At 31.2% G+C, this 144,179-nt stretch overlaps 2 protein-coding genes and 1 pseudogene across 8 annotated transcripts; all 3 read left to right on the top strand.

The window, feature by feature from the left end:
- The first annotated feature begins 1,014 nt into the window (after nt 1-1,014).
- On the top strand, nt 1,015-51,855 carry LOC134701771 (vinculin-like). Of its 7 annotated transcripts, XM_063562894.1 has the most exons (26): nt 1,015-1,328; nt 6,851-6,958; nt 7,349-7,520; nt 9,739-9,884; nt 10,774-10,942; nt 13,020-13,171; nt 14,371-14,443; nt 14,847-14,995; nt 20,185-20,377; nt 21,729-21,874; nt 22,461-22,553; nt 25,005-25,074; nt 26,857-27,008; nt 27,650-27,827; nt 28,493-28,690; nt 29,109-29,200; nt 30,376-30,481; nt 31,792-31,917; nt 34,975-35,022; nt 35,662-35,769; nt 39,345-39,463; nt 39,956-40,071; nt 42,343-42,466; nt 42,971-43,061; nt 43,685-43,723; nt 48,844-51,855. In XM_063562894.1, exons 1-26 carry the CDS (start codon nt 1,272-1,274, stop codon nt 49,017-49,019), a joined length of 3,201 nt encoding a protein of 1,066 aa, XP_063418964.1. In that variant the 5' UTR covers nt 1,015-1,271; the 3' UTR covers nt 49,020-51,855. The 7 variants fall into 7 exon arrangements, with proteins under 7 accessions (XP_063418964.1, XP_063418970.1, XP_063418966.1 ...); XM_063562896.1 differs by lacking the exon at nt 35,662-35,769 and having other exon boundaries at nt 1,017-1,328; XM_063562897.1 differs by lacking the exon at nt 31,792-31,917 and having other exon boundaries at nt 1,017-1,328.
- Nucleotides 51,856-83,980: 32,125 nt separating this feature from the next.
- On the top strand, nt 83,981-86,422 carry LOC134701785 (uncharacterized). The gene is made up of 4 exons (XM_063562910.1): nt 83,981-84,067; nt 84,631-84,826; nt 85,620-85,745; nt 85,950-86,422. Exons 1-4 carry the CDS (start codon nt 83,981-83,983, stop codon nt 86,420-86,422), a joined length of 882 nt encoding a protein of 293 aa, XP_063418980.1.
- A 2,292-nt stretch (nt 86,423-88,714) lies between these two features.
- On the top strand, nt 88,715-130,597 carry LOC134701787 (vinculin-like; annotated as a pseudogene).
- The last annotated feature ends 13,582 nt before the right edge of the window (nt 130,598-144,179 follow it).

Genomic DNA, 144,179 nt, shown 5'->3' on the forward strand with positions numbered 1-144,179 from the left:
CCCCTCTTTCGTTGGAAAATTTGGTTGGTTATATAGGGAATCATTGAAGCATGACTGGAGCCCCCTCCCCCCTAGAAAAAGTTCTGGATCCGCCGCTGATGTTTTAGTTCCAGGTCCAAGCTTTTTATGATTTTTAAAAAACGGGTTTTTATTAAAAAAAATTGTCTATGACACAGCTATCGAGTATAACGCGAACAGAAAGTACAGTTAAACACTAAACCGTGAGCTAAAGGAGGCCCTTAAAACATATCTATATATATATGCAGTCACATAATTTTTCTGCCTATGTGGTCCAGTTGCCTAGCTCTGAGACTACTATAACACAGTATAGTATAGTAGTCTCAGTCTAGCTCAACTTGATATATTCAGAGACATATAATTGATATATTTTAATATAAGATATTTTCGAGATGTGGCTGCCTATCCATCATGACTATTCTAATTTGGGTAAATCGAAGGGAACAAGGATATTTTAAAATGGTAATGCGATAATAGACCGGGAATTTATCAAATGCGCACAATTAACATCTCGTTATCATTTTTTTTTGCACGGCGAGTATAAGTTCAAGAGTTGATATTTCTCTCAGATATTTCTATATATCGTCTTTAATTAATATGACACAAAGCAAGTCAATTTATAACATTATTGAAGAAAAATGAACGACCTGTGCAAAGATGCCTAACTCAAATATACATACGTCCTTGACCAGTATGTGAAAAAATCCTTATAAAGTACATTCCCCCCCTCTAAAATATTTTAGCACGTTCTCTTTTTATTCAAGGTGTCTGTTCTCCTTCATTTTGATAAACGTTTGTTGTTAAATAATAAATTTTTAATAAGTCGATATTTTCCCGACGCTTAATGACATAATTCGTGACTCATTAATAAAGATTTTTTATTTAAGACAATAAACAGTAGGCAACTGGCTATTATTCACTATCAAGGTCACTCCTTTCCTTTTATGGAATGCCTCTTGTTTCAAGGGCTCAAATTACGGAAATGAATTTAAATCATTGAATACTCGTCATAGTGTTGAGAGAATAAAGAAAAGACATCATAAAAGCTTAGATTTAAAGCTAAAGTGAAAAAGCACACTTAAAAAAAAAGTAAATGGGTTTTTTCCACGTAAAGGAATACGAAACTACCGTAAAAATTTACTGCTGACTTCCGGAAACAACTTCGGAGCAGAACAGATTTGTCATCAATATCGGACCAAGAATATTGTTGATTATTTACAGGAGAAACGGCGTAAATAAGTGAAACAGGCAAAATGCCGGTGTTTCACACAAAGACAATTGAAAGCATTCTTGAACCAGTTGCACAACAGGTAATTACAAAAAAATAACCGGCTGAAATTTGAGGCGTCCGTATCTGGTTGCAGACGCAAAAATATTATTTGAGAAATCAGCTACCAGGATCTCAAGAAGTTTTAATTGGGGACTTATGTTTCATCTCAAGTATATACTTGTATACAAATACTTACATTATTAATTTTCTCTTTTTTAATGTTCTTCTATAATAATGTTTTTTTCTTCTAAAAACTACATGTAGATCAGATTTTCCAACTTGTGAAATAAAGTAACGTAGTAATCCTAAACATAATTCAACTGTCTGCTGCCAGTTGGATATTGGACTGCTGTTTCCAGTGTTGGATGGGGGTCTGATCTGGAATTTAATTTGTTGTTTTTATCAGATTACCCTATCCCCTTGTTATGTTAACGCTTGCAATTTCATGTTGCCCGCCCAACTTCATTACCCATTTTCATCCACAATAATTGTGATTTTCACAAGTCATGCAAACTAAAAAAAGACTAATCCCACATCACCCTTATAGACCCAAATGAGACCCACTTGGACAAATCCTCTTGGAATATTTTCAATCCCCCCTTCATTACAAGATACATGCATTTATTGAGATAAAAAAATATCATATTTTGAAAGTAAACTAAATTGACTGGTTTGTTCAGAAGTCTTCATTTACTTTGGGAGCCCAAAACTGTATAGACCAATCTTGTGGGTTTTTCTTTTTGTTATGATTGAGTTGCACCAGTTGACGATAATTAAATGAGTCATAGTTCCTTCTGTGACATTATATAATATAACAGAAAATTTATGGTAAAATGCATACAACTTTGAAAGCTATTTATGTAAATTTTTAAAGTGATGGAAAGAAATTTAGCAATCAATCATCATTTGTACATTTATCAAATAATAAATGATTAATAATTTGCACAATGTGCATGATGTGGGAAAACTCATCCTCATTTTTTGAAGGTTGATGTACATGTACAATTTAATTTAGAAGTTCATACAAAAATGTACAATGTACAGGGTCCTGTTAAGTGGAAGAAGACCAGTACTGTACAATGTACAAAGATCATATGATTAATGTTTTTTATGCCCCATTTATAGACATTATGTTTTCTGTTCTGAATGTCCATTGGTCTGTCTGCTTGTCATGCTATTTTTCTGTCTACATGTCCATCAGTCTGTCCCACTTCAGGTTAAAGTTTTGATCAAGGTAGTTTTTAATGAAGTTGATGTCCAATCAACTTGAAACATGTTCCTTATGATATGATCTTTTTTATTTTCATTCTAAATTATAGTTTTGACCCCAATTCCACTGTCAAGAGCAAATAGAAAATGAAATGTGCAAGTAGGGCATCCGTGAACTAAGGACACATTCTAGTTCATATTATGTTTGAAAGCCTGTCTTTTAGTCATGTTATTCGGTTTTGTCTGAAGACTCAAAAGGCAAATGATACTTGTCAAGCATTGTATAACAGGCTAATTCCGAGCAACAAGTAAAATAATTTATGATTAGTTTTGAGCAGTTTTGATGATATAAGGGATTAACCTACATCCCTACTTTTGCTTGGATTTTTTGAAGAATTCCAAATCTGCCAAAGTACTTCTGTGCTCCTAAAAGTGCAAGAAACAGCTTGAAGTACAATGTGTAAAGTGTTTTCTTTCGGTTAATTTACATTGTACCCTATTTGAAGTTAGAACTCCATGATATTTTACTTATTTTCTTTAGTGTTTAAAGTAGGGTGTATGTTTTTCATGAATAAGTGCATTTGATTTGGCGAATGGATGCTACACTATGTATCTCATGTTGATTTATATGCCCATATATTGACCTTTGTTGAAGAATTACGAAGATGAATTTTCATCCAAAAAATAAAATAAGAATTAAGTGCAACAGATAATATGCTAAGTTAATTTGCCCCTCTACCTTCTCACAACCTTCACATTATCACAGTCACTTGCCTCTTGAGATTACTTTTATAATGCGTGTAACCAACCCCAATCCCATGAAACTGGTCTATCAATCCTCGTTTGCAATTTAATTTGGCTAGGTTTTCCCATAGATAAAACGAAATGTTTATAAGAAAAACTTTGTGTTGTTTATTCTTTAGTTTTCTATGTTGTGTCATGTGTACATGTACTATTGTTTGTCTGTTTGTCCTTTTCATTTTAAGGCATGGTGTTTATGTTCGATATATATATTTGAGTTTGACTATCCCTCTGGTATCTTTTGTCCCTCTTTTATAAATGTAGAGTAATTTGAAAATGTCACAACAACTGTTGTAATGATGAACAAATGGATGTACTCAAGGTAGAACTATGATAAATAATGAATGGACATTGTAATTTTGCTGTTAAAATTAAGATAAAGTTTTGGATAAATATTTAAGACATCAAATAGTTTATTTATACTGTGGCAATCTTTTATGGAGTTAAATGAAACTTGGACAGATAGTTCTTCAACAATGATCATCAAAAAATAACATTGAATAACATAGTTTGAATTTCATTTATTTATTAATATAACAGCATTTTACTGATAAATGACCTTAGTTTTTGGTGGCAAACGATACCCTTTTAGTCAGCTGACAGCAGCAATAGCAGGTGAGATGCAAAGTTCCATTCAACTCTTCACAAAGCTTAAATTTTTAGAAATTATAAATATATAAAGTTAACGTTGTTCTGAAATATTTTCAAAGGTAGTTGACCAAGAATTTTGTTGAAAATCATGTTATTGCCCTAAAATTTTAAATACACAAAAGTTAATTGATAAATCATTAATTGTAGCCCTTCATGGAGTGTTACTGACTGAATTAGGTCAGGATGATGTTTATACTGTTAAATAACCACTGACATTTGATCCTAGTATTATTTATTTGTTATTTACAAAAATAACAGATTAGAATTGTGTATGATCAAACAAACCAGTCATTAAAAAGATTTCTTATTGTCAATTTCAAATGAAGTTTAAAAGATTAGGAACTTTCTACTCTTAAAGAATTTAAATTTATTGTTATGTTTAATATTAATTCAGGATGCCTAATGATCAAATAATTGTTGGTTTTAAACATGTATTTTTCACACCTTATATGAAAGTTGTATTTTCTATAAGTGAAAGTAACGAATTAATCTTTGTAATGTGGTAGTACACATTCGTAACATACTAGGTCACTCAGAAATAATGATATGGGAATTACTCCTGAGGCTATTATCCAGACTTGTTTATTATTTTGAATAAGTTTATTGTACAGTTAAACTTGTGATATACCCCAACAGAGATTTTTTCACTAAATCTGTGGGATACTTTCTTTATGAATAGGAAATATTATTCAAATTTAGTTTTTTTTTATAATTTATAAATAGAACATTGATCCAAAATAAATGTTCTTTGTAGGTTGAAATTAGAAGGAGAAGTTAAATAGCTCTTGATTTAGTCATGTTAGTAGTTATAAAGATTTTTTTGTATAACTTCTTACTCAAGCTTGACCAACCTTTTTTTAGCCAAATAAAGCTTTACTGAGTTCTTAAATGTGATACATATTTTTTGTATGTGTTTGTGTATATCTTAGATCTATACCTAAAGACAATGAATTGAAAAGACTAGGACCAATACATGCAATATAGATACATATACTTGTGACCTGTGTACATTTATATATATTAGTCCCTGGACTAAGGTAGAAAATGTATTTAAAAAAAACTCTTTGGTGAAGAGATAAACATGTTTTTTTCTATTTAAACTATGACTAAAACAAGAATTAGATGAAAATAACAGTAAGATTTGTTTAAAAATGAATATAAATTTTCAACTCCAAATCTGACAAATAAATGTACATGTATATTTATCCACTTGATTCTTGATTGAATGAAAATAAAAAAAAACATTTGTTCTTTTGCTGTTTGTTTAATAACACAACAAAATATTTCTTTTTAGCAAATAAGAATTTTCTTTATTGTTGTTCTTGGTTATAAAATGGTAAGAATTTTGGTGTTTTACAGATAAATATTTCAGAAGGAAACACTCAGGAAGTTTACTTTAAACATTTTAAAAACCACTAAATAATTTGTATTTTTGTGGTGTCGCTGTACTAAGTGCATCCTATTCATAATTAGTCCACAAGCAAAATGGAAAAGATAAATACATAAATAATATCCTTGTAGCTTACATATGTAAATATAAATAAGAGGGTGGGACCAATGAGACAACTCTCCATCCAAGTCACAATTCACAATAAAACTTATTTATCTATTTTTTTTGTACATTTAAACCTGCAATGAATTTCTATTGAAATTGTAGTAAATGTTTGTTTTTTAAATTTGAAAAAATTAACTGTCTCTATAAAAATAAGTATATCATCAGATCATGTAGTATGTAAAATATGCTGGAAACTAGTAAATTACAACATTTAAATAAGTTTGTTTTATGCTTCCTTATAATATGTCATGATGTACATGTACATGTACAGGATGGATAATCCCATTTAAGTATTAATGAATATTTTTAAATGTTTAATTTTAATGTCATTGCATAATGTAAATTTATAGAATTGATTATCAATTTTATAACATTCAAAATAATTTTACTGTAGTGAAGTAATTGAAAATAATAAGTATTGCTATTTCAGATAGTTTCTTATACAAACTCCTTCCTCTTTTATAGATGTAACCTGCCTCATATTCATTAAGTAGTACAAATTTAGCAAAATTTACAAAAAAATGAAAAGGAGGTAGTATGATTTTAGTAATTTATTTGACTCCTTGATATTGTAAAGAATTGAACTTGTGTAGAATCTTGGATTGATTTTATAGATAATAAAATTCCACATTGTTTGCTAACCTTAAGCATGTAGAATGTACAGAAATGTCATTAGAACTGTCACTGTGAAATCCTTAGAATGTCGTTATTCAAATATTTAACTGAAATTGTTGCCCCTTGTGAAGCAAGATCTGCTACCCTTCTGTTGTACGTGATATCACTCCCTGTTTTTTGTGGTGGGTTCAGTGTTTCTCAATCTTAGTATATTTTCTACTTTTGTAACTGTCATGACTGAATATGTGGTATTTTTTTGCCATGATGTATTTATGCATTTGAATATCTCTTGTGTGGTGTCTTCTGTCTCTCTCCTTCCAACTGTTCAAAAGGTCAGACAGTGTCTAAGTGAAAACACTTGAAAAAACTCTGACATCTTTTTACTCAAAATAACTGTGGCTTCAATTTTCAAGTTTTTAGAAACATGAATAAACATGTACATGCATGGTAAGTTTGTAACTACTGTGAATGGTCAATTCATTGTTATTTGTTCGATACCAAATTTCATGGATTTTGTTGGTAAGCAGAACCATGACAAACATGTACTAATACAAATTTTCTATTAGCTTGTATTCAGACTTCTGCAAAACCACTAAATCAAAGATCAATCACATGCAAGTTTCCTCAATCTATGAACATTAATAAATGAATCTGCAGTATACATGATATAATATATTTGTATACAACTTATTAGTCAGTCAGCTTCATCAGTTCCATATCTTTATTCATAGGTTTCAAGACTGGTTATTCTTCATGAGGAAGCAGAAGATGGGAATGCCATGCCAGACCTCGGTCAGCCTGTCATGACAGTCAAGACTGCAGTAGAAAATCTAGTTCGAGTAAGTACGATAATTTATAGTGAAGAATATGGGACCTTAAGCTGCTAAAGGGAAACATGAAAATTTGTCAATTTATTGGTTTAATGAAAAATTAAGAAATACTAAATGTTCATATTATTCTGAAGTCATTTCAGTTGATCGTTTAAAAGTTTACTGATCTACAATTGGTAATGCATGGTCAATTAATGCTTGTAGGCATTTTGTGGTTGAATTTTTATTAGTCTACAGCATTCAAAATACAAGTCAAACTAACATTATTGAAATACAATTTTGTAGCTCTTCTTTACTTTTTTGTAGTTAAATGTAGAACTATAATATCGGTGTTATGTTTTACATCTACAAGAAATAAAATTGTTTAAAATAGCATAATTACACATATTCTATTGACAGGTTGGTTATGATACATGTAATAGCAGTGATGACCAGATTCTCAAACAAGACATGCCACCGTGCCTCAACCGTGTGGATGAAGCCTCACTGTTCCTACTTCAAGCTTCAGATATGCTTAGGTCAGACCCTTTCTCTGCTGCAGCCAGGAAAAAGCTGATTGAAGGATCAAGAGGTCTGTAGAGTAGTAGAGGGATGTTTATTTTCTAGTTTTATAAAAATTGCTGGAAAGTATGATAAAGTCTTCAGCTGTTTTCTGATCTTTGATAGAAATTGTTGTCTCTTTGACACATTTCCCATTTCTATTCTCAATTTGAAATTTAACTGTCAAGAAAAAAGGAGGCTTCTAAGAAATCACAAATGTTGTATCTGTGGTTTAGCAAATAGTGTTAAATAATAGAAAAAACTTGTGATTTCGTTCAAAATCCTGGTACAGATAACTGCTGCTGAAGTCAGATAATAAGAACATCGGTAAATTATGACACTCATACTCACTAAGAATGAGTGACAGTTTGTAATAATGAGATAAAAAAGAGTGTTACTACAAGACTGTTAATTATTTGAGAGGAACAATGATCAAATGAAGGGAAAGTGATATGGGATGAGATGATTGAAAATACCTTGAAACCAGAATACAATGTAGTTGTTTCCTGTGCATATTTTAATAATAATTACGATCAGTAGCTATATGTCTGCTGGTTTATGTAATCTTCAATGTTTTAGGCCACTGAAATTCCTGAGTTCCTGTATAAGACACAGCCGGGCCGTAACTAAAGCTAGGGTTTGAATGTTTTCTCTCAGTAAAATGGCTTAAAATGACCCTTTTTCTTTTGATTCTTACTTTAGGAAACATCAGTATTGCTTGAATCTGAAAGCATTTTTTTATGCAAAAACGAGCTGAGATTGCTGTTCAGGGTATGCCAATGCTCCAGCTTGCTCCCTATTGAAGGCCGTACTTTGACCTATAATTATTAACATTAAATACATTGTGGCCGCAGATTTTTTTTCTCAATAAAACCAGTGGCTAAAAATGACCTATTTTCATTCGATTTCCTTACTTTAAGAAACATCAGTATTGCTGGATCCTGGAAGCAATTTTTATGCAACTATCAGTCAGAGCTCAGACATAAATAAGTCTGAATCTGCTTTGGACTCATAGAGGTCTAAATTTGTAAGTTTTAGGATTTGTCTCCCTTTAATGTAAGACAAAATACGACTTGAATAAGTCCAATATTGTTAAATAAGAAATAATTGACCAGAATCAAAAAGTTGCAAATATTAACTCGGAGTCGATGAGTGATAAAATTTGGTTAACTTCAAGACCCATGCATATTAATAAGGAGGTCATGCATCTAAATCAAATAATGACAACATTGAAAGCCAATGCTTTGTCTTATAAAGAAAAATATGAATGAGAGTCTAAAATATCGGAGAAAATGTTAATTAACCTTACAATGCAACCACCTGAAATCACCTTTAATGAGGTAAAACATCTGTGTTTAGTAAGGATGTTCAATTAGATAATTAAATATAGATAGCTCAAGTCCTTGTAAACTCTCATACAGGTTTTTGCTGTCATAGGTGGTGTAGTTTGGCCACAAAGTAACATTAAGTTTTTTCACCAACATACATATACCTAAACAAGTCTGTCATTTTCTGACTTAGATAAGTCTAAAATTGAAACTACATTTTTATAATAAATACATGTTTCGACTTATTTAAGTCAAAAACAAAAATCGACTTGTTTATGTCTGAGCTTTGACTGACTATCGATAACGAATATCCGATATCATAAAAGATTCACAATACAAAGGGAACTTTCTCTGCTTAATTGAGCCCCTAAATAAATGTGAACAGTTAAGTTTTATTCAAAATTGTCAAAAAAACATGCTTAATATGTGTTCTGGTACGAATACTGGATAACAGACGGACAGCCACATGAAAAAAAAAATTAATACTGAAACGTTTCACTATCGATCAAAAATCCAGAAAATGACATATATCACGTATCATGATAACACTGTTAAAACTCTAAACTTGTGTTGATTAAATATAAATTCAAGTTCTTAATGTACATAGTCAATATTTCATTTTATTACTTCAAAAAACAATTTTGGTGTAGAAAGTTCAGGGGAGGCAGTTGCCTTTCCTGCCTCACAAGTGATTATGGCCCTGCACAGAACGGAAGCCCACCCCTTGAGAAAAAACAGGTTTATCCAATTTCAATTTTCCAATTTTGATTTTGATCTTAAAATGCACCTTAAGCAATGAAGATAGTATGGAGAGCCATTACAGCCAAATAATGATGGTTTGGGTAACCCCAGCATATGACTGTCACCACATGTTAAGGGTAAATAACATTTATTAATATTTTTCTGTTGATTGAATTACAGGTATATTACAAGGTACCTCTCAGCTGCTATTTTGTTTTGATGAATCTGAAGTAAGAAAGATAATTCGTACCTGTAAAGGAGTACTGGAGTACCTGGCTATTACAGAAGTTGTGGATAGTATGGAGGACTTAGTAACATTCGTTAAGGTAAGCTGCAGTTATGTACAGTTTGAAATGGTGACGAAATAAGTTAAAGATAATTGAATGATCTAAACAAATTTGAATATAATGGTGGTAATGTCAGTTTGTTACTGCATTCACATAGTGTTGTGCTGTTTATTTTAATAATACACATCAGGCAAGTGGGTAAAATATGGCACAAACAAGGGGGTTGAATTAGAAATTTCTTTTGCTGTTGTTTATTGAACCAATGTGAAAATGGAGGTTTTATGGTGATGGGGTGTAAAAACAATCTTATTTACATCTTTAGTTTCAAATGTCTATTATGAAAACAGAGATACAAAATTTTCTTCCATGTGATTCTTTAACATTAACCAGCACTTCTGTGAAAAATCTCCCCAACATTAATTTTAACTGAGTAACCATGTTTGCACTATATTTTATTAATTGTTTCTAGATAATACATAAGACTCAGAATGCCTTTATTGGAAAGGTAAAAATTGAAAGTATATTTTTAAATAGAAAAGAATGGATATATATATATATATGAGGTATTCATTCATGACACAAAATCAGTACACTCAAAGAAAAACACGTAATGCAAAGGGGACAGTGCTTTTATTGCTGTTCTTCATCTGAAAATACACAGGAAAACCATTTAATGTAATAAAACCTTAATTCAGCCCCTTCCCTATTTCTTTTTACAATTTTCTTATATATGGAGATGACTTTGTTTCCCAAATTCATATAGGCTTGAGGTATTAATAAAAAAATCCTGAACCAATTTCCATGTACCTTAATTTTATCCATCACTAAACAAATGCATAGTTTTTAGGCCTAAACTTTTATCATTGGGTTGTTTTATTTCTGCATTTCCCCCCACTGTTGTTGAAAATATTTTTTCTTTGTTTTTTAGAACTTAAGTCCAGTTTTAACTAACATGACAAAACTTGTGGATGGTAGAGAGAAAGAACTAACACACCAAGTTCATCGTATGATGCTGATCCGTTCTTTGGATGAAGTCAAGAATTTAACACCAGTCCTAATTAGTGCTGTCAAGATGTTCATTACTGCCAAACATACAAGTTAGTTTATATATTATACAGATCATCAACTGGTGTTGTTATAATCTAGTGCAGACCTTTCTAAACTCAACATGAAAAGATATTTTATACTTTTAGTTTTCTTAAATAAACTCCATTCAGGATGCCAATCCCAAATTTGCTCATTACAGAAGTTTATTTCACAGTTCAATTTTATAAATCTTAAGAAAATCTCTATACTAATACACATGTGCAAGCATTTCAACTTGAAGATCATATGGTTAATTATTTTATGTTTTAACATTATAACAATATTGATAGTGCCAGTCATTGATGAATTTTCTCTTGGTAAGTAGCATGGAGTTAATAAGCATAAATCATCTGGTCCATCTTTTAGAATAGCCCATACAAGTGGTCAAACTGCCCCCAACTTAAGCTCATTTATGATAAGGCAACTAGTACAATGCATATAAATAATATAAAATTAGTATCAAAGAATGTTAGTTTGAATAATATTTTCCGACTCCGGAGTAGTTCCCTGTATTAAGAAAATGGACATGCCTTGATAGATGTGAATAAATATAATAATATTTGTTCATCTGGTATAAAAAGTTTATTATTAAAAAAATGTACTAAATAATACATTTAATTTTATAAGCTGCTAAACATTCAGGAATACTTTTAAGTTCAAAATTGGGATTTGTGTAAGTGTTTGAAATTTAATATCTTGCAAGTTTTACTCAGATAAGTTGTCCCTCTTTGTTTAGAGATTAATGAATTTGATTTTATATTACTTAAGATAGGATACATATTTCTCTTCATTATGATTTGATATGTGTTTACTGAATTAACGTTAAGCTTGCCTTATAGAAGAAGAAAAATATAAGTCTTCAAATCGTTAAATCATCAGCTAAACTACAGACCACTTCCATATTCATGCATTTTCCTGTTCATTTCCTTTGTCACAATGCTTATGTTATTACATCAAATTAAAAATTAAATGTTCACAGCTGCCATCATTTATGCTGATTGTCCTTGTGAACCTTAAGTTAATCATAAAAAGAACTTGAAATTTATAAAATTTTGTGAATTATGATGTGTTCTACACGATCCACATTATGATCTTATGTTGATATGAACAATGTGTCATACTGCCATAGCTAACATGCCAAGATAGACTAGAAACTTGGGGTATAGAACCTATAATTCAACAAATGATCAAAATCCTTTAATACCTTTAAGTTAGAATTTATCCCTTCTAATGGAGATTGATGAAGTATATTCATTCATTGAAGTCATACAAAAACTAGTCATTCTCATGTAAAAATGGAGAATTGCAATTAGAATGTTTACAGAATCATATAAAGCATGAATGAATTTTTAGTAGACAGATTTAGTTGTTTTCTTTATAGATGAACCTTGTTTTGTTAATCTAAAAAGGATATTTTAAAGTTTTAAATAGTTTTTGACCCTTCTTAATAAACAAGAGTATGTTTAGTTAATCTTCTTTCTATTATATTGTTAATAAAAATTGGAATTGATGAACCTAGTCTGTTTGTATTTTGTAAACCACACATCAAAATGTTTCAATACACAACGTGAGCTTAAGTTTTTGAATGGCTGTTTTAATGTTAAACTAACAATAATTACAAGAAAACATGAACTGAGTTTATGAAATATCTTCCAGAAAATATCTGTTCTAATTTTGTACATAATTTTCATACTAAACACTGCTAGTTGGTTATTTCTAAATCAATAATTAGCAGCACAAGTCTGATATAAATCTGTGTCATTTAAAATGAACAAAATAAGGAACATAAATATTTTAGATGCATATGAGTGTTTATCTGTTTGATTTGTTTTATTTAGTTAATTTTGTTACACATCCTATTTATAGTTTTTTACGATTTTTTTGTTTTATTGTTTCATTTAGCTATTTCTTCTATTCTTATTTTATTCATATATTATTTATACACTTATTTACCAGTTTCAGTCAGTAGTGATTACTGTATCTTCTTTTGTTCAAATTAAAATGCATTTTTTTGTTACTTTAGGAAGCATTGTTGATCAGTCTTATGTTATAAGAAGCATAATTTTTATTTTGAATGTTTTATAATAGATGCTGGTGCCCCAGAAGCTCAGTCCAACAGAGATTACATTGTACGTAAGATGTCTGACGAGGTACAGGAGATTATCCGTGTCCTACAGCTGACAACATATGATGAAGATGAATGGGATGCTGATGATGTCACTGTCATGAAGAAATCAGTGGTTAGTATAATGTTTATTTCCTTTCCCAGTCCATGATTTTTTTTAAACATACAAGTAATTCGATTTTTTGTGAAATCTGAATTGTGAAGACATGCCTAAATACAGAAATAACACATATCTCGTTCAAAAAGTGAAACATGTTAAGCATTTAGAAAGGATGCATCATTTTGAACAAGCAATGCCATATCATCAACCATTAATATGTGACAAATACTGGTCTAATATTTGTATTTCAGTGATTTGCAAGCGCTCATAATTTTCGCAATTTACAAAACAGTTTCAAAAAGACGAAAGTATTTCAAATCAATTTCGTCACTAAAATTTTCAAAATACAGTATTTCATTGTAAAAAGTTATTTTCAGTACCATACTTTGATAAAAGCTTGTCAAGGTTTTTTAGATATTTTGCGTAACACTCTTGGATTTTGCAAATATGTCTTACTATGACATTTTTCTAATATTGGAAATTCTGCTTAAAGAAGTAACCATTCATGAATATGACCTTATAGATTGTGGAATATATGCTTCATTGATAAAATTTGTAAGGATTCCCTGGAATCCAGTGTCTCACCTGCTTTATGAATCTTATAAATGTTTAAAGAAATTTAAATGCAGACTGTATGTAATTTTTACTGGAAGTCCATATATAAGTAACATACTGAAAAACAGGAAATATATTTTTACAAAATTTTCTTCTAGAGACTAGCTTTTGATCATAAACAAGTTTGGTAGAAATCCAGAATAGTTTAAGAAAGTTATTCTAATTTTAAAACTTTAACCACAAAGTGAATGTAATGTTAACTGGCAGAAAGTCCATTTATAAGTAAAATACAATTAGACTGGTGTTTTTTTTACAAAATTTATTTCTGGATACTATCTTATGATCATACACAAGCTCCTGTCCAAGTTTGGTAGAAGTCCAGGACAGTTTAAGAAAGTTATTTAAATTCAAAAACTTTAAACACAGAGTGAATATTTTTGGACGCCGTTAACAACTACGACGATGCTGACGACAGAATGAAGCATTGCTTAGTCTTGCTTTTTTGACAAAAGTGGAAGGCTCTACAACAGTCACATAAGTTTTTAGGTCTTATCTAGGATTATTTCTTATGAATGCTTGAGTATATTTGATATTTCATCTTTTTAAAAGATTCAGATATAAATCAAAGATTGTTATAATTAATGAATATTTATATTTAGAATGCAATAGAACAAAAGATGAAGCCAGCATTTGATTGGTTAGCTGATCCAGCAGCTTTGGTTGGTAGCTCAGGTATGGAAAACATATATGCTTAGGTTTCTTCTTAGGGTTATTCCAGTGGGTGGTGTTTATAAAAAGTGTAGTTCCCTACCATACATTTTCCCCTGGAATAGCGCCATCAGAAATGGTTCTACTTTTGGTGCATAGTGCAAGCTCAATATGACCATTGTTTATTAAGCACTGTATAAGTTGAGATTGATAAAATGTAGGGACTTTCATAAAAATAAGAAACAAACTTAAAAACTAACTTACCTATCTGCCTGTCATCTCAATCATTTCAAACATGGCAGTGGAAACACATTTTTTTTAGCTGATTAATAAACATAGAAATTGTTTTGTTATCTTGCCCAAGAAATTTTTTAACATCTATTCAGACCTTTTGTGAAAACCTGAACATTTTAATCTTTTTAAATAGGTGACAAAGCTCTGAGTCAGATTTTAGAAGATGCTCGTAAAGTTGCAGAGAGATGTACAGACCCAGCTGATAGGGACAGAATTCTTAAAACTGTAGGAGACATTGATTCTATGAAAAATGCCTTGTCAGAACTGAGAGTTCAAGGAAAGGTAAAAGAATATATTAATGCAATTTTCAAGTTTACACATTCTATGAACAGTGTACAGTGTTATGAAACTAAAGTTATATGTATTCTTCTTATTATACGACCGCAAATTTTGAAAAAAATTTCGTCATATTTTGCTATCACGTTGGCGTCGTCGTCGTCGTCGTCGTCGTCGTCCGAATACTTTTAGTTTTCGCGCTCTAACTTTAGTAAAAGTGATTATAAATCTATAAAATTTTATCACAAGGTTTATGACCACAAAAGGAAGGTTGGTATTGATTTTGGGAGTTTTGGTCCCAACATTTTAGGAATTAGGGGCCAAAAAGGGCCCAAATAAGCATTTTCTTGGTTTTCGCACTATAACTTTAGTTTAAGTTAATAGAAATCTATGAAATTTTGACACAAGGTTTATGACCACAAAAGAAAGGTTGGGATTGATTTTGGGAGTTTTGGTTTCAACAGTGTAGGAATTAGGGGCCAAAAAAGGGCCCAAATAAGCATTATTCTTGGTTTTCGCACAATAACTTTAGTTTAAGTAAATAGAAAATAATGAAATTTAAACACAATGTTTATGACCACAAAAGGAAGGTTGGTATTGATTTTGGGAGTTTAGGTCCCAACAGTTTAGGAATTAGGGGCCAAAAAGGGACCCAAATAAACATTTTCTTGGTTTTCGCACCATAACTTTAGTATAAGTAAATAGAAATCTCTGAAATTTAAACACAAGGTTTATGACCATAAAAGGAAGGTTGGTAATGATTTTGGGAGTTTTGGTCCCAACAGTTTAGGAATAAAGGGCCCAAAAGGTCCAAAATTAAACTTTGTTTGATTTCATCAAAATTGAATAATTGGGGTTCTTTGATATGCCGAATCTAACTGTGTATGTAGATTTTTAACTTTTGGTCCCGTTTTCAAATTGGTCTACATTAAGGTCCAAAGGGTCCAAAATTAAACTTCGTTTGATTTTGACAAAAAATTAATCGGTTGGGTTCTTTGATATGCTGAATCTTAGAATGTACTTAGATTCTTGATTATCGGCCCAGTTTTCAAGGGCTTATTCTCATTTCGCCTTAGCTGTCAAAATTTATTTATAAAATTAATCCCAGTTTGCCTTAGTACAAATTTTCAGGTACACACAAATTAACTAAGGCGAAATGGGAGCTTCTGTAAACAATAAAATTAAGTTATGTTTTGTTTGTATTGCAATTAGTTGATATTTGTTATTTTGATGTCAAATTCTTCCATTAAATACTTTTTAAAGGAATGATATATTTTTTTTTCATTTTTGGTGTCCCACTTTTTATAATTGCTCCTTTTCCCCCTGAAAGTGTTTTTTTTTTACTTATGTGTTATATTTTGGAAATAAAGTCTTATTAGAATGACAAATTGGATATGAACATTTCATATTTTAATGAATAAATAAAGACAATTATCATGCAAGTAAAAGAGACTGATATACACATTTGAAAATTATCGCAAACTCTTCGGAGAAACAATACAAGAAACTTAAGATAAAGCAATTATTGCTCAAAGAAAGAAAATGGCAAAAAAAATTAAACACATTGAGATCCAATAACTCAAAAGATTATTGGAAATTACTTAACAGTAGAAAAAAGAGAGCCCAACCTGACATCCCTATCAACAAATTATTCGATTTTTCAAAAATCTGAACGCCGCCCCAGAAATTGAGGAAAATACAAATATTCCAACTGTAAACCGGAATGATGTCGATAGGCCTAATGAAGATCTATACAGAAGAATTTCTAAAGACGAAATTCTTAAGAGCATCAACAACCTAAAAAATGATAAAGCATTTGGGGATGATCCTATAATAAATGAATATATCAAGTCTACAGCTAGTTTATTCATTGAATTTTACGAAAAATTATTTAACGTTATATTTCGCACTGGTATTATACCTGACAGTTGGCTAGTTGGTTACATTAAGCCTGTTTATAAAAATAAAGGTAACAAGTTGGACCCCAAACATTTTAGACCAATTACCATTTTGAGTTGTATGGGGAAACTTTTCACCGCAATTTTAAGCCAGAGACTAAATCTTTTATCTGAAGAATTCATGATTTTAAACGAAAACCAATGTGGTTTTAGAAAGGGTTATTCAACAACCGATAATTTATTTGTGATATATAATTAGCACAGTTTTGGAGATTTTTTAATATTTTTTTTATTAAAGTTTATGTTATGTAATTAAACAAGTCTGTGAGAAAATATATTTTTTGCTTTCTATTAAACTTTTTGTGTTGCATAATGTGAAGGATAATTAAATTATTTTGATTTTTCTAACTGCATGAATTAAAAAAAAATGCAAACAATATTTCAAGAGAAGCAACTTTCCAACTACATTTATTTTCTTGTAGATTTTTCCTGATTTCACAACTTTTGAAATCACTTAATTTATTTAAAAAAATAATTAAAGAGAAACAAATCCCTAACTACATGTTGTTCAAATTGCTATAAAAACACAAAGGTTTAATTTGTTTATTTAATATTTTTATCTAAATTCACATTTCGCCTTAGTTCAATTCCCATCTGGCCTTAGTATATTTTATACCTTTTTTACCTGGAATTCACAGCTAAGGCGAAATGGGAACACACCTTTTCAAGTTGGTCCAAATCAGGTCCAAAATTAAACTTTGTTTGATTTCATCAAAAATTGAATAAATGGGGTTCTTTGATATGCCAAATCTAACTGTGTATGTAGATTCCTCATTTTTGGTCTTGTTTTCAAATTGGTCCACATTAAAGTCCAAAGGGTCCAAAATTAAACTTAGTTTGATTTTAACAAAAATTGAAATCTTGGGGTTCTTTGATATGCTGAATCCAAACATGTACTTAGATTTTTGATTATGGGCCCAGTTTTCAAGTTGGTCCAAATCAGGATCTAAAATTATTATATTAAGTTTTGTGCAATAGCAAGTCTTTTCAATTGCACAGTTTTGGGCAATGGCAAGAAATATCTTATTGCAAAATATTGTGAAATAGCAATTTTGTTTTTAATTAGAGTTATCTTTCTTTGTCCAGAATAGTAAGCAAGAAATATCTAATTGTAAGAATTTTTTTTATTTGGAGTTATCTTTCTTTGTCCAGAATCAACTTAAATCTTTGTTATATATACAATATACAATGTACGTCTGAGTCAGTGACAACCCTACAACAGATGTATCCATCGGATCGCCATCAATGATGGTGATACATGGCTGTGTACATAATGTATATACAACTCGTCTAAACATCAACCCAACAATGTTAGATCTGTAAATTTGCTTTCGCAAATTTTTGGTTCTTCCCTCGCCGGGATTCGAACCCATGCTACTGTGATATCGTGACACCAAATCGCCTGCACTGCAGCCGTCCCGCTAGACCACACGGGCTCTCTAAAAAAAAGAGCTTTCGGTGGCCATATGTTACCTTTCCACGTCAGTTTTAATCTAGCGGCGTACTACAGTACATGATATATAAGGCATGAAGATGTTATTGTTACAGATCAGCTAAATTATCTATAGTAAAGGATCCTACAATTAATGTAAGATACAGTCACAGAAAATAATTATATTCATAAGTACGTCTGAGTCAGTGACAACCCTACAACAGATGTATCCATCGGATCGCCATCAATGATGGTGATACATGGCTGTGTACATAATGTATATACAACTCGTCTAAACATCAACCCAACAATGTTAGATCTGTAAATTTGCTTTCGCAAATTTTTGGTTCTTCCCTCGCCGGGATTCGAACCCATGCTACTGTGATATCGTGACACCAAATCGCCTGCACTGCAGCCGTCCCGCTAGACCACACGACCACCTGGGCTCTCTAAAAAAAAGAGCTTTCGGTGGCCATATGTTACCTTTCCACGTCAGTTTTAAGGTAACATATGGCCACCGAAAGCTCTTTTTTTTAGAGAGCCCAGGTGGTCGTGTGGTCTAGAGGGACGGCTGCAGTGCAGGCGATTTGGTGTCACGATATCACAGTAGCATGGGTTCGAATCCCGGCGAGGGAAGAACCAAAAATTTGCGAAAGCAAATTTACAGATCTAACATTGTTGGGTTGATGTTTAGACGAGTTGTATATACATTATGTACACAGCCATGTATCACCATCATTGATGGCGATCCGATGGATACATCTGTTGTAGGGTTGTCACTGACTCAGACGTACTTATGAATATAATTATTTTCTGTGACTGTATCTTACATTAATTGTAGGATCCTTTACTATAGATAATTTAGCTGATCTGTAACAATAACATCTTCATGCCTTATATATCATGTACTGTAGTACGCCGCTAGATTAAAACTGACGTGGAAAGGTAACATATGGCCACCGAAAGCTCTTTTTTTTAGAGAGCCCAGGTGGTCGTGTGGTCTAGCGGGACGGCTGCAGTGCAGGCGATTTGGTGTCACGATATCACAGTAGCATGGGTTCGAATCCCGGCGAGGGAAGAACCAAAAATTTGCGAAAGCAAATTTACAGATCTAACATTGTTGGGTTGATGTTTAGACGAGTTCAATATACAATGTATATTCACTTTTTACTACCAACTGATAAATTAAAATAATCTTTACCATTCAGTGATAACAAGCAGTTTTTTTACATCTTAATATTTTATGATGTATTTAAATGAGTAGTTATTGTTGCAAACTCCATTAGAAATTTTAATTCAGATTAGTTTTGGAATAAGGGAAAGGGGGATGTGATTAAAAAAAATGGGTTCAATTTTCTCATTTGAAATTTCATAAATAAAAAGAAAATTTCTTCAAACATTTTTTTGAGAGGAATAATATTCAACAGCATAGTGAATTGCTCTAAGAGAAAACTAAAATTTTAATTTCATTAGAACACATTCATTCTGTGTCAGAAACCTATGCTGTGTCAACTATTTAATCACAATCCAAATTTAGAGCTGAATCCAGCTTGAATGTTATGTCCATACTTGCCCCAACCGTTCAGGGTTCAACCTCTGCGGTCGTATAAAGCTACGCCCTGCGGAGCATCTGGTATATATTTCAAAAGTAGGAAGACATTTTAAACAGCCCAGTACATTGACAGTTAACATTACTTATATTTTCTTTCTCTTTTGCATATAACTTTAAACTTGCTATGTGACTTCTATCAATAAATTTGCATAGTATGAAGTTAATCAATTTTATAAATTTATTTTGCTTATAGGGAAGTAGTCCTCAAGCCATGTCCCTTGCCAGAGAAATACAGAACAAATTGAAGGATCTTCAGAATCTAACACAGGCAGGAACCATGAAAACAGAAAGATCTGGCATTCGTAAACCTGCACCAACAGTAGAAGGCAAGGTAGAACAGGCAAGGCAATGGTTGGCAAATCCTGCCTTGGATGATAGAGGTCTAGGTTAGTTTCCTTTAGTGTTGGATAATCGGTTGAAACTACCAACCAATTATCTATTACAATCGGATGACAGCAACCAACCGACTATCGGTTATAATCGGATCGTTATACCTTGCCCTTTTTTTAAAAGGAAATCATGCATTTAGTCTCATTGTACATGTCTTATGTGTACATTCCATATCATTGCAGAGTTTATATATTCATATTGATCTTTTGTTTCCGTTTCATATTCTGGTGTACTAAATTATTTTCAATGGTGTAACTCACAAAACAATTTCAATAACATAGCTGTATGAACATTTGAATGCTTCTAATTAGGAAAAGATATATAAAGTTTTAACTTTTAGAAATTTAAAATTAACACAAAAAAAATAAAACAATGCATTTGCATTATAATATATACAGTAAACAAAGGATATTAAGCCAATGTCTGTTGATTCGTGTAGAACGCTTTTTTTCTCACTTCTGTGATCATTAAATTCTGTCAATTGTGTCATTCCTGCGTCTGAACTTATAATTGCAAGAATGCGGAATTATTACATAGTTGAACTGTATCCGATTCGTGATTCTTATATTTTTATAATTTAAATGGCGGACAAATTTCGGAAAATTTTCAAAAATAAACGATGTTTGGCAAGCAATTTCAAAAGGAATATGACGTTTTTGATGCTACAAATGGATAAAACATTACTAAAAGGCAATTTGCAACACTTTCTAATGAAGCAAAGAAATTATTTTGTCTAAAATCAGAATGATTTGTACCGCTCTCAAGTAACAAGTACCGGTAAATGAAAGAAAGTATTTCATACAAAGTTATTAATGTTAAATAACATTCCATCAATCTGCAAATGCTTTAGTCACGTTTCTAAAGAAGGAAATTGGTTAATTCTTTAATTATGGGATGTTTGACATTGTTACTGTCATCAACGGATATTTTTTGTTTGACTGCGCATATAATATGCAAAACGTAAACAGACCAGAAGTTGATCAGCTAAAAGTCCGGAAACTTTAATGACAATCGATTGAACAAAATCCCAATCGATTATCGACATCGCCAGGCCCAACCAACTGATTTCAGACTTATTCCGATCATCTGAACAACACTAGTTTCCTTCTTTAATATTGGCCAATTACTGGTCAGTTATCATATGGCTCACCAAGATAAGACTAGGAGCTTTATTAAAAAACCTCTATTAAAACAAAATCATTATTAAATGCCAATAAGGAATTTGGTTCAGGTCTTAAATCAATTTTAGAATAAAATGTTGAAAATGATTACTTTTATAAAACGGTTTCATGGGTTGTAAAGCAATAAATGACAATAAAGACATTGAAATATTATTTTTTTCCACAGGTGAACAAGCAACTAAACTAGTTGTAGCTGAAGGTCGCAAGGTTGCTGACTCCTGTACTGGGCCCCAGAGATCTGAGTTATTGAGACTTTGTGATGAGACAGAGATACTGACCAATCAGCTATCAGATCTTATCAGAAGAGGACAGGTATTTTACTGATGAGCTTTGCCTTACAACTATTAGAGATATAGCTCTTGTCTAGATAAAACCTTTCTGCACTAAGCAATCATCAGTAAAGTCAGTGTTGATTGACCCAAACCTTCCATTGATTGATTTTAAAGTTTGTCATTTTTTGTTTATCAAAAAATTGCCAGAAAATTTCAGCCCAAAGAGTATTTCCCCAAAACATGGAATTCAAACTATTCATCTCGAGTGGTATTCTTTATGACCATAATTCATTGGTAAGATGTAGAGAAGGTTAATTGAGTTTAGAGTGTCAACTTTTAAGGCACTTGCTGTCATAAGTTTTCTTAAACTAATTACATACATACTATTTTCCTGCATGCATATTAGCAAGGATAATATACCTTGCTTATAGTTTCTTCTTCAGTATTGTGAAACACCTTTAAATCGAAAGTTTTCTTTGAAATAGGTAACACACCTTATTATTATTTTAGTATCATTTATAATTATATGTATATAAGTAATAGTATGCTTACGTTGTAAAGTGTTGAACGATAATATCTTTAAATAGAAATGTTAGATGTAATAAGTAATGTATAATTGTTTTCAGGGTGACTCTCCTCAAGCTAAAGCCATAGCTAGACAACTTACTGAGAAACTTCACAACCTACAGGCTAAAATACAGGAGGCACTTGTTAATCAGGTATGGGGAATTTTTCTCTAATGTAAATTGGAATTGACAGAAACATTGTGAAAAAAAGCAAAAGCAGAACAATTTTGTGATATTAAAGGTCAAGACTGTTGCAGGATTTTACTATTGCTATTTTTATGCCCCATCTTTGATAGTAGAGAGGCATTATGGTCAGTGGGTCTGTTCGTCCATTTGTCTGTCTGTCCCTCTCCAGGTTAAAGAGTTTGGTCAAGGTAGTTTTTTAGGCAGTGCCTTATGCGAGCACCCTGGATTTGTGTGCTACCTAATAAATGCTGAAATATGCACCATTGTTATCATCTAGCTAGCTACTATATTATTTATAACTTATTGGACAGTTTTTTCATACTTTTCATTCTGGATTACAAAAAATATGACCAGAAAAACCTTAAATGATCGTCGATTTTCCCAAAGGTTTTGAAGTTGCACATTGGAAGTAGAGCACATTAGAAATCCTTATGTAATTTATTCTCCCCTGAGCTTTTGGCTAAGATGTCAAAGAACAAATGTATGAAATGATTAATCGCCGAAAATCTCTAAAGACAAGTAGTTAAGATTTCCCAAATTGCAAAAGTCGTAGAGATATTGTTTGTCGTCAATACGTAGTCAACTACGTATGTATACGTCAGTAGTCTATTACATAAGTTCAACTGATCACGCTGTTGGCGGCAATTTTGAATCAGAAAAAGAACATTTCGTATCTTTTCAATTTGGACGCAAGGTTTCAAATTAGCGGTGGTTCGAGGTCTGTGACCTTCCAATTTTGCAGTCGGACTTTCTACTTGGTTACTAGCTACGCCCTACATGCCCGAGGGACCTTGAAAGAAAATGAAAAAATAACTTTGCAAACATTTTTACCAAAGTTTCCTAATAAAGATCAATGACATTCTCAAACTTATTTTTATCATTACCATTCATGAGAGCGATGTTCAATTTGTTCAACCACTAGCTTTATACAGAAAATCGCCGATTAATAACGTGTAAATCTGAGTAAAATCGTATCTCACTCTCTGTCAAAAACAACATTGAAAATAAAATGGATGCCGCGAGATTACAATATCTGATCCGATTCCGGAAGCGGATAAGGGTAATCCCGGGTTTTGGCTATTTTAAACTAGAAAATCCAGACAGGTGACAAAATACATCTATGCATGGTGAATAAATATAAACACTAGAATTGAAAACCAAAAGATATATGCTGAGACTACTATAACAAAGTAGTCTCAGATATATATATAAAAGATGAAAATGCAGAAAATATTTTGTACATCAATTATAGTGTCAAAATCCAATACATATATACTGTACATCCAATATATATCATTAAAACAGAAATTTATGTGTCAACAATATATAGTTTTTTAAGAAAAATCTATGGAGTAGAATTAGAGATTTGGCGATTTAAAGACGAATTTTAGAATGTTTTTAGCCGATTTTATGTGCTTTCTATACAAATATTCACCCATATTAAAAGAAATCAATCTGCAATTTTTAAGATAATAAAAGAGATAAATGTATTATTTTTTCGATTTTCAGTTGTAGTTCAACAAGCCAAGGTTGTTTGCAATTTTTTAGCAAAATCTGCGACATAGCCCATTTACTGTTCCTTGACCTTAAAAAAAGATTGAATGACATACAAGTCAATCTCATAGGCGACACATATGCATATCACTTTGCTAGACCCTAACACCTGTCATTTTATTACAAACTTAGACATCATGGACTTGGGGTGAAGGTGGGAGTCATTTACATTTATCAGTCAGACCTCAGCATTGATCCCTGTAGTAGTAAACATTTGTCTGATTTGTGTCTCATAACTTTTGTACTGTACAACACAAACTCAGTTTTTGTTTCCAGGGAAGCAAGTCCATTCATACTTTTACAAGCTTGTACTAAAGTCAACTTGAACTACTAACAGTCAACTAATACGAACAATTACGATCAAGTAGAAGAACTGCAATCATTGCAAATGTGTACCACTCCTGACTCATTAAAGACTCATGAACATTCGTGGTCATGTGCGTTGCTATTGAGAACCTTGATAAAATATGAATTATTTGCCTTAATGTTTAATTCATTATATGAACATAAATGTACAATTATATATGAATGTTTAATGTTTGTTCTTTTAAATCTTTAAAAAAAAAAGTTGAAGCAACATTACCACAGTTTTCATTATTATATTTGCCTTGTTTTTGGTTAACTGCCTACAGTGCTTACAGCGCTTTGATTTATGAAATTGAAGTCCAAGCAACTTGAAACTTAGTACAAATGCTCCCTATGATAAGATCTTTCTAATTTTGATGCCAAATTGGAGTTTTGAACCTAATTTCACTTCCATTGAACATAGAAAATATTTGACTTAAAGTTCTTTAAAATAATCTATAAATATAAGACTTTTTACACAGAAACATATAATGATACAGCCTGTATTTATCCTGACAGGTTGCAGAAGACTTTATAGATATAACAGGACCACTCAAACAACTTCATGATGCTTCTCTGACACCACTAGGTAAGATTTGGTGATAATAATCAAAGTAGGCTTGGACAAAGACATTAGACTTGTTTAGGGCTGTTCAAGTAGTAAATATGTATTAGGGTTGAATATAAAATGATTTTTTTTTGTTGAGGGAAAAAAGGATGGAAGCAAATGAAATTCTGTTACAAATGAATATAAGAATTAAAAACCAATTGTTCAGAGAACAATTGAAAGTCTTTCCACACCAAAGAAATTTTGATAAGAAGATAGTTTCTTCATACTGATGCGATAAATGATGGTTTAATTATCTTTTTGAGTGATATAAGGGAGATAATATGCTACTTCCGGTAAAATGAATGGCACATCCGGTCTCATATGATAGCTTCTTTCAAACTTATTCCAAAAATATATAGTTTCTATATACTTTTGTATGTAGAATGGGAGATAATTGGCCACTTCCGGTTTGTTTGAAGTCATTTTAAGTCTTCAGTAATCTGTTTATGTATCTATATGACAAAATATATGGATTCTGGGTACTTTTAGGTGAAAAAATTGCAAAAATATTTACTTCTGGTTTTCTAAAGGTCACTTCGGGTAGCCATTTTTCAAGGTCATTTGTCACTTAACCTTTTGTATGAGGTCAAATGTCTTTATAATGAACTTAATTGAAGTTATAATCAAATAACCTGATATCAAGACATTTCAGGGGCAACAACTCCTATAAGATGCCATTAAATTGTATAAGACTAAATGTAGCATATCTTCATTACAATAAAGCTGACATTTTGCACTTGTTCTTTAATATGTATCTTTCAAAGTGTCAGAAAAAATGCAAAAACAAGCAAAAGTCACAATTGAGAACTTGACCTTTGACCTTGACCTCATTTTCTAAGTTAGGACCTAGGGGACTCAAATAAAAACATTCCAGAGTTATACGGTTAACTGTTTATGAGTTAAATAAACATACCGACAAATTTATTTTGTAAAGGTAGATAACTCCTATAAAATTTCATCGAATTGCTTCGATCCAAATACGCCAAAAATTACTGAGGATGTAACGAACAATTTGTAAAAAGAATTTTGTCGCTATCTTGTTTTGTTACGAAGGAGATGCACACAGAGGATAAACAGTAAAAAGGGAGATAACTCTTACATAGAAAATGGTTCGCCTTAGCAGGGTGACATTTAAAAGCGCATAAACTATACGATACCATATGAGAAATATCTAAGCGACATATTGCGAAACAAACATTTATCGCAAGAACAAAATTTGGCGGAAGAAAAAAATAAAAAAAATAATAATAATCAGAACAAATACAATAAGTCTTTCCACAGAAAAGTGGAAAGACTTAATTATGGACAATAGTTTATACAAAAAAATGTTTCCTTGTACTTTTTTCCAGGAAAAGGCCTTGTTTAGTATATATATTTAAAGGATAAAAGAAAGCTTTGATTTCTTAACCAAATAATAGTTCTTTGTTGCATTTCTTCATATTCATTTGCTTAATGTATGTGGAGACTTTATAAACAAATATCAGGTATAACGAAAAAGTAGACATTTTACAAATCACAACATCTGCCAACACTTGAGTACAGCAAGAATATATAGAGACATACAAACATAAACAACAAGAAACATCTCATTGTCCTGATAGTCTGACTTTGTACAGGCACAAAATGAGGAAGGGTTTAATGCCAAATAAATATTATGTTGCTTTAATTCGATACTTTCAAATTGAACCAACCAGTGTAAGGACTATGGTTGACTGTTGTTTGATTTTTGGATGTAATCAGAACCTTTACTTGTGTTTTCAGGTGTTCCAGGAAGGGAGGAGAAATTTGATGATAGAGCCAGGAACTTTGAATCTCATGCTTCTAAACTGGCTGACACTGCCAACATGGTTGCCACAGCTGGTGGCTGTAATAACAAGCATACAGTCCAGGAAATCTTCAAAACTTCTAATCAGGTACGGTAAACTGGTTTTAAGTTAACACTACAAATAGTCATTGCTGTAATTCATTATTTTTTACATGGCCATTAGATGTAAAATAAACTTTTGAAATAATTCAGGTAACCATTTTTTGAAATTTATGAAATGACACATAATATTCACTATTTACCTAACCAGATAGTAAAATAAACTTGAAATTCACATTTTTATGTCCCATTTATGGGCATTATGTTTTCTGGTCTGTGCGTCCATTTAAATTTGTCTGTGCGTCCATTCGTTCAGCTTCAGGTTAAAGTTTTTGGTCAAGGTAGTATTTGATAAAGTTGAAGTCCAATCCACTTGAAACCTAGTACACATGTTCCTTATGGTATGATCTTTCTAATATTAATGCCAAATTAGAGATTCTACCCCATTTTCACGGTCCACTGAACATAGAAATGATTATGCGGATTGGGCATGTTGTACTTAGGACACATTGTTGTTATTAGTATCTTTACCAACATATCATTCAATATAAGTACTGGAATTTAACAAGATTTCAGAGCCATATAGAATTATAAAGGAAAACTGATGGTTTTGTTTCAACAAACCTAAAAGCATTTTTCATTACAATAATTCCATAATTTTGAACTGAATATTTCTTACTATTGTTATAGGTTAATGATCTGACACCACAAGTAATTACTGCAGCCAGAGTACTATTTGCTAATCCTAACAATCAGGCTGCTATAGAACATTTTGATCAGATGAAGAATCGCTGGGCTGGTAACGTTGAGAGACTCAGAGCACTTGTTGATGAAGCTGTGGATACTCCTGCACTCATTAAGGCTGAAGGTATCTTATATATATCTAATCAGGGGCGGATCCAGCCATTTTAAAAGGGGGTTCCAACTACTGTGGATTCATTTATTTTCGTGGGTACCAATTTTCGTGGATTATGGAAAACTTGCAAGTTCGTGGATATTTAATTTCGTGGTTTTGTCGAAGTCTACATACAAGCCTATAGAAAATCTGTTATTCGTTGAATACTTAATTTCGTGGTTCGCCAGACCCCATGAAAGCCACGAAAATTGGTATTCCTCGAATAATAATGAATCCACAGTACATGTCCCCATTCAAATGCATTAATCTTCCAAAAAAAAAGGAAGGGTTCCAACCGTGTCTTGTAGAAATAATTGATGGTGAATTTGGGTCATATCTTTGTTTATTTTTTATCTTTGAAAGTAGTCAAAGTGTTATTGTAATTTAGAACTTTTCAATAATGTGGTTTCATCTAAATTAGTTGATATCCATTTTTGTGGATTGATGATAAATTCTATATTTGTGGATTTTAATTTCATTGATTTACAATATGTACTTCATTATGCATATAAATTTTCTTAACTAATAATGAATCCAGCAATATGTTTTTAATATCATCTTAATTTTAAAACATAAATTTCATCCAAAATGAAAACAATGTATCTGTTATTAGGACATTGTATAATTTTGTTTTACAGAGGAAGGTATTTTAAGAGACACTGATCGGGTTGAAGAAGGTATTCGAGGAAAAGATCCACCAAAGATTGTGGCAAATGCTTCAAACATTGCCCGACGAGCCTACAGAGTATTACAAGTAGGAGAAAAGGAAGTAGAAAATAGTGAAGATCCTGCCTACATTGACAGGGTCAGAGACTCTGCAAATACACTCAGAGATAGTAAGTTTTATTTGCCTACATTGACAGGGTTAGAGACTCTGCAAATACACTGAAAGATAGTAAGTTTTATCACATTATATTCAAACATTAAGTTTGAGTGGATATGACTAAGTTAACTTGGCACAGTTATATCTGAATGCTTGTAAAAGATAGCTTTTTATGAACAGGTTTTGTTACCTGAACAGTTGGATTTCATGCTAAAGACAGGTCTGTTACTATAACAGTTGTATTTCATGCTAAAGACAGGTCCAGTTACCTGATCAGTTGGATTTTATGTTATAGACAGATTAACTTACCTGATTCCATTTTTAAGACTGGTAAAATAAGTAATTGTCATTGCAGTATGCTTACAACACTCCTACAAATATTTAAATCACTGTTGAATAGTATAAAATTGAGCTTTTTAAAATGTTTTCAGCCATAACACCAATGGTACAACATGCCAAGAACTTGTCCATGAACCCCGGGGATAGTAATGCTGCCACAAACTGGAGGAAAGCTAACCAAGCTGTGAGTTGTAGTTATTTTGTATATCATATGATATGGAGATCAGACAGAGGAAGTGGGGAAATATAAAAAACGTTATATTTATAAATTCAGCATGATTTGAAAATATATTTGGATAAGTTTTTCAAATAGGAAATTGTACATGTGAAGTACTCTTAGTATGTTCAATTCTCTTTGTAGTTAAATGAAATTAAACTTTTAAGAAATTAAATAAAAAAGTAAAATGAAATTAAACGTATTAAGTAAAAAAAGGTCACACAAGCAATATCTACAAATATTTTAAAATTGGCAGAAATTGATTTGTTATTATTTTAGAGTCATATCCCAACAAATCTGATGCCAAATTCCATTATATAGACAAGAAACATTGGCTAATGTGTAGCTATCTTGTAAATGAGAAATATCAGAAAGACAACTTTCCAGAAATCATGTGACACACAGTTAAATAATGTAAAATGATTGAAAGGCTAGCAAGTTTGAAAATTTTCATAAGGTCAGCAAAATTTCTTGTTTGACACCCAGTGAAACTTTGAAGTGATAATATCATGAAAATGTTAATTCAATTCGTGATATCTTGACACCAGAATCTTGTAAACTGTCAAAATCAAATTTTCAGTTGGGGTAAGGAGATATTTGATTTACATAAAAAAGTAGTCAACACTTTAAAAGTAATAAGAACAGAAAATAAACATCTGGCAGATTGTTTGGAATAAGGTGTTAAGGATTTGAACTAAATTATTCTGAAATTTTTGAAAATACTCCCACTTCTCATTAATGCCTAAATTTAATTTACTTGTATAAGAAGAAATGATTTTCTCTTATCCTTGTGCAACATAACAATATTACAGTATTGATGATGATTTAGTATGCAGTATATATAATGACTTTTGTATATACCATTTTACTGTCTGTTGGTCTGTTCACAAGTTGTAAACATGGTAAAGAATATTGGTTGAAGAAAGATTCCATTTGATATTGAACTTTTATTTAAGGTGGTCATTCAAGAGTTATGTGATTTTAACTGTTAGAAAATGTGCTTTATTTTTTGCAGTCAAATTTATTTGTAAATGTTATAAGTGTAGCATGTATGGATCATTAAGGATCTTGCTTGTCAATACAGGAAGATGCAAGAATTAAAAAAAGAGATTAAGAATTGTATAACTCACTTTTCCTTTCAGTTGATAAATGGTGTTGCTGGTGTTAGGGATGCAGTGACTGTGAGTAGGGGAGAAGATATGTTCCCTCCCCCACCCCCTCCAGATATGTCTCAACTCAATATCAATGGTAAGTCTAAATTAAGTATTACAAGTCCCTTTTCATCATCAAATCTTCTCTCAACTCAATAACTCAATATCAATGGTGAGTTTAAATTAAGTATAACAAATCCCTCCTAACATAAAGTCTTCTCTCACTAATTATCAATGGTAAGTCTAAATTAGGTATAAGACCCTTCCTTTTCATCCATGATTTTTCTCAACACATTCAGCGAGGTATGTCTGTATCTTCTATAATTTCCAACTCAATATATTTCAATGGTAAGTCTAAATTCAGTATTTGAAATCCCTTTTTTCTTCCATCCTTTTATCAACCTGTTTAATGTTTTGTGGCTGAATCCTCTATAATCTATCAACTCAATAGCAGTGTTGAGTCAAGAAAGTATCAACTTTCAATAACTTCAGATACAAAGAAATGGTTAGTCTATAATATTGGTCACACATTGAAATTAGCTACATCGCTTTATGAGTTTAAATGGAGTTTGCCCAATTATTAGCACAATTAGATGTTGTAAAAAATTGAAACATTTCAATTCTGTATGAAAAGTAAAATACACTCAATGTGTTCAATAAGTTTTATGTTCACCTCAAATCCAACACCTTTTAACTTGAATGGATGATTTTCACAATTAGAGTTTTATGAATATGGTCCAATTAACAATGAATTACTTCTAAAATCGTTAATTGATGTATTCCGAATCAACAAAAAATGTATCTGATGTAAACAAGAAAAACTTTTGTTATCTAAAATTTGTCTTCTAAATATTTATTGAAATGGGGAAATCATCCTTATCACTGAAAATCTAGATAATAACTAAAAATGGCTATACTGTGAAATGGACACATGAATTTTAGATATTAACTTGGGAACTTTCAATCCATCTAACTGCTACAAACATTTATATTTCCCTGTAACAATATTTGAATGTTGTCATCCTGTTTAAGTAATGGATTTAAAATTGTTGTGAAACATGATCAGAAAGCTTGACAAAATGTACCGTCTTTTGTTGTAAATCTGTATGTATTCATATTAATATTATTGCTCATAGATGGCTTTACAGGAACAGGGAGGAGGACAATTTCTCCAATTTCTATTTCCGGTAATAATACTATAACTTTTTTTATTGCACAAATTACTTATTGGGCAGCTGTATAAATCCTGCTGAAATATTCAATATTTTGCCTTCCCAGAATTCTTTGCAGTTTTCAGCCATTGATGTATATTTTTATGTATTTAAAGATTTTAGTTTTATGTATAGTTTATTATATATTTTATGTATAAATGTAGATAGTTATTTTGTTTTGATGTTGTAAACGTAGACTTGCAAGAATTTGGTGACATATGGAACGGCCAGAAACCAGTACAAGCTTCAGCAGTGCCTAGCACAGCATATAGTCCAAAACCCCCACCAGTAGCCCCCAAATCACCGAGGGTGATAGCTAGAGGTAGAATCCAAGCATGTGTACACTGAGTGCCACACCCCTTTTTTGTCTTAACAAACCACATTGTGTTCTTTAATTTATATGTTGTTCACAGTATAAGACATATTGTCCACATTGTAATTTTCTGTACATACATGTATACATATATGTTAGAGTCAAATCTATGTCTGGTCTTAAAATGGTTTCCTATCCTCAGATCTGTGTCATGTGACTTTACGACAATCAAATCTATAGCCTTTTGTTTTTTCCAATCCTTTTCCTTTATAAAGAAGATTTTTTTGTAATATGACTTGACCTTGGACAGGCTAAAATAGAATGTGTTGAGTTAAAAAGCTCAATCCTACTATACTCTGGCACTGTTGTTTAACAACACATTATTACAAACTGTTAAAAACCAATATTGGAAAGAGCTAAATTCATCAAATGGACATAAAAGCACACAATTAAATTAAAAAACAAAAACAAAAAATGAATGACAACTATTTTTACTGTTCGGCCTGGAAAATGTTATTGACAAAACTCATTTCCTGGAAGATGTTTTGACGTCTTCTGACGTCAACACATGTACACAAGACAGTGCATAGATTTGTTATATCTATGACACAATGTAGACTAGAAAAAAAAGAAGACAAATGTTACTTTTACTGTTTGGCCTTCAAGATTTTATTGACAAATCATATTTCCTGAAAGATGGTTTGAAAATTATGACCTCAGCAAAAAATTTAGTGCATGACTTGTTGAAGAGGATATATATAGTTTGGTGACGTCTTTAAAACAAAAAAAAGAAAGAGACAAATTTATTTCATTGTTTGACCTTGAAGATGTTATTGACAAATATTATTTTTGGGAGATGTTTTGAACATTGTGACTTCAACACATTATACAGTACATGACTTGTTGAAAAGAATATAAATTTGAGAAAAAAAAAGGACATAGATTTGTGACGTCTATGACGTAATGAAATAAGACACAGATTTAAGACTTACATAGATCTGAGGCTAACATATACATGTGAAGTGTATTACTTTGTAATTTAATTTCATATTGATATTCATGAATGACAAACTGATTTGCTAAGAAAATTTAAAAAAAAGTTATTTGTTTATCATACATTAAGATACATATGAATTTTGATATGCATTTTTTTTTTACATGTTATTTGAATATCATTTCAACAATGAGTTAATATTGAAACAATATAAATTCTGTTTTCTATCAAAATAAAGATCAGTATTACATATCCTATTTCATCCAGGAGATGATATTCTACATTAAAGCATTGTGTGATGGCATGCCTTTATTTTTCATTAGGTGTTATTGCATGTTTATGTTTTCTATTTAAAAAGACAGATTGTTAGATTTAAATGTATCACTGTTTCTGACTACAGGTGTAAACAGTATCAATATTACAATTATATTCTTAGCTATACTTATAGATTGTTGTTGATCATCTAAAAGAGATTGCTTTTCTCCCTTGAGCCAGTGCGGCGAAAGTGAGAAAAGCTATAGAGTAGAGATGACCAATGATAATCTGTTTATCGCTATTTTACGTATGACGACGTTGATAATTTCATTGACAACTGGCATGTGCTTCCTTAGTTACTAGCGATAATTTTTCATATCACTTAACTGTGCTGAGAAAGGAAATTATCAGTCAGTAAGATTAAAGGAAATTTTGTAAAATAGCGATAATAAGCTATACATTCTGTTATATGTTGTAAATTTATATCCTAGTACATCAGATTTCATTACATTTTATTTTGTTGAATTTCCCTCACAAAGATTGAGTGATTTTTTCAAACCTTTCTTTTCAAATTTGATTATTAAGTACTTTGTAATTGTCATATATCTTTAAATGTATTGATTTATTTCAGCATAATATTTTTTTTGCATGTGTATTTTTTTGGAATTTTTTTTCACATATCTGGGAAATAAAGCTTTAATCCTAAGCTTTATGATTGCCAAAATGTGTGATTATTATCTTCTCAGACAGGAGTAGATCCAGTTTGCCATAAACATTGTTAAACTATTTCAGACTTAATCACAAATAACCTTACATAAGTTACAACACAAGGTCTCACAATTAAAACAGATTGAATCTGAATTTAAGCTGACCAATTTAGTTACAACTTCTGATATTTTTGTAGACAGTTCTTGATCAAGATTAAAATGAATTGGACTGGTCTTGAAAATTTGATTATCAGATGATTGCTTTATGATGAAACAAGCTTTGAACTGAAATAACATTATACGCAACCTGACCCATTCCATATTTCCATAACCATAACAGATTTTGATATGCAAAAGTGTTGCAGAACTTTTTATTTTACATTTTAAACCTTAAATTCCATGCAGAATTAGACTCATTAAGATTTGATAATTATACACAATCTTTCTTGGCAATGCAAAAGGATAGATGCAAGATTTGATAAAAGTACCGGATATAGTGTGAATCAAGATAGCCTTAAGGATGTACCTAATTGTAATTAAATAAATCAAGAATCTAAAATTTAGACAAAATAGTTTACCCTGTATTGTATGGAAAAACACAAAGGAGTCAGAATATCAGACATAAATTCCAAAACCTCACCATAGTACATACAGAGTAATAGGTAGTTTCATTTTTGATACTGACTATTTATCATGTGGAATATCTAGACGAGCCCATTAGGGCGAGTTAAGATATCCCACATGATATAGTCAGTATCAAAAACGAAACTACCTATTATTCTGTTTATCGGTAATTATGACATCACACAGTGTATTGCCTAATATTTTCAGTGATACAGCCAGTACATAGATACTCGAAAATATTACGCAGTAAAATCAAAGGGAAAATATACGAATTACCGATAAATCCTTCAACTAGAAAAAATATGCATGTATCAGTTCCTTCTTGGTTCAATGCAGTGTTAATTTTTTTTTGTTTTTATGACTGTCATATAACCAATCACAGTAAACAAAGCCAATTGTAATTTGTTTTGTAAATGCACATTGAGAACTCAGTATTGTTAATTGTTGTGTTTCATTGTATAATCATTTCATGTTTACATCACACAGTTCCAGATCAGTTTGCCGATAGCCATTACACCATGGTTCCTCCAGAAGGTATTACATCCATTTATAGACACCCATTTATTTAGGTTCAGCTTCTTGATACAATTTATATCAAGTTACACATATATTTTCCATATTTTAGTTTCACATTATTTTAGTTTATAACATTTAGGTTTATTTATATGTAACATCAGCATGAAACTTATTTTAATTTCATTTTTATTTATTTTAAGAAAAATAAGATTTTTGTTTAGTTCGCCAAGTCCAGTTTTAATTTTTTTATTTGAATATTTTTGCATGTCAGATTATTAACAAGTCAGTAACAGCAACAACGTTATTAATTTAGCCATTTTAGAAATGAAATACTTCAGTAAATTAATTGAATTTTAATGACTAAATGACACTTAATAATAGCTAAGCACATACATATTGTATTGTAAAACTTGTACAAAAAGTGAATTGTCTTAGTACATTAAATAGATTATTATAGTTCAGCTTTATATATGGAATCATTTATTTATATTGTAACTTGTCCAAATTTTTTGTAGAGCATTGTATTTGTTTTAAAATGCACAACTCCATGTAATTATATGTTAAATAATATTGAATTGTTTCTAGGCAACTTATACTGCTTTCAATGTAAAGATTAGCACAATGTAATTGTATGTGTGTATTGTCAATTTTTTGCAGCTACAATGAGGCAAGAGAAGGGATATCAGGGGCAACATGCTGCCCCTCCTGTCCCCCCACCACCAGTTCCCCCACCCCCAAGGGATCCATATTATGGCTATTATGATGGTAGATATGGTTTTAGAGTAGGTCATCTTGTGCATCTTGACCTTTTAACATTCCCATGTTCAAGAATTGTTTGTTATTCCACTAATAATGAAATTCCCTTTGAATTGTATAAATTATGTTGCAAGGAGTCAGTTGTAAAAATGGTTGTTACCAATTGAACACAATTTTAAAAATGATATGTTTTTGTTATTTTTGACATTGATATTTGTTTAAAAGTGCAATTACAAAAGTAAACTTGTTATTTATCTAAAGGTTATAAAGAGTTTTACGGTGAGAGTATGTGGGAAGATTTACGGTGAAAGTATGTGGGATGTTTTACGGTGAGAGTCACTGAGTATGTAGGATGTTTTATATAATACTATAGGTGACAAAAAAATAGGTTAGCTTGTTAAATCTTTCTATAAACAATGTCATTTAAAGAAAAAACAAGAGCTAGAAAATCCTTTTTTGGTAGACAGAACGCTCTGATTTGATTTTTTTACCTGATTTAATCATTATCCAGGGACCTCAATGGTTCAATAAAGTTGAATCAATATTTATTTAGATGAAAAGATACTAATTTTATAACTATAAATATTATATAACAGTAGTTTGTCAATAGACTTTATAGGTTATAAATGGCTGAAACACGAACTACAATAATAAAAAAAGGGATTCTATAAGTTAAGGAACAAAAAATGTAAACATATGTTTAAATTTGATCTACTATTGTAAATGGTTAAGGGTTAGGACCTGATACTGTACTGTCTTAAAAGCAAATTCTAGGCTTCCTATACAATAGTTAAGCACTTAAATTCTAGCTACAATTAGTCAATTATTATTTTTACATGAGCAGGTACTGACCAATTGTTGACCCCACGAATAAAACTTGTTTATACTTAAACCTCATGTGCTGTTACTCAGTTAGTAAAAAAATGTATGTTTTTCTGAGTTCCATTCATAAATATATTTATAAATTGTGCATTATATAATTATCTGGTGGGTGAACATTTTTGTTTTTCTACCCGTGTTAATTTGTGTTAATTTATAGGCGTTGAAAATCTTTGAAATTTTATGAATTGGCTAATTATGTGAGAAATTGTAGGTGATGTGTCAATTGATTTATTTTGAAAGTGTTCAATAATACTGTTGCTGAGATTGCAGAAAATGTCTGTTATACAACGATATCATTGAAGCCCAATAACTGCTACTTTTGAATGACTTAATAAGGATGATTTAGCATGCCATTGATTTGTGACTTTATTGTTGTTGTTTTTTGAGAGAAACTTCTTTAAACTATTTTGTTATATATTGGGTTTGAAGATTTTAATTCAATTCAAAGAATAAACTTTAATACAAATGTAGAAGAAAAAATCTGAGCTATCAAATCACAATGAAATTTTTTTGAAGAATGATGCAGTTGTTTCTTCTGAAAATTCATCATATTTTGTAATTTAATCTACTGTCTGGTCCAGTATATAGACAATAACGGTTTAAATCTAGTGTGTTTAGGTATCAGCTGTTTTTGTATGAGGCTACAAAAAGGTGTTATGACTAATGTTAGCTTCAGTGAGCTATTATGTCTGTTTTAAGCCTAGTACAAATACAGCTAATATTTAGAGACACTAAAAAGTAATTGACTCTATCCTGCAATCAAATTTGTACATTTTTTTCCATCCATCCCAATCTTTGAATTGGTTTTTGAAAAAAATTTACATGACTTTATCATGGGCCGTAATGAGGACCCCAAATTGAAATGTGAAATATACAGTAATTTGACATTATGGTTCGCTTGCAACAGAAGCAGCATACCACAAATCTTTGTTAGTAAGGATGAAAGGTTGATTGCAGTATAAATGTGTAAATAACTATAAGTTTCTCTCAAAAGCATGGCATGTTATTTGGGCTTTTTAATGTAAACATAACTGGGACCAAAGGCAGAAATTATCCAGATTGTTCAATTAAAATAGCATTTCCTTATCCATAATGAAGTGAAGCTAGAAATACACATGATTTTGTGGTTTTGCCAAAGTCTGTGTTCAAGCCTGTACAAAATTTGCCATTTGTTAAACATTTAAATTTGTGGTAAACCTGTGTTCATGTAACTCACAAAAATTGGTATCTAACAAATAATAATATATTATGTTTTACATACACCAATATCAACAAACTATGTAGTCTCATAATTGGGTGCGCTTGAGTGGAGGATGTCCTGGGTTTAAACTTGCTGCTTCTTGATGTATGTTGTTCATAGCAACTTTGCATGATGTTTAAAGAAAGGTGTTTGGTTGAAATTAATTTTTGTTTAAATTTTGTGAATGTTTCGTTTTATACTTGAAGGCAAATATTGACACTTACTTAGTATTTTTAACAGTAGAACATGTTGTAGTGCATATAATGAATTCTTCCTTTCTCCCTCCCAAATCATAAATCTTCCATACTGCTAACTTTTCAGTTACTAGACAATATATTAGTAAATTAGTTTATACAGAGGAGTCAAAAACGTAACATAATATTATAAGGAAAATGATTGGTGGAGCATTACATTTTATAGTATGAGATACAACATTACCTTTATAACAGTTGAAGGTTCAGCACATGTGTTTCTGCTATCCTTTTCATGAAGGGGAAATCAGATGAATAATTCTAACATGCTACATATTGTAGGGACAGTAAAGAAAACTAAGTCCATATGCCTTCAGCACCTTCAATGGGCATTGGCTGTTAAATTCATGCCCATCTAAGAGATTCAAAATCAAATTTGATTTGCTGTAAATTAAGAAGTATCGAATGATAAGTACCCTCATTCTGATTATTGAAATATAGACCTGTTTGCACTTTGTTTAGAAATCACAATAATAAAACTGGCATTTTTTTCTATTCTTGAAAACTCCTAATAATAAATGCAAGCAATAATTTCTGAATTTACAGTATTCAGTACTTCAAAAGTTACATAAAAACAATACCACAATATATGGAATCTTATGCAACTTTTGTATGTATATCTGTCTTCTAATTAACAAATGACATTGCCCATGAAAACTTGATGGACATTTGCCCTGTTATAATGATATACAGACAGGTAGGCAAATACAACAAGTCAATTAGACCATAAGAAGTTCTGTTTGATCTCATTTCATAGAGGACTTGCAACCTGTCAAATTAATGGTTGCATGCATATCACCCAAATGAATTATTATTGGGTAAGACAGTAATATATGAGGGAAGAGTACATATAGTTTTAAAATTTAAACAAATTGGCTGCTAATAGCGATTTATTATTTTCAACTATATTTATTTTCATGTCAAGTTTTATTTGATGTTAATTTCTGTGAATTTTAGAATTATATTGGAGTATATTATATTTTAAACATGTACGGTATGTGATAGTAGTGAAATTGATAGTTTTGACAAAAAAAATGCTCCGTAATTATTTTTGTTTTGTATTTATTTCTATTATGATTGGTGATAAGTCCTGGCTTATTATACCTTATCAGCCAGGGAATATTTTTTTAAATGTTATTATTTAACTAAAATGGACTGAAGTTGAACAGCATTTAATTGACAAATGATTGTTCATTTAATGTTAATTTCAGATGGGGATATACCACCTCGTCCACCACTGCCTCATGAGACTGCCCCTGCCAGACCCCCACCTCCTGATACAGATGATGAAGAAGATTTCCCTGTCCCACAGGCTAATCAACCCATCATGGTGAGTATTGCATATTACCTTACCTCCTATACATTTATAGGAATATCATTGGTTGAGAGTGACCATGTGGAGACTATATTTTATACGAGGTTAGTAGGCAGGGTTTATTTCAAAACAAGGTTAGTAACAGTGTTATGTCCCTTTATAAAAACAAAAGGATGTTGAGGAAATATCTGAAAGGACGTTTCACCCTAACCACAGTCAAAGAAATTGAACGATTGAAATACATGCAGAAAACACATGATTTAAAAGCTAACAAGTTGTTATTATTGGCATTTGTTTTGTATAGGCCAATGGCTGAAAATATGTTGTCACTGACGGCCTTCTCAATATATATTGTTTCTTTTACAAAAATCACATTTACAAATTTTCAATTTTGAAAAAAACACAGCTATTTCACAAGACCTAAAATTTCAGATTAAAAAAACCCCAGAAAGATCATGAAACTTCTTTAATCATTATGTAATGATCATATATTGTTTTATGTTGTAGATGGCAGCACATGCCCTCCATATGGAGACAAAGCAGTGGTCAAGTAAAGATAATGAGATAATAGCTGCAGCCAAAAGAATGGCTCTCCTTATGGCCAAACTTAGTCAGTTGGTCAGGTAATACTTTATAGATCATGATTCAGGGATGAAGGGTTAAGGGTGTACCTTGGGGCATTGCATAATTATACTGTATGTATATATTGGTCTTATCAAAACAGAAAAAGTTTAAGTTAAAAGTAAAAGTTAAGGTTAGAAGTAGAGTTGATTTCAAAATGTGTTTCATTAAGTAAAGAAGATTTATTTTGAGGTGTTTAAGACCTACACAACATTTTTAAATGCTCTGAGTTGAAAAGTAGGAACAAAGTTTTAATATCAGAAACTATGAATGAATATGCTCAGATGACATTGAAAATTCAGTACAAATTCAGGTGTAAGAGGAGATACTGGATATTGGGGCTCACACATTCAAAAACAATTGCTAGACTGATATTTTAATAATTATCTATAATTTATATCACACCATTTTAGTATGTACATGTACTTATACTCAAATATATATATAATTTTCAGTTGGGAAAGGTAAAGGTTAAATTGATAGTCTTTAGCCTTCTTCAGTTCAGACATTTATCTACTATTAACATTTGAAATGTCTCAAATAACATATATGCATTGAAACATCATAATTTCTTTGTTTCTTAGCTGTGGCACACATATCTTCTTCACTCAGATGAAAAATCATGATGCTTATCAAAGCCTGTTGTACTTCTATCGGTAAAACAAGAGTTAAAACCCAGACTGTTTGATCCTTCCAAACAAAGATCCTACAGATTTGCTACAAATTTAGCATTCACTTTGTGCCATTTCTACTGATAAAATCAGTATGCAGTGATTTGTTTACTTTTATATTCAAGAATCAATAATTTCGATGGGTCATCTCAGAATATTGAAAGATATATAAAGATTGTTTAAATTCCATATAAATACCGGGTAATTCAGGTTGTAAGAAAATTTAAAATTCAAAATTACTATTAGTAGATATTAAATCCAGAAAAGAGATTTGGACTCACAAAATTTATCAAAGTGTTAATATAATTTTTTTAATAAGAAATCAGCAAATGCATATATTGATGATAACAATACATTGATTCAGTATTGGTTAAATAGTTTTTGGGATACCCTGCTAAGGTAATCTATAAATACATTTTGTAATATTCTGTGTTGCATTTAAGGAATTAAAAATCCACCCTTTCAACTTTCAGGTAGACAGAAGTTTTGATTATTAAAAAAGGTGTTTTTCTCTTAGTCTTTCCCTTTGATTATGATTTCCTTCCAGTCACAAACATTTTACCAGGAAACAGCACAAGTTGATACTCCTTATGAGCATGAAAACAAATACCCTGTAATTTATATTTTCTGAAGGCAATATTTTAAACAGTATATATCTTGATTAGTGTAAACGATGTATATAAGGCACACACCAATAGCATTGTGTAAAATCAGGTGCACAATCAGTATTTATATCTTACATGATAATATCTTTGTATGATAACTCAAACAAATATGGTGTACACCTGTCAACAGTTCTGGACCACAAATCTGAAAAGTAATTTCATCAACTATTAAATAATGCAGCAAAAATAACAAGTCATTTGTACACTTCAATGCAAAGACTCAACCTTCTATCATCTTACTAATGCATGAAACACAATACTTGTTAAAACCTTAAATCAATTGATCTGAGGTTCTGTGGTTCTGTAAATAACTAAATACATGAAAAATGTAAACAAAATCTAAGCATGCTTGAGATGCAGAAAAAGTCTGTCAAATCTTAAAAATATTCAAATATATTCTTGTTAATTATGTAAAGACATTTTACATGCTTTAAAATGAATGGCAGAATGAAAATCTTTCATCTTAATACGTTGTATCGATTATTATATGATTGGCCATTTTCTTGAAATGTATATTAAACTTTCTTTCTGTCTTAGTCTGTTCTCAACTCTGGCTTTGCATAAAATGAAATTACAGTTAAAACATGCTAAAACATTAAGGCTATGAGAAGAAATTACTGTCATTTGAAATATAGAAATCTTAGAATGCATTTACTTCTAAATAAATAATGTCACAGAAAAAATATTTGAAGAAGAAAAAAATTTATAAAGCTTTTCATGTTGGCAATGTCCACTTTTATATTTATACATTATATTTTATTTGAATTATATATCATAGGGTACCACTATATATTTTTTAATCATGTATCATAGTGTAGCACATATCATTATTCCAATGTGAAATGTATCCTTTTATTACTTGTAATGATTATTATTAAAATAGTAAACTATTTAATGGAAGTATTGCATTATACAATATTTTACTGTATTTCTTTAGAGGTGAAGGTGGTTCTAAGAAGGATCTGATAGCCACAGCTAAGAATATAGCTGAGTCATCAACAGAGGTGGCCAAACTGGCACAGAAGTTAGCCGCTGAGTGTACAGATAAAAGGATGAGACTGGTAATATTATATATGCTACTGATGGTGCAAGGGCTTTATAACCAGTCAAGGTTGTTAAAAACTTCCATCATCATTTTCTATGTAAAAGCACAATCATATATCATGGTTGTTAATCTAACAAATTGTGTGAAATGACATTACTTCTTTTACTTATGAATCATAAAAGAGCAATATGTCAAGATGTTTATGAAATTTTGCATGCAACTAGCGATTGTTGAATTTCACCTTAATATTGACGAGGGAGGAGCTAGATAAGGCCATCTTTTCTGTACCTTATTGTCAATTTGAATTTCAAAATGAAAGTATTTTAGATAATTTAAATAACATCCTTTGTTTAAGTTTATAATACCATTATATTATTTAAAACCTAAATCCCAGAAGAATCTCTTAGTTTAGTAAATTTTGCCGGTGATTAGTTAATCAATGTTTTTGATATCAGTAATGGCATCTAGACCTGTTTTAAACTTTGATAAATATTTAGATAGATGTATTTCCTTTAAACAGAACTTATTGCAAGTTTGTGAGAGAATTCCTACAATTGGTACCCAGCTAAAGATTTTATCAACAGTGAAGGCAACCATGTTGGGAGCACAAGGTATACACTTATTTATCATCAGCCTACCTTCATTTTTAATATTTTTACATTAATTTTAAATCTTTGCAAAGTTTTTATATACATACTGTAGTGCAAATTGATAATTGTTTTATCAATATTGGTTAAACATTAGAAGTTTAACATTTGTTTTGCTGCTAACTTTCTTTTGACCAGGGCAGTGTAGGTATTGTTAAGTTAAGCTGTGAATTGACCATGTTCTATATATTGTAAGTATAGATGATGCTCCCATAAAATTCTGTGTCAGGTAACATAGTATATCTAGAAAATAAAAAAGACAGGAATAAGATATTTTAAAAATTGTATGGATTCAGCTATTAATTTATCCATATAAACTTATAACCAAGATAGAAATAAAAAATCATCAGAATTTTGTTTTTGTAAATAACACATTTTAGAGTAATGAATCAGTCTCCTTTAGTATACTTTTAATGAAAAAAAATAAGTAAACCCAGTGATATTTAAGGAAGATATGTGATATTTAAGCATTGCAAGTATGGAGCAGGCATATCCAAATACAACATTAGGTCCTTTACTGTATTTCAAGGAAATATTTAAAGCTGTTGATCCCATGAAAATGTCATAATGATTTATTTCTACCATAGAACCTGTACCAGCCCCAGACGGTGGTGAAATATCTTGCGGTAAAGTTAATTTAGCATGGGATGACCCTGACTTGTAGTTGATGACTAATAATTGAGATTTTTCCTAAAGTTTGTCAGTAGTGATGATTTAGATTTGACCAATGAATGCAGTTTTTACCAGTGAATTTCCTCCCAGCACGCTATAATGACCACCACTAATCCTTGTGATGTGATGTTTTCAAATATGTTCCTACTGTTCAAATTTTGTATTTAGGGGTACCTCAAGATGATATGTTGACCTAATTATTGCTATAATCTGATCAAACTATAGACCACAGTAAACATGGTACCCTTTGTTGTTATTCTTTCTGGAATACCTTCAGTATCATTCCTATCAGTAAAGTATTGGATCACTTGGCATTTTCTTTTCAAAGCTATGAAATTTATTTGATTTTTAAAACTACAAAAAAAAATCAGGCAGGACTATGTTAAATGTGAGGTAAATTTAACCGCAGCATTCTGTTTTGTCCCAGTAATAGTGATTATAATACCTTACAAATGTTTGAATAGCTTAAGTTCAGTTGATAAACAAAATAGTGAATAAAAAATGAGGTTTAGGTTAGTACAAGTAGTCCTATGTTTAAAGTTGTTCTGAAGTTTTGATGCTGGCTTTTGATATGACCTTTAATTATTTGTTTTCCTATGAAAAAGTATTACAACAAATAAATCTTGTGGGTGTTGTATCCTTTTACATCATCTACCCTCTTCCAAGTTTTACAAAGACAGTAGGGGATAAGGAAAACAACTATGTTGTGTGATTTCTCCTTCATATTTAGCTAATTTGATATTCACATGATTTGACTACAGATTGATGTGATAGCACTGATTAAATTATTATAATCAATATGAGTTAGGAATTGACATACAAAAGAACCAACTATTCCATACAAATATAAAATCCCAACTTCCTGAGTTTCATATATATTTTTTTCCCTGTAAAATTTAAAAAATATGATCCTTTTGAGTAGATAAAAAATCATCCTTATCAGGAATGTTCAGATCAAAAGATGTATAATACGAAAATGCATGGGTTAAAATGTTTTGGATTAAAAAGCTTTGATAAGCTTTCTTGGTTCCACTTTCTATATATATTATATTGAACAAACCGTGGATGGTAGTAAAAATCATAAAGAGGTAAGAATGTTGAGTACCATAAAAGTTTTCATAAAGTAAATCTTAATGGTATAATTTTTGCTGGATATTGAAAATATTTGTAAATAGTTATCAAAATAAACATTTTGTGTGAATCAAAAAAATTATGACCATTTTATGTGTTGGTTCTTAGTGTTAGGTCTTTGTGGAGTAATTGTCTATTTGGCCATTATTCCATATCATATTCTTATTTGTATATAATAAGTAATATTTTATGTCTTTTATTTATGAACAGAACAGGAGTGTATGAATTTTATATTTTAATGCTTTTTAATTCTTTACTGAAATCCTCTGACCCGAATGTTGACCCAGGACAATACAAATGTTACTAACCAACATTGCATATTAAGCATCATGATGACTACTTTCTTTCAATAAGCTCTACAATTTTAATGACACAATGCCTTTGCTTTCTTAAATGCATGATGAATATTTTGCCAATTCTTTTAATGATAAACCTACTGTCAAGACTTAATGCAAATTGTTTTTTCATTGTTGAATTATATATTTTTGAACTAAAAAAATTATCAGTCCATTCACATGAATTTAAAAAAAAAATTAAGCAAATTTTTATTTATTAATGAGATCAAAATTTTACATACAAGTTTTAATAAATGCAATACTTATTCCATTGCATTTATTAGATTAATTTAAATTTTGTCTATTTTGAAATAGTAAAATTATTGAAATTTTATTCAAGTATTTCAGAATTTAAAAACAGAAACTAAATACAGCTGGGTTTATCATTAAAGTACATAGCTTTGTATTGATTGACAACTAATATATGCTTTTTTGTTTTGTTTTTATTTCTGCCTGCTTCTGTAACCTGTTGCCATGGAAACAGAATCCAGTAAGTTTAAGCCACAAGTGATGTATTTAATATTAGACAAAGGAGAATATCGGAAACTCAGGCTTCTACAATAACTTGACTAATTTTACTTATTGCTGCTTGTTGGGATAAGAGAATAACATATTTCATTAATCAAATGCATTCTTATCATTTAAAAAAAACTTACTTCATATTTCATGCAAATACTTTTATGACAGTGTAGGACTTTTATACAATTAAATTTTGCAAAGTTATGCAGGAAAATGGGAGTTAAATTTCTTGATGTTACGGTTTGTAGTAAATGTTTCACACTCTAAATAATTCAATTTTCTGCCAAAAGAAATAAAAACAATGACTAGATAATGATATGTATATTGTAGAACCCTGAATAATTATCATTACTTATTGTGGTTATGGTTTATATGTGTCTCTATTGTCTGCAGAGCATGTTGATTATTTTTAAAATTATGCTGTGGATTGATTTATTTTACGTAGGTACCAATTTTAGTGGATTTAGGAAAATTTACAATTTCTAAAATATTTGATTTCATGGTTTTACAAAAATTTGCATACAAGCCTATAGAAGTTTGTAATTTGTTATTATTTAGATTCCTGGTTCACCTGTACCCACAAAATCCACAAAATTTGTATCCAGCAAATAATGATGAATCAACAATATTTCAAATAAATTAAGTGCTGATAAAACCAATTGAAGATCTCTAGCAGGGACATATAATATGTTTAAAACTGCAGCTGCTAGGCACAGCATGATTTGTCTTTTGTCTTGTTGTTGAGCATGATGCAGTGTGTTTTGACTTGGACGTGGTACTTTAATATTTCTATACTTTGACTAACAAAAATAAGTCTTCATCAAGATTATACATGCATTGTTTGATTAGAATGATTACAAAAATGCCCATTTCTGCATCTGCATCTTCATATGAGTATGTTTTAAACAATTTCATATAAGAATGAGTATTATATAGATTGGGCTTGGTGAATAATGGTATAATGATTGCAAATATGGTACAATTTTGCAAGTGTTTTATTATTTTAGTCAGTGTATGTATGTGAAAAGCTTTAAATTTTCAATTGTAAAAAATGCTTATTTGGATCAAAAGGATATAGATCTTTATCTTTGAATTATTGTTTTTACTTTGATGCACATATTATTCAGCTTTGTATAATATAAAGTAAAAAAAAATCACATTTTGTATTGTGAAACCAAGTCCTTATAAAAGAAATTTCTTAACAGTAGGTTTCGGCTTTTCTGTGGTGAAAAAAAGTGAAGAGTTTCAAAGTTAATGTTTTACTTTCAGTACACAATCCTTACACCTAAACAGAACCAAGCTTTTATATGAAATTAATCTTAGATTTGTAGTTTATTACAACCTATAAGAAACTCAAATGGAAAATTCTGAAGCAGTTTTAAATTTATCAATTTATATTAAAGGTTTCTTAGATTCAAATGCTTTGATATTTTCTTGATTCAATAAATATAAAAAACAAAAAATTCAGGAATATCAAAATTCAAAAATTCCATTATGAAAACCATCCTTTTGCAAGTGAAATAAAAGAACCATGTACCCCTATGTTGCTCTAATTTCATTTGTCCAAGGGGAATAGTTTAGAAAAAAACAGATTTTCAAACTTGTTTAATCAATTGCTGATATAAACCTTTGATATAAGTTTGATTTAAATTTAACAATAATTATACACACGTGAGTGCTAACAACACAAAATTCCATATTTCATATTTCCAAGGGATATAACTCTTTTCAAAATAGTTGATCAGCACTGGTTTTCCAGCATATCAAAGACTTGTAATTCAGTGGTTGTCGTTTGTTTATGCGTTACATATTTGTTTTTTGATAATTTTGTCATATAAATAAGGCTGTTAGTCTTCTCGTTTGAATTGTTTTACATTGTTATCGGGGCCTTTCATAGCTGACTATGTGATATTGGCTTTGCTCATTATTGAAGGCCATGCGGTGACCTATAGTTGTTAATTTCTGTGTCATTTTGGTCTCTTGTGGACCTTTGTCTCATTGGCAATCATAGCACATCTTCTTTTTTTTATATTTACTGATATAAACCTCTGATATAAGTTTGATAAAAAATCTTGCAAGAATTTAACATGTGATAGTGCTTACAAGACTAAACAGACAGACAGATGAAAGCCTGGTATTTCTAAGTCTTTTGCTTTGCATTGCTTTGGGGACAATAAATACTTCTATAGAAGTTGATAAATTTTCATGAAGACAATTTTAGATCAATTGTTTTAACAAAATATAAATAATAGCATATACATATTGATTTCTTTTCGTTTTTCAAAATACTGTTGTGCAAAAATTCACTTCAAGTATAGGAATGTCAAGTTTAAATACGTCAGAATTAATCTTATAAGTTATTTCACCTGGATTAATTTATTTTTTCAGTCGTGAATTTATCAGTAATTTTAGTTAAATTTCTTATATATATCATTTAGAAGTTTTAGTTAGTGCATTTCCAAGAAAATTATAAATAATTCTCAGTTATATTTAATCATACCTGCCAACTTTTCAAAATGCCCATGGGGGTTTTGCATGCAAGATTGCTGTCATAGTCCTAAAAAACCTTCAAGGGGGCCTTCAAATACATTTTAAAGTTGTTTTTGGCTTCTTCATACTTTTATAAGCCTGGAAACATTGTAAAATTAAGTGTTTTGTTTAAAATTGTGGACAAAATTGCTCTTTCAAAATTTCAATTTGGTAGCCTCCATGGGGGATATCCCCCACACATAGTGACAGTTGGCAGGTATGTTTAATGTTGGCCACCTTGAAGAACATGTGATAAATTCTTATAGACAAGCAACACCTCTTTGATGTCAGTCAGTGAGTGGTCTTAGATTATCGCTTGGAGATTGTTTATCAGCTATAGAACAGGTGTATTTAACTTGTTTTCTCACATTTTGCATGAAGTGTTAGACTTAAGCACTTTTTAAACTTGAAACACTAAAGCAATACAATTCAACCTTAAAAAATCTATAAATTATAATTGACCAATTTTTGTAAATAGGAATTTGCCTCTATGTAGAAAACTTTGGGAAAAAAACCCACTCTTGTTTCTAAACTTTAAAACAAGTTTTCTTTGATCGTAGGTTCTGAAGAGGATCAAGAAGCCACTGAAATGTTGGTTGGTAATGCCCAAAATCTGATGCAAGCTGTGAAGGAAACAGTTCGTGCTGCTGAAGCTGCCTCCATCAAGATCCGTGTAGACTCGGGGTACCAGATTCGTTGGCATCGTAGAAGACCATGGTACACCACCACTTCTTAAGAAAACCAATGCTAGGATTTTTAAATTGATAGACAATACAAATGAAGATCAGATATATTTACAATCATTTTTAACGTATTCTTAGAAGAACTATTAAAAATACTGTTTTAGATATGTTAACAGAAAAAAGTGGAATATACAATGAAAAATGTTTTTTTTTTGTAAAGCATTTTAATTATATTTGTAGTAATGAAAAAAATTGATAAATGTAATCATGGAATAATACATCTAATTTGATGTAAAATTAGTGCTTTTTTTAGATATAGCAAAATATGCACACCTAGTGACTGCTGATATTTTTCCACATTTTTTAGATGTGTAAATGTTTTGCATGGTAAATATACTGTATATTTATTCACACTTTTCATTCATTATTTTAATATAACACATGTATGTGGGTTTATTGTCAGCATTAATTTACAGCTATCTGTTGAGATTTCTTTATGAAATATTAACTTTAACACCAAATGTTCATTTAGATATTGCTTATTGTATAACTACGATATGTTGGATAACGTGACTATGAGCCTGGTACCATGTTTAAATATTGCTTATTGTATAACTGCAATATTTTGGATAACGTGAGTATGAGCCTGGTACCATGTTTAAATATTGCTTATTGTATAACTGCAATATTTTGGATAACGTGACTACTAGTCTAGTACCATGAGGCTAAACTTTGCTTTCAATCGTGTGAACAAATAGGTTTTTACCAAACTGATCTACACCCTAAAGTTGTTTTCAGTTGTTGAACTAGATTTCTGAAGAAAAAATTTGATATAATTATCATTCCTTTTTATAAGACAAAGTACTTAAACTATTTTTCAAATAGTGCCTGTGAAGTAAAAACAAGATAAGTGAATTAATTCTCTTGATAGAGCAATTTACCATCGTTCATATTAATTACCAATTTGTTTTAAATGTCAGTCCACCTGTGAAATAGCTTCATTTTGATATTTGAACACGCTTTATTTTGGAAAGTTTGGTATGTTTATTTAATAGTATATAGAGTTTTTAGTTCATTTAAACATGTGAAAATAAATGGTGCTATGTATATAGAATATGCAAATAAATATGTAGTTTTACATAGATTTCTATCCATATCAAATTTGATGCATATTATACATTAACGAGAATGAATGATGATACATGTCTGTAAAATGATTATGATAAAATCAGCCATTTTGTGTAAATTCTTACAGAAATCTTTGTATGTCATGAATTACTTTAAATTTAAGTTACAAGTATGGTATTTGTTTTAAGGGGATACCAATCCTAACAGCTTTTGAAAATTAATGTCTATTCTATCTGAAATGGCTTATGTTTTTAATTAAATGAACATAGTCCTACGTAAATCTGTATTGCCATAATGGGAAGTAAAGCAAAGATAACCAAAAGAGTTTTATTTTTATTATGATCATATGATTTTATAAACTAGGCATTCTGGTGTTAGTAACAATTAAAAAAAAAATCTGACTTTTTTAAAAAGTTTTGTAGGACCTCTATCACCGAAAGAGACATACCAGTAATACATTATTTCTTTACCAGAAATACATAGCAACTTTTCCTCACCTTGAGGTTTGGATAATTATAAAAAAAGTCTTAATCTGCATTGATAATGTAAGGTTGGTTGGTATGAGTTGTATTACTGAGATAAATTGTACATTTTTAGACAAAGCATGTTGAGATGTTATTATTTTTAGTTTTATTTAATATATTGCTTGTTTGGTTTTATTATTAATTAGGATTTGTTTTTGATTTTGATTGAATATATCTTGATAGGATTTTTTTTACTATATAAAAGATATTATGAACTTTCTTTTTTTGCTAAATAATTGAAATAATGAACTGTCATGGTATCAAGAATATGACTGCAGAATAGAACATTGGTTTTTTTTGGTGTTCAGAAAATTCTTTTCTAAGCAATATCAATTAAAAAACTTGATTCCTGCATAACTTTGTACTTTATAATTTGAAAATATCTAAAGTTCTCTTGTAGGTTTTATTCATATAATGTGTTGACCATTAAACGACGATTTAAAGAAAAGATTTAAAAACTTAATGGAAATAATAGTAGATTGAATAAAAGATTGCATTTTCAAATAAAATAGCGTGTGTGGCAGTAATAATAAAAATATGTTTCAATTATAATGGGGATACCCCCTGGATGTGCCTTTTTTAATTGTGTTTACCTCTTCTGATCCATTTGATATTATTGCAGACTTGAGGAAAGAAAGAGTTTACATTTAAGAAGTTTTTTTATGTGTTGATAAAGCTAGAATATATACATCATAATGAAGAAAAATATTCTCATATAGTCACTTGTTTGTTTGGGTATTAAAAATCTTTGATAAAGAACGTAATTCTCAGTTTAAAAAAAAGTGTTCATTTGTAAATTTATGAGTTGTTTTAGATATAGTTTGACCTACTGTTTCACAAAAGCAAATTTAGTGGCACAATTTAATTTTGAAATACATATAGAGTGTTTTGGAATATATTTAAATATCATATATTAAGCATATGTAGATGCTATTACCACCTGATGTTGTTTACCTTACCAAACCAAAAAGAAATTCTCCTTTCATGTTACATTTGATATGTGTTATCCTCCTTTCAATATTTTTTTTAATTTGTTGGTTTTTTAAAGTTGAAAAAAAACCCACACAACTTAATTTTGTCTAAATTGTCAATCATAAATTTTACACTAGCAACGACTTGCAATACCATAGATAGTCTTTCATATTTACCCAGTTGTTAGTTTATATATAGCTATTGGCTTATTTGTACAAGATATACAACTTTACAACCAATAAACATTTTATAGAAATAGAATGCCTACATTTTTATGTTTTAATAGTACCCACCGCCCTTACGACTAGATGATATAATACTGATGACTAGTATGCCCCATGTGCATATAGAATCTACCACTGTATTGAGTGTAAATAAAGGCAACAGTAGTATATTGCTGTTCAAAAGTCAAAAGTTGATTAAGAGAAAACAAATTGGTTTAATAAACCAAAACCGAGGGAAACTCATCAACTGTAAGAGGAAAACTATAAAACAAAACACTTAAGTGCAACAAAAAACAAACGAGAATGCAACATACATAGAAATTAACTATCAGATAAAAACTGCCATTATATGATATTTATCCATTTGAGACATTTAAATTCTCGAAAATTAACCAACAGGTCAGTAAAGGATAAAAAAGAATTAGTGAAAATGTAACAATAGCTTTTACTTCAAAGTCCAATGATACTTCACTTTTTGCTGTCAATAAGACAATTGGTACATCAATCCACCATTTTCTGCATTAGAAAATGCCTGTATCAAGTCAGGAATATGACAGATGTTATCCATTTGTTTGATGTGTTTGGACTTTTGATTTTGCCTTTTAATTTTGGACTTTCCTTGATGAATTTTCCTCGGAGTTCAGTATTTTTGTGTTTTTACTTTTTAGACTACATGTTCAGTTAATCTCCTCAAATAAAGCTATCGAGAATTTTAAATGTGAAAAATTCAGTCAACAATATGTCTTCTTGCTTCTTGATAGTGTGAAGAATATTGGTAATATAACAATCACACATTTAAGGAATGTGAAGGATTGGTACTAGCAAACAGTTTTGGTCTCTACTATAAAATTAATGACCAAGTTATGGTTCCAATATTGAAAGTCTAATCAAATGAATTAGCATCAGTCTTCATTATACACAATATCCGAATAACATACTTGGTATTTACAAACCAAATTTTGTTTGAATTTTTCATTGTCTGATAAAGATTACTCCAATTTTGCTTCACAATTACCAGCATTCATTTAGCAATTAAAAACAATACTTCAGTTAATGAGAAACTGCCCAGGGAAGTGTGAATGAGATGCATACATCCTTAAAAATACATAAATGACATCAAAGTTTTTTTTATACCAGTTTGTTAAATCCTTTTACCGACTGACATTTTGAATGAGTGAGAATTTGCTTGACGATTGATGATTAAATGACAGGAAATGCTGGTCTTATCAACAATACCGGGCCTGATATTTTTTGAGTATATGTGAGTCCCTCAGTGTTTTTTTGTTATCTAGATTTGTAACTTTCCAATAGATTTAGTAGATTTGGACATAGATAAACACCTGTCAATTTCATTTAATGAAAAGATACTCCTAAACGACTGTCATACAAGTGAGAGGTTAAGCTAGCTATAAAACCAAGGTTAATTCACTATTTTCTTCATAAAAACATGTCTATGCCAAGTCTGGAATATGACAGTTGTCCATTCGTTTGATGTGTGTGAGGTTTTGTTTTTGTCATTTCATTTGGGACTTTCCTTTTTAGCTCACCTGGCCCGAAGGGCCAAGTGAGCTTTTCTCATCACTTGGCGTCCGGCGTCCGTCGTCGTCCGTCGTCGTCGTCCGTCGTCGTCCGTCGTCGTCGTCCGTCGTCGTCCGTCGTCGTCGTCCGTCGTCGTCCTGCGTTAACTTTTACAAAAATCTTCTCCTCTGAAACTACTAGGCCAAATTTAACCAAACTTGGCCACAATCATCATTGGGGTATCTAGTTTAAAAATTGTGTCCGGTGACCCCGCCAACTAACCAAGATGGCCGCCATGGCTATAAGTAGAACATAGGGGTAAAATGCAGTTTTTGGCTTATAACTAAAAAACCAAAGCATTTAGGGCAAATCTGACATGGGGTCATATTGTTAATCAGGTTAAGATCTATCTGCCCTGAAATTTTCAGATGAATCTGACATTCCGTTGTTAGGTTGCTGCCCCTGAATTGGTAATTTTAAGGAAATTTTGTTGTTTTTGGTTATTATCTTGAATATTATTTTAGATAGAGATAAACTGTAAACAGCAATAATGTTCAACAAAGTAAGATCTACAAAAAAGTCAACATGACCAAAATGATCAGTTGACCACTTTAGGAGTTATTGCCCTTTATAGTCAATTTTTAACCATTTTTCGTAAATCTTAGTAATCTTTTAGAAAAATCTTCTCCCCTGAAACTGCTGGGCCAAATTATTTGAAACTTGGCCACAATCATCATTGGGGTATCTAGTTTAAAAATTGTGTCCGGTGACCTGGCCATCAAACCAAGATGGCCGCCACGGCTAAAAATAGAACATAGGGGTAAAATGCAGTTTTTGGCTTATAACTCAAAAACCAAATAATTTAGAGAAAATCTGACATGAAGTAAAATTGTTAATCAGGTCAAGATCTATCTGCCCTGAAATTTTCAGATGAATTGGACAACCTGTTTTTGGGTTGCGGCCCCTGAATTGGTAATTTTAAGGAAATTTTGCTGTTTTTGGTTATTATATTGAATATTATTATAGATATAGGTAAACTGTAAACAGCAATAATGTTCAGCAAAGTAAGATCAAATAAGTCAACATGAACGAAATGGTCAATTGACCCCTGTAGGAGTTATTGACCTTTGTAGTCAATTTTCAATCTGCTTCCTTTGTTTAATATTCACATAGACAAGGTGAGCGACACAGGCTCTTTAGAGCCTCTAGTTGAATTTCCTCGGAGTTCAGTATTTTTGTGATTTTACTTTTTATTCGACCGCAAATTTTGAAAAATTTTTCGTCGTATATTGCTATCACGTTGGCGTCGTCGTCTGCGTCGTCGTCGTCGTCGTCGTCCGAATACTTTTAGTTTTCGCACTCTAACTTTAGTAAAAGTGAATAGAAATCTATGAAATTTTAACACAAGGTTTATGACTATAAAAGGAAGGTTGGTATTGATTTTGGGAGTTTTGGTCCCAACATTTTAGGAATTAGGGGCCAAAAAGGGCCCAAATAAGCATTTTCTTAGTTTTCGCACTATAACTTTAGTTTAAGTTAATAGAAATCTATGAAATTTTGACACAAGGTTGATGACCACAAAAGAAAGGTTGGGATTGATTTTGGGAGTTTTGGTTTCAACAGTTTAGGAATTAGGGGCCAAAAAAGGGCCCAAATAAGCATTATTCTTGTTTTTCGCACAATAACTTAAGTTTAAGTAAATAGAAATCAATGAAATTTATACATAATGTTTATGACCACAAAAGGAAGATTGGTATTGATTTTGGGAGTTCAGGTCCCAACAGTTTAGGAATTAGGGGCCAAAAAGGGACCCAAATAAGCATTTTTCTTGGTTTTCGCACCATAACGTTAGTATAAGTAAATAGAAATCTATGAAATTTAAACACAAGGTTAATGACCATAAAAGGAAGGTTGGTATTGATTTTGGGAGTTTTGGTCCCATAAGTTTAGGAAAAAGGGACCAAAAGGGTCTAAAATTAAACTTTGTTTGATTTCATCAAAATTGAATAATTCAGGTTCTTTGATATGCCGAATCTAACTGTCTATGTAGATTCTTAACTTTTGGTCATGTTTTCAAATTGGTCTACATTAAGGTCCAAAGGGTCCAAAATTAAACTTAGTTTGATTTTGACAAAAAATAAATCGGTTGGGTTCTTTGATATGTTGAATCTAAAAATGTACTTAGATTCTTGATTATTGGCCCAGTTTTTAAGTTGGTCCAAATCTGGGTCCAAAATTAAACTTTTTTGATTTCATCAAAAATTGAATAAATGGGGTTCTTTGATATGCCAAATCTTACTGTGTATGTAGATTCTTCATTTTTTGTCCCGTTTTCAAATTGGCCTACATTAAGGTCCAAAGGGTTCAAAATTAAACTAAGTTTGATTTTAACAAAAATTAAATTCTTGGGCCTCTTTGATATGCTGAATCTAAACATGTACTTAGATTTTTGATTATGGGCCCAGTTTTCAAGTTGGTCCAAATCAGGATCTAAAATTATTATATTAAGTATTGTGCAATAGCAAGTCTTTTCAATTGCACAGTATTGTGCAATGGCAAGAAATATATAATTTCACAATATTGTGAAATAGCAAATTTTTTTTTTAATTAGAGTTATCTTTCTTTGTCCAAAATAGTAAGCAAGAAATATCTTATTGCAAATTTTTTTTTTAATTGGAGTTATCTTTCTTTGTCCAGAATCAACTTAAATCTTTGTTATATACAATATACAATGTATATTCACTTTTTACTACCAACTGATAAATTTAAATAATCTTTACCATTCAGTGATAACAAGCATTTTTTTTACATCTTAATATTTTATGATGTATTTAAATGAGTAGTTATTGTTGCAAACTCCATTAGAATATTTTAATTGAGATTACTTTTGGAATAAGGGAAAGGGGGATGTGATTAAAAAATTGGGTTCAATTTTTCTCATATGAAATTTCATAAATAAAAAGAAAATTTCTTCAAACATTTTTTTGAGAGGATTAATATTGAACAGCATAGTGAATTGCTCTAAGAGAAAACAAAAATTTTAAGTTCATTAGAACACATTCATTCTGTGTCAGAAACCTATGCTGTGTCAACTATTTAATCACAATCCAAATTTAGAGCTGAATCCAGCTTGAATGTTGTGTCCATACTTGCCCCAACCGTTCAGGGTTCAACCTCTGCGGTCGTATAAAGCTACGCCCTGCGAAGCATCTGGTTGCCTTTGTTTTTGATAAGTTCAACTTGTTTTATTATAGCAGTTACTCTTATTCTCTTTATAATTAAACGGAGGGAACAAGTGATCTTTTAAACCCACAATTTGTTGCATCAAAATTCTGGTACCATTGGTCATGGTTACTGTTTTCGCTTTTTGCCTGTCTTTCCTTTGAGCTGAGACTACTATAACACATAGTTATAGTAGTCTCAGCTTTGAGTGCCCAAAATAATAGGTATACTTATATTTTGACACTAAAATGAAAATGGTAATTTAGAATTTTGAATGTGTTTTATAGTTGTTGGCACGCCTGCGCCCGACGGAAATCGCAGTATGCGAGACACATATATTACTATATGTTGGCGTAGCGTAAACCATTTGTGTAAAGCTTTATATCTCAGAAGGAAAAACATGGATGCTTCATACCTTGTATGCATATACCTTATTCGACGAAGTTTCCGGCTGCTCATTATACTTGACCTCATATCACGGTTCAGCCTTTTTTTGTTATGTGAATTTCTCACTTCTTTGAGTTGTTGTATTACTATGTTTTATATATAAGTTCCTTGCAACTTCAACATGTCTGTCTTGTCGGTATCATCGGACCTTGACCTCACTGTAATGATTCATTAGACAATTTTAGGTTTTTATTGTTTTGATTTGTTTACCAAATACTTATACCAATAGTTCAGCTTTGTTTGGTGTAAGGGATTATGCGTGCAATTTAGATGCTCCTCATAACAGAATCTTTGTTCCCTTATAGGTTGGTCCAAACCCGTTTTTCCATGCATGATTCAATATCGATTTAAAACTAAATTTGTAGAACTGTATAGTACAGAAGGATGCATCTATAAAAAAAATTAATTAGAAATTTGTCTTTTTATCGAATAATTATAAGTGGAAATATCACAACAAGTTTAATTTTGTACCCTGAAGGTCCAACGTTGAATGTGAAGATAGGTGTTGACAAAAAAAAAAGTTAAATCTAAGTTTTATTGAATAGATAATTGTTATAACAGTTAATAGACAATAATAGACAATACTTTATTAATAAACCTCAGACACATAGGTGTACAAGAGGACATCATATATACACGTATACACATGTTTGTACTCAATACATTCACACTAAACATAATAATGCTACATACATGAGAAAATATAGCAAATGTCAATTTACAAACTACCATAACTTTCAACTAAAAACCAACATAAATCACAAGTATCGTGTAAGAATTTTTAAAAATATTGCTAAGTTTTTGTAAAGTTCTACATGACAAAATGTTAAAAGCTGTTTTATTTTGTACTCCGTTGGATTTGCAGTATAATATTGTGGAATATATTTATTTCTAAGCAGTTTTATTTCCTGTTTTTGACATTTAAAAAGTTAATGAAATTCATCCCCTATTCCATTTCCACAAAGATGACAAATTCGTGCATTTTTTGGAATTCCGGACCATCTTCCCGTTTCTACAGGAATTTTTAAATTTGAACATCTGAGTTTTGCCATATAAATCCTGTCACACAGCTTCAACTTTATCAAATAGGTTTCCAAACGAAATTCCTCTTTATAAAATGAATAAAATGCACCTCTTGAAGAGTTATTCATTTGTGAAAACCAATGTTGGATGAATTGATCATTCAGTTTTTGTGAAATAATGTTCTTTAATCCCAGTTTATCCAATGGAAGTTGATTTTGCCAAATAAAACTAATTCCATTTTCGTCAAATATGGATTTAACGTACGTAATCCATTTAAATTTTGTGGGGTTTTGAAAATGTAATTTGAGCATTAATTTATACATAATGGAAGATAACTTGTTATTTTCCGATAACAAGTTATTCCAAAACAACACCATTTTACGTTTAATAATGGTTTCCAAAGGGAATCTTCCGAGTTCCCCATACACCATATAATTTGGTGTACTGCTTCTTAATTTCAAAATGTTTTTGCAAAATTGAAGGTGTATTTTCTCAATGCTTTCTTTATTTTCAAATCCCCATACCTCTGAAGCATATAATAAAACAGGACTAACCAATGAGTCAAAAAGTTTAAGCTGCAAATCGACGGGAATACACATATTTTTTATTTTTCGGTATAGAGCATACAAAGACTTCTGTGCTTGAACAAGAAGTTTTTTTCGTGCTGTACAAAAGCTACCGTTGTAATTGAAAAGTACACCAAGGTAGCAGTAGGAATCAACTATTTCAATTTTTTCACCATATATCATAAAATTCTGATTTCGTTTTACTTTCCTTTTACTAAAAATCACTGCTTTGGTTTTGCTTGTGTTAATCTTAAGCTTCCATTTTTTACAATATTCTTCAAAACATACATGGCTTTTTGTAATCCTTCTGCACTTTCAGACAATAGCGCAGTATCATCTGCGTACAGTATAATAAACAATTTAACATACATTTCCAATGATTCCAAGCACAGCTTTGAAATATTATTTAGACTTTCTATATTATTTTCCACAAAATAACTTTCTAAATCATTTAGAAACAAAGAAAATAAAAAAGGTGATAGATTTTCACCTTGTTTTACTCCTGTATGAGATATAAAAAATTCGGAAAATTCATTTCCTTTCTTGACACATGTTTTTATATTTTGATACATATTATAGATCACATTAAATAGTTTACCTTTAATGTTTGATTTTTGCATTTTTTGCCACAATCCTGACCTCAATACAGTGTCAAAAGCGCTTTTAAAGTCTATAAAAGTGCAAAATAGCTTCTTACCAAATGAAAAATATATAGTAATTAAAGAATACAATACAAATATATTGTCAACAGTAGAGAATCCTCTACGAAAACATGCTTGTGACTTTGAAATCAGGTCTACGTGATCTGCATAATTATTTAACCTGTAATTCAACATAGCAGAAAAAGTTTTACTAAAGCATGAATTCAAAGTGATTCCTCTGTACATTTCGGGATCAGATCTTGATCCTTTATTTTTAAATATAGTAATCATGATTCCATTAGACCAACTGTCTGGAACAATTCCAGTATCTAAAATCAAATTGAATAGCTTAACATAAATTGGCATTAAATCGTCAATTGTATTCTTTATATACTCATTTAAAATTTCATCACTACCTGAAGCTTTGCCATTTTTTAAGTTTGAAACAACTTTTATAATTTCATCTTCTGTTACTGGACTGTTTAAAAATAACTCAACATCGTCTGATAGAGTATCAAATTCCAAATCTTGTTCGAAATCATTTTCTGTCTCAACAGTTTCATTTAGTATTTTAAAATAATCATACAATGCTTTTAGAGATATATCGTCATTGTTATCTTTTTTTTTACTATCATTTAGATTATTAAGGATTTTCCATAGAGCTTTTGTGTCCTTTTTAGAAATGTTACGCAACTCATCAGCAGCTCTCTGTTGATAGTTTGCAAAAGATTTATTTAATGTTATTTTATGTTCTTAACTAGCTTGTCTCATTTTACTTCTGTTTTCAGCATTTTTCAAAAAACTATATCTCTTTCGAGCTTTATGAAATTTTTTTCTACTCATCGAGCATTTTCTATTAAACCAAGGTTATGAATTTTCATGTTTGTAAAAATGTTTATGTTTATGTACCTTCCCAAACGTTTCTGCTGCCGCATCTTTAAAATTTTTGCTGATATCTAAAACTATATTGTTTATATCATTTTGAGTTGCATCATTATTTACGGACAATTCGTCCAGTTTATTCATAACAGTGGTCAAAATACCTTCAGGATCATTGTGAATTCGATCAACGTATTCAGATTTCTGTTCACTTTTCCACCTGACAAAAGTTTTATCATTTCTATTGTTGATAACAATTGAATCTGATTTACTAAATGTGGCCTGAAGTCTAAAATTTATAAAAGAATGACAATCAGAATATAACGGTATAAAGTCAGCAATTTCAAAATAAACAATCAAAGGGAAGAGCATTGATGAAATAATTAAATAATCAACAACACTTGAATCGTTACATGTTTTCTCCCCAAAATCTTTATCTGATCCAACTCTTGAACTTGCAATACATAAACTATTTTTTCTACACAACTCTAACAGTCTATGACCATACTAATTAGGTCTACATGTACACTGAGACACTCTTTGTAAGGTGATTTTGTTTCGAGTCAGATTCTCATAATCATACAAATAATCTAATATATCAGCATCACAATCTAAATCAAACATACTAACAACTGACTCATCAGGTATAATATAATCGGGTAAAGACCCAGTTTTTGAGTTAAAATCGCCGACTAGGGCAATATAACTATTTTCAGTGTTTGTAAGGATATTCAATTCATTTTCCAATTCTTCAAAAGCTTCTATAGTAGAATACTTAGAATTTTCAGGTGGTACATAAACACAACCAAAAATTACATCTGAATTAAGTGACAAAATTGATTTCGAAAGTTTAAACCATAAAACAAATTGACTCTCAGTATTATAGAAATTCAACTCTTTTTCTAAACTCTTTCTATAAATAACAACTATTCCACCTGATGCTTTTTTAATTTTTTTCCCATTTTTTGTGACATAAATAAAATCGTCTGGTAAGTTTAAATTATCTAAATCAGTTAACATCGTTTCAACGAAAATACAGATATCATGTTCAAGCAAAATGTCAATGAAATCAGGAGACAATAGTCTTTTCTTAAGTCCACAAACATTTAAAAAACAAATATTTAAACTATCATTGTTAATTGTATATTTCTTAATAAATAAGTATAAAAACAAATGTAGAATGTCTTATAGATATAGGAGGATATGGTGTGAGTGCCAATGAGACAACTCTCCATCCAAATAACAATTTATTAAAGTAAACCATTATAAATTCTAATGCAATTATTTTGTAACAATTGTTCTGATTGGATGACAGCAAGCGTAAAATTCTCTATCTCCTTGTCTGTAACTAAGGAAGCCGACATTTTGAATTTCGGAATATATTGACATGTTATTTCTACAATAATAAACAAAAAACTCAATTGTTGCGTCTAAAAATCTTCTTTTTATCAAATTTTATTGCATTCTGAAGCGGCACAGAAGCCAGAAAACGCCCGGTGTTTATGTTTGACGACGGAAGCATACCTATGACGTGTAGGGACCAAAGAAGATAACATCTTTTCGCGGAATTTTCTTTTATGAAGATTTTACACCGAAATAATGATAGAAATTTAATTATAAACTTGTTTTGCATTAGAATAGAGATAACTGTATTGTATTTGAAGCTTTTCGGACGTCCATTGGTAGTTTTACTGTCGCAAATACCCGTTTACCTGTCTCCGCTCCGCGTCGCCAGGTAAACTAAATTTGCGACAGTAAAACTACCGATGGACGTCCTTAAAGCTTCAAATGCAATACAGTTGTCTCTTAATTTGCACAACAGTTCTAAGGAATTTCACAGCAATCAACGCCAATCAATCTTTTTAAATTATAGAAAGTACGTCGGCCACGGACGAAGGTCGTTGCATTAGTGATGGAAATGCCGGTGGACGTTGAATAACTGTGGAGATGGATCGTCCTCTTCGCTGATTGGTATCTACAAAAGATACTTGCATCCCCGGTATCGGAATAGTTCCCTGTATTCTAGAAATATCTGAGAATGACCCAAAAAAACTTGTTTCAGATTGGTCACCGATAATGCTCATATCGGTTGATTGCTTCTTTTTAATGTATCTTTTTAAAGAATATGCCATTGGAGTACCATTCTTCATGTTAATATCTGTAAAATATTGTCTACCTTGATACTGTCGTTTAATATCTCTCCCCTGTATTTTAGTATCTGTCACCATGGTGGTAACATCCAATGGTAGTTCAGTTGATTTTGCCAAGTTACTTGCTATCTCAGGGAGTTGAATCGTTCTGCAATTCCACTGTCCTGGTGTTTCTCCTACATTTTGTGTATTTCTTCTCTCAGTAGACACATAAGTAACGCCTTCAGAAGATTTTCTCACACAAAACAGTTCTAAAAGGTTGCCTCTCCTTGGTTCTGCGAGAATTCCAAATGCGCAAGGCGTAAACAACACAAGCAATATCTCGGAAAATGAATATAACGCATTGGAGTCTGTCTTCAAAGCCCAATTAAGATTTATAAATTCAGATGTGATGCGTAAGATACCAGGAACAATGTAAAAAATGGCTTGAAAAATCAACGATAACATGAATTGTCGTAGTAAAATAGAACTCTTTGGGTCATTTGGAAATGTTGATGTCCTGGCTAAAGGGCTGATTGAATTATATCTCCTACTTCGGACTTTGTATAAACCAGCAATTGTAACGATGTTTAAAATGATAGATATCATAAAAGCGGCGTCTTTGCCTAGTAAGTTTAAGACCCGAATTATAGTATTTGTCGAATCAGAAAATTTGTTTACCCATAGATTCACAGCATATGCAATGGAGAAAACACTCATGATTACTATTGAAAAAAGGAGGCTAATTTTGGAAGAGTTCTTGTCATTCGTTTGATCATTAGATGAAGTGAGTTTTTCCAATAGCTTGTAACGATATACATTTAGTATCAAAATACTCCACGTGTGTATGCCATCGAAAAAGAAATTCGCTGTCTCTGAAATAGAAAAAACTGGTTTTACTTATTGTATGACCATGCAAATATCTAGGATTTTGCTATACACATATTAATATAGCTAGTGAAGAAATTAATATACTATTTGATATCTTGATTATTATTATGATACTTATATTCATTAATTAAGTATACAATAGATTGTCTTTTATTCTTCCTTTTATAATTTTCATTTCCATATTCTGTCCGCATGACCTTTTTTTCACCCCTATAAATTTCCTGATAGCTTTCCTTTTCCCTAAATCACATTCTATGATGCAAACATGTTCTGAATAATTAGTTATACAAATTGTAAAAACAATTACATACAAAACAAGTTTCTGCTTAAAATTTCTCCTTTACATGTTTGTTTTACGTTATTTGTTCGCGAGTCAGTAAATTTATTTCCATGCTTACCTGTGCCGTTGAGGAAATCTATATTGTTCGATATATGTTGTCCAATAACAGAAGAAACAAGGATGCAGATGCCCTTCAATGTGTTTGCTAAACAAGCAACAACAATGGTTAAATCAGTCAACTTGCGACGTGCTGAATTTTTTGTTGAGATCCTCAGAAAAATGCTGTTAAATAGTGTTCCTACGAAAAGTAAGGTAAATTTAACCCAGAAGTATACCGGATTATCAAAAGGGATATACATTATTGAAAAGTTAGGTAAAATCTAATAGAGATTTATTTCCTCGCGACTTTATATCAGCAAGGCGATAATTTATGCTGTGAATTTTGTTTTCAGTTGTAGTTGGTGTAGCAAAAGGTCAATAAGAAATTGTGTAAGCAACAACTTTATGAATGATTTTACCAAACTTGTCTGTAACAGTACATCCTTCATATTGACATTTGAATACATTCCCACGCAAGTTTGAAGTAAGAATAACAATATAAATTTGTTGCATTTGTAGCAATTTTCTGTTGTTAAGCAGGATATGTACAAAAACCTAAATACACTAGGGTCAAGAATGAAAAGCCAAATCCACATAAGGTCGAATTAACCTACTAGAGATTTGACCTTAGTTTCTGTTTGTTTTTAGAACTTGTTTATAAACTGAGATAATAAGAATGGTATGTTGCAAATCATGAAAGTACCAAAGCACTGCCCACTGAACTTATGATACTCTTTCAGATAAGCTGTCTATCAGCAGCAATATCGACCGAGTACTGTTATATAGAAATAATAGGAAGTATACTCTTCTGAGAGTTATTCATGTTTAACTCCGCCAAATTATGTATATATGGGCCTGTCCCAAGTCAGTAGCCTGTAATTCAGTGGTTGTCGTTTGTTTATGTGTTACATATCTGTTTTTCGTTCATTTTTTGTACATAAGTTAGGTCGTTTCCTCGATTGACTTGTTTTACATTTTCATTTCGGAACATTTTATTACTGACTATGTGGTATGAGCTTAGATCATTGTTGAAGGCCGTACAGTAACCTATATTTGTTAATTTCTGTATTATTTAGTCTCTTGTGGAGAGTTTTCTCATGGTCAATCCTGCCACATCTTCCTTTTTTTAAATAAATATCTCCAAATGTTGTATTCCAATAGTGCCATACTTGAACTATCTCAAAAACCATGACTTGCTTTTTGACCTAATATTGCCTAATTATAAAAAAAAGATGTGGTGCAAATGAGACAACTCTCCACAATAATGCATAAGATAATGATTGGATCTGTATATCTTTATAACGACCACTAGCAAATACTAAAAAAAAAAAACGATTTCACTTATGCTCAAGATTGTAGGCACATTTTTTTTTTAACAGCGGTATGCTACTTTTGCCTTTATTATTTGAAGTACTGCATTATTGTATGCACTATCACCTACACTCAGATTGCTATTCAGATTCAAAATTAACCAACATGTTGATGGCGTCTGTATCAAATTTATTTGTGTTTGTATGAAATTTTAATCAGTGGTGGTGTATAAAATTGAGAATGGAAATGGGGAATGTGTCAAAGAGACAACAACCCGACCACAAAACAGACAACGACAGAGGTAACCAACAGGTCTTCAATGCAGCGAGAAATTCAGGCACCCGGAGGCGTCCTTCAGCTGGCCCCATAACAAATATATACTAATGATAATGGACGCCATACTAAACTCCAAATTGTACACAGGAAACTAAAATTAAAAATAATACAAGACTAACAAAGCCTAGAGGCTCCTGACTTGGGACAGGCACAAAAATGCGGCGGGGTTAAACAGGTTAATGAAAAAAGTGAACGCATAACAATATGCACATTACAATTCAGTTCAAGAGAAATCCGAGTCTGATGTCAGAAGATGTAACCAAAGAAAATAAACAAATGACAATAATACATTAATAACAACAGACTACTAGCATTTAACTGATATGCCAGCTATCAGACTTCAATTAAAATGATTGAAAGATTATGTCTCCATCATATGAATACCAGGCCCAATTCTTCCCGTTAGGGGTTTAGTATCATACCATCATTACATATATGAGAAGAACGTAACCCGTGACATGCCAACAACTGGTTTTTAAATTAATGTGTTTAGTATGTTTGTTATGTATGTTTACACAGTTTTAGCTGCTGGGTCCTAAGTATAAGTTACATTATCCAATTATGTCTGCATGAGTTGCTCGCCCAATTTTTGTCAATATACGAACAACTTGCATGCAAGTCGGAGGTTGAAGTAATGATAAAACCTGGTTAACCCATCATTTTCTCCAGAAAAAGGCTGAACCATGTCAGCATTATGATAGTTGTCTTCCATGCATCCGTTGGTTTATATTAAGTAACGTTTGAATCTGTCAGGGTTTATAGACGCCTGCCTTTTTGAATTTCCCTAGGATTTCGATTTTGTTTGTACAATCAATTTCATGGATTTAAAGAATCACAGGAATGCAACTTTGAATAATATTACAGAGAACCATATTATGAGTAACATCAGCTCTTACACAATCAGGTTGACAACAGCACATACAGACAACCATGATGACAACCGCACATGCAGACAACCATGATGACAACAGCACATACAGACAACCATGATGACAACCGCACATGCAGACAACCATGATGACAACAGCACATACAGACAACCATGATGACAACAGCACATACAGACAACCATGATGACAACAGCACATACAGACAACCATGATGTCAACAGCACATACAGACAACCATGATGACAACAGCACATACAGACAACCATTATGACAACAGCACATACAGACAACCATGATGACAACAGCACATACAGACAACCATGATGTCAACAGCACATACAGACAACCATGATGACAACAGCACATACAGACAACCATGATGACAACAGCACATACAGAAAACCATGATGACAACCGCACATACAGACAACCATGATGACAACAGCACATACGGGCAACCATGATGTCAACAGCACATACAGACAACCATGATGACAACAGCACATACAGACAACCATGATGACAACAGCACATACAGACAACCATGATGACAACAGCACATATAGACAACCATGATGACAACAGCACATACGGGCAACCAGGATAACAACAGCACATACACACAAAAAGGATGACAACAGCACATACAGACAACCAGGAGTAGATTTAGGTTCACACTCAAAACAACAAATCAAGAGCTACTAGTGTTACAGGCAAACTCCAGAAAAACGTTAAATATTGTTTCATCCTTTCTAGTAAGTGATATTTTTTTCCTTTTAAGTTTCTTAAACACTTCTAGAACTAATCATAAAACTTTGTAGTAAAACATATAAAAATCATGGAATCATTTTCATTGTTTGGAGATTATAAAAAGCGCCTTTGATATTTTCGATAGATTATGTGTTTTTAATGATTTTGTTCAATTCGGTTGAATGTGATGGATTTTTAAGGCAACTTTGAAAGGGACACACATATGAATACACAAAACTTGTTGATGTAAAATAAATTTAATCAACAAGCTGCAGGTTTTAAAATGCAAATCAGTCGAATAATAAAACAAACGAAAGCCCACTATTACATACAGTTTAGTTTAAAACTGAAATTTCTGTATTAACAATTCCTCTTTTCCTTATGTTAAGTTTCCTTGTTTGAAATGGTCAGTGTTATATAATAGTTAAGTTTTCTCTTATATTTGAGTTCGAATTCACATACTATAAGACGTGTCACCGTACTTTTCTATCCCAAATTCATGCATTTGGTTTTGATGTTATATTTGTTATTCTCATCGGATTTTGTCTAATGCTTATTTCGTTTCTGTGTGTGTTGCATTTTAATGTTGTTTCGTTAATCTCCTCTTATATTTAATGCGTTTCCATCAGTTTTAGTTTGTTACCTCGATTTTGTTTTTTGTCCATAGATTTACGAGTTTTGAACAGCGGTATACTACTGTTGCCTTTATTTGTCTTTTATTAATTCCAAGAGGATCAATAAACAAGGGTTTCACCTAAGATGGAGTAAGTTATTACTTTAAGGTCTTCAACTGTTTTGGTTTCGAGTACTTTAGATGGAGGAATCCAGTAAATCGCTTTTAATAAGTTAGATACACGAAATTTATAAATGTTTAAATATTTTCCAACACTATTAACTTTACAACCTTTTAAGAAGACAAACAGTTTCCCAGTAAGTTTAAAAACTTTGACACAACTATATTTACAAACCAAATAATAAATAAAGACCGTTATAATTAAATTTTTAATCCTCTCCCATTGAACGTAACATTTACCTTTTTGACATTTGTCAATGGATCCACAAAATAAAATATTCATATTGTGACTGCTGTTATTTAGAAATGTTATCTACATATAATTTAGAAATGGTTTATTCGTGTAAAGAAGCTCATGTCTGCATGTGCTTCTCTAATTGGTTGTTCCTTATCAAGAAGAGATACACGTGGCAGAACTCATCTTCTTTATTCTGTTTGGATAGAAGGGCGGTATTTTATATTGTGAAGCAAATATTAACTTTAATTGTGCTATACCATAATAGTACTATTCTTTTATTCTACTATTTAGACTTTTATATAAGACTTTTAAATTAGTTGTCATCTAGATTGGAACTTTAAGCTTCGATTTAGTTTCCTTCCAAGGATTTAAGAAACTTGGATTTAAGTAAAGTTAACTTGGATATTTGTATTCCCTTTTCACACGTGATAACTTTTTATTGTAACATTATAATCAAGTTCCATTATCAACATTATGGCTACCAGAAAGTCGAAGAGACAACCGAAAAGAAAAATGCATTACGAACGTACGCCTGTAGACTCTAGCGAGGACCCATCCACGTGGAGTAAGACAAAACTCATCCAAGAATTAAAGGGGATGGATATAGAAATTATTTAATAGTAATATCAAATCCAAACGAAAGGAGGCAACCGTAATTGAAAATGTATCAGAAGTAAATGTTATTAGTTTTTCGAGATATCGGAACTCAACAATTCCCCCGGAGCAACACCCAATCATCAATCCAGATCCGGAGGCTATTCCGATGAGCAACATATGTAATGCTTTCGTCTCTATGTCCCAATGCTTTACGGGTTACCGTTACCCAACTTATTTGTTTACCCAACGGCAAAGAGATTTGTAATAACTTTAATAGATTCAGAGGGTGTCAAAAACGCACCTGTTCTTTCTTACATGTTTGCACCAAATGCCGTTCGCCAGGACATTTACAGGCTCTATGTGGAAAACGTCCATCAACAACTTTTTCATCCAATCAGACACCTCCGATTGACAAAGAAACTCCTTAGACATCTCGTAAAATGCGACTAACTAAATTTGATATGCACGGTACAACCTCGGTCAATGTCAAACAGTTTGAAAATCAACTAATGAATTATCTCGACAAACATTTCGTTGATTATTTATGTAATGGGTTACAATATGGCTTTGATACTATGAATAAATATGATAACATTAAAACAAAAGGATGTAGAAATGATTTAAGCGCTAGGTCACAGAAAGATACAGTTTCAGATCTTATTAACAAAGAACTATGTAACGGTTTCGTTTATGGTCCGTTTGAAAAACTACCTTTTGATGATTATCGAGCAAGTCCGTTATAAGTTGCAGAGGGTAAATATTCTTTCAAAAAGCGACTGATTTTAGACTTGTCCGCACCGCACAACGATACACACGTTAGCATCAACAATCTTATAGACAAAGATTTGTGCTCTTTGTCGTATGTTAAGATAGATGACGCAATTCGTCTCATTACTAAATACAGGGAAAGGGACAAAACTCTGTAAGTTCGACATTAAAAATGCATTTAAAATATATCCAGTGCTCCCGAATCAATGACCATTATTTTGTTTTAAATGGGAATCTCTATTATTTTTATGTTCGATTGTCATTCTGATGCTGAAGTAGCCCAAAATGTTTTGATAATATCTCTACAGCGATTTGTTTTAAAGCAGAACATAATAACAAAGTTAAACATATTCTACATTTACTGGATGACTTCCTTACTGTTGACCCTTCAGAGTTCGACCATGCTATTTATCCGATTAAATGTTCTACCTGCAAACAAAGTTGAAAGAATTTGCAATTATAATTTCCATAATTCAAAAGACTACATGTACGAAAAGAGAATTACTTCAACATTTAGGCCATTTAAACTTTGCATCATGTGCCTGATGTTCATATGATGAAATCATAATCTTTCAGTCAGTTTAATTGAAGTCTGGAGATGGCATGTCAGTTAACTGCTAGTAGTCTGTTGTTATTTATGTATTATTGTCATTTTGTTTATTTTCTTTGGTTACATCTTCTGACATCAGACTCGGACTTCTCTTGAACTGAATTTTAATGTGCGTATTGTTATGCTTTTACTTTTCTACACTGGTTAGAGGTATAGGGGGAGGGTTGAGATCTCACAAACATGTTTAACCCCGCCGCATTTTTGCGCCTGTCCCAAGTCAGGAGCCTCTGGCCTTTGTTAGTCTTGTATTATTTAAATTTTAGTTTCTTGTGTACAATTTGGAAATTAGTATGGCGTTCATTATCACTGAACTAGTATATATTTGTTTAGGGGCCAGCTGAAGGACGCCTTCGGGTGCGGGAATTTCTCGCTATATTGAAGACCTGTTGGTGACCTTCTGCTGTAGTGTTTTTTTTATTATGGTCGGGTTGTTGTCTCTTTGACACATTCCCCATTTCCATTCTCAATTTTATCACGTGTTGACAGGTAAATCTTTTGTTTCCAGTCTTATAAAATTATCAACGAAGGAAAAAGAATTTCATTTCTATGTCAATTTGCGCAAGGAATTTCGAGTTGACCTAGAACTTTGGCACCGATTTCTACACAATTGGAACGGAATAAACATGTTAGAATTATACACTTCTAATTTCGATTTGGAACTATAAACTGCATGATGCCTCTTCTACAATTGTGTACGGAGGTTATTATCAAGAAAAATGGTTTTGCTCGACATGGCCAAAAGAATTACCTTCTTTAATAAACGATAATGTGACAATGAGGCGACTGTAGCAATTGTTAAAAAAGGGAAGATCAAAATGTATCAAAATTATGAAGCTTATGCGACAGTTAACGTGGTGAGCATGTGTAAACAACTTCCAGGTAACTGCAAAACATATTGAGGGTCGTAAAAATAACATTAGTGACGCTTTATCTCGTTTGCTTCGCTCCACATGCAGAAAAGCTGCCACACAACTGCCCGAGTGTTTACGAAGTGGTGTTGAATGAAACAGTCAAACAATTATGGACACATGCTGTTGCTAACTCAACAAGACCTTTGTATAATATAGGGTTTTCTCACTTTGTCAGATTTTTGTTGCTAAATGGTATTACATGTAATTCACACGATCTACCTCTTATATCAGAGGACGTTCTCCTCTTTTTTTTTATAGAAGATTGCTTGAAAGTTTTGAAACTCAAACACACTACTATAAAAATTTACTCATGTGGTATAAGACATGCTTATTCGAAGTCAGGATATCATGATCCTTTAGAAACGCCTCATGGCGAATTTTTACCAAGACTCACTCTGATTTTAAAATCTGTTAAACGCATACAAGGCTCACAAACTAGAATAAGGTTGCCTAATACTTTTCCAATTTTACAGGCAATCTGCTTCAGAATGAGAAGAGGCGTGTTTGATAAATATATTGATTGTTTGATAGAAACAACATGGAAAGTTGCGTTTTTTGCCTTTTTGAGATGTGGAGAATTTACCGTCATGAATGTTGATAAGTTTGACCCTCTAACTAGCTTGTGCATATCTGATATTATTTTAAAGATTGATTATGCTATTCTGAGACTTAAAGAATCTAAAACTGATCCATTCCGAAAGGGAATAGATATGAAGCTTTTTAAAATAAATAACTCTATCTGCCCTATTTGGCTATAAAGAGATATATATTTAGGCATTCTGAATTTGGAATTCCATCTGATCCGCTTTTTATAACAGGTAAAAGGGAAGCATTAACAAGACAATTTTTTTCTAGTGAAATTGAAGAATATTTTAGACCTTTGCAGTTATGAACCAAACTTGTATAATGGTCATTCGTTCAGATCTAATTCCGCAACTATTGCATGGAAAGCACGCGAAGAAGATCATATGATCAAAGTACTTGGTCGATGAAAATCAGATATTTATCGTAGATATATCAAAATTCCCCCAAATTCTATCAAATATGCTCAACAAAGTTAAACTGAGTCGTAAATTTATTTTTATATTTGTATATACTCATTGTGTTATATAGGATTGTTTCCTTATGTATATTAATACACTTTATTTTTAGCTTACGCGGTTAATTTTTACTTGTCTTTGAAACATGTTAATTATCGTTGATATATTGAAGGCTTAACCACATCACATCATCCTTTCGGGCACTCAGTTGATTCTCATCTGAGTTTTTGGACATTAATGAAAATTTATTGTCTGGATCTATAAACCAAATTTCATTTATTCGCCCAAGAATTCAGTTGTCTCATCACCACCGTCAGTTTAACTCGTTCGGCAGCCATGCTGCGCTGTCTAAAGCAGTAGGGAGCCACGCTGTGCTCCCTCGGAACAATGATGTGTTCATTCGAACTAACGGGTGTGTCACTGCCTTTAAAAACTGCTTCTCATGAATGCAAATAAACTTTTAAGACAGGGACGGGTCACAATCTATACATAGCTGAGATGATTCCCAAGGGCCAAACATAATTGTATAATCATAAACTTATGTAAATATATTGAATAAAATTTGGTAGTCTGTATTCTCAAATTTTATGTTTAGAAGTACTTGATTTTCCAATGGGTGATGTTGACCGCAAATCGCCAATGAGACATATTTATTACTCTCACGGTCTTTATAAATGATCTAAATATTTATTTGTTTTACAGTTTGACTCACACACATATTATGTTCTCTACAGATGTCTTTACTTTTGCGGTCAGTCAAAACTTTGATGTATCACTATTTAATTAGTATTTGATAGGCACGTGCATAGTATGAAAGAGATATTCCGGACATTAAGCTGTTCTTCATCTAATTATAGAGTTTCGAATGTACATGGAATCTTGGGTCATTTAAATCTTACTATCAATTTATATAAAGACTTAAAAAATCTGAGGGAATCTCGTTTAGTCTTTGTTTTCTCCTTGGTTTTCATTGTTAATGTCTAGTGAGACACAGAATAATTGTCCGTTTGTTAGTCACCAATTTTTTTATGTCTATCGTAGAATTAGTGCGTCGATTTCAGAAGAACTCTTTCATATTTCTGTCAGGAGCATACACGTGTTAATAAAGTCAATAAAAAGAGACACGAGATGTACAAATAAGCATGGAATGATTAAAAGATAGAACATTCTAAAATGCACGAGGTCAACAAAGTGTTTTTTGTTTCACTTGAAAAAATAATTTTACATCTTGAAGTTACACATGTAGATAGTCATAAAACTGATTTTCATGTGATACATTCTTGTTTTTCAGTTCAAACGAGTAAATATGTTGACATGGTTAATGTATACCACATTCAAACAACGTGTGATTCTAATTGTCTGGCATGCTACACAAATCTTACTAACTGTAAAAATCAAAATGAAGTGTCAGTTTAGTTATTAAGAAATTTATAACATGGAATCACAAGGTAATAGGATTAAAATTGATTTGAACAAGGTGTCATGATCATACTCGTTAAAGTCTTAAGAAACCTCAAATTAAAAAAAAAATATGCATATGTTTTTTTTATAACTAAATGGATAGTTTTCATTATACAACTTATGTACATATACTTTTTTCTGAGGAAAATTCTTTAATTTGTCCACATTTAGAAGAAGTTTACTTATTTTTAATTGCTTGCTTCCAGCAAGCAATTCGCCGACATATTTTCCGTATGCATAGTGACCCGAGCGTAACCCTCCTCGTAAAAATCCGGTGATCACAATATGCATGGATCTTTCATTGAAATAAACAAATATCTGATTATACATGTTAAACACGTGCTCAATACCCATGCTTTTTGTGATTTGTTTACTATAAGGTTACAATCGGTAAAATTCGGCTTCAAAACACGGCTTTTAATGAGCAGCCATATTAGTTAAATCATAACAAACAGAGAGAAAAAAAATTGACTATTATATGATATATTTGCGAAAATAATGATAAAATCGTGCACAGAGGACTAAGTTTCTGATGTACACATGCATTGGTTCAGGAATTGGACAAACATTACTTTTCACCACTCACTCGTTTCATATGACTTTATTAAAGTCCGTATTGGACACGAGACACACAATAATGTGTGAAAATATCTAAATTATATTCGGTCAACAATGTGACTTATATTAACAGTAAGATAATTGAATTTACCCTTTGAAGAAAAACGTACTTATAAAACTACTTTCATGTAATAAAGTATGCACTTAAAGTCACAAACGAGCAAATATGCTCAGTTATATTACATCACAAAAAAGTGATTCTTATTCTCTCTCTCTTGTAATTAAAATTTTGCTAACTGTTAGTTTTATAATAAAAAAAACTAAATATGCAAAATATCGAGAACTTCTTGGAAATAAGAAAAATAATTTAAATCTGTCAAACTGTTTTGAACAACATGACAAAGTTTGAATTAAGTGGTGCAAATAAATTGAAAAATTTGCATTTCTTATTAATACCTTTATCAAATAACTTGTGTGAGTAAAACGGTGTTACTGATGTTGATTTAATAATTCCTTTTGTAAGAAAAGATTTTTGGGTTTAGTAATTGTTGTAAATATTTCTTCTTTCAAGTTTCAAAATCATTATGAGATATTCATTTTGGGATTTATTCACCTTTGTAATGTAAATAGAATTCCAGTATATTGGCCACCGTGTAGCAATCTTATTAATGCAAAAGCAGACATTTTTTTCAGGAATCATGGAACGGTTTTCTCACTTTGTCAGATTTTTGTTGCTAAATGGTATTACATGTAATTCACACGATCTACCTCTTATATCAGAGGACGTTCTTCTCTTTTTTTTTTTTATAGAACATTGCTTTAAAGTTTGGAAACTCAAACACACTACTATAAAAATTTACTCATGTGGTATAAAACATGCTTATTCGAAGTCAGGATATCATGATCCTTTAGAAACGCCTCATGGCGAATTTTTACCAAGACTCACTCTGATTTTAAAATCTGTTAAACGCATACAAGGCTCACAAACTAGAATAAGGTTGCCGAATACTTTTCCAATTTTACAGGCAATCTGCTTCAGAATGAGAAGAGGCGTGTTTGATAAATATATTGATTGTTTGATAGAAACAACATGGAAAGTTGCGTTTTTTGCCTTTTTGAGATGTGGAGAATTTACCGTCATGAATGTTGATAAGTTTGACCCTCTAACTAGCTTGTGCATATCTGATATTATTTTAAAGATTGATTATGCTATTCTGAGACTTAAAGAATCTAAAACTGATCCATTCCGAAAGGGAATAGATATGAAGCTTTTTAAAATAAATAACTCTATCTGCCCTTTTTGGCTATAAAGAGATATATATTTAGGCATTCTGAATTTGGAATTCCATCTGATCCGCTTTTTATAACAGGTAAAAGGGAAGCTTTAACAAGCAATTTTTTTTCTAGTGAAATTGAAGAATATTTTAGACCTTTGCAGTTATGAACCAAACTTGTATAATGGTCATTCGTTCAGATCTAGTTCCGCAACTATTGCATGGAAAGCACGCGAAGAAGATCATATGATCAAAGTACTTGGTCGATGAAAATCAGATATTTATCGTAGATGTATCAAAATTCCCCCAACTTCTATCAAATATGCTCAACAAAGTTAAACTGAGTCGTAAATTTATTTTTATATTTGTATATACTCATTGTGTTATATAGGATTGTTTCCTTATGTATATTAATACACTTTATTTTTAGCTTACGCGGTTAATTTTTACTTGTCTTTGAAACATGTTAATTATCGTTGATATATTGAAGGCTTAACCACATCACATCATCCTTTCGGGCACTCAGTTGATTCTCATCTGAGTTTTTGGACATTAATGAAAATTTATTGTCTGGATCTATAAACCAAATTTCATTTATTCGCCCAAGAATTCAGTTGTCTCATCACCACCGTCAGTTTAACTCGTTCGGCAGCCATGCTGCGCTGTCTAAAGCAGTAGGGAGCCACGCTGTGCTCCCTCGGAACAATGATGTGTTCATTCGAACTAACGGGTGTGTCACTGCCTTTAAAAATTGCTTCTCATGAATGCAAATAAACTTTTAAGACAGGGACGGGTCACAATCTATACATAGCTGAGATGATTCCCAAGGGCCAAAAATAATTGTATAATCATAAACGTATGTAAATATATTGAATAAAATTTGGTAGTCTGTATTCTCAATTTTATGTTTAGAAGTACTTGATTTTCCAATGGGTGATGTTGACCGCAAATCGCCAATGAGACATATTTATTACTCTCACGGTCTTTATAAATGATCTAAATATTTATTTGTTTTACAGTTTGACTCACACACATATTATGTTCTCTACAGATGTCTTTACTTTTGCGGTCAGTCAAAACTTTGATGTATCACTATTTAATTAGTATTTGATAGGCACGTGCATAGTATGAAAGAGATATTCCGGACATTAAGCTGTTCTTCATCTAATTATAGAGTTTCGAATGTACATGGAATCTTGGGTCATTTAAATCTTACTATCAATTTATATAAAGACTTAAAAAATCTGAGGGAATCTCGTTTAGTCTTTGTTTTCTCCTTGGTTTTCATTGTTAATGTCTAGTGAGACACAGAATAATTGTCCGTTTGTTAGTCACCAATTTTGTTATGTCTATCGTAGAATTAGTGCGTCGATTTCAGAAGAACTCTTTCATATTTCTGTCAGGAGCATACACGTGTTAATAAAGTCAATAAAAAGAGACACGAGATGTACAAATAAGCATGGAATGATTAAAAGATAGAACATTCTAAAATGCACGAGGTCAACAATGTGTTTTTTGTTTCAGTTGAAAAAATAATTTTACACTTTGAAGTTACACAAGTAGATAGTCATAAAACTGATTTTCATGTGATACATTCTTGTTTTTCAGTTCAAACGAGTAAATATGTTGACATGGTTAATGTATACCACATTCAAACAACGTGTGATTCTAATTGTCTGGCATGCTACACAAATCTTACTAACTGTAAAAATCAAAATGAATTGTCAGTTTAGTTATAAAGAAATTTATAACATGGAATCACAAGGTAATAGGATTAAAATTGATTTGAACAAGGTGTCATGATCATACTCGTTAAAGTCTTAAGAAACCTCAAATTAAAAAAAAATATGCATATGTTTTTTTTTATAACTAAATGGATAGTTTTCATTATACAACTTATGTAAATATACTTTTTTCTGAGGAAAATTCTTTAATTTGTCCACATTTAGAAGAAGTTTACTTATTTTTAATTGCTTGCTTCCAGCAAGCAATTCGCCGACATATTTTCCGTATGCATAGTGACCCGAGCGTAACCCTCCTCGTAAAAATCCGGTGACCACAATACGCATGGATCTTTCATTGAAATAAACAAATATCTGATTATACATGTTAAACACGTGCTCAATACCCATGCTTTTTGTGATTTGTTTACTATAAGGTTACAATCGGTAAAATTCGGCTTCAAAACACGGCTTTTAATGAGCAGCCATATTAGTTAAATCATAACAAACAGAGAGAAATTTTTTTTACTATTATATGATATATTTGCGAAAATAATGATAAAATCGTGCACAGAGGACTAAGTTTCTGATGCACACATGCATTGGTTCAGGAAATGGACAAACATTATTTTTCACCACTCACTCATGACTTTATTAAAGTCCGTATTGGACACGAGACACACAATAATGTGTGAAAATATCTAAATTATATTCGGTCAACAATGTGACTTATATTAACAGTAAGATAATTGAATTTACCCTTTGAAGAAAAACGTACTTATAAAACTACTTTCATGTAATAAAGTATGCACTTAAAGTCACAAACGAGCAAATATGCTCAGTTATATTACATCACAAAAGAGTGATTCTTATTCTCTCTCTCTTGTAATTAAAATTTTGCTAACTGTTAGTTTTATAATAAAAAAAACTAAATATGCAAAATATCGAGAACTTCTTGGAAATAAGAAAAATAATTTAAATCTGTCAAACTGTTTTGAACAACATGACAAAGTTTGAATTAAGTGGTGCAAATAAATTGAAAAATTTGCATTTCTTATTAATACCTTTATCAAATAACTTGTGTGAGAAAAACGATGTTACTGATGTTGATTTAATAATTCCTTTTGTAAGAAAAGATTTTTGGGTTTAGTAATTGTTGTAAATATTTCTTCTTTCAAGTTTCAAAATCATTATGAGATATTCATTTTGGGATTTATTCACCTTTGTAATGTAAATAGAATTCCAGTATATTGGCCACCGTGTAGCAATCTTATTAATGCAAAAGCAGACATTTTTTTCAGGAATCATGGAACGGTTTTCTCACTTTGTCAGATTTTTGTTGCTAAATGGTATTACATGTAATTCACACGATCTACCTCTTATATCAGAGGACGTTCTCCTCTTTTTTTTATAGAACATTGCTTTAAAGTTTTGAAACTCAAACACACTACTATAAAAATTTACTCATGTGGTATAAAACATGCTTATTCGAAGTCAGGATATCATGATCCTTTAGAAACGCCTCATGGCGAATTTTTACCAAGACTCACTCTGATTTTAAAATCTGTTAAACGCATACAAGGCTCACAAACTAGAATAAGGTTGCCGAATACTTTTCCAATTTTACAGGCAATCTGCTTCAGAATGAGAAGAGGCGTGTTTGATAAATATATTGATTGTTTGATAGAAACAACATGGAAAGTTGCGTTTTTTGCCTTTTTGAGATGTGGAGAATTTACCGTCATGAATGTTGATAAGTTTGACCCTCTAACTAGCTTGTGCATATCTGATATTATTTTAAAGATTGATTATGCTATTCTGAGACTTAAAGAATCTAAAACTGATCCATTCCGAAAGGGAATAGATATGAAGCTTTTTAAAATAAATAACTCTATCTGCCCTTTTTGGCTATAAAGAGATATATATTTAGGCATTCTGAATTTGGAATTCCATCTGATCCGCTTTTTATAACAGGTAAAAGGGAAGCTTTAACAAGACAATTTTTTTCTAGTGAAATTGAAGAATATTTTAGACCTTTGCAGTTATGAACCAAACTTGTATAATGTTCATTCGTTCAGATCTATATGATCAAAGTACTTGGTTTATGAAAATCAGATATTTATCGAAGATATATCAAAATTCCCCCAACTTCTATCAAATATGCTCAACAAAGTTAAACTGAGTCGTACATTTATTTTTATATTTGTATATACTCATTGTGTTATATAGGATTGTTGCCTTATGTATATTAATACACTTTATTTTTAGCTTACGCGGTTAATTTTTACTTGTCTTTGAAACATGTTAATTATCGTTGATATATTGAAGCCTTAACCACATCACATCATCCTTTCGGGCACTCAGTTGATTCTCATCTGAGTTTTTGGACATTAATGAACATTTATTGTCTGGATCTATAAACCAAATTTCATTTATTCGCCCAAGAATTCAGTTGTCTCATCACCACCGTCAGTTTAACTCGTTCGGCAGCCATGCTGCGCTGTCTAAAGCAGTAGGGAGCCACGCTGTGCACCCTCGGAACAATGATGTGTTCATTCGAACTAACGGGTGTGTCACTGCCTTTAAAAATTGCTTCTCATGAATGCAAATAAACTTTTAAGACAGGGACGGGTCACAATCTATACATAGCTGAGATGATTCCCAAGGGCCAAAAATAATTGTATAATCATAAACGTATGTAAATATATTGAATAAAATTTGGTAGTCTGTATTCTCAATTTTATGTTTAGAAGTACTTGATTTTCCATTGGGTGATGTTGACCGCAAATCGCCAATGAGACATATTTATTACTCTCACGGTCTTTATAAATGATCTAAATATTTATTTGTTTTACAGTTTGACTCACACACATATTATGTTCTCTACAGATGTCTTTACTTTTGCGGTCAGTCAAAACTTTGATGTATCACTATTTAATTAGTATTTGATAGGCACGTGCATAGTATGAAAGAGATATTCCGGACATTAAGCTGTTCTTCATCTAATTATAGAGTTTCGAATGTACATAGAATCCTGGGTCATTTAAATCTGACTATCAATTTATGTAAAGACTTAAAAAATCTGAGGGAATCTCGTTTAGTCTTTGTTTTCTCCTTGGTTTTCATTGATAATGTCTAGTGAGACACAGAATAATTGTCCGTTTGTTAGTCACCAATTTTGTTATGTCTATCGTAGAATTAGTGCGTCGATTTCAGAAGAACTCTTTCATATTTCTGTCAGGAGCATACACGTGTTAATAAAGTCAATAAAAAGAGACACGAGATGTACAAATAAGCATGGAATGATTAAAAAATAGAACATTTTAAAATGCACGAGGTCAACAATGTGTTTTTTGTTTCAGTTGAAAAAATAATTTTACACTTTGAAGTTACACATGTAGATAGTCATAAAACTGATTTTCATGTGATACATTCTTGTTTTTCAGTTCAAACGAGTAAATATGTTGACATGGTTAATGTATACCACATTCAAACAACGTGTGATTCTAATTGTCTGGCATGCTACACAAATCTTACTAACTGTAAAAATCAAAATGAAGTGTCAGTTTAGTTATTAAGAAATTTATAACATGGAATCACAAGGTAATAGGATTAAAATTGATTTGAACAAGGTGTCATGATCATACTCGTTAAAGTCTTAAGAAACCTCAAATTAAAAAAAAATATGCATATGTTTTTTTTTATAACTAAATGGATAGTTTTCATTATACAACTTATGTACATATACCTTTTTCTGAGGAAAATTCTTTAATTTGTCCACATTTAGAAGAAGTTTCCTTATTTTTAATTGCTTGCTTCCAGCAAGCAATTCGCCGACATATTTTCCGTATGCATAGTGACCCGAGCGTAACCCTCCTCGTAAAAATCCGGTGACCACAATACGCATGGATCTTTCATTGAAATAAACAAATATCTGATTATACATGTTAAACACGTGCTCAATACCCATGCTTTTTGTGATTTGTTTACTATAAGGTTACAATCGGTAAAATTCGGCTTCAAAACACGGCTTTTAATGAGCAGCCATATTAGTTAAATCATAACAAACAGAGAGAAATTTTTTTTACCATTATATGATATATTTGCGAAAATAATGATAAAATCGTGCACAGAGGACTAAGTTTCTGATGCACACATGCATTGGTTCAGGAATTGGACAACATTATTTTTCACCACTCACTCGTGACTTTATTAAAGTCCGTATTGGACACGAGACACACAATAATGTGTGAAAATATCTAAATTATATTCGGTCAACAATGTGACTTATATTAACAGTAAGATAATTGAATTTACCCTTTGAAGAAAAACGTACTTATAAAACTACTTTCATGTAATAAAGTATGCACTTAAAGTCACAAACGAGCAAATATGCTCAGTTATATTACATCACAAAAGAGTGATTCTTATTCTCTCTCTTGTAATTAAAATTTTGCTAACTGTTAGTTTTATAATAAAAAAAAAACTAAATATGCAAAATATCGAGAACTTCTTGGAAATAAGAAAAATAATTTAAATCTGTCAAATTGTTTTGAACAACATGACAAAGTTTGAATTAAGTGGTGCAAATAAATTGCAAAATTTGCATTTCTTATTAATACCTTTATCAAATAACTTGTGTGAGAAAAACGATGTTTCTGATGTTGATTTAATAATTCCTTTTGTAAGAAAAGATTTTTGGGTTTAGTAATTGTTGTAAATATTTCTTCTTTCAAGTTTCAAAATCATTATGAGATATTCATTTTGGGATTTATTCACCTTTTTAATGTAAATAGAATTCCAGCATATTGGCCACTGTGTAGAAATCTTATTAATGCAAAAGCAGACATTTTTTTCAGGAATCATGGGACAAAGAGTATAAAAATGTTGAATGATTGAAAGAATTTAAAGAAAATTATGACAATTATCCTGAGGCCAACAAAGATTTTGTTTGTTTGATACCTGGCACAAATGTTTAGTCTTATATATATCCGATGACATCTTTTTAAGTGAAAAAAAGCTCATTCAAAGTGTTATATTTTACACTGAAATCTTTATTTTCGACTTTTTGTCCTTTTGATATATTTCGCCTCTCTGTATGAATACTCTAGAATTGTCAAAATCAAATTTACTGTTTAGTGTTCTATATATTGATATACAATAGCAAAGTACTAAAACCGTTGAAGCAACACTAAAATTTATATTTGTCAATATTTTTTGACTAAGGTATCGCTTTTTTTCCACTTAGCTGTTTTCGGAATACTTGTCGTTATTATTTCAATGATCTCTTACTATGCAAAAAAAAAGAAAAGAAACTAGAATTACCATTGCAAACAATAGCGGATGTCACCCTTCCCCAATCGCCACTAAGTGGCAGGCATTTCAGGAGAAATTGACAGTGAATGCACACATATGCATGATTATACATCTTTCTGTAAATTTTTTAGTTCATTTAGAGCATTTAAAAACAAATTACATTTCTGCCGTTTCCATTTTTAAAGTCATAAGTCTCATTTATACTTGCCAGTTAACAATAATATTAAGTTTCATAAAGTTCAAAGCATTTGGATTTTTTTTTTACATTTTTGCAGTTTCCATGGCAACAATGGTCTTTTAAAAAAAAAATCCAACATCAAAAGCCTCATTCATACTTACCATTCTACAATCATATAAAGTTTCATCAATTTTGGAGCATTTTGAAATTTTTGAAAATTTTTACATTTGTGATGGTGTCTATGACAACAGAGACCTGTCCCAAAATTAAATGGTATATACCACATTAGTACATGGGAGGCACCATACCATCGAAGTTTCGATCAATTTGACGTACCATTTTTAAGAAAGTAAATGCCACTTTAAGGTTGTTGAATCATTTTGACCTGTTTTGCATTGTTTCCATTGTAACGGCAGACATTTTCGAAATTTCGACGCCAAATTCCACATCTACCAATGTTGCTCATCGTTACTATAAAGTTTCAACAAATTTGGGCATTTTAATATTTTTGAAATTTTTGGTGTAGTTTCCATGGCAACACAGTAATTCCAATGACTGCCAATATCATCCAAAACCAGTATATGCCGGGCACCTGTATTAAACTACAATAATTCTAAGTTTAATTATGTTGAAATAATTCACCAAAAGCAAAAATCTGGATTTTTTTCACATTTGTTCCGTTTCCATGGTAACGGCAGCCATTTTTTTTATGTTCTTAAGACCTTCTACAACCCCAAATTTTATGATTCTCATTATAGTTAACTTTCATTAAGATTGGTACCATTGGCTCCGAGGAAAACTGCCGGACAAAATAGGTGGAAGAAAAATAATAATACAGAAAGAGAAACAGAGAAAAAGCAATATGTCACCCGACATTGTCGATCGGGTGACATAAAAAAGACAATAAGAAAATAGATACTCTCATGCGTTTTCCATTATTAAATCTTGATCTTTACAAAATGAACTTTAATCAAATATAAATGTCATTTTATCCTGATATTTTGTTACAGTGGTTTTTTATTTCATATTTTGCTTATTGGCTTTCATGAAATTTATATATTGTCAAATGTTAAATAAGATCCAAAATCAGCTATGAATTATATAGTTTAATCTTAGAATTCAATAAAATGCAATTTTCCATTGTAGTCATTCATGCATAGTAACTTAGTACGCGAAAAAGTAAGTTCTATGAAAATAAGAAGTTTATGAAACTAGATTGTATAAGTGAGTTAATATACTTATCAAAGATACCTGACTTAAGATTTAGTACACCAGACGAGCGCACCAATACCTGCTAAGGGGTCAATAACACACCCACCAGTGTTGAATACGAGTCACACAATAAAGTGTGAAAAATTCTAAATTGTACTACGTTAACAATGTCTGTTTTTGTAATAGTATGCAAATTAAATTTACACTTAGAAGTTAGACAAACTTATTAAACTATTTTCCCGTGATAAAATCTGCTCTCCAAGTTCTAATAAACCAAAACGCACAGTTATTAAACATTTAGAAGTGTGATTTCATCGCTTAAAATTCTTGCTAACGCACAGTTTGGTTTAATGTTGAAGACGCTTATAAAATATGCATCAGCAAAATCAAACGTGGAGGTACTTTTGAATTTAAATCAATTTTCGAGTATGAAATCATAGTTATTGATTCTTCACCTTGTTTATAGAAATATTTATGTTCATGTAATGATAAACTGATTAATTTAGAATGAAACTTATTATACATGAATATCAGAAACAGTTAGATTTTCCACCTGCACAAAAGGACGTCAAACCTGTCACGGTCAACCAAATAGTATAGGCTCCCGGCATTTTGTTTATGAAAATGTCAGGGACTGAATTTTCGGCTCTCCCTTGACACCATTTGCGAGTATGGTCTTGATGAAACGATGATAGTCCGTATCTCCCCATCCAATGTTAATTTTCATAGGAAATTAGAAATGCTGATTTTGAGTTTTACTCAAGTTAGATTTTATGGGATTTTTGCTTTGTATATAAAGGGCATAATGATATAGATTAACTAAAACATTTTCTGTTGCAATTAGTTTGAGGTTAAATCTTAGTTTGACTTGACTACATAGTATTTGAATTTTGAGGGTCTGATTACCAATGAGCTGACTATCACACAAGTTTATTTGATTGATGAATGTCATCATAAATATACCAACACAGTGTACTGTATTCAGTCTGTGAGTAGAACAATCAAGTCCTTCTACATGTAGTAGCTTCTCTATCCATATGTCTGTCCTTCACAAATACCTATGTTGTATGATAACTAAATGTATTTTGACTGATTGATAATTAATTGACTAAGGCTGAAGTGACCCTTTATGATGCCTCATTTTGCTTCTTTTTAAGTACTTCAGACACCAAAAGCTTGCAACAAGAGAAGTTAGAGAAGGTGTCACTTATTCTTCTGGCATTGGCTTGGAAGACAACCTTTCAGATGACATTGAAGAAATTCCAAGTCCATCACTGCAACCTGCATATCTAAGTATTGAATGGTCCACTACAGTGAATAACATTTTCTTTGACATTGAAGCAACAGGCTTAGGTATAATTGCAGTAAAAAGATTTATCTCCACTATAGAAATTTTGAGTTGACATAGGTTTTTAGAATTGGTTTGATATGGTCATGTGTTGAAATTTCAACCCTATTTTTCATAAAAAAAAATTGAAACTTTATACATGTGTCTAAATTACCAGACAAATTCATTATAAAATTGATCAACTACAAAAATGATGAACCACACTAAAACATAAATTATATTCAGGTACTCTAAAAGGGTGAGATGTTTGTGCTATATATTATACTTGTATGCCTCCAAGATATTGTGTATGTAAAAAAATATGTGGTATGTTTGCCACTGAAACAACTCTTCACAAAGGACCAAATAGCATAGAAATTAACAACAATAGGTCACTGAATTCCCTTCAACAATGAGCAAAGCCCATACTTCATAGTAAGCTATAAAGAGTCCGAAAATATGTATGGCTTCTTTGCTCAAAGAACAATGTATGGTCAAATATTAGGTCTCAAATTTACAAACTAAGTTTATTCTCAAAATGGACTGTTCAGTACCCAGGTTATGTTATAGTCGTTGATTTGACAATTTTAGCTTCAGTTTACTACTTTCTTGAAAACAAAAACGGGGATCAATGAGCATTCAAATAGTATAGATAATATGAATGACCGGCTTCAAAAGCTTGGGCTTGTAAAGTTTAAAAAATTTCTAGTAAATGCATTTTTCAATTCTTATTGGCATGATTCTGTTGGCTAGTAGTACTTGTTCAACATATGCCTATCATGAAAATAATTTACCATTGTTATGCCTTTTATATTTCAGCAAGAAACTCTCACATAACACAGATTTCTGCAACATCTTACAAAGGTTCTATCAACACATATGTACTTCCAAAGAAACCAATAACACCTAAGGCACAGGAAATAACAGGGATCAAAGTTGAAGGGAGCAAGTTGTTTTGCCATGACAAGGAAGTGAAATCTGTTGGCATCAAAGAGGCTTTAAATATGTTTATATTATTTTTAGCACAATTCAAGAAAAATGTAATTATTGGTCATAACATCAAGTCATATGACTTACCAGTGCTGTTTTGTGCTGTAAATAACTGTTCCATTATAAATGAATTTTCATGTACCATTCTTGGATTTTTAGACACGCTACAACTATTCAAATCTTTGTTACCTGGATTAACCTCATATTCACAATCAAATTTGTACAATACAGTATTAAATGAAACATATGACGGTCATGATTCAATGGAGGACGTTGTTGCTTTGAGTCGTCTTTTTCATCACTTGTCTCCATCAACAGAAGCAAAACAATTGTCATCTTTTTCCTTTGATTCAGCTGCAAGGAGATATGACCACAAACAGAAAACTAAACTACTTCTTCCTACTTTGACACCTCTTACAGAGAAGAAAGTTATCACACTAAGAACTTCAAATGTAATAGCAGCAAGTGGCATGTCTTTTTCTCACCTACGCATTTCATATGCAAGAGATGGCCGCCAAGGAATAAAAGATGTTCTGAAAGAGGAGGATGTAAATGGAAAAGTGCGTGTCACCAAATCAAAGAAGATAGTGGACGCCATATCAGACTTTTTCAAAAGTTTAAAACCAGATTAGTTATGTACTATAACATGTACCTTTCATATTTGTATATCCGAATTTGAACTGAATTCCAATTTTGCTTTTGGTTATTTCATATTCAAAATTTTTAATATAGATTATGGTCTTCAGAGTGTAAATTTGTTTTCTTTAAAACTAATTGGCATGTAAATTAATGTTCAGGTATTTTTTTGTCATTGAGAATGTTAATTTTTCTATCCATTTATTATCTGAAGCATGCAATTCTGGTCTAAGCAAAAGTGGAGAGTCATCTAATTCTATTGATATTTTGGAAAATACTTTATTTCAAATTGATCATAGGGACTGTATTGAGCAAGAATTTATGTGATAATTAAAAAATATATCAGCTATTACAAATGATTGATTCTGAAAAAAATAAAGGGTATAATTTTGAGTATTGTCATGGACCTCTTGCTGCACTTATCAATATTTACATTGTAAGGGAACGTTGGTATCTGTATGGTGCCTTACATGTAATTGTTTTAATTCCCTTTGAATTTCAAGGTATAGCAACAATTGTATCATATTATGGTATGTATGATAAGTTTGTTAATTTTTCCAGTTATGATGTTAAAGGGTTAAATTTTTACAAAATTCTGGATTTTTAAACCTGGCTATTTACAAGAAACTTCCTGTGATGGTCAACATATGATTGTGTGTTACAGATTGAAAAAAAGGAAAAAGTTGGAAAACTATGTTTACTAGCTAACATCACATGATCATTTGCTCTATAATGGTATACTTTAATTTTTGTTTATGAAGTTTTTAAAGTAAAATGAGGCAGTAATACTACTGAAATTGAACAAAATATGGGCAAAACCACAGTTTTTGGAAAATTCAAATTCAGTTTATTTTCTAATTCTAACATGGATTTTTTTCTTATATCAGTTTTCAAGATCATAATACCTTCCTTATTAACTATTAATTATCAAAATATGGTTCTGATTACATTTTTCTTTTTTTACCCCATAAAGGTGGTAGAAAGTCTGGATTTTGAGTAAAATCTAGTGTTTGAAAATCTCAATTATGCTTATAAATTTTCAAATTCCAACATGGATTTTTTTCTTGTATCTGTTTTTAAGATCATTAGATCTTTCTTTTTTACCCTTTATCTTTGAAATGTGGTTTTGATTACAATTTCCTATTTTGTATGTCCTTAAAGGTTGTAAAAAGTGTAGATCTTGGGTAAAATCCATTTTTTCAAAAATTCAAATTAAGATTTTTTTTCGAATTCCAACATGGATTTTATTCTTGTATTAGTTTTAAGAATCATTAGACCTTCATTTTTAAATATTAATTTTTAAAATGTGGTTCTGATTACAATTTCTTTTTTTTTTAAGCCTTTAAAGGTCATAAAAAGTGAGGATTTTGGGCAAAATCCAGTTTTTGAAAATTGAAATGAAGATTTTTTTCTAATTCCAACATGCATTTTTTTCTTGTATCAGTTTTTAAGATCATAAGACCTTCCTTTTTAACTATTAATTATTGAAATTTGGTTCTAATTACAATTTCCTATTTTTTTACTACCTAAAAGGTTGTAGGAAGTGTGGATTTTTTGAAAAATCCATGTTATAGGTGGTGCTGAAATTTATTATCATTATGCAAACAAGTATTAATTTCTTTGCAATTTGACAAGTATTTATACTAAATATTATGAATTGTAATTGATTTATTGTTTTCTATTTTAATTATATGAGATTTTTTTTATTTAAAGGTAAAGGTATTTTTTCTATTGAAAATGTGAAGAATTACCTCCCTTTTCTGATTGTATGATAAAAAAAAATTTTGACATGGATTTCTTAATTAAACATGAAAACATGTTAAAAAGTGTTATATCTTTATTTTCTATGCCATTTTGAAGCATTCTAATTACATCAACCTGAGCAGCATACTTCCTTAAGAGAGAGCTATATCTCTTGCACGTTAAGGTTCCACTAAAGTCAAAATATAGGACACTTCATAAACATCTAAACTTTGCCTGTATTTTTCAACCTATAATGAATAAAGTCATAAACTATGAAAACATATGTTCATTTAAACAAACTTTACATATACACACAGTGTAAATTGTAAATAAACTTGAAATTGTTATGTTGTGGCCAAACCGGTTCTTGGGGTGAACACTAAATTTTCAAAAAAATCTGCAGGCCTGCAAGACGACTTAATTTGCTTAAAATTGGTATGGACGAATACTATTACATGTAATGCAGGGCAAGCCATTGTTGATTTTTTTATAAAATGTATTGATTTTCGAGTTTTAGTTAATTTTATGTATCTAAGTGAACGAATATGGAAGGTACAATACAGAAATTGGACAAATATGCCATTAAAACATATGTTTGTGACAAATCAGCATTAGCTTGCCCTGCATTACATGTTACAGTATTCGTCCATACCAATTTTAAGCAAATTAAGTCGTCTTGCAGGCCTGCAGATTTTTTTGAAAATTTAGTGTTCACCCCAAGAACCGGTTTGGCCACAACATAACAATTTCAAGTTTATTTACAATTTACACTGTGTGTATATGTAAAGTATGTTTAAATGAACATATGTTTTCATAGTTTATGACTTTATTCATTATAGGTTGAAAAATACAGGCAAAGTTTAGATGTTTATGAAGTGTCCTATATTTTGACTTTAGTGGAACCTTAAAGACACCCAATAGATTTTGAAAAAGAGCAGGCTAATGCCGCTACAAGGCAGCACTCGCACCACAAAGTGGAAAGTGATCAATAGAAGTTGCAAAACTTGTTTCCCAATCCATTATAAATAAATAAAGCAAAGACTGGGAAACACGAGCCACAAATTGGAATTGTCCAAAGGTGAACATAGAAACCACATAATCGGCATAATATTTCCCTCAACAGCTAATGAGAGAGTTAAAGATTCTGAAGGTTATCTTGCCAACGGAAATTCAAGCTAAAATGGGACAATCAAAACAAAACAGATATACCAGATTTTGTCCTATTCTGACAACAAAAGCATCGTTCCAGAGACAGGTATGTACGAATCACATAAAGTTTAACTTAGGGCGAAGAGATGAGTATGCGAGTTAATTTGCACCATTTATTCTATCTTTTATTCTTAAATCATATGGTCGCTTACAATCGATTCTCTACAAATAAAGAATAATTTCACATAAGTAAAAATACATAAATTATAATAAGATACACATTGAACTAAACAAACAATGAAAACCAAGTTCTCTCGTAAGTTAAAAATTACGTTTAAAATAATAATTAAAAGTTACGCATATTTCTAATAAATAGTATACAATGTTTTCTCTATTTGAATAAGTTTTGATGTAATAAAAAGAAAGTATACATAAAAAGTTTCTTACCAACTATAATCTGTCTAATAAAAAACAATGTGCATCCGTATGTTATCAAATAAGTCTTGACGACGAAGCGCACGTCAAAGGCGTAACGTCATAAAACAGAAACGGGAAAATGTGTTGTTCAAAAGAGCGCAACGTTACATTAGCGCTTTCATAAATACATAGTAAAAACTGTGTTTCGTATTCTTACAAGAATAAATGAATACGTTAGTTAAACAATTAATAGATAATAAACTTATAATTAAAATTTGAATTTTTCAAATCTTACAGTATGCAAGAAAATATTTTCGAAACACTATTTCATCCAAATAAGATTTGGAATTGAGCATGTGGAAAATTCCAACAATCCAGATTAAGAATGGCAATTCAAGTGACAACATTAATTATTGCCGACCATCGCCATGTGTGATATTTCTACGGCCTACACCAGTGTCCAACCCTGGATGGAGTTGCAAGTGCAAGTGAGAATCCTGATTCACAACAGAGCATGCTATTCTAAACTTAGTATAAATGTACACAACAAAGGAGTAACACAGGATATTGTTTTTGGAATAGTAGAAAAAGTAACCGCCATTTTGATCTAGTAAGCGTTCATATCCTGGTCTAAATGAAACAAAAATTTAACCCGAAAAAAATGTTTTCTGTCTGACTTAAAACAGAAAAATAATATAGAAGTTGCAGCCGGACTTTTTTGCAGTTAAAAGAATTCATTTAATAAAAACAACACACAAATACAGAGTACTATTTCAATAAATGGATTGACATATGTCTTCATCATATAATGATTTTAAGAGAGAACATTGCTTAATAATTATAAGAAATCATAAAACATGCATTAAGTACGGTAAGCATTCACTGGAGAACAAAGTTTAGGATGGTCGATATATTATGCGCTAATCAGCCAGTGCAAACTAAATACACCCAATTGTCTTAGACATACATGTATATAGAGTTGGGAGTATGATGTTTTTTTACACTCCAACGTGTTGAAGTCGAAATCACCATTCGAAAATGTTACGGACATAATCACGAATTGTATGACCATTAAAGAATATATGTTTCATTCACATATGACGATGAACATTTTCAAATACTTGAATTACAGCATTCCTTGTGAATGTTAATTTGGAAAAGCGCTTCGAAAACATAGAATAAAACCACTTTCATTTTCATTGTTTGTGACCTATTTTGTTTTGTTTACATCGGTAATTCAATGTGTGATAAGATTTTAGACAATACTATTGAAATAATCAAATTTTATTTTAACCATAGTATTTTAGGAAATATATTTGTTTAGCCCTTTTAACATTTTTTATTCGAGCGTTACTGATTAGTCTATTGTTGACGAAACGCGCGTCCTACGAAGATATAAAATTTCGGTCCTGGTATCTATGATGAGTTTATTTGATTTGTATCTGTAAATTAATTTATGATAGATAATCGCTTTAATAAAGTACACTTGCTGTTTAGAGTAAGAAAAACTTCATATTTATCACGTCGATGCCTTGTATAGCCGACTAAAAAGTAATGTTTTTTTCTCATTGATAGACCGTATAATTAGATTTAATTGTTTAAGATCCTTTTTTTCTTCTTTTATGTTGAATCTCTCCATTTTGACTTTGGTGGATACTTGTCTACTGTGCAATCATATCACATCTATTTATTTGTTTATTAAATGTTCAACTCGGAAATTAATTGAACCCTAGAACATGACACAGGACGACTTCATGCTATGTTATATCGGAAAAATGTTCGATATTCCAGGTTTAAAAAAAAAACATTTTCGTATTACATAAATGTTAATATCAATAGGATAGCAAAAAATTTCAGAAATGGGAGAAACTATACAAATCAAGTTAAAAGTTTCAAGAAAACATTAAAATTATTTTATCATTGTTTATTCAAGGTCAGAATGCTTTAATGATTTAAATTAATATTAATATATAACAAATGTTTCTTACGTTTTTGAATGTTTAAAGTATCTTGTAAGTGTGTTTTGTACACTGTGTTTGTTTGTCTTATTTTATGCTAGTCATGGTGTTGTCAGTTCGTCTCTCTCTCTCTCTCTCTCTCTCTCTCTTTTAATTTGATAAAATTGAAACAGTAATAACAACTTTCGGTCAAACATCCTGTCGATACAATATATCTGTAATATTTTGGATGGATTAAGGTTATGATTTTTCACACGGATTATGCCGTCTTTACACTTACTCCTTTGGATCTGAACTATTTGGTATAGTCTGGGAAAATATTGTTTATGTCTTTTGTGAATTGTTTTAGATAAATTAAAGAACACCAAGGTTATTCAAAAAGAGAAAGTCCATAACAATTGACCAGATTAAACGTCATGAACCAATGGAATGAGTATTCTTTCAGTTTATGTTCTACTTCAACGTGGTGTAATAAAAGGAGCCATTCGTTTACATTGTTTAAAATGTTGTCATATCGGGCCCTCTATATATAATAGGCTGATCTTGTCGGAGCTCATTTTCCATATGATTTTTTTATTTTGCAATGACAGTAGGGGATTGTAACATGTATTGCCCAACAACCAAGTACATGCTTGCTAACATAATGATCTAACAGTTTTTTTTTCATTTTTTAACCAAGTTTTCGTATTTTTACATCATAACTAATCGCATTATTCAGAAATGTACTAAAGTTTACGAATCTTTTTATTTTATCTTTTAAAAAAAGTTGAAGTTTGATGAAAAACATTAATCATATTTAACGCTTGTCTTCCCAAGATAACAATGTTGTTCTGTTTTTAATTGAACACAAGCAAAAGCAGTAAATACGTGCAATGGACAAACATTACCAATATGACTATAAGAATTTCTGACCATAAACAGTACGTTGGATACTGGATTCTTGTAACTAAGAGACTATCATATTGATTTTGAATGGGATCATCAATCAAATCAGTTCCAACAACATGCGGAACAACATCGAGTTGATACAATTCATTGCGATTTGTACCATTTTTAATTATTACACCACTGTCCTGTGTATAAGAATGTAGGGTTGAAAGCCCACAAACATGTCTATTTATTACTATCAACATGTCCCAAATCTTCACCCTATATTACAGTGAATGTAAATGATTTCAATCTGTCAAATTTGTTTTGTAATAAATAAGGCCGTTCTTTATAAAAGAGGGGACAAGATAAATAATAGTACACAAGACACAACCGAGAAAATTAAAGACTAAGCAACACGAACCCAACAAAGAACTGGGGGTGGTCTCAGGGGCTTCGGACGGGTAAGCAGACCCTGACCCACAATTGGTCACCGTCGTGTTGCTTATTTTATTACAAGCTCAGTAAATAGTCAAATTCGTTAGGTCACATCTATTTAATTTTTCAAATCATTTTATGTCAGAACCTTAAGCTTTCATGGTTGAACGTGTCAGAGCTTATGTCCTATTTGATCTTTCAAGTTTGTAAAAACAAAAAGGATATTATTATTTATTGCCTTCCAACGAAGCACTTATTTGCCAAAAAAATGATTTATGTTTTTTTCAAAGTTTGATAAAAAAAAATGATAATTTTGAACCGAAAAAGTAAAAAAAATGTTAAGCCCGGATTCGTGTTACTCATCAAATGTCTTGAGACACTGTAATTTTGATTTTTATTTGGAAAAATCAAGACAAACACATCTTTTTTGTTTCGAGCGTCACTGATGAGTATTTTGTACACGAAACGCGTGTTAAGTGAACACCTTGTTAATCACGGTACTTATTGATTACACGTGTATTATTATGTACATTAACGACGACTTACGATCAAACATTCTGTTTAGAAATTTGTTTCATATTTTGGCATTATATAAAATCATGATTTTTCTAGACGACTTTTAACGGGTTTACAGGTACTTATTTAAATCTGTACTGTTTGATCATTTTTGTCTGGGAGAAAACGATTGTATGTAGGTGATATTGGCCTTGAAACAAAATACTATTAAACCCTAAGGTAAATTCATTAGGGGGTTTATTCCACATACACTGATGAGATCAATCGTTAACCACCAACGGAAAGTGTACCCTTAGATTTGTACTTAGTATCCTTCGACCTTTCTTAGTTATTAGATTTTTGTTTTGCACTATTTGCAACTGATTTGGTATAGTTGTTTTCTTATTGTATACATGTCACAAGCAATAAACTTGTAATCATGTGCATGTCCTTGGTTGTGTGTGGCATTTTGTTTCGATTATTGTGTTATTACTTTTATTTGAGTTCTCTGTTTTGCAATGCATGTTTGGGATTGGTAATTTTCTACCAACGAAGGTCATGGTAAACAACTTAACTATTCTTTTTTTACCTTCATATTGTCTTGTTTTGTCTGCATTCTAATATCATTAACTTATTCTTCCATAATAAATGTATTTTTTTTTATAATGCATTTCTTTTTTATTTGCACACGAACATTAGAAGATGTACACACTTTTATGCACAATAGTTATATACAATAAACAGAAGATATACAATGTATTTGATAGACACAGCTGTTATAATTTAGTACATTTCAAAATATGATTGCAAGACAAAGGCTGTTTGGATATGATATATATATTCAATAGATGTGGTGATTATTGCTTTTTTTGTGTTTGCTTTTATGACAGTACAGACATCTAGGGGTTCCAGCAATTCTCTGCCCTACTGAGCATTTTTATAAAATACATTTTTTTTCTATTAGTAACCTTTTTTTTAAATATATTTTTAGTGCTATCATTTTTATTTTTACCATTTATAATTTGCTTCTATAAATGTAGAATTTTTATTACAGAAGTATTAACATTTTTATGTCAGTTTTATCTGTTTTTGTTGGAATACAAAATAAAACCAAATCAATATTTAAAATTAGTTTTATTTCTGTCCTCTCAAATATCCAAGAGTTAAGGTCTTCTCATAATTTTGATATATATGGATAAGTCCAGAATATATTTTTTTATTGTTTCGACTCCTCCGCACCCAAATATTTATCAAACCCCATATTTCAGGCAGTATTGCAGCTCATATATGCCAGTAAACTAGAAATGAAAGATTCAACAGATACTAGAAGGTCTGCTTCTAACCTTGATCTTTTCCTTAATACTGGCAAATGAACTGGTAAATAGTCTAATTCGGTAGGTCAAATTCATGAAAGGGAAGGGGATTGTAGTTACGACGTAAGGAACATATCCGATATCATTTGTGAAACGGTTATTCCATAACGGTCAACCAACTCGTGATGGTGTCCGTAAAATTTACGGAGGGATGATTTCAACTTCACCATTTGGAACTCTTGATTTAATAGCTTCCTTGTGAGCAGTAACCCTCTATCAAGAAAATCATGATAGGAAATGGAAGAACGGGAATATCGTTTCAATTGAGAGATATATACCCCGTATGCAGGTGCTGCTGAAATGTTGCTACTTAGAAATGGAAAGTTCACAATTGGAAAGCTGAAATCATCTGTTTTGTCGTAAAGTTTTGTCTTCAACCGACCCTCATTGTCAATTTCTAGATGTAAGTCAAGATATGAAGCTGACTTAACTGTATCTGTAGTATCCTTTATCTCCAATTCAATGGGATAGATGCGTTCCACATAGTCACCAAATTTTGAATTGTTTAGTGAAAGAACGTCATCTATATAGCGGAAAGTAGAGTTAAAGGATATTGCTAACTTCTTATTTTTCTTCCTAAGAAGTTCCTGCATGAAGTCAGCCTCATAATAATAAAGAAACAAGTCAGCAAGTAGAGGGGCACAGTTTGTTCCCATTGGGATGCCGACAGTCTGTTGAAAAATACGTCCTCCGAACGTAACAAATATGTTGTCAATCAAGAAATCAAGCATCTTGATAATATCGGTTTCAGAATTTTTTTGGTTTGAATCAGAGTGATTCTTTACAAAGTAGGATTTATCCCTCCCTAAGACAAGATACTTGTATCTACGTTGGCCATTCTTTTTTATGAAGCAAAGTAATACCAACTCTTTTAATTTGTCTTTAAGTTTGGAATGTGGAATACTGTGGATTCATTTATTTTCGTGGGTACCAATTTTCGTGGATTGTGGAAAACTAACATGTTTGTGGATATTTGATTTCGTGGTTTCGCCGAAGTCTGCATACAACCCATAAGAAAAAATGTCATTCGTTGAACATTTTATTTCGTGGTTCAACTGTTCCCACGAAATCCACGAAAATTGGTATCCAACGAATAATAATGAATCTACAGTACTTGTGTAAAGAGAAGAGAAGTCAAATGTTTTAATACTGTTACAAGATGAAAGAGAGTTAGATTGTATGTACTCTAAAAGATCTTTGGAATTTTTAAGTATCCACATCTGATTCACGCCTCCTCTAGAATAGGCAGTTTCACAATAGCTTTGAAGCCCGTCTTTGATTGCTGATAAAATGGATGTTAATAATTTAGAAAGAGGTTTTGTGGAGCACTTGGAAGACCCAGCAATATACCGCTGTTTGTAAGGACACTTATGTAGTTTAGGTATCCAATACAGTGATGGAAGATCCAGTTCTTCATCTTTGGTTGAAATACCAAAGGAACAAAGAACAGACCTATGATTATCCAGGATTTCCTCTTTGGTAAGTGTCGTGAGGGTATATGTTGAGTTTCCAAGTGAATTGTCTATACCTAATTCGTTTATCAAGCAATTAATGTAATGACTTTTACAGACAAAAACGATGTTATTTGGGGCTTTGTCTGCGGGGACAACAACATATTTATCATGGAGGTCGGATAGGTGTTTAGCAACATTTGGGTCTTTAAAGATTGACGTAGCATGGGCATTGATGGACCCATTCAGTTTCTTAATTCTGATTTGTATTAAGGACCTCACTGCCTTTATCCATTCGGATAGAGTGTCTATGTCTTCCTTCTCGCGCTTAGCCCATTGCCTGGCATAATCCTCGACTGAATCCATCAAAATTTTAAAGTTGTATTTCCAATTGATGGATTTAGGCTCACGATATTTCGGACCTTTCGATAACACGGACTTAGTTTTTTTCTGCGGGGAAACAAAACATTCACTCTGTGGTTAAAGTTTTTAGAATTTTAATAACTTTCTCCAACTATCCTGGGTTTGTACCAAACTTGGACAGAAGCTTGTTTATGATCATAAGAAAGTATCCAGAAGTAAATTTTGTAAAAATAAAATTCCATTTTTTACCGTATTTTACTTATAAATGGACTCAGTTTTTCTGCGGGGAACCATTACATTCACTCTGTGGTTAAAGTTTTAAAAATTTTAATAACTTTCTTAAACTATCCTGGGTTTGTACCAAATTTGGACAGAAGCTTGTTTGTGATCATAAGATTGTATCCAGAAATAAAGTTTGTAAAAAGATTACTCCGTTTTTTCTGTAATATACTTTTAAATGGACTTAGATTTTCTTACAATCATAAAATAGTAACAAGAGGAATATTTGTATTCATTTTTTTTCTCATTGTTGTTGAGCCTGCGATTTACAGCAAAAATAGGCGAGACACTGGGTTCCGCGGAACCGTTACAAATTTTTTCTAATATTGGAAATTCTGCTTAAAGAAGTAACCATTCATGAATATGACCTTATAGATTGTGAAATATATGCTTCATTGATAAAATTAGTAAGGATTCCCTGGAACCCAGTGTCTCACCTACTTTATGAATCTTATAAATGTTTAAAGAAATTTAAATGCAGACTGTATGTAATTTTCACTGGAAGTCCATAAGTTACATACTGAAAAACAGGAAATATATTTTTACAAAATTTTCTTCTAGAGACTAGCTTTTAATCATAAACAAGTTTGATAGAAATCCAGAATAGTTTAAGAAAGTTATTCTAATTTTAAAACTTTAACCACAAAGTAAATGTAATGTTAACTGGCAGAAAGTCCATTTATAAGTAAAATACAATTAGACTGGTGTTTTTATACCCCACGCAACGAGTTGCGGAGGGTATAATGTTTTTGACCCGTCTGTCCGTCCGTCAATCAGTCCGTCCGTCAGTCCTGTTTCTTGTCATCGCAACTCCTCACAAACCACACAACAGAATTTCAGAAAAAAACTTTTCAGATAATAAGGGCATACTATGTAGTTGTGCATATCGACGGGAAATTGCGATTCAATTTTTTTTCTAGGAGTTCGCCCCTTTGAACTTATTTACTTTTAATGTACTACTGCAACAGTTTGTCATCGCAACTCCTCTCAAACCACACAACAGAATTTCACGAAACCTTTTCAGATAATAAGGACATACTATGTACTTGTGCATATCGACGGGAAATTGCGATTCAATTATTTTTCTAGGAGTTATGCCCCTTTGAACTTATTTACTTTAATGTACTACTGCAACAGTTTGTCATCGCAACTTCTCTCAAACCACACAACAGAATTTCACGAAACCTTTTCAGATAATAAGGACATACTATGTAGTTGTGCATATTGGCAGGAAATTAATTTTTCTTATACAATTTTTTTTTCTTTCACTTATTTAATTTCTCCAATGACAATGTGGGGATGTGGGGTATGTGAGCGTGCTCACTAAGGTTCTTTATTTTTTACAAAATTTATTTCTGGATACTATCTTATGATCATACACAAGCTCCTGTCCAAGTTTGGTAGAAGTCCCTGGCCAGGACAGTTTAAGAAAGTTATTTAAATTTCAAAAACTTTAACCACAGAGTGAATATTTTTGGACGCCGTCAACAACTACAACGATCCTGACGACAGAATGAAACATTGCTTAGTCTTGCATTTTTGACAAAAGTGGAAGGCTCTACAACAGTCACATAAGTTTTTAGGTCTTATCTAGGATTATTTCTTATGAATGCTTGAGTGTATTTGATATTTCATCTTTTTAAAAGATTCAAATATAAATCAAAGATTGTTATAATTAATGAATATTTATATTTAGAATGCAATAGAACAAAAGATGAAGCCAGCATTTGATTGGTTAGCTGATCCAGCAGCTTTGGTTGGTAGCTCAGGTATGGAAAACATATATGCTTAGGTTTTTTCTTAGGGTTATTCCAGTGGGTGGTGTTTATAAAAAGTGTAGTTCCCTACCATACATTTTCCCCTGGAATAGCCCCATCAGAAATGGTTCTACTTTTGGTGCATAGTGCAAGCTTAATATGACTATTGTTTATTAAGCACTGTATAAGTTGAGATTGATAAAGTGTAGGGACTTTGATAAAAATAAGAAACAAACTTAAAAAACTAACTTACCTATCTGCCTGTTATCTTAATTATTTCAACATGGCAGTGGAAACACATTTTTTTTAGCTGATTAATAAACATAAAAATTGTTTTGTTATCTTGCCCAAGAAATTTTTCAACATCTGTTCAGACCTTTTTGAAAACCTGAACATTTTAATCTTTTTAAATAGGTGACAAAGCTCTGAGTCAGATTTTAGAAGATGCTTGTAAAGTTGCAGAGAGATGTACAGACCCAGCGGATAGGGACAGAATTCTTAAAACTGTAGGAGACATTGATTCCATGAAAAATGCCTTGTCAGAACTGAGAGTTCAAGGAAAGGTAAAAGAATATATTAATGCAATTTTCAAGTTGTCCTATTCTATCAACAATGAACAGTTTTGATAATGTGACAATAAAGTCATATGTATTCCTTTTATATATATTTCAAAATTAGGCAAACATTTGAATAATTTGGTGTGTCTGTGTCTCTTTTATGAAAAATGAATTAAAGTAAGATTATAGTTAATCAGACATTATCACAACAACATAAGTGGCCAATCTATGGTCTTCAACAATAAACAACATTGTATACAAATATATAAAGTGTAATTCCAAATCTCATTTCATTTCCATATTTTTTTTATAATTTTATTCATTTTAAACATTTTCTTTCACTTTTGCATATAAATTTAAACTTGCTATGTGACTTTTATCAATCAATTTGCTTAGGATGAAGTTTATAATTTTTCAAAATTAATTTTGCTTATAGGGAAGTAGTCCTCAAGCCATGTCCCTTGCCAGAGAAATACAGAACAAATTGAAGGATCTTCAGAATCTCAGAATCTAACACAAGCAGGAACCATGAAAACAGAAAGGTCTGGTATTCGTAAACCTGCACCAACAGTAGAAGGCAAGGTAGAACAGGCAAGGCAATGGTTGGCAAATCCTGCCTTGGATGATAGAGGTCTAGGTTAGTTTACTTCTTTAATATTGGCCAATTACTGGTCAGTTATCATATGGCTCACCAAGATAAGACTAGGAGCTTTATTAAAACACCTCTATTAAAACAAAATCATTATTAAATGCCAATAAGGAATTTGGTTCAGGTCTTAAATCAATTTTAGAATTAAATGTTGAAAATGATTACTTTTATAAAACGGTTTCATGGGTTGTAAAGCAATCAATAACAATAAAGACATTGAAATAATATTTTTTTTCACAGGTGAACAAGCAACTAAACTAGTTGTAGCTGAAGGTCGCAAGGTTGCTGACTCCTGTACTGGGCCCCAGAGATCTGAATTTTTGAGACTTTGTGATGAGACAGAGATACTGACTCATCAGCTATCAGATCTTATCAGAAGAGGACAGGTATTTAACTGATGAGCTTTGCCTTACAACTATTAGAGATATAGCTCTTGTCTAGATAAAACCTTTCTGCACAAAGCAATCATCAGTAAAGTCAGTGTTTATTGACCCAAACCTTCCATTGATTGATTTTAAAGTTTGTCAATTTTTGTTTATCAAAAATGTGCCAGAAAATTTCAGCCCAAAGAGTATTTCCCCAAAACATGGAATTCAAACTATTCATCTCGAGTGGTATTCTTTATGACCGTAATTCATTGGTAAGATGTAGCGAAGGTAAATTGAGGTTAGAGTGTCACCTTTCAAGGCACTTGCTGTCATAATTTTTCTTTAACTAATTACATACATACTATTTTCCTGCATGCATATTAGCAAGGATAATATACCTTGCTTATAGTTTCTTCTTCAGTATTGTGAAAAACCTTTAAATCAAAAGTTTTCTTTGAAATATGTAACACACCTTATTACTATTTTATATCATTTATAATTATGTATATAAGTAATAGTATGCTTACATTATAAAGTGTTGAAAGATAATATCTTTAAATAGAAATGTTTGATGTTATAAGTAATGTATAATTGTTTTCAGGGTGACTCTCCTCAAGCTAAAGCCATAGCTAGACAACTTACTGAGAAACTTCACAACCTACAGGCTAAAATACAGGAGGCACTTGTTAATCAGGTATGGAGAAATTTTTCTCTAATGTAAATTGCAATTGACAGAAACATTGTGAAAAAAAGCAAAGCAGAACAATTTTGTGATATTAAAGGTCCAGACTGTTGCGTTTACTATTGCTATTTTGATGCCACATCTTTGATAGTAGAGAGGCATTATGGTCAGTGGGTCTGTTCGTCCATTTGTCTGTCTGTCCCTCTCCAGGTTAAAGAGTTTGGTCAAGGCAGTTTTTTTATGAAATTGAAGTCCAAGCAACTTGAAACTTAGTACAGATGCTCCCTATGATAGGATCTTTCTAATTTTGATGCCTAATTAGAGTTTTGAAATTAATTCTACGGTCCATAGAAACATAGAAAATATTTGACTTAAAGTTCTTTAAAATAATTCATAGATATAAGACTTTTTACACAGAAACATATAATGATACAGCCTGTATTTTATTCTGACAGGTTGCAGAAGACTTTATAGATATAACTTGACTTCTCAAACAACTTCATGATGCTTCTCTGACACCACTAGGTAAGATTGAGTGATAATGATCAAAGTATGCTTGGACAAAGACCTTAGACTTATTTAGGGATATTCATTGAATAAATATGTATGAGGGTTGAATATAAAATGATTTTTTGTTGTTGAGGGAAAAAAGTATGGAAGCAAATGAAACTGTTACAAATGAATATAAGAATTATGGACAATAAATTATACAAAAAAAATGTTTCCTTGTACTTTTTTTCCAGGAAAAGGCTTTGTTTAGTACATATATTTAAAGGATAAACCAAAGCTTGGATTCCTTAACCAAATAATATTTCTTTGTTGCACTTCTTCATATTTATTTTCTTAATGTATGTGGAGACTTTATAAATAAATATCAGGTATAACATTTTACATATCACAACAACTGCCAACACTTGAGTCGAGCAAGAATACTGTAGATTCATTATTATTCGTTGGATACCAATTTTCGTGGATTTCGTGGGAACAGTTGAACCACGAAATAAAATGTTCAACGAATGACATTTTTTCTTATGGGTTGTATGCAGACTTCGGCGAAACCACGAAATCAAATATCCACAAACATGTTAGTTTTCCACAATCCACGAAAATTGGTACCCACGAAAATAAATGAATCCACAGTATATGGAGACATACAAACATAAACAACAAGAAACATCTCATTGTCCTGATAGTCTGACTTTGTACAGCACAAAATGAGGAAGGGTTTTAATGCCAAATAAATATTATGTCACTTCAATGAGATACTTTCAACTTGAACCAACCAGTGTAAGGACTATGGTTGACAGTTGTTTTTGGATGTAATCAGAAGGTTTGCTTGTTTCTTTAGGTGTTCCAGGAAGGGAGGAGAAATTTGATGATAGAGCCAGGAACTTTGAATCTCATGCTTCTAAACTGGCTGACACTGCCAACATTGTTGCCACAGCTGGTGGCTGTAATAACAAGCATAGAGTTCAGGAAATCTTCAAAACTTCTAATCAGGTAAAATAAACTGGTTTTAAGTTAACACTACAAATAGTCATTGCTGTAATTCATTATTTTTTACATGGCCATTAGATGTAAAATAAACTTTTGAAATAATTCAGGTAACCATTTTTTTGAAAGTTATGAAATGACACATAATTTTCTCTTTCAATGATCACTATTTACCTGAATAGTTAGTAAAATAAACTTGAAAATCACATTTTTATGTCCCAATTCCATAATTTTGAACTTAATATTTCTTACTATTGTTATAGGTAAATGATCTGACACCACAAGTAATAACTGCAGCTAGAGTACTATTTGCTAATCCTAACAATCAGGCTGCTATAGAACATTTTGATCAGATGAAGAATCGCTGGGCTGGTAACGTTGAGAGACTCAGAGCACTTGTTGATGAAGCTGTGGATACTCCTGCCCTCATTAAGGCTGAAGGTAAGTTGTATATATCCTTATGGTTTTCATTAATGTGCTTAATTTCTTTGGAAGCTCTCTTTGTTTTGTTGACAAATTTTTTTTTGTCTTGGGGAAAGAATTGATGATGAATTTGGGTCACATATTAGTTTGTATTTGATCTTTGAAAGTAATCATAGTGCTACTGTTATTAAGAACCATTCAATAATGTGGTTCAATTTATATTCATTGCTGTCAATTTTTGCCTGAGTGAGGATTACATTTTTTTGTTGGATTTTGATTTCATTGTTTTTCAAATTGTACTTCACTAAACATTTGAATTCTTAACCATTGGATCATTGAGGGTTTTCACTAAGATTAATGAATTCACCGATATGTTTTGACATTATCTCAATTTTCAAACATATTGTATCCAAAAATGATAACAATGTATCTGTTATTAGGACATTGTATAATTTTGTTTTACAGAGGAAGGTATTTTAAGAGACACTGATCGGGTTGAAGAAGGTATCCGAGGAAAAGATCCACCAAAGATTGTGGCAAATGCTTCAAACATTGCCCGACGAGCCTACAGAGTATTACAAGTAGGAGAAAAGGAAGTAGAAAATAGTGAAGATCCTGCCTACATTGACAGGGTCAGAGACTCTGCAAATACACTCAGAGATAGTAAGTTTTATTTACCTACATTGACAGGGTCAGAGACTCTGCAAATACACTGAAAGATAGTAAGTTTTATCACATTATATTCAAACATTAAGTTTGAGTGGATATGACTAAGTTAACTTGGCACAGTTATATCTGAATGCTTGTAAAAGATAGCTTTTTATGAACAGGTTTTGTTACCTGAACAGTTGGATTTCATGCTAAAGACAGGTCTGTTACTATAACAGTTAAGTTGCATGCTAAAGACAGGTCCAGTTACCTGATCAGTTGGATTTTATGTTATAGACAGATTAACTTACCTGATTCCATGTTTAAGACTGGTAAAATAAGTAATTGTCATTGCAGTATGCTTACAACACTCCTACCAATGTTTAAATCACTGTTGAATAGTATAAAAATTGAGCTTTTTAAAATGTTTTCAGCCATAACACCAATGGTACAACATGCCAAGAACTTGTCCATGAACCCTGGTGATAGTAATGCAGCCACAAACTGGAGGAAAGCTAATTAAGCTGTGAGTAGTAGTTATTTTGTATATCATATGATATGGTGATAAGACAGAGGAAGTGGAGAAATATAAAAATGTTAATATTTTGACTTCTTTTATAATTGACTGAATATGAATAACTTTTGTGTTTAAAATCATTTTATTTCATTTACATTGTTGTACTTTATACTCTGCATTATTAAACACATAACACAAAACATTATTACTCATACAGCATGTCATGATTTATAACTGATTGCTTCAGATCACACAAGTTCAATCTAAAAAAAAGAGTTACGCGCCCTTGAATTTTGCGCCTTCAAAAAATCCTGGGGAGAACACTGGTTATATTTATAAATTCAGCATGCTTTCAAAATATATTTGAATAAGTTATTCAAATAGGAAATTGTACATGTGAAGTACTCTTAGTAAGTTCAATTCTCTTTTTTTTGTTAAATGAAATTAAACTTTATAGAAATAAAATAAAAAAGTAAAATGAAATTAAACTTATTAAGAAAAAAAAGGTTACACAAGCAATATCTACAAATATTTTAAAATTGGCAGAAATAGATTTGTTATTATTTTAGAGTCATATCCCAACAAATCTGATGGCAAATTCCATTATATAGATGTTCCAGACCGTATGAGTATTTGGACCGTACGCGTACGGTCCGGACCGTATGCGTATACTCGTACGGTCCGACCATACGCGTACGGTCGGACCGTACGAGTATACTCATACGGTCTAGTACGAGCTGGACCATACCGATATTTGGACCGTATGGGTATATTTTAGACAAACATTTATCAACAAACTTTTATTGAGTTTTAATAATTTACTACAATTAGATAAATAAAGTGAACTAGTGAACATTTAATTGAATTTGAATAGTTCTGAAATTAATTGTCTATCAACATCCTGTTTTGGCACTCTCGGCCCTGGTGACACTTGCTGCCACAAGGAACGTCTGATTTCTTACATTTGCATGTCTTTGTCAGGCATGTTCCTTTACATTTGCATCTTTTACTTGCAAGAGAAAAATTTGCTTGTTTTGCGGCCGCATGCAAGGAAATTCCGTTTGTACTCCAATGTTCAGTTTCTATTTTCCTTGTCAAAAGTTCAATATCACCCATATCATAACACGATTTCAATGTACCAAATTCGCATGATAGCTCGTACAAACTCGCATCTTTTCCGATGATATCATCAACCCTACATAATAATCTGGGAAGATCTCCCGATGCCCTATCAACAACTGGTATTCGCACAGTGACAAAGCTACCTTTTTCAATTTTTGCATTAGTTTTTGACTCTTTTTTATTATATTTTCTCATTGTATTTTCAACAGATTTCTTATAATTTTTGTCAAGTATCTTTCGTATTCTGTCGTGAGAAGTCATTTGTTCATCATCCATTGCTATGGTACAGTTGTTGTCCTCAGGAGGGTCGGTTATAATGTCATTCAGAATCATAAAATCATCAACTGCCATGATTTCGTCCTGTGTCGGTCTGTAGTCTGTACCATCGTATTTCTCTGTAGATATTTCTGAGGTTTCAGTTCATCTTCGTTTTCGGGCAGGTTGAACAGTTTCTATCTTTAAATCGGTTTCAGCATCCGGCTGTGAGTCGGTGTCAGCATCTGTCTGTGAGTCGGTCTCAGCTTCAGTCTGTGAGTCAGTCTCGTTTTCTGCCTGTGAGTCAGTCTCGTTTTCTTTCTGTGAGTCAGTCTCTTTTTACGTCTGTCCGTCAGTCATTACGTCTCCTTCTGCTTCAATCATGTACTCAATATTCTCTTCGTCAATGAACTCATCAGTCTCTTGCGAACCTACACAAATACCATCATTAGCTTTTTGACCAAATACAGCTTCAAAAGGTGTCATTTGATACTAGAATGACACTGTGTGTTAAGTGTATACTGTATCTCATACAAAAACTCAAGCCATCCTGAGCCAGGTTTGTCTGCTCGTTTTGATGCCAACAGTTTGTGAAGTGAGTCATGAACCTGTTCCACTAAACCCTGTGTTCTTGGATGCCTAGGTCTTCCTGTTATTATCTTAACATCTCCATCGCCGGGCCAAAGTTTTAAAGTTTCTCTAATTACTGCGTTGCAAAATTCTCTCCCGTTGTCATGCTGTAGGATAGACGGAAGACCAACAACAGAAAACACATGCACTGATAAATTGTGTGCTACTTCATCTGCAGACTTATTCATCTGAGGCCAGAAGAAATTAAATTTTGTATAATGGTCAATGTAGTGACCGATCCAACAGTATTGCCCGTCTGGGTCAGCACGTTTGTCAACTAAGTCTAACTGCCCCCTGTGCATAAAATATTTTGATGTGATGGGCGTCAATGGAGCAACGTTTCTTTGTGGCTTTTTACATGCACACTGAACACATCCTTTGATGAATTCCATGCATGCTTTTCTTGGAATCCCATAATACGTTTGTTCAACGTCCTTGTACAATTTATGGTATCCTGTATGAGCCCTAGCTCCCTCGTGTACAGACTTCAGTACTTCAAATATCTTATCAACTGGAACATCTTTTTTCCAATTGGCGAGAATTCCCATTCTTCTAGATTCCTACAAAGAAAATAAATCAATTTAAAAAGGGAAACAAATGAAAAACTTAAATTAGATAAAAAAAAAGTATTATAATACTCATATCAAAAGAGATAAAGTTTTAAAAAACAAAAAAAAAATAGAATAGTAGTTTGTTCCCCCCTTTTGATTAACACAAGTTGAAACGATAGATATCGGAGTCAAATTGGATGGTGACTGATGATTATGATAATGATGTAGAGGCGGATAATAGTGATAATGATGATGTTTATGATGGTTATTGGTGATAATGGATGGTTGATATGTCGAATTCATATTCAGCACACCAAGTAACCATTTCACCACTGAACGAAAGTTGATATTATGATAATAGGAGAAAACACAAGAAGTTGGTAAGATTATATGTAATTCAAACTAAATAAAGATTATTCTTAAACCTCACCTCATTTGCGGGAATGCAGAGTTCGTTTTCCATTCCAAATTCAGGACAATTGATCAATGCGAATTGCTTCTCCTTAACATATTGTCGGAATCTCGCTGAATCCCCTTTCCCTTTTATCAAAACACTTCTAATTCTCTCAGTTTTCTCACAAGTAAACAGCTGGTTTGACGGTTTTTCCAGTAAAGTTCCTAAATGTTCTACAAACTTTTCTTCCCACATTTTGTTAACTTCTAAATAATCTGATAACTTCAATTAAGTGAGCAATATTCAATTTCGTGTACATGTATTTCTGACATGAAATATATTACATGGGTTTAACGGATTAAATTAACGCGACTTTTTTGAATAATTAAAATATTATGTTTTTATTCCAATTACTATTTAAGATTTTATATTAATTCGAGATTTCAGTTATGTTGACCTGTAGTATACATTCGTATCTTAGGAACTTGATCTACTTCTTAAAATCAGTCAGACCGTACGCGTACAGTCCAAATACTCATACGGTCTGGAACATAGACAAGGGAACATTGGCTAATGTGTAACTATCTTGTAAATGAGAAATATCAGAAAGACAACTTTCCAGAAATCATGTGACACACAGTTAAATAATGTAAAATGATTGAAAGGCTAGCAAGTTTGAAAATTTTCATAAGGTCAGCAAATTTCTTGTTTGACACCCGGTGAAACTTTGAAGTGATAATATCATGAAAATGTTAATTCAATTCTTGATATTTTGACACCAGAATCTTGTAAACTGTCAAAATCAAATTTTCAGTTGGGGTAAGGAGATATTTGATTTACATTAGAAAGTAGTCAACACTTTAAAAGTAATAAGAACAGAAAATAAACATCTGTCAAATTGTTTGGAATAAGGTGTAAAGGATTTGAACTAAATTATTCTGAAATTTTTGAAAATACTCCCACTTCTCATTAATGCCTAAATTTAATTTACTTGTATAAGAAGAAATGATTTTCTCTTATCCTTGTGCAACATAACAATATTACAGTATTGATGATGATTTAATATGCAGTATATATAATGACTTTTGTATATACCATTTTACTGTCTGTTGGTCTGTTCACAAGTTGTAAACATGGTAAAGAATATTGGTTGAAGAAAGATTCCATTTGATATTGAACTTTTATTTAAGGTGGTCATTCAAGAGTTATGTGATTTTAACTGTTAGAAAATGTGCTTTATTTTTTGCAGTCAAATTTATTTGTAAATGATTTAAGTGTAGCATGTATGGATCATTTAGGATCTTGCTTGTCAATACAGGAAGATGCAAGAATTAAAAAAGAGATTAAGAATTGTATAACTCACTTTTCCTTTCAGTTGATAAATGGTGTTGCTGGTGTTAGGGATGCAGTGACTGTGAGTAGGGGAGAAGATATGTTCCCTCCCCCACCCCCTCCAGATATGTCTCAACTCAATATCAATGGTAAGTCTAAATTAAGTATTACAAGTCCCTTTTCATCATCAAATCTTCTCTCAACTCAATAACTCAATATCAATGGTGAGTTTAAATTAAGTATAACAAATCCCTCCTAACATAAAGTCTTCTCTCACTAATTATCAATGGTAAGTCTAAATTAGGTATAAGACCCTTCCTTTTCATCCATGATTTTTCTCAACACATTCAGCGAGGTATGTCTGTCTCTTCTATAATTTCCAACTCAATATATTTCAATGGTAAGTCTAAATTCAGTATTTGAAATCCCTTTTTTCTTCCATCCTTTTATCAACCTGTTTAATGTTTTGTGGCTGAATCCTCTATAATCTATCAACTCAATAGCAGTGTTGAGTCAAGAAAGTATCAACTTTCAATAACTTCAGATACAAAGAAATGGTTAGTCTATAATATTGGTCACACATTGAAATTAGCTACATCGCTTTATGAGTTTAAATGGAGTTTGCCCAATTATTAGCACAATTAGATGTTGTAAAAAGTTGAAACATTTCAATTCTGTATGAAAAGTAAAATACACTCAATGTGTTCAATAAGTTTTATGTTCACCTCAAATCCAACACCTTTTAACTTGAATGGATGATTTTCACAATTAGATTTTTATGAATATGGTCCAATTAACAATGAATTACTTCTAAAATCGTTAATTGATGTATTCTGAATCAACAAAAAATGTATCTGATGTAAACAAGAAAAACTTTTGTTATCTAAAATTTGTCTTCTAAATATTTATTGAAATGGGGAAATCATCCTTATCACTGAAAATCTAGATAATAACTAAAAATGGCTATACTGTGAAATGGACACATGAATTTTAGATATTAACTTGGGAACTTTCAATCCATCTAACTGCTACAAACATTTATATTTCCCTGTAACAATATTTGAATGTTGTCATCCTGTTTAAGTAATGGATTTAAAATTGTTGTGAAACATGATCAGAAAGCTTGACAAAATGTACCGTCTTTTGTTGTAAATCTGTATGTATTCATATTAATATTATTGCTCATAGATGGCTTTACAGGAACAGGGAGGAGGACAATTTCTCCAATTTCTATTTCCGGTAATAATACTATAACTTTTTTTATTGCACAAATTACTTATTGGGCAGCTGTATAAATCCTGCTGAAATATTCAATATTTTGCCTTCCCAGAATTCTTTGCAGTTTTCAGCCATTGATGTATATTTTTATGTATTTAAATATTTTAGTTTTATGTATAGTTTATTATATATTTTATGTATAAATGTAGATAGTTATTTTGTTTTGATGTTGTAAACGTAGATTTGCAAGAATTTGGTGACATATGGAACGGCCAGAAACCAGTACAAGCTTCAGCAGTGCCTAGCACAGCATATAGTCCAAAACCCCCACCAGTAGCCCCTAAATCACCGAGGGTGATAGCTAGAGGTAGAATCCAAGCATGTGTACACTGAGTGTCACACCCCTTTTTTGTCTTAACAAACCACATTGTGTTCTTTAATTTATATGTTGTTCACAGCATAAGACATATTGTCCACATTGTAATTTTCTGTACATACATGTATACATATATGTTAGAGTCAAATCTATGTCTGGTCTTAAAATGGTTTCCTATCCTCAGATCTGTGTCATGTGACTTTACGACAATCAAATCTATAGCCTTTTGTTTTTTGCAATCCTTTTTCTTTATAAAGAAGATTTTTTGTGACATGACTTGACCTTGAACAAGCAAATATAGAATGTCTTAGGGTTAAAAAACTCAATCCTACTATACTCTGGCACTGTTGTTTAACAACACATTATTACAAACTGTTAAAAACCAATTGGAAAGAGCTAAACCCATCAAATGGACATAAAGCACACAATTAAATTAAGAAAAAAAAAAAAAAATGAAAGACAAAACTATTTTTACTGTTCGGCCTTGAAGATGTTATTGACAAAACTCATTTCCTGAAGACGTCGACACGCAAGACTGCATGACTTGATAAAATGGACACAGATTTGAGAAAAGATAGGACATAGATTTGTGATATCTATGACGCAATGTAGACTAGAAAAAAAAGAAGACAAATGTTACTTTTACTGTTTGGCCTTCAAGATGTTATTGACAAATCATATTTCCTGAAAGATGGTTTGAAAATTGTGACCTCAGCAAAAAATACAGTGCATGACTTGATCAAGAGGATATATATAGTTTTGTGACGTCTTTAACACAAAATAGAAATGAAAAAAAAAAGAAAGAGACAAATTTATTTCACTGTTTGACCTTGAAGATGTTATTGACAAATAATTTTTTTGGGAGATGTTTTGAACATTGTGACTTCAACACATTATACAGTACATGACTTGTTGAAAAGGATATAGATTTGAGAAAAAAAAGGACATAGATTTGTGACGTCTATGACGTAATGAAATAAGACACAGATTTAAGACTTGCATAGATCTGAGGCTAACATATACATGTGAAGTGTATTACTTTGTAATTTAATTTCATATTAATATTCATGAATGACAAACTGATTTGCTAAGAAAATTTAAAAAAAGTTATTTGTTTATCATACATTAAATACATATGAATTTTATTTCACTTTTTTTTTTTACATGTTATTTGAATGTCATTTCAACAATGAGTTAATATTGAAACAATATAAATTCTGTTTTCTATCAAAATGAAGATCAGTATTACATATCCTATTTCGTCCAGGAGATGATATTCTACATTAAAGCATTGTGTGATGGCATGCCTTTATTTTTCATAAGGTGTTTTTGCATGTTTATGTTTTCTATTTAAAAAGACAGAAAGTTAGATTTAAATCTATCACTGTTTCTGACTACAGGTGTAAACAGTATCAATATTACGATTTTATTCTTAGCTATACTTATAGATTGTTGTTGATCATCTAAAAGAGATTGCTTTTCTCGCTTGGGCCAGTACGGCGAAAGTGAGAAAAGCTATAGAGTAGAGATGACCAATGATAATCTGTTTATCGCTATTTTACGTATGACGACGTTGATAATTTCATTGACAACTGGCATGTGCTTCCTTAGTTACTAGCGATAATTTTTCATATCACTTAACTGTGCTGAGAAAGGAAATTATCAGTCAGTAAGATTAAAGGAAATTTTGTAAAATAGCGATAATAAGCTATACATTCTGTTATATGTTGTAAATTTATATCCTAGTACATCAGATTTCATTACATTTTATTTTGTTGAATTTCCCTCACAAAGATTGAGTGATTTTTTCAAACCTTTCTTTTCAAATTTGATTATTAAGTACTTTGTAATTGTCATATATATTTAAATGTATTGATTTATTTCAGCATAATATTTTTTTTGCATGTGTATTTTTTTAGAATTTTTTTTCATATATGTGGGAAATAATGCTTTAATCCAAAGTTTTATGATTTCTCAGACAGGAGTAGATCCAGTTTACCATAAACATTGTTAAACTATTTCAGACTCAATCACAAATAACCTTACATAAGTTACAACACAAGGTCTCACAATAGAAACAGATTGAATCTGAATTTAAGCTGACCAATTTAGTTACAACTTCTGATATTTTTGTAGACAGTTCTTGATCAAGATTAAAATGAATTGGACTGATCTTGAAATTTGATTATCAGATGATTGCTTTATGATGAAACAAGCTTTTAACTGAAGTATTCTACCTGACCCATTTCATATTTCCATAATCATAACAGATTTTGAAATGCAAAAGCGTTGCAGAACTTATTATTTTACATTTTAAACCTTAAATTCCATGCAGAATTAGACTCATTTTAAAGTGCTAGTCTACCTAAGAATCAGGCAGTGGTGAAAACATGAAAAACAAAAACCCACTCAGGTTGACATTAATTTATGTTCAAAATGTATATATATATAATGATGCAAAAATATACCATTTGTTTCATTGTACTGTTCTGGTAATTGGAGATAAAATTTGGTTTCAATGCACTAGAAATTAACAATTAAGGGGAGCTAACTCTGTAATTTGCTATCATTCTAACCAAAGCTTATCTAAAGATTTCTCAAGTTACCAGACACGCAGACACTAAAGACCTACCATTCCTAACTCAGGATGAGTGTTACATCAAAATAGGATGGATAGGTAAGTGGGTTTTTTACAGCCATGTTTTGATTTTTTTCAAAATTGCCTGATTCTTACAAAGACTGGTACCGGTACTTAAGATTTGATAATTATACATAATCTTTCTTGGCAAAGCAAAAAGATAGATGCAAGATTTGATAAGAGTACCCGAATATAGTGTGGATCAAGATAGCCTAAAGGATGTACCTAAGTGTAATTAAATAAATCCAGAATCTAAAATTTAGGCAAAATAGTTTACCCTGTATTGTATGGAAAAACACTAAGGAGTCAGAATATCAGACATAAATTCCAAAACCTCACCATAGTACATATAGAGTAATAGGTAGTTTCGTTTTTGATACTGACTATTTATCATGTGGAATATCTAGACGAGCCCATTAGGGCGAGTTAAGATATCCCACATGATATAGTCAGTATCAAAAACGAAACTACCTATTATTCTGTTTATCGGTAATTATGATGTCACACAGTGTATTGCCTAATATTTTCAGTGATACAGCCAGTTCATAGATACTCGAAAATATTAGGCAGTAAAATCAAAGGGAAAATATACGAATTACCGATAAATCCTTCAACTAGAAAAAAAATATGCATGTATCAGATCCTTCTTGGTTCAATGCAGTGTTTATTGTTTTTTTGTTTTTATGGCTGTCAAATAACCAATCACAGTTGACAAAGCCAATTGTAATTTGTTTGTAAATGCACATTGAGAACTCAGTATTGTTAATTGTTGTGTTTTATTGTATAATCATTTCACCTTTACATCACACAGTTCCAGATCAGTTTGCCGATAGCCATTACACCATGGTTCCCCCAGAAGGTATTACCTCCATTTATAGACACCCATTTATTTAGGTTCAGCTTCTTGATACAATTTATATTAAGTTACACTAATATTTTCCATATTTTAGTTTCACATTATTTTAGTTTATAACATTTAGGTTTATTTATATTTAACATCAGCATGAAACTTATTTTAATTTATTTTTATTTATTTTAAGAAAAATAAGAATTTTGTTTAGTTTGCCAAGTCCAGTTTTAATTTTTTTATTTGAATATTTTTGCATGTCAGATTATTAACAAGTCAATAACAGCAACAACGTTATTAATTTAGCCATTTTAGAAATGAAATACTTCAGTAAATTAATTGAATTTAAATGACTAAATGACACTTAATAATAGCTAAGCACATACATATTGTATTGTAAAACTTGTACAAAAAGTGAATTGTCTTAGTACATTAAATAGATTATTATAGTTCAGCTTTATATATGGAATCATTTATTTATATTGTAACTTGTCCAAATTTTTTGTAGAGCATTGTATTTGTTTTAAAATGCACAACTCCATGTAATTATATGTTAAATAATATTGAATTGTTTCTAGGCAACTTATACTGCTTTCAATGTAAAGATTAGCACAATGTAATTGTATGTGTGTATTGTCAATTTTTTGCAGCTACAATGAGGCAAGAGAAGGGATATCAGGGGCAACATGCTGCCCTTCCTGTCCTCCCACCACCAGTTCCCCCACCCCCAAGGGATCCATATTATGGCTATTATGATGGTAGATATGGTTTTAGAGTAGGTCATCTTGTGCATCTTGACCTTTTAACATTCCCATGTTCAAGAATTGTTTGTTATTCCACTAATAATGAAATTCCTTTTGAATTCAATTATAGAATATGTTGCAAGGAGTCAGTTGAAAAAAAAGTTGTTACCAATTGAACACAATTTTAAAAATGATACGTTTTAGTTATTTTTGACATTGATATTTTTTTTTATATTTGAGTTACCTTTAAAAGTGCAATTACAAAAGTAAACTCGTTATTTATCTAAAGGTTATAAAGAGTTTTAAGGTGAGAGTATGTGGGATGTTTTATATAATACTGAAGGTGACAAAAAAATAGGTTAGCTTGTTAAATCTTTAATAAACAATGTCATTTAAAGAAAAAACCAGAGCTAGAAAATCCTTTTTTGGTAGACAGAACGCTCTGATTTGATTTTTTTACCTGATTTAATCATTATCCAGGGACCTCAATGGTTCAATAAAGTTGAATCAATATTTATTTAGATGAAAAGATACTAATTTTATAACTATAAATATTATATAACAGTAGTTTGTCAATAGACTTTAATAAGTTATAAATGGCCAAAACACGAACTACAATAATAAAAAAAAAGGGATTCTATAAGTTAAGGAACAAAAAATGTAAACATATGTTTAAATTTGATCTACTATTGTAAATGGTTAAGGGTTAGGACCTGATACTGTACTGTCTTAAAAGCAAATTATAGGCTTCCTATACAATAGTTAAGCACTTAAATTCTAGCTACAATTAGTCAATTATTATTTTTACATGAGCAGGTACTGACCAATTGTTGATCCTAGAATAAAACTTAAACTTGTTTATACTTAAACCTCATGTTACTCAGTTAGTAAAAAAATGTATGTTTTTCTGAGTTCCATTCATAAATATATTTATAAATTGTGCAGGTGGGTGAACATTTTTGTTTTTCTACCCGTGTTAATTTGTGTTAATTTATAGGCGTTGAAAATCTTTGAAATTTTATGAATTGGCTAATTATGTGAGAAATTGTAGGTGATGTGACAATTGATTTATTTTGAAAGTGTTCAATAATACTGTTGCTGAGATTGCAGAAAATATTATTGCACTTGAATCATTCAGTAGACTTGATCATTGAATTGAATGAAATTTACAGCATTTGAAAAAATTTCTGTTATACAACGATATCAATGAAGCCCAATAACTGCTACTTTTAAATGTCTTAATAAGGATAACTTAGCATGCTGATGATTTGGGTCTTTATTGTTGATGTTTTTTGAGAGAATCTTCTTAAAAATGTATAATGTTATATATTGGGTTTGAAGATTTTAAGTTGAATTCAAGGAATAAACTTTAATACAAATGTAGAAGAAAAAATCTGAGCTATCTAATCACAATGAAAATTTTTTGAAGAATGATGCAGTTGTTTCTTCTGAAAATTCATCATATTTTGTAATTTAATCTACTGTCTGGTCCAGTATATAGACAATAACTGTTTAAATCTAGTGTGTTTAGGTATCAGCTGTTTTTGTATGAGGCTACAAAAAGGTGTAATGACTAATGTTAGCTTCAGTGAGCTATTATGTCTGTTTCAAGCCTAGTACAAATACAGCTAATATTTAGAGACACTAAAAAGTAATTGACTCTATCCTGCAATCAAATTTGTACATTTTTTTCCATCCATCCCAATCTTTGAATTTGTTTTTGAAAAAAAATTACATGACTTTATCATGGGCCGTAATGAGGACCCCAAATTGAAATGTGAAATATACAGTAATTTGACATTATGGTTCGCTTGCAACAGAATCAGCATACCACAAATCTTTATTAGTAAGGATGAAAGGTTGATTGCAGTATAAATATGTAAACTACAAGAAGTTTTTCTTAAAAGCATGGCATGTTATTTGGGCTGTTTAATGTAAACATAAGTGTGACCAAGGGGAGAAATTATGCAGGTTGTTCAACCATAATAGCAATTCCTTATCCATAATGAAGTGAAGTTAGAAATACACATGATTTTGTTGTTTTGCCAAAGTCTGCGTACAAGCCTGTAAAAAATTTGCCATTTGTTACACATTTAAATTTGTGGTAAACCTGTGTTCATGTAACTCACAAAAATTGGTATCTAACAAATAATAATATATTATGTTTTATATACACCAATATCAACAAACTATATAGTCTCATAATTGGGTGCGCTTGAGTGGAGGATGTCCTGGGTTTAAACTTGCTGCTTCTTGATGTATGTTGTTCATAACAACTTTGCATGATGTTTAAAGAAAGGTGTTTGGTTGAAATTAATTTTTGTTTAAATTTTGTGAATAATTCGTTTTATACTTGAAGGCAAATATTGACACTTACTTAGTATTTTTAACAGTAGAACATGTTGTAGTGCATATAATGAATTCTTCCTTTCTCCCTCCCAAATCATAAATCTTCCATACTGCTAACTTTTCAGTTACTAGACAATATATTAGTAAATTAGTTTATACAGAGGAGTCAAAAACGTAACATAATATTATAAGGAAAATGATTGGTGGACCATTAAATTATATATAGTATGATATACAACATTACCTTTATAACAGTTGAAGGTTCAGCACATGTGTTTCTGCAATCCTTTTCATGAAAGGGTAAATCAGATGAATAATTCTAACATGCTACATATTGTAGGGACAGTAAAGAAAACTAAGTCCATATGCCTTCAACACTTTCAATGGGCAATGGATGTTAAATTTATGTCCACCTAAGATATTCAAAATCAAATTTGATTTGCTGTAAATTAAGAAGTGTCGAATGATAAGTACCCTCATTCTGATTATTTAAATATAGACCTGTTGGCACTTTGTTCAGAAATCACAATAATAAAACTGGCATTTTTTTTCTATTTTTGAAAACTCCTAATAATAAATGCAAGCAATAATTTTTGAATTTACAGTATTTAGTACTTCAAAAGTTCCATAGAAAAAAATACCACAATGTATGGAAATCTATTTCTGGCTAAATGTCTTCTACTTAACAAATGACAATGCCCATGCAAACTGTTGATGGACATGTGCCCCGTTATAATGATATACAGACAGGTAGGCAAATACAACTAGACAATTAGACATCTGTTTGTTCTCATTTCATAGATGACGTGCAACCTGTCAAATTAATGGTTGCATGCTTATCACCCAAATGAATTTTTATTGGGCAAGACAGTAATATATCAGGGAAGAGTACATAGAGTGGGGGGCTCATATTCGCCGTGGACACAATTTCGCCGTTTTATGATTTTGAGGTGTAAAAACTTCAAAGGATGGTTGAAATGGAAGAAATATGCCATTAAATTATATTTTTATAACAAATATAATTATTTTTTTAAATGAGACTAAATTTCGGCACTTCCGGCAAAGGACCGAAAAATGATTTCAAAGAAGCATTCCTTAGTAATTCTTTGGTTGATTGCCCTAAATTTTAGTTTTTTTTTACACCTTTCAAATGTCTGCTATTCGTCTATAATGAAATTTATTTGATAAATATTGTTTAAAGCTGCAGTTATTTGGTTTTAAATAGATATGTAAAAACGGCAAATATGTGTTCCCCGTTGACAAAACATTCGGAAATTTCAAACACCCTTTAATCCAACTTTTCAGATGATTTTACTAAAAAAAAACACGTTTTCAAGCTAAAAATATTTTGCATTTGAAGTTATCTTCATATAGAAATATCGGTATACTTCAAAAACATCAAGACCTGAACATAAGCTGAAGAAAACATGAAAAGATATGGCGAAAATGAGCCCCCCCCCACTCTATAGTTTTGAAATTTAAACAAATTGGCTGCTAATAGCGATTTATTATTTTCAACTATATTTATTTTCATGTCAAATTTTATTTGATGTTAATTGCTGTGAATTTTGAATTATATTGGAGTATATAACATTTTAAATATGTACGGTATGTAATAGTAGTAAAATTGACAGTTTTGACAAAAAAAATGTTCAGGAATTATTTTTGTTTTGTATTTATTTCTATTATGATTGGTGATAAGTCCTGGCTTATTATACCTCATCAGCCAGGGAATATTTTTTAAAAGTTTATTATTTGACTAAAATGGACTGAAGTTGAACCAGCATTTAATTGACAAATGATTGTTCATTTAATGTTAATTTCAGATGGGGATATACCACCTCGTCCACCACTGCCTCATGAGACTGCCCCTGCAAGACCCCCACCTCCTGATACAGATGATGAAGAAGATTTCCCTGTCCCACAGGCTAATCAACCCATCATGGTCAGTTTTGCATATTACCTTACCTCCTAAACATTTATAGGAATATTGAGAGTGACCACGTGGAGACTATATTTTATGGGGTAAGTAGGCAGGGTTTATTTCAAAACAAGGTTAGTAACAGTGTTATGTCCCTTTATAAAAACAAAAGGATGTTGAGGAAATATCTGAAACGACATTTCACCCTGACCACAGACAAAGAAATTGAACGATTGAAATACATGCAGAAAACACATGATATAAAAGCTAACAAGTTGTTATTGTTGGCATTTGTTTTGTATAGGCCAATGGCTGAACATATGTTGTCACTGACGGCCTACAAAAATCACATTTACAAATTTTCAATTTTGAAAATACACAGCTATTTCACAAGTTCTAAAATTTCAGATTAAAAGAAATCCAGAAAGATCATGAAACTTCTTTAATCATTATGTAATGATCATATATTGTTTTATGTTGTAGATGGCAGCACATGCCCTCCATATGGAGACAAAGCAGTGGTCAAGTAAAGATAATGAGATAATAGCTGCAGCCAAAAGAATGGCTCTCCTTATGGCCAAACTTAGTCAGTTGGTCAGGTAATACTTTTAGATCATAAATCAGGGATGAAGGGTAAAGGGTGTACCTTGGAATATTCAAATTCATTGCTTTTTATACTTATACTGTATGTACAAATTGATTTTACCAAATCGATGCAAAAAATAAAAAGTTTATGATGTTAAAAGTTAAGGTTAAAAATAGATTTAATTCTAAAAAAGCATATTATAAAGTGAAGAAGATTTAGCTTGGTGATTAATGACCTACACAATAACTTTTAATGCTCTAAGTAGTACAGTATCAAAGAAGTTTTTGCTGAAGCATTCTTATGTATATGCTCAGATGACATTGAAAAATCATGTTCAGTACAAATTCAAGTGAAAGAGGAGATACTGGATATTGGGGCTTTCACATTCAAAAACAATTGCTAGACTGATATTTAATAATTATCTATGATTTATATCACACCATTTTAGTATGTACATGTACTTATACTCCAATATATATATAATTTTCAGTTGGGAAAGGTAAAGGTTAAATTGATAGTCTTTAGCCTTCTTCAGTTCAGGCATTTATCTACTATTAACATTTCTAATTGAAATGTCTCATTTAACATATATGCATTGAAACATCATAATTTCTTTGTTTCTTAGCTGTGGCACACATATCTTCTTCACTCAGATGAAAAATCATGATGCTTATCAAAGCCTGTTGTACTTCTATCGGTAAAACAAGAGTTAAAACCCAGACTGTTTGATCCTTCCAAACAAAGAACCTACAGATTTGCTACAAATTTAGCATTCACTTTGTGCCATTTCTACTGATAAAATCAGTATGCAGTGATTTGTTTACTTTTATATTCAAGAATCAATAATTTTGATGGGTCATCTCAGAATATTGAAAGATATATAAAGATTGTTTAAATTCCATATAAATACCGGGTAATTCAGGTTGTAAGAAAATTTAAAATTCAAAATTACTATATGTAGATATTAAATCCAGGAAAGAGATTTGGACTCACAAAATTTATCAAAGTGTTAATATAATTTTTTTAATAAGAAATCAGCAAATGCAAATATTGATGATAACAATAAATTGATTCAGTATTGGTTAAATAGTTTTTGGGATACCCTGCTAAGGTAATCTATAAATACATTTTGTAAAATTCTGTGTTGCATTTAAGGAATTAAAAATCCACCCTTTCAACTTTCAGGTAGACAGAAGTTTTGATTATTAAAAAAGGTGTTTTTCTCTTAGTCTTTCCCTTTGATTATGATTTTCCTTCCAGTCACAAACATTTTACCAGGAAACAGCACAAGTTGATACTCCTTATGAGCATGAAAACAAATACCCTGTAATTTATATTTTCTGAAGGCAATATTTTAAACAGTATATATATTGTAGATTAGTGTAAACGATGTATATAAGGCACACACCAATAGCATTGTGTAAAATCAGGTGCACAATCAGTATTTATATCTTACATGATAATATCTTTGTATGATAACTCAAACAAATATGGTATACACCTGTCAACAGTTCTGGACCACAAATCTGAAAAGTAATTTCATCAACTATTAAATAATGCAGCAAAAATAACAAGTCATTTGTACACTTCAATGCAAAGACTCAACATTCTATCATCTTAATAATGCATGAAACACAATACTTGTTAAAACCTTAAATCAATTGATCTGAGGTTCTGTGGTTCTGTAAATAACTAAATACATGAAAAATGTAAACAAAATCTAAGCATGCTTGAGATGCAGAAAAAGTCTGTCAAATCTTAAAAATATTCAAATATATTCTTAATTATGTAAAGACATTTTACATGCTTTAAAATGAATGGCAGAATGAAAATCTTTCATCTTAATACGTTGTATTGATTATTATATGATTGGCCATTTTCTTGAAATGTATATTAAACTTTCTTTCTGTCTTAGTCTGTTCTCAACTCTGGCTTTGCATAAAATGAAATTACAGTTAAAACATGCTAAAACATTAAGGCTATGAGAAGAAATTACTGTCATTTGAAATATAGAAATCTTAGAATGCATTTACTTCTAAAAAAATAATGTCACAGAAAAAATATTTGAAGAAGAAAAAGATTCATAAAGCTTTTCATGTTGGCAATGTCCACTTTTATATTTGTACATTATATTTTATTTGAATTATGTATCATAGGGTACCACTATAATTGTTTTTAATCATGTATCATAGAGTAGCACATATCATTATTCCAATGTGAAATGTATCCTTTTATTACTTGTAATGATTATTATTGAAATAGTATCTAATGGAAGCATTGCATTATACAATAATTGACTGTATTTCTGTAGAGGTGAAGGTGGTTCTAAGAAGGATTTGATAGCCACAGCTAAGAATATAGCCGAGTCATCAACAGAGGTGGCCAAACTGGCACAGAAGTTAGCCGCTGAGTGTACTGATAAAAGGATGAGACTGGTAATATTATATATGCTACTGATGGTGCAAGGGCTTTATAGCCAGTCAAGGTTGTTAAAAACTTCCATCATCATTTTCTATGTAAAAGCACAATCATATATCATGGTCGTTAATCTAAGAAATTGTGTGAAATGACATTACTTCTTTTACTTATGAATCATAAAAGAGCAACATGTCAAGATTTTTATGAAATTTTGCATGCAACTAGCGATTGTTGAATTTCATCTTAATATTGATGAGGGAGGAGCTAGATAAGGCTATCTTTTCTGTACCTTATTGTCAATTTGAATTTCAAAATGAGAGTATTTAGATAAATTAAATAACATACTTTGTTTAAGTTTATAATACCATTACATTATTTAAAACCTAAATCCCAGAAGAATCTCTTAGTTTTGTAAATTTTGCCGGTGATTAGTTAAATCAATGTTTTTGATATCAGTAAGGGCATTTAGACCTGTTTTAAACTTCTATAAATATTTATATAGATGTATTTCCTTTAAACAGAACTTATTGCAAGTTTGTGAGAGAATTCCTACAATTGGTACCCAGCTAAAGATTTTATCAACAGTGAAGGCAACCATGTTGGGAGCACAAGGTATACACTTATTTATCAATCATCAGCCTACCTTCATTTTTAATATTTTTACATTAATTTTAAATCTTTGCAAAGTTTTTATATACATACTGTAGTGCAAATTGATAATTGTTTTATCAATATTGGTTAAACATTAGAAGTTTAACATTTGTTTTGCTGCTAACTTTCTTTTGACCAGGGCAGTGTAGGTATTGTTAAGTTAAGCTGTGATCTGACCATGTTCTATATATTGTAAGTATAAATGATGCTCCCATAAAATCCTGTGTGTCAGGTAACATAGTATATCTAGAAAAAAAAAAGACAGGAATAAGATATTTTATAAATTGTATGGATTCAGCTATTAATTTAACCTTATAAACTTATAACCAAGATAGAAAAAAAAATCATCAGAATTTTGTTTTTGTAAATAACACGTTTTAGAGTAATGAATCAGTCTCCTTTAGTATACTTTTAATGAAAGAAAATAAGTAAACCCAGTGATATTTAAGGGAGATATGTGAGATTTAAACATTGCAAGTATGGAGCAGGCATATTCAAATACAACATTAGGTCCTTTACTGTATTTCAAGGAAACATTTACAGCTGTCGATCCCATGAAAATGTCATAATGATTTATTTCTACCATAGAACCTGTACCAGCCCCAGACGGTGGTGAAATATCTTGCGGTAAAGTTAATTTAGCATGGGATGACCCTGACTTGTAGTTGATGACTAATAATTGAGAGTTTTCCTAAAGTTTGTCAGTAGTGATGATTTAGATTTGACCAATGAATGCAGTTTTTACCAGTGAATTTCCTCCCAGCACGTTATAATGACCACCACTAATCCTTGTGATGTGATGTTTTCAAATATGTTCCTACTGTTCAAATTTTGAATTTAGGGGTACCTCAAGATGATATGTTGACCTAATTATTGCTATAATCTGATCAAACTATAGACCACAGTAAACATGTTACCCTTTGTTGTTATTCTTTCTGGAATACCTTCAGTATCATTCCTATCAGTAAAGTATTAGATCACTTGGCATTTTCTTTTCAAAGCTATGAAATTTATTTGAATTTTTAAAACTACAAAAAAATTTCAGGTAGGACCATGGTAAATGTAAGGTAAATTTACCAGAATTATTCTGCTTCATTCCAGTAATATTGATTCTAATACCTTACAAATGTTTGAATAGCTTAAGTTCAGTTGATAAACAAAATAGTGAATAATAAATGAGGTTTTGGTTAATACAAATAGTCCTATGTTTAAAGTTGTTCTGAAGTTTTGATGCTGGCTTTTGATATGACCTTTAATTATTTGTTTTCCTATGAAGAAGTCTTAAAACAAATAAATCTTGTGGGTGTCATTTCCTTTTACATCATCTCCCCTCTTCCAAGTTTTACAAAGACAGTAGGGGATAAGGAAAACAACTAAGTTGTGTGATTTCTCCTTCATATTTAGCTAATTTGATATTCACATGATTTGACTCCAGATTGATGTGATAGCACTGATTAAATTATTATAATCAATATGAGTTAGGAATTGACATACAAAAGAACCAACTATTCCAGACAAATATAAAATCCCAACTTCCTGAGTTTCATATGTATTTTTTTCCCTGTAAAATTTAAAAAATATTATCCTTTTGAGTAGATAAAAAATCATCCATATCAGGAATGTTCAGATCCAATATTGTCAGAGCAAAAGATGTATAATACGAAAATGCATGGGTTAAAATGTTTTGGATTAAAAAGCTTTGATAAGCTTTCTTGGTTCCACTTTCGAATATATTATATTGAACAAACCGTGGATGGTAGTATAAATCATAAAGAGGTAAGAATGTTGAGTACCATAAAAGTTTTCATAAAGTAAATCTTAATGGTATAACTTTTGCTGGATATTGAAAATATTTGTAAATAGTTATCAAAATAAACATTTAGTGTGAATCAAAAAAAAATTATGAACTGACCATTTTATGTGTTGGTTCTTAGTGTTAGGTCTTTGTGGAGTAATTGTCTATTTGGCCATTATTCCATATCATATTCTTATTTGTATGTAATAAGTAATATTTTATGTCTTTCATTTATGAACAGAACAGGAGTGTATGAATTTTATATTTTAATGCTTTTTAATTCTTTACTGAAATCCTCTGACCCGAATGTTGACCCAGGACAATACAAATGTTACTAACCAACATTGCATATTAAGCATCATGATGACTACTTTCTTTCAATAAGCTCTACAATTTTAATGACACAATGCCTTTGCTTTCTTAAATGCATGATGAATATTTTGCCAATTCTTTTAATGATAAACCTACTATCAAGACTTAATGCAAATTGTTTTTTCATCGTTGAATTATATATCTTTGAACTAAAAAAATTATCAGTCCATTCACATGAATTTCAAAAAAAATTAAGCAAATTTTTTTTTTTTTATGAGATCAAAATTTTACATATAAGTTTTAATAAATGCAATACTTATTCCAAAGCATTTATTAGAATAATTTAAATTCTGTCTATTTTGAAATAGTAAAATTATTGAAATTTTATTAAAGTATTTCAGAATTTAAAAACAGAAACTAAATACAGCTGGGTTTATCATTAAAGTACATAGCTTTGTATTGATTGACAACTAATATATGCTTTTTTGTTTTGTTTTTATTTCTGCCTGCTTCTGTAACCTGTTGCCATGGAAACAGAATCCAGTAAGTTTAAGCCACAAGTGATGTATTTAATATTAGATAAAGGAGAATATCGAGAACTCAGGCTTCTACAATAACTTGACTAATTTTACTTATTGCTGCTTGTTGGGATAAGAGAATAACATATTTCATTAATAAAATGCATTCTTATCATTTAAAAAAAACTTACTTCATATTTCATGCAAATACTTTTATGACAGTGTAGGACTTTTATACAATTAAATTTTGCAAATGTATGCAGGAAAATGGGAGTTAAATTTCTTGATGTTACGGTTTGTAGTAAATGTTTCACACACTAAATAATTCAATTTTCTGCCAAAAGAAATAAAAACAATGACTTGATAATGATATATATATTGTAGAACCCTGAATAATTATCATAACTTATTGTGGTTATGGTTTATATGTGTCTCTATTGTCTGCAGAGCATGTTGATTATTTTTAAAATTATGCTGTGGATTGATTTATTTTACGTGGGTACCAATTTTAGTGGATTTAGTAAAATTTACAATTTCTAAAATATTTGATTTCATGGTTTTACCAAAATTTACATACAAGCCTATAGAAGTTTGTAATTTGTTGATCATTTAAATTCCTGGTTCACCTGTACCCACAAAATCCACAAAATTGGTATCCAGCAAATAATGATGAATCAACAATATTTCAAACAAATTAAGTGCTGATAAAACCAATTGAAGATCTCTAGCAGGGACATATAATATGTTTAAAACTGCAGCTGCTAGGCACAGCATGATTTGTGTTTTGTCTTGTTGTTGAGCATGATGCAGTGTGTTTTGACTTGGACGTGGTTCTTTAATATTTCTATACTTTGACTAACAAAAATAAGTCTTCATCAAGATTATACATGCATTGTTTGATTTGAATGATTAAAAAATGCCCATTTCTGCATCTGCATCTTCATATGAGTATGTTTTAAACAATTTCATATAAGAATGAGTATTATATAGATTGGGCTTGGTGAATAATGGTATAATGATAGCAAATATGGTACAATTTTACAAGTGGTTTATTATTTAAGTCAGTGTATGTATGTGAAAAGCTTTAAATTTTCAATTGTAAAAAATGCTTATTTGGATCAAAAGGATATAGATCTTTATCTTTGAATTATTGTTTTTACTTTGATGCACATATTATTCAGCTTTGTATAATATAAAGTAAAAAAAAATCACATTTTGTATTGTGAAACCAAGTCCTTATAAAAAAAATTCCTTAACAGTAGGTTTCGGCTTTTCTGTGGTGAAAAAAAGTGAAGAGTTTCAAAGTTAATGTTTTACTTTCAGTACACAATCCTTACACCTAAACAGAAGCTTTTATATGAAATTAATCTTAGACATGTAGTTTATTACAACCTATAAGAAACTCAAATGGAAAATTCTGAAGCAGTTTTAAGTTTATCAATTTATATTAAAGGTTTCTTAGATTCAAATGCTTTGATATTTTCTTGATTCAATAAATATAAAAAACAAAAAATTCAGGAATATCAAAATTCAAAAATTCCATTATGAAAACCATCCTTTTGCAAGTGAAATAAAAGAACCATGTACCCCTATGTTGCTCTAATTTCATTTGTCCAAGGGGAATAGTTTAGAAAAAAACAGATTTTCAAACTTGTTTAATCAATTGCTGATATAAACCTTTGATATAAGTTTGATTTAAATTTAACAATAATTATACACATGTGAGTGCTAACAACACAAAATTCCATATTTTATATTTCCAAGGGATATAACTTTTTTCAAAATAGTTGATCAGCACTGGTTTTCCAGCATATCAAAGACTTGTAATTCAGTGGTTGTCGTTTGTTAATGCGTTACATATTTGTTTTTTGATAATTTTGTCATATAAATAAGGCTGTTAGTCTTCTCGTTTGAATTGTTTTACATTGTTATCGGGGCCTTTCATAGCTGACTATGCGATATGGGCTTTGCTCATTATTGAAGGCCATGCAGTGACCTATAGTTGTTAATTTCTGTGTCATTTTGGTCTCTTGTGGACCTTTGTCTCATTGGCAATCATAGCACATCTTCTTTTTTTTTTTATATTTACTGATATAAACCTCTGATATAAGTTTGATAAAAAATCTTGCAAGAATTTAACATGTGATAGTGCTTACAAGACTAAACAGACAGACAGATGAAAGCCTGGTATTTCTAAGTCTTTTGCTTTGCATTGCTTTGGGGACAATAAATACTTCTATAGAAGTTGATAAATTTTCATGAAGACAATTTTAGATCAATTGTTTTAACAAAATATAAATAATAGCATATACATATTGATTTCTTTTCGTTTTTCAAAATACTGTTGTGCAAAAATTAACTTCAAGTATAGGAATGTCCAGTTTAAATACGTCAGAATTAATCTTATAAGTTATTTCACCTGGATTAATTTATTTTTTCAGTCGTGAATTTATCAGTAATTTTAGTTAAATTTCTTATATATATCATTTAGAAGTTTTAGTTAGTGCATTTCCAAGAAAATTATAAATAATTCTCAGTTATATTTAATCATACCTGCCAACTTTTCAAAATGCCCCTGGGGGTTTTGCATGCAAGATTGCTGTCATAGTCCTAAAAAAAATTCAAGGGGGCCTTCAAATACATTTTAAAGTTGTTTTTGGCTTCTTCATACTTTTATAAGCCTGGAAACATTGTAAAATTAAGTGTTTTGTTTAAAATTGTGGACAAAATTGCTCTTTCAAAATTTCAATTTGGTAGCCTCCATGGGGGATATCCCCCACAAATAGTGACAGTTGGCAGGTATGTTTAATGTTGGCCACCTTGAAGAACATGTGATAAATTCTTATAGACAAGCAACACCTCTTTGATGTCAGTCAGTGAGTGGTCTTAGATTATCGCTTGGAGATTGTTTATCAGCTATAGAACAGGTGTATTTTACTGTTGTTTTCTCACATTTTGCATGAAGTGCTAGACTTAAGCACTTTTAAACTTGAAACACTAAAGCGATACAATTTGACCTTAAAAAATCTATTAATTATAATTGACCAATTTTTGTACATAGGAAATTGCCTCTATGTAGAAAACTTTGGAAAAAAACCCACTCTTGTTTCTAAACTTTAAAACAAGTTTTCTTTGATCGTAGGTTCTGAAGAGGATCAAGAAGCCACTGAAATGTTGGTTGGTAATGCCCAAAATCTGATGCAAGCTGTGAAGGAAACAGTTCGTGCTGCTGAAGCTGCCTCCATCAAGATCCGTGTAGACTCTGGTTACCAGATTCGTTGGCATCGTAGAAGACCATGGTACACCACCACTTCTTAAGAAAACCAATGCTAGGATTTTTAAATTGATAGACAATACAAATGAAGATCAGATATATTTACAATCATTTTTATCGTATTCTTAGAAGAACTATTAAAGATACTGTTTTAGATATGTTAACAGAAAAAAGATGGGTTTTTTTTGTAAAGCATTTTTGTTATATTTGTAGTAATGAAAAAATTTGATAAATGTAATCATGGAATAATACATCTAATTTGATGTAAAATTAGTGCTTTTTTTTAGATATAGCAAAATATGCACACCTAGTGACTGCTGATATTTTTTCCACATTTTTTAGATGTGTAAATGTTTTGCATGGTACATATACTGTATATTTGTTCACACTTTTCATTCATTATTTTAATATAACACATGTATGTGGGTTTATTGTCAGCATTAATTTACAGCTATCTGTTGGAATTTCTTTATGAAATATTAACTTTAACACCAAATGTTCATTTAAATATTGCTTATTGAATAACTACAATATGTTGAGTAACGTGACTATGAGCCTGGTACCATGTTTTAATATTGCTTATTGTATAACTGCAATATGTTGGGTAACGTGACTTTGAGTCTAGTAACATGAGGCTAAACTTTGTTTTCAATCGTGTGAACAAATAGGTTTTTACCAAATTGATCTACACCCTAAAGTTGTTTTCAGTTGTTGAACTAGATTTCTGAAGAAAAAATTTGATATAATTATCATTCCTTTTTATAAGTACTTAAACTATTTTTCAAATAGTGCCTGTGAAGTAAAAACAAGATAAGTGAATTAATTCTCTTGATAGAGCAATTTACCATCGTTCATATTAATTACCAATTTGTTTTAAATGTCAGTCCACCTGTGAAATAGCTTCATTTTGATATTTGAACACGCTTTATTTTGGAAAGTTTGGTATGTTTATTTAATAGTATATAGAGATTTTAGTTCATTTAAACATGTGAAAATAAATGGTGCTATGTATATAGAATATGCAAATAAATATGTAGTTTTACATAGATTTCTATCAATATCAAATTTGATGCATTTTATACATTAATGAGAATGAATGATGATACATGTCTGTAAAATGATTATGATAAAATCAGCCATTTTGTGTAAATTCTTACAGAAATCTTTGTATGTCATGAATTACTTTAAATTTAAGTTACAAGTATGGTATTTGTTTTAAGGTGATACAAATCCTAACAGCTTTTGAAAATTAATGTCTATTCTATCTGAAATGGCTAATTTATTAGAAATACATAAAAACTTTTCCTCTTCTTGAGGTTTGGATATTTGAAAAAAAATCTTAATCTGCATTGATAATGTAAGGTTGGTTGGTATGAGTTGTATTACTGAGATAAATTGTACATTTTTAGACAAAGCATGTTGAGATGTTATTATTTTTAGTTTTATTTAATATATTGCTTGTTTGGTTTTATTATTAATTATAATTTGTTTTGTTTTGATTGGATATATCTTGATAGGAATTTTTTTTTACTTGATTAAAGATATTATGAACTTTTTTTTTTTTGCTAAATAATTGAAATAATGAACTGTCATGGTATCAAGAATCTGAATGCAGAATAGAAGATTTTTTTTTTGGTTTTCAGAAAATCTTTTCTAAGCAATATCAATTAAAAAACTTGATTCCTGCATAACTTTGTACTTAAATTTGAAAATATCTAAAGTTCTCTTTTAGGTTTTATTCATATAATGTGTTGACCATTAAACAACGATTTAAAGAAAGGATTTAAAAAAATTAATGGAAATAATAGTAGATTGAATAAAAGATTGCATTTTTAAATGATATTTCAAATAAAAAAGCATGTGTGGCAGTAATAAAAAAATTATGATTCAATTATAATGGGGATACCCCCTGGATGTGCCTTTTTTTAATTGTGTTTACCTCTTCTGATCCATTTGATATTATTGCAGACTTGAGGAAAGAAATAGTTTACATTTAAGAAGTTTTTTTTATGTGTTGATAAAGCTAGAATATATACATCATAATGAAGAAAAATATTCTCATATAGTCAGTTGTTTGTTTTGGTATTAAAAATCTTTGATAAAGAAAGTAATTCTCACTTTAAAAAAAAGTGTTCATTTGTATATTTATGAGTTGTTTTAGATAAAGTTTGACCTATTGTTTCACAAAAGCAAATTTAGTGGCACAATTTAATTTTAAAATACATATAGAGTGTTTTGGAATATATTAAAATATCATATATTAAGCATATGTAGATGCTATTACTACCTAACCATGATGTTGTTTACCTGACCTAAGCGAAAAGAAATTCTTCTTTGATGTTACACTTGATATGTGTTATCCTCCTTTCAACATTTTTTTTAATTTGAATTTAATGTGATTCCATAAGCAATCTGTTGGTTTTTTAAAGTTGAAAAAAACCCACACAACTTAATTTTGTCTAAATTGTCAATCATAAATTTTACACTAGCAACGACTTGCAATACCATAGATAGTCTTTCATATTTACCCAGTTGTTAGTTTATATATAGCTATTGGCTTATTTGTACAAGATATACAACTTTACAACCAATAAACATTTTATAGAAATAGAATGCCTATATTTTCATGTTTTAATAGTACCCACCTCCCTTACGACTAGATGATATAATACTGATGACTAGTATGCCCAATGTGCATATAGAATCTACCACTGTATCGAGTGTAAATAAAGGCAACAGTAGAATATTGCTGTTCAAAAGTCAAAAGTTGATTAGGAGAAAACAAATTGGTTTTATAAACCAAAACCGAGGGAAACTCCTCAACTGTATGAGGAAAACTATGAAACAACATAACACTTTAGTGCAACAAAAAACAAACAAGAATGCAACATACATAGAAATTAACTATTAGATAAAAACTGCCATTATATGATATTTATCCATTTGAGACATTTAAATTCTCGAAAATTAACCAACAGGTCAGTAAAGGATAAAAAAGAATTAGTGAAAATGTAACAATAGCTTTTACTTCAAAGTGCAATGATACTTCACTTTTTGCTGTCAATAAGACAATTGGTACATCAATCCACCATTTTCTACATTAGACAATGCCTGTACCAAGTCCGGAATATGACAGATGATATCCATTCGTTTGATGTGTTTGGACTTTTGATTTTGCCTTTTGATTTTGGACTTTCCTTTTTGAATTTTCCTCGGAGTTCAGTTTTTTTGTGTTTATACTTTTTAGACTACATGTTCAGTTAATCTCCTCAAATAAAGCTATAGAGATTTTTAAATGTGAAAAATTCAATCAACAATATGCTTCTTGATAGTGTGAAGAATATTGGTAATATAAAAATCACACATTTAAGGAATGTGAAGGATTGGTACTAGCAAACAGTTTTGGTCTTTACTATAAAATTAATGACCAAGTTATGGTTCCAATATTGAAAGTCTAATCAAATGAATTAGCATCAGTTTTCATTATACACAATATCCAAATAACATACTTGGTATTTACAAACCAAATTTTGTTTGAATTTTTCATTGTCTGATAAAGATTACTCCAAGTTTGCTTCACAATTACCAGCATTCATTTAGCAATTAAAAACCATACTTCAGTTATTGAGAAACTGCCCAGGGAAGTGTGAATGAGATGCATACATCCTTAAAAATACATAAATGACATCAAAGTTTTTTTTATACCAGTTTGTTTAATCCTGTTACCGACTGACATTTTGAATGAGTGATAATTTGCATGACGATTGATGTTTAAATGGTAGGAAATGCTGGTCATATCGACGATACCAGGCCTGCTATTTTTGGAGTCTATGCGAGTCCCTCAGTGTTTTTTTGTTATCTAGATTTGTCAATTTCCAATTGATTTACAAGATTGACATAGGTAAACACCTGTCAATTTCATTTAATGAAAAGATACTCCTAAACGACTGTCATACAAGTGAGAGGTTTAGCTAGCTATAAAATCAAGTTTAATCCACTATTTTCTTCATAAAAACATACCAAGTCTGGAATATGACAGTTGTCCATTCGTTTGATGTGTGTGAGGTTTTGTTTTTGACATTTCATTTAGGACTTTCCTTTTTGGATTTTACTCGGAGTTCAGTATTTTTGTAATTTTACTTTTTGCCTTTGTTTTTGATAAGTTCAACTTGTTTTATTATAGCAGTTACTCTTATTCTCTTTACAATTAAACGGAGGGAACAAGTGATCTTTTGAACTCACAATTTGTTGCATCGAAATTCTGGTACTATTGGTCATGGTTACTGTTTTCGCTTTTTGCCTGTCTTTCCTTTTAGTGCCCAAAATAATAGGTATACTTATATTTGACACTCAAATGAAAATGGTAATTTAGAATTTTGAATGTGTTTTATAGTTGTCACGCCTGCTTCCGACGGAAATCACAGTATGCGAGACACAGATATTACTATCTGTTGGCGTAGCGTAAACAATTTGTGTAAAGCTTTATATATCAGAAAGAAAAATACATGGATGCTTCATACCTTGTATGCATATACCTCATTCGACGAAGTTTCCGGCTGCTCATTGTACTTGACCTCATTTCACGGTTCAGTCTTTTTTTTTGTAAGTGAATTTCTCACTTCTTTGAGTTGTTGTATTACTATATTTTGTATATAAGTTCCTTGCAACTTCAACATGTCTGTCTTGTCGGTATCATCGGACCTTGACCTCACTGTAATGATTCATTAGACAATTTTAGGTTTTTATTGTTTTGATTTATTTACCAAATATTTATACCAATAGTCCAGCTTTGTTTGGTGTAAGGGATAATGCGTGCAATTTAGATGCTCCTCATAACAGAATCTTTGTTCCTTTATAGGTTGGTCCAAACCCATTTTTCCATGATTCAATATCGATTTAAAACTAAATTTGTAGAACTGTATAGTACAGAAGGATGCATCTATAAAAAACGTAAATTAGAAACTTGTCTATTTATCGAATAATTATAAGTGGAAATATCACAAGTTTAATTTTGTACCCTGAAGGTCCTACGTTGAATGTGAAGATAGGTGTCGACCAAAAAAAATGTTAAATCTAAGTTTTATTGAATAGATAATTGTTATAACAGTTAATAAATAAGTATAAAAACAAATGTAGAATGTCTTATAGATATAGGAGGATATGGTGTGAGTGCCAATGAGACAACTCTTCATCCAAATAATAATTTATTAAAGTAAACCATTATAAATTCAAATGCAATACAGTTATCTCTTAATTTGCATAACAGTTCTAAGGAACTTCACAGCAATCAACGCCAATCAATCTTTTTAAATTATAGAAAGTACGTCGGCAATGGACGAAGATCGTTGCATCAGTGATGGAAATGACGGTGGACGTTGAATAACTGTGGAGATGGATCGTCCTCTTCGCTGATTGGTGTCTACAAAAGATACTTGCATCCCCGGTATCGGAATAGTTCCCTGTATTCTAGAAATATCTGAGAATGACCCCAAAAAACTTGTTTCCGATTGGTAGCTGATAATGCTCATATCGGTTGATTGCTTCTTTTTAATGTATCTTTGTAAAGAATATGCCATTGGAGTACCATTCTTCATGTTAATATCTGTAAAATATTGTCTACCTTGATACTGTCGTTTAATATCTCTCCCCTGTATTTTAGTATCTGTCACCATGGTGGTAACATCGAATGGTGGTTCAGTTGATTGTGCCAAGTTACTTGCTATCTCAGGGAGTTGAATCGTTCTGCAATTCCACTGTCCTGGTGTTTCTCCTATATTTTGTGTATTTCTTCTCTCAGTAGACACATAAGTAACGCCTTCAGAAGATTTTCTCACACAAAACAGTTCTAAAAGGTAGCCTCTCCTTGGTTCTGCGAGAATTCCAAATGCGCAAGGCGTAAACAACACAAGCAATATCTCGGAAAATGAATATAACGCATTGGAGTCCGTCTTCAAAGCCCAATTAAGATTTATAAATTCAGATGTGATGCGTAAGATACCAGGAACAATGTAAAAAATGGCTTGAAAAATCAACGATAACATGAATTGTCGTAGTAAAATAGAACTCTTTGGGTCATTTGGAAATGTTGATGTCCTGGCTAAAGGGCTGATTGAATTATATCTCCTACTTCGGACTTTGTATAAACCAGCAATTGTAACGATGTTTAAAATGATAGATATCATAAAAGCGGCGTCTTTGCCTAGTGAGTTTAAGACCCGAATTATAGTATTTGTCGAATCAGAAAATTTGTTTACCCATAGATTCACAGCATATGCAATGGAGAAAACACTCATGATTACTATTGAAAAAAGGAGGTTAATTTTGGAAGAGTTCTTGTCATTCGTTTGATCATTAGATGAAGTGAGTTTTTCCAATAGCTTGTAACGATATACATTTAGTATCAAAATACTCCACGTGTGTATGCCATCGAAAAAGAAATTCGCTGTCTCTGAAATAGAAAAAAATACAAATGTTTTAAATAGAAGTCATATAAATTTGTAAACAAATTCTTCTACAGTATACAATTATATTTGTGATTTTACTTATTGTATGACCATGCAAATATCTAGGATTTTGCTATACACATATTAATATTGATAGTGAAGAAATTGATATACTATTTGATGTCTTGATTATTATTATGATACTTATATTCATTAATTAAGTATACAATAGATTGTCTTTTATTCTTCCTTTTATAATTTTATTTCCATATTCTGTCCGCATGACCTTTTTTCACCCCTATAAATTTCCTGATAGCCATCCTTTTCCCTAAATCACATTCTATGGTGCAAAAATGTTCTGAATAATTAGTTATACAAATTGTAAAAACAATTCAAACAAAACAAGTTTCTGCTTAAAAGTTCTCCTTTATATGTTTGTTTTACATTGTTTTTCTGCGAGTCAGTAAATTTATTTCCATGCTTACCTGTGCCGTTGAGGAAATCTATATTGTTCGATACATCTTTATGTTGTCCAATAACAGAAGAAACAAGGATGCAGAAGCCCTTCAATGTGTTCGCTAAACAGGCAACAACAATGGTTAAATCAGTCAACTTGCGACGTGCTGAATTTTTTGTTGAGATCCACAGAAATATGCTGTTAAATAGTGTTCCTAGGAAAAGAAAGGTAAAGTTAACCCAGAAGTATACCGGATTATCAAAAGGGATATACATTATTGAAAAGTTAGGTAAAATCTAATAGAGATTTATTTCCTCGCGACTTTATATCAGCAAGGCGATAATTGATGCTGTGAAGTTTGTTATCAGTGGTAGTTGGTGTAGCAAAAGGTCAATAAGAAAATGTGTAGGCAACAACTTTATGAATGATTTTACCAAACTTGTCTGCAACAGTACATACTTCATATTGACATTTGAATACATTCCCACGCAAGTTTGAAGTAAAAATAACAATATAAATTTGTTGCATTTGTAGCAATTTTTCTGTTGTTAAGCAGGATACGTACGAAAACCTAAATACACTAGGGTCAAGATTGAAAAGCCAAATCCACATAAGGTCAAATTAACCTACCGGAGATTTGACCTTAGTTTCTTATTGTTTTTAAAACTTGTTTATAAACTGAGATAATAAGAATGGTATGTTGTAAATCATGATAGTACCGAAGCACTGCCCACTGAACTTATGATACTATTCGGTTTTGATGTTATATTTGTTATTCTCATCGGATTTTGTCTAATGCTTTGTCCGTTTCTGTGTGTGTTACATTTTAATATTGTGTCGTTGTTCTCCTCTTATATTTAATGCGTTTCCCACAGTTTTAGTTTGTTACCCCGATTTTGTTTTTTTTGTCCATAGATTTACGAGTTTTGAACAGCGGTATACTACTGTCAAGAGGATTAATAAACCAAGGTGTCGCCTAAGATAGAGTAAGTTATTACTTTAAGGTCCTTTTTGTTCGTATAGCTCTTCAAATTCTTAAGCATTTTTTTTTTTAAAAGTTTTTTTGTTTCGAGTACTTTTGATAAAGAAGAATCCAGTAAAGCGCTTTAGTTAGATACACGAATTTTATAAATGTTTAAATATTTTACAACACTTTTAAATTGACAACCTTTTGAGAAGACAAACAGTTTCCCAGTAAATTTAAAAACTTTGACACAACTATAAAATTGAGAATGAAAATGGGGAATGTGTCAAAGAGACAACAACCCGACCAAATAAAAAACAACAGCAGAAGGTCACCAACAGGTCTTCAATGTAGCGAGAAATTTCCGCACCCTGAGGCGTCCTTCAGCTGGCCCCTAAACAAATATATACTAGTCCAGTGATAATGAACTCCATACTAATTTCCAAATTGTACACAAGAAACTAAAATTAAAATAATACAAGACTAACAAAGGCCAGAGGCTCCTGACTTGGGACAGGCACAAAACGCGGCGAGGTTAAACATGTTTGTGAGATCTCAACCCTCCCCCTATACCTCTAACCAATGTATAAAAGTAAACGCATAACAATACGCACATTAAAATTCAGTTCAAGAGAAGTCCGAGTTCGATGTCAGAAGATGTAACCAAAGAAAATAAACAAAATGACAATAATACATAAATAACAACAGACTACTAGCAGTTAACTGACATGCCAGCTCCAGACTTCAATTAAACTGAGTGAAAGATTATGATTTAATCCTTCCCGTTAGGGGTTAAGTAGCATACTATCATAACATATATGAGAAGAACATAACCCGTGTCATGCCAACAACTGTTTTTAGAATAAATGTGTTTAGTTCCGATGCAAAGACCTTATCAGTGACTCAATATTAACGCCAAAATATGCAATCTTTTATGACTTGACAACAGTATCGTAATTATATCCCTTCTTAATAAGTCTATTCAAATGTTTTGTAAGTTTCTGAGGTGAATTCTGATACCTTTGTGCTTTATAAAGAATATTTCCATAAAAAATTGGATGTGAAATACCTGAACGTATTAGAAGTCTGCATGTTGAGCTATATTTACGAATGATGTCAGTATACCGATGATAAAATTTAGTAAGACTAGTTTGTGATATCGAAAACCCTGGTGTAATAATTTTTCAGTAATACATACTAAAACATTGTTACATACACGAGCGAATCGTACAAGTTGAGATATATAAACACCGTAAGATGTTGACAAGGGAACGTCACCATCTAAAATCGGATAATTAACGATAGAAATTTTTTCTTTAACAGAATGGTCGTTAAATATACCGGCAATATTTACAAAATCAAAGCCTTTATTGACATACTTAATTTTAATAAGATGTATTTAATGATCTTCAGGGCGATCAATTTTGGGAAATAATTTAGAATAACAATATGCCATAATAATTTGAACAATTTCATACTTAGGACTGCTATATGAAATTGTGTTGCAATCCTCCAAAATTTTATTTAACTTATTAACCAGTAACGAAAAGAGTTTCGTCAACAAATAATGTCTGCCGTTGGTTTTTTAAATAGAAATTAGGTCCGAAATATTGGTATGATTGGCCGAAATTTTCTTTGATTGCGATTTGTTCTACGACCGTGAGAACGTTTTTTACGAACAGTTTTAGAAACTATATCCAAAATGTTAACGGAATTGGTTTTAGATATATTACAAATTCCCATGATATTATCATTTAGACCGAGCGGGTAAACTGTCTCTAATTTTTTAATCCAATTTAATTCAATTATTTTCCGTGATCGTACAAACTTTGAATGCGATTCACCAGGCTGCTTATTTACTACTTCTAAAGGTTGAACTGCTAAATATTTAAAAGGTATATCTAGAAACCAAATAATAAACAAACATCGTTATAATTAAATTTTTAATCCTCCCCCATTCAACGTAACATGTACCTTTTTGACATTTGTCAATGTATCAACAAAATAAAATATTCATATTGTGACTGCTGTTATTTAAAAATGTTAGCTAACATATAATTGCGGTGTGGTTTATTCGTGTTAAGAAGCTCGTGTCTGCATGTGCTACTCTAACTTATTGATTGTTCCTTATTTAGAAGAGATACACGTGGCAGAACTCATCTTCGTTAATCTGTTTGGATAGAAGTGCGGTATTTTATATTGTGAAGCAAATATTAACTTTAATTGTGCTATACCATAACAGTATTATTCTTTTATTCTACGATTTAGACTTTTATATTAGACTTTTAAATTAGTTGTCATCTAGATTGAAACTTTAAGCTTTGATTTAGTTTCCTTTCTTGGATTTAAGAAAACTTGGATTTAAGTAAACTTGAATTTGTATTCCTTTTTCACACGTGAGTGGTATCTTTTTATTGTAACGTTATAATCAAGTTCCATTATTAACATTATGACTACCAGAAAGTCGAAGAGACATCTGAAAAGAAAAATGCCTTATGAACGTCCGCCTGTAGACTCTAGCGAGGACCCATCCACGTTGAGTAAGACAAAACTTATCCAAGAATTAAAGGGGATGGTTATAGAAGTTCCTGCCGATCTTAGTAAACCAATCATCGTACAATTATTTAACAGTAATATCAAATGCAAACGAAAGGAGGGAACCGTAATTGAAAATGTAGCAGAAGTAAATGTTATTCCAGATATCGGAACTCAACCCCCCCCCCCCCCAACCCTCGGAGCAACGCCCAATCATCAACCCAGATCTAGAGGCTATTCCGATGAGCAACATATGTAATGCTTTCGTCTCTATGTCTCAATGCTTTATGGGTTTAGAAAGTACCGTTACCCAACTTTTTTTTTGAGAAATCACGGACAAAAGCAGAAAAAAGCATAATCAAAGACGGATTTACCCTTCAACATAAGTACAATCTAGTACCGTTGACAACTATACTTTTTCTCATTCCTGAATACAGGAGGATTGTGTATCCGTAGACACCAACAAGGGAGCCAGATCCGATGATTTTACCGGTATAGATATTGTAGCTTCATCACTACAGCGACAGATTATTAACGGTAAGGATGTAAGTATTGCTGACTTACTAATTCCTAATTATGAATGCCCACATTCCGTAATTGCTGACAGCATTAAGGTTAATCTCCCAGGGAAACCCGACATACGATTAAACTTCACACTGACCATTCAGGGATTTATTAAGGCATTCGGCAAATATATAGAGATTAATACATGGCCTTTTCCATATCAGCCTGGGTATCATCCCGAGACCCCCATATCAGCCCGAGACGGAGTCGAGGCGCTGATATGGGTCGAGGGATGATACCCAGGCTGATACCCAGGCTGATATGAAAAAGGCCATGTATTAATCGCTTTATCATATACTTCCGACAATAGTTTTATGTCAGGCAAATAAACAAATGCAACAACGAAAACAGTCTAAAACTTTACAAAGAAGTTACGTTATGAATCAAATATACTATAATTGTCCAACAACAGCATCACTACCTCCATATATATGACTGTATGGTAACATTTCCTATAGAGGCATTTTGAAACATTAAAAATTTGGAAGAGTTTTATGATCATTATTACTGAAGGTGTGTTGTACCATAAAATGATTCATAATTGCCAATGGCATTTGTTAGCAAGTACTTAACTATCCCCACAAAAGTTCACGTAGATTTTGACGTCGTCATAAAAAATATCTGACGTCACAATGGAAAAGTAAACAACCAATACCGGAAACACCGGAAGTAACATGCACGAGAAGCACTGTTATGGGTTTTTGCACGAGACGCCCCTGATATGGGTTATCAGACCGGGCTGATATGGGTTATCAGCCTGGGTGGGAAATTATGGCAAGTGTACTTCCGTTCGTTACACATATGCAAAAGCTACCATATTGATGCTAAGTATATGATAAACAAGAATAATGTCTAAAGCTTATCCAGAAAGACGCATCAAATTAGATGCGTAAGAAGAAGACATTATTGATATTAGTAATTTTTACGGGTCTAAATATTATGATTACCATAAAATGTTTTCAGCCAAAGCACCCACACTGACTATTAAGAGAACATCACGTTAAGGTAGACTGGAGTAAACGTGATCGTGACTTATTCATCCTCGTGGCGGCAGGGATTGAAATCAGCGTTTGTAAATTATGCTACATGTGCGATCACACTACAAAATTTGCGGTCAGTCAAAACTTTGATGTATCACTATTTAATAAGTATTTCGAGAGGCACGTGCATAGTATGAAAGAGATATTACGGACATTAAACATTTAATTATAGAGTTTCAAATGTACATGGAATCTGGGGTCATTTAAGGTCTATCACCTCAAAGATTCCGGGATGATTGACAGGAATAAATATAAGGATATGCAGAACAGATCAATTGAAAATTCATCAAATGTGAATTTTATTTTTAAGAATAAAAATTGATTTCTGAAAAAAGTTTTTAACAGTTTTGAATTATTAAAATGAACAAATATTTGAAATATGGAGATAACAAAGATAACAAACTTCTGTTAGTCTATAACAAAAAATAACATGCTTTGACATGCTAGTGAGACACATTATAATTGTCAATATGTTAGTCACCAATTTTGTAATGTTTATCATAGAACTTATGCGTCGATTTCAAAAGAACTCTTTCATATTTCTGTCAGGCGCATACACGTGTTATTAAAGTCAATAAAAAGAGACACGAAATGCACGAATAAGCACTTCGGTGTTGACATGAATATCAATTATATGGTCATTTTATAAATTTTCTGTTTACAAAACTTTGAATTTTTCGAAAAACTAAGGATTTTCTTACCCCAGGAGTAGATTACCTTAGCCGTATTTGGCACAACTTTTTGGAATTTTGGGTCCTCAATGCTCTTCAACTTTGTATTTGTTTGGCTTTTTAACTATTTTGATTTGAGCGTCACTGATGAGTTTTATGTAGACGAAACGCGCGTCTGGCGTATAAAATTATAATCCTGGTACTTTTGATAACTATAAAAGATAGAACATTCTAAAATGCACGAGGTCAACAATGTGATTTTTGTTTCAGTTGAAAAAATAATTTTACACTTTGAAGTTACACATGTAGATAGTCATAAAACTTATTTTCATGTGATACATTTTTGTCTTTCAGTTCAAACGAGTAAATATATTAATGTATACCACATTCAAACAACGTGTGATTGTAATTGCCTGGCATGCTACACAAATCTTACTAACTGTAAAAATCAAAATGAAGTGTCAGTTTAGTTATTAAGACATTTATTACATGGAATCACGAGGTAATAAGAGTAAAATTGATTTAAACAAGGTGTCAAGTATTAAACCAAGGGGTTCTGATATTTATCAAGATATAATACTAAGATGAACAAATTACCACTTCCGAATATGTTACTAAGAACATAAAACCATACGAAAGTTTTAGAGATCAGAATGTTCAATGGGTTCGTACAATTGGTATTTTGTGATAGTTCTGTATTAACACAGTAGCCAATGTCACTGTAATTTTCTAGATCACTAACATATAGTGACGTGACTTTCGGAAAAATAATCCATCACCGCCAATATCAGTATATATATTGATGTGATTTTTCTATGAACAAGCAAACATTTTCTGATTGGATTCCATTAGCATATTCTTCAGAACTTGAAATTTAAGAAACAACAGACACGTATTTGTCTGCCTCATTTTTAGACGTATTACTGGAATTTGAAATAAGAGGGTATCTCAGTACCATAATCTATAACAAATGAGGCGATTTTAATTTTTAAAATTATCAATTTCCTCTTCTTAAGAAACACTATACTTGCTTTACCTGCATATGAGATATAAATTTCCAAATTCATTTGGTATTTAAGAGCTTACAGTTGCTACCTGGAGATTATAAAACTTCACCAGATGAGTGTCTGAGAAGAAAGTTGACAAATTAAGGGTATCAAAAATGTTAGTAAACCCTTGTTGTTTAATATCCATATCAAATTCACTAATGATACATGATGATCTTGAAGTAGAGATTCTATGCTATGACGTTGTTTATTATGTTAATTACGTGTTATAGTGTTCTTTTATTTGTCTTTGTAAAATATTAACCTTTATTGTTTAATCCATTTTGGCGATATCCTTTTAATGTGAATATCTATTTTAAAGCAGTTTTTTTAAACAGGACTTACAGAAAAATGTTTTTTTAGAAGATACAAAACAGTAAATGATGAACACTTTTAGCAAAATAAAATTGGATTGGGGTTATATATATTCATATTATTTGTAGAACTCTCCTAACTGATTGTAAAAAAGGGTATTTTCCGTGACCTAAATAGTTCGCGAAAATTAATATTTTTATATATAGTATAGCAAATATTCAAAAGGATGAGACACACGTAAATCAAAATTAGATCTTTTTGGTGTGGCAAGTAACTAATGAATCCCGTCAATATATTGCTGTTCTTAATTTTTGCTTATATGCTTTGTTTATATGCCATGTGTTTTTTCTTTGTTGACATTGTTAGGTTTGATAGTGATTGATTTTAAAACATAATGTTGAATGCTGTCCCCTTTTTTTGACATTTTCACCTATTATATATATAAAAAAGAAGATGTGGTATGATTGCTAATGAGACCACTCTCCACAAGAGACCAATTGACACATAAATTAACAAGCAAAGACCCACCAAAACAACATCTGATAAACAAATTTAATAATACTTTTAAATTTTTTAGATGATATTTTGGCTCTCAATAATGACGACATCAGTATGTATATTAATGAAAGTTATCCTGCTGAACTTACTTTAAATAAATCTAATACTAACAATGACCACTGCCCTTTCCTCGATCTTGATATCTATATCACTAACGGAAAGCTGAATACTAAAATTTATGATAAAAGGGATGATTTTTCATTTCCTATCGTTATTTATCCGTTTTTAGATGGTGACGTTACCTTGTCCACTTTTCTACATTGGGTAGAGGTATAGGGGGAGGGTTGAGATCTCACAAACATGTTTAACCCCGCCGCATTTTTGCGCCTGTCCCAAGTCAAGAGCCTCTGGCCTTTGTTAGTCTTGTATTATTTTAATTTTAGTTTCTTGTGTACAATTTGGAAATTAGTATGGCGTTCATTATCACTGAACTAGTATATATTTGTTTAGGGGCCAGCTGGTCGGGTTGTTGTCTCTTTGACACATTCCCCATTTCCATTCTCAATTTTATCTATAGGTGACCGTATGCCTTTCAAGAATGACCAAAGCTTATACTGCATAGTCAGCTATAAAAAGCCCTGAAATATAAATGTAAAACAATTCAAACGAGATAACTAACGGCATTATCTTTGTACAAGGAATGAACGAAAAATAAATTTGTAACACATAAACAAACGATAACCACGGAATTACAAGCTCCTGACTTGGGACAGGCACTAATATAGTGAATATGATGGGGTTAAACATATATATCTGTTTGTTTTGCTTACAAATTATTGTCAATAAAATGGAAGTTTATACGACTGTCATACGTAAGTAGCTTAGCTAGCTATTAGAGCAGGTTACTCCACCATTTTCTACACAAGCCTTAACAAGTCTGGAATATGACTTTTGTTTTCCATTTGTTTGATTTTGCCATTTGATTTTCTGATTTGAATTTGCATTGGAACTCGATTTTTTTGTTATTTTACTTCATACTCAGTCTGCTGATGTAAACCTTTGACATCAAATTTATGTAAATATGATAGGAACTGTATGCATGTGAAGTTAGCAGCCGGTTCGTTATTTGATATTCAATATCCAACCGGCTGCTACATGTGTAGCAGTCGGTTCGTTATTCAAAATTTAATCGAAAATCATAAAAACAAAAATACTTGATAATATTAAAAGCATGATTATCATAGTTAAAAGAACTGATAAAACAGGGAAGAAAAATACCAGAGGGAAAGTCAAACTCATAAATCGAAAATAAAAAAAATTAACGCCACAAGATACGTAGGAAATCGTTAAGACCTCATCAAGCTGTCGTAAATTCTCTTTCTAAGTTGCATATTTTCTTTATAACATATGGATTTGTCTCAATAAAACAACTTGAAAAGATTCACTTTTAAATACGATATGTCTTAAAACTAAAAGAAAAACTGAGACCACTAAACTGAGGTTATGACCCCCTGCTCTTTTAATATCCATAAAATTCAACTAAATCTTAGACTCTATATATATAAAGGTTAGATGGAGGGCTAAGATTGTCACATTTCAGCTAAAAAATGTCAAAATTTAAGGCCAAAGGGCACAGGACAATGGCGAGAGCCCCCTGATCTC

The sequence above is a fragment of the Mytilus trossulus genome, unplaced genomic scaffold (assembly GCF_036588685.1).
Source record: "Mytilus trossulus isolate FHL-02 unplaced genomic scaffold, PNRI_Mtr1.1.1.hap1 h1tg000343l___fragment_1__unscaffolded, whole genome shotgun sequence".
NCBI classification, from domain to species: Eukaryota; Metazoa; Mollusca; class Bivalvia; order Mytilida; family Mytilidae; genus Mytilus; species Mytilus trossulus.

Bases quoted from the DNA above. Each gene is read 5' to 3' on its own strand.
- LOC134701771 (XM_063562894.1), top strand. From the start codon at position 1,272: ATGCCGGTGTTTCACACAAAGACAATTGAAAGCATTCTTGAACCAGTT. The intron at 10,943-13,019 runs GTTAGTTTATAT...GTTTTATAATAG, and splicing joins CATTACTGCCAAACATACAA to ATGCTGGTGCCCCAGAAGCT. The intron at 31,918-34,974 runs GTAGAATCCAAG...TACATCACACAG, and splicing joins ACCGAGGGTGATAGCTAGAG to TTCCAGATCAGTTTGCCGAT.
- LOC134701785 (XM_063562910.1), top strand. From the start codon at position 83,981: ATGAAACTTATTATACATGAATATCAGAAACAGTTAGATTTTCCACCT. The intron at 84,827-85,619 runs GTATAATTGCAG...TTTATATTTCAG, and splicing joins CATTGAAGCAACAGGCTTAG to CAAGAAACTCTCACATAACA. The intron at 85,746-85,949 runs GCAAGTTGTTTT...TTGGATTTTTAG, and splicing joins AGGGATCAAAGTTGAAGGGA to ACACGCTACAACTATTCAAA.